The 111606-nt window shown below is 36.9% G+C and overlaps 2 protein-coding genes across 3 annotated transcripts; one reads left to right on the top strand and one right to left on the bottom strand.

Moving 5' to 3' along the window:
- Positions 1–20006: 20006 nt before the first annotated feature.
- tw (Protein O-mannosyl-transferase 2) lies at positions 20007–75853 on the bottom strand. The gene is made up of 17 exons (XM_083137929.1): positions 75592–75853; positions 71499–71591; positions 67486–67570; positions 63572–63676; positions 62453–62561; positions 55816–55924; positions 52561–52720; positions 50613–50719; positions 37840–37922; positions 35855–36183; positions 34207–34358; positions 30488–30576; positions 27771–27919; positions 25051–25207; positions 23836–23976; positions 22728–22839; positions 20007–21749 (listed from the first exon to the last, which is right to left on the bottom strand). Exons 1-17 carry the CDS (start codon positions 75687–75689, stop codon positions 21644–21646), a joined length of 2184 nt encoding a protein of 727 aa, XP_082994055.1. The 5' UTR covers positions 75690–75853; the 3' UTR covers positions 20007–21643.
- A 262-nt stretch (positions 75854–76115) lies between these two features.
- LOC146000372 (putative maleylacetoacetate isomerase 2) lies at positions 76116–103829 on the top strand. Of its 2 annotated transcripts, none has more exons than XM_083137930.1 (7): positions 76116–76294; positions 81745–81796; positions 83835–83983; positions 86767–86844; positions 88340–88466; positions 89800–89902; positions 95280–103829. In XM_083137930.1, the coding sequence occupies exons 1-7, from the start codon at positions 76250–76252 to the stop codon at positions 95404–95406; spliced, it is 681 nt and encodes a 226-aa protein (XP_082994056.1). In that variant the 5' UTR covers positions 76116–76249; the 3' UTR covers positions 95407–103829. The 2 variants fall into 2 exon arrangements, with proteins under 2 accessions (XP_082994056.1, XP_082994057.1); XM_083137931.1 differs by having other exon boundaries at positions 76116–76267.
- The last annotated feature ends 7777 nt before the right edge of the window (positions 103830–111606 follow it).

Here is a 111606-nt window from a genome sequence, read left to right on the forward strand (position 1 = left end):
CAACAAGGTGAAAATTGAGTATACATTTGGGTGTAGAGGTACTTCAGATGACTGGTCTGTTATTGGATTTGAGAAGTCGACCGAATCGTTTCAAGATGGCGGAAGAATAATCGAATTTTCCTATATTGTTGTTTTCAAATCACTGACTGGGCTAAACAGACAGTAATTTTAGAGCATAATTTGCGGTACAACCTTGTTAATGAACTTTCCAACTTTAATGCGTAGTTGCGGAGGGAAGTGGGGACTGAATATTACACATATTAATTACATTTTTGTTACTTAGCGTCGCTTTTTTCTACTCTTGGCTAATGGCGACGATGAGGATGAGTGATGATATTAAATTGATGAAGCGACTGTCTCAAAGAACACCTATGCCCAGACCGAAACTCATAACCTGGCCTTCCGGCGCTGTAGGGCGCTATGCTAACCACTCAGCTACATTTTGACAACGATAACGATGGTAGTAAAAACAGAGCTTTTACTCTGAAATTCACTTACTTACTTACTTAGTCGCGTCCTCTTCTACCTGCCGGTGTCGAGGGGTTACAGAGAGCTCTCCAGACGTTTCTGTCCAACGCCTTTTCCTGTGCCTCTTTCCAACTTATGCTTCGTTCCTCCAAAATCTCTTTGACACTCATATTCCATGTCTTTCTTGGTCATCCTTTTGGTCTTGTTCCTTGTGGACGTGCTTCCCATATCTGCTTTGGCATTGTCGTCTCACTCATTCTGCTCAAATGGCCGAACCATCTGAGTTGATTACGTTCACCTGTTTCTTGTAGTGGCTGAGCATTTAAAGATTGCCGAATGGTTTGATTCCTTATCCGATCTTTCCTGGTTTTCCCACTTATTCTTGGAAGGTACCTCATTTCCATTGTTTGTACACTTTGCAGGTGTTTTCCAGTCATTGTCCAATTTTCACTACTATATGTAAGTGTTGGTATATAAATTGTTTTATATACAGTGAATTTTGTTTGGGTAGATATTTCTTTTTTGCCTATAAATCCACGGTTTATCATTTGATATAGCTTTCCTGTCTTCATGATTCTATCTCTTATTTCTTCCTCTTCTTTTCCTTGACTGTTTATAATTACTCCAAGATACTTGAAATTTGTCACTTGTTCTAAAGTTTTGTTATTCAGTTTTATCTTATGGTTTGTCTTTTCTCTGCTAATTATCATTGTTTTAGTTTTCTCTATATTTATTTCCATACTTTTTTCTTTAATTCTTCATTAAGAATATTTAGGTTATATTGTAAACTAGCTTGTGTATTAGCTATTAGTATAATATCATCAGCGTATATGAGCTCTGTTAGTTTAATTGATTTCATATTCCAGTATCCTACATGAAATTGTTTCATTTTTATATGGCATTCCTTTATTACTTCATCTAATAAGATTATAAATAGATATGGTGATAGTACATCTCCCTGTTTAACTCCTGTTGTTATTTCAAATTCCTCTGACTGGTGGTTTCTCGTCCTCACGTAGCATCTTCATCCTTTGTACCAACTTTGGATTGCTTTTATTAGGTTTTTATCCACTCCTTTCTTCTCTAAAATTTCCATATCTCATTCCAAGGAACTCTGTCAAAAACCTTTTGTAGCTCTACAAAACATACATGTGCCTTTTTATTGTATTCTATTGTCTTGTCTGTTATTTGTTGGAGGGTGAAAATATGGTCTTGTACATTTCTTGCTTGTCTAAAGCCTGCTTGACTTTCTTCTAATTGCTCTTCGACATATTTTCTGAGTCTATTCTCCAGGATTCTTGAATATATCTTCCCTGGCACACTGAGCAATGAGATTCCCCGATGGTTTCTGCATTCTCTATTATCCCCATTCTTGAAGATTGGGATTATTACTGTTATCTCCCATTCCTTTGGTAGTTTTCTTTTCCAATATAACATTCAGTAGGTTCAAAAACAGTTCTTCTCCAGCATTTCCCATGTATTTAAGCATTTCTGGTGTTAAACCATCATGTCCACTAGCCTTACCTAACTTCATTTTCTTTAATGCTGCTTTTAATTCTTCTACTTTGATATCGTTTATTTCCTCTTCTTCATCATCCATTTCTGTATCTTCTGTTCTTTCGTTTCCTGTTTGAGCCTCCGTCCTGTTAGTTTGTGTTTCATCCTTCAGCAATTCTTCGAAGCATTCCTTCCATCTTTGCATGATTTCTTCTGGTTTTGTTCTTAGTTTACCATCTTTTCCCTTTATGTATTTTAATGGGCTTTCCTTATCTTTTCTCATGGTCTTTAAAACTTTGTAGAATAGTTTTTGATTTTCTCGGCTGTTCTCTTCCATACTTTCCCCAAATTTTCTTCACGAGTTCTTTTTAGCCTCTAACACTTTCTTTTTAACTATATCCCTTTGTCTCCTATACTCTTCGAAATTTTCTAAATCATTAACTGATAAGTACTTTTTCCAAAGTATTTTCTTGTGCGTAACTTCTTCTTTCAGATCATCTGTCCACAATGCCGTTCTTTTCATTTTGTTTCCAATGTATGTTGTCCCGCAGCTTTCCTCTGCAGACTGTAACAAAATCTTCTTAAATTCATCGCACAACTTATCTACATCTCTTTCTTCTTTTTCGTGTTTCTCTTGTATCTTTGCTTCTATTAGTTGCTGATATTTTTCTTTAACTTTTGTATCTTTTAATTTGTATGCCTTTACTGTTATTTTGTTTTGTTTTTCCTGTCTTCTTTTCCCTTTAGTTTTTAGCACTCTACTTCTTTGTACTACTCTTTCCATTATTAATAGTTTGTGGTCGCTCCCAATTTCCGCCCCTCTTTTGACTCTGGCATCTCTTATCTTTCTCATCGTATTTCTCTCTACTATGAAATAGTCAATTATAGATTTTTCCCTTTTTGTTGGTTCTTTCCTAGTGTATTTATGGATTTCTTTATGTGGGAATTTAGTATTTACCACTACCATGTCATTTGTTACATATAATTCTAAGATTCGTGTACCATTATCATTTAACGTCTCTTCTCCATGTTGTCCTATTACCTGTCTCCATTCTTCCATATTGTTTCCTACTCTTCCATTTAGATCTCCTACTATCAATACTTCTTCCTTTCTTTCATCTATGATTTTCTGTAGTGAATCATAGAACATGTTTTTATTCTCTACTGTATCATCTTCATTTGGACCATAAACTATTATCATTGCTATATTTTCTTCTTCTTCTTTAATGTTAACAATCATTATTTTCTCACTTATGAATTCCCAATCTATTATATTGTTTTTCTTTTCTTCGTGGATCGGAAGTGCTACCCCTCCTCTAGCTCTTTCCATTCTCGGTACTCCACTATATATCAGTACATATCCGTCATCTAACTCAATTTCTCCATTTCCTTTTTTCTTGGTTTCAGTTAGGGCTAAATATTTACTTTGGTGTTCTTCATTTCTTTTACTATTTCAACTTCTTTTCCATTAAGGCCTCTGATGTTCCAAGTTCCAAAAGTCGTATACCTTAGTCCTCGCTAATTTTCTTTCCTGTAGATCCGTCCGGCCAACTCTCTGTCTTTTCTTTTAATCATCTTTATTTAAGAAGTGTAGGTGATTGGCCTGCAGCTTCCTAGCATAGTGAAGGGGCTGCCTTCTTATTGCTGCTATGCCAGCAATGGGGTTTGGATGTTTCTCCCCTTTTCTTTTGTGGGCTCTATGCTCCAACCTCCACTTTTTTGGAGGACCTGGGATTTTCTGATAGAGGTTTACTCCCCTTACAAGGATCGGCTTCTCTATGCCTAAGAGTTCCTTCCACCCTTTGCTTTTCTGTTGAGGTGACCTTCCCCTAGACTTTGGAGATCCCTCTCCTCCCTGCAAGGCAGCCGGGGCAGTGCTTATTTAATGGCGGCACTTTCTCGCCATGTCGTAGTGCTGTTATAGGGCTTTTCTTGGATTTTATGAGGATGATCTTGCCATAATCCTTCCTCCCCAGACCTCAACAGCACTACTCTTTTTCTACTCTTGGCTAATGGCGACGATGAGGATGCGTGATGATATTAAATTGATGAAGCGACTGTCGCAAAGAACATCTATGCCCAGACCGGAACTCATACCCTGGCCTTCCGGCGCTGTAGGGCGCTACGCTAACCACTCAGCTACATTTTCACAATGATAACGATGGTATTAAAAACAGAGCTTTTACTCTGAAATTCACAAATCAGCTAAATACCTCAGGGATTTGGTACTGTGCTGTATTTGCCAGAACTCGGTCATGTGTTTCAATACGACTTACAAGAAACCGGTTTTCCCTATCCTACGACTCATGGGCGTAACTTGGGACTTAACTTTGGAGGGGTAGGTACGAACTTCAGGCTTAATTTTTTTTTTGGGAGGGGGCAGAGTTGAAACGTTTTTCATCCCATAAAAATAGTGTCCAAGATTATTTGCTAAATAACTGTTACATTTGCGAAATCACAAATATTATTATCTATTACTTAGCTCCTCAGGCATCAGGATGTTACGAAAAGTATCCTTAACTTGTAAATTTTAAGAAACCTGAAACGTTTGAGAAGGGCAAGTGCTCCCCCTCTTGCCCCCGCCAAGTTACGCCTATGCTACGGCGACCTAAAGTTATGTTTATATTTTAGACTACATTTTCGTAGAATTTATTTTATTTATTTATTAAGTCTTGTTTATCATGGTGAAGTTAAGGCTTTGCAGCCTTTTCTACAACTTAACCACGTTTACATAGAAATTTTAGTTTATGGAAATTGGAAAACATAATTTAAGCCATTACATAAAAAGGAAAATGTTGAAAACAAAGAAAGAATAATATAAAATTACAAGAGAAGAAAAAGAAAAATACATACGAGAATAAAAGTTTAACCTATACTCACGGGCATGCAACAAACACAAACACACACATACATACGCTCACATATTCATTAGGAATTTGAAATATTAAGTTGAATAAGGGGTATCAGTGTTTTTCTGCACTTGATTGTATTAATGTTGTCACTAACGTATAAGCTTGCACTAATGTGTTAACTATTTGTGCTAAGTAACAAATGTTTTACTTGTGACTTAAATACATTTTTTTCTGAACATGCGTTCCGAATTTCGAGGAGCAGTAACTTCCAAAGAGGTGAATTGGAAACGGCGAAAGATTTTGAATAAGAATTGGAGTAGTTGAGTTCTATCGCGCGATCTGTTGTCATACTGTGCGATTCGGACAGCATTGAGAATCTGCTTGAGAGATAAGCCGGTTCTTTTGAACTGATTGCTCTATAGAGAAGAGTGAGGTTGTGTACCTTACGCCCATCAATTAATTTCAGCCAATTTAGTTTTGCATAGAGAACGAATAAATTAATAGAATAAGCACATACAAATCCGAATTATATTGAACCTAAATCTCGGATAATTATATTTATACGTAGATTTTAAAGCTCCGGATTGAAGCTCTTTTTTAAAAGAAAAATATCTGCCATCTGTATTTCCGTCTTCGGGTTATATTGATATGATACTCGAATTATCCATTGCTTTGAAAATGGAATGCTGACAATTCGAAGTGCGATTTTTTTTGCCATCTCGATTCGCGACTGCGCCAAAAACGACACGTTAGCGTGGAATTGTGATTCCGGCTTCTACGTGCTCACTAACGACAACAGCTTCAAGTGGGAGTTGAAACCTGACGTGCCTGAGCAATGTCTCTCTGCAGCGAGCCCTTATGGACCGGATTGCAGCAACCTCAGACTTCACGCTTTCTCATTTGCCATGCGCGAGAGTAGACACTGGCGCAGCCACAGGGGGCACCTCCCAAGCTTGGATGGAAATCAAATCTAACGGGGGCAAGGGAGGCAAACATTGACGGCCATGGGCACCTGGAGGGGGTACAGAGGTGAAATTGTCCCCCTTGATTTCAAATTTTATGAAAATAGAAACACATTTTGTAAAATGTTCTCGCTTCGCTCGCAATTCCCTCCTTTTCTTAGTCTTATTAAGTTCAGAGCCGTAGCTAGGGGGCGGCGGAGTCGACCTTGGGCGCCGAACGATCTACTTGAAAGAAAGCTGTAAAAGGGAGAATGCCATGTCACCCCGTGAAATCAATTGCTGTCTATTAAATCAACATTGTTTTCAGGGCCTCCCCGATGGCGCAGTGGTATCCTTGTTGCCTTGTAATCATACGAGGTTCTGGGTTAGATACCCGGTGGAGCCACGTAGTGGTTCGAATCCCACTTTAAACTGTAAGTCCAGTTTCAATTACCTTACTGTGCATAAAGTGGACTTAAAACACCAAATCAATCAATCTTTCTTCCCTCTCCCATTTACCTACTTCTTCCTATCTCTCTGTATAGAGCGACCACAAGAAAAAAAAAACCTTCGACGAAAAGTCCCCGCGCAGCTTTCCCTTCAGCTCGGGCCATAAGGAACCATGAATGGTCCACTATCCCTCTCCACTCCTCGCGGTAGTATGATGCACAGGAGTCGCAGGTCTGCGTAGGTTGTTTTGTTTGTGGTTCCACTATAGTACAGGAACCTTACTAATGAAATCAGGGGCGCCGACCTGTCAAAATTATTGGGGGGGGGGGGGCTCTGATCACTGAAATAAATGAATGAATGACTCACTCACTCCCTTTTTTAAGTTTTGGCCTCAGTGTTCGGAATCCCGTAAAAGCCCATGAATTCCTCAAAAATATTAAAATTTTTATTTACAGTTCGAATGCAAAATGTTAATTGTTCACTGATGGATATGTCATAAGTTTCCTCAACCATAATAGCAAAATATTCCCGACTTTTAATATCTGCTACCATGGAGCGCAAAACAGATCTCTCTAATATATATCAATTATCTCGTTCTGAATGTCATGTGAGAGCCATTTGTAGCCCGAACGTCCCATCCACTCTCCTAGTTCATGCACATCTTCTTTTGAAACTCTCTTTAGTAAAAATGTTAACAATACTCATAATTATATACTTAGTATATAGTAATAAGTCATGTGTTTTGCTGTCTCTGGTCATAGCCCCCCCCCCCAAAGTTGATGGTTTAGCGGTCTCAGCCCTACAAAGTTGATAGTCTATAACATTTCAAATGTGTATTTAAAGTTAAGCTCATTTGGCACAATTCAGAGTAAACTTTACAAGAGAAGCAAAATAATACATTAGATCCTCTTAAGCAAAATTATTTGGGGGGCCCTGCCCCCACATCGTTAACAATGAAATAGAGCAGTGGTTCCCAAACTTTTCGTTTCATGGCGCCATTACCGTTTCAAGATTTTTCCGCGGCGCTCAAATCAGAATGCAGGCCTATCTAACACTCGCAACGCTTAATTATACTCTGTCCCCGTATCTCTGGAGCATGGCCACGCATAGCAGCAGAGAAGGGCAGAACGAAGCAGTGCACGATGCTGCGAAGGCTGGTAACTGCAGTCGCTTTCGACCATTCCACGCAATCCCGTTCTTTCTTATTTGTTCATTGGTGGAGACGTCTCGCACCACTACTTGCGCAGAGACTTGTTTTCATTCGCTTGCTCCAGAGATACCCAGAACAGTATAGTGTTGTTACGTTCTTGCCTTAAGTTAAAAAGTAAACACATATTTCAAATTCGGAAACATTTATGTGTAAAAAGTGCTAAAACCATGAGTAGGCCAACAAGTGTCACTTCAGTGAATATATTGGAACATTTCTCGGCACCAGGGGCGGCCGCTCATAAGGACGATACGGACGCCGCACTGCCGTGTGCAACCGCAAGTGAACAAACATTACATTAACATTTATATGTTAGCTTTTACATTGTCTGAATTGCAAATATTCCATTGCTTATAGATCGTTGGTTAGTCGGTTCTGTATTCATTCTTCCGCGACAATTGCAAAGTTTGAACGCCACCGTGCGGGAGAATACGGAACTTCGAGAGAAATGTGGCAGGGCGGCGTCCTCCCTTTTATGAGACGTAGAGCATTCTCAGGCGCGGCCGCGGCGCGCGGGATCTGTGGCTGGGAGGACGGAGGGTTTGTCGTCCGAAACCCACCCCCTGGGCGAAACTGGCCCTCTCTCCGGAGATCGGTAAACAATGAAGAGTTGCCAGAAGCAATGAAGTTAACGTAAGAAAGAAAATTACCAACCGTTGAAAAAAAATATTCTGTATTCCATAATCTTATTCATTTATGACAATAGTAGAGCAATAAATAACGCAATTTCCAACGAGGAAAGAAAATGTCGTTAACTGAAAAAGTACAGACTCTTGCATGATTTTTGTTATTTATCGTCGCTTTTTTCTACTTTTCAGTAATCACGACGATGAGGATGAGCGATGATATCACAAAGAACACACATACCCATGCCGGGATTCGAACCCAGGAGCCCTGACTTTGTAATGCGGTATGCTAGCCACGGAAGTCGGCTATAGATTCTTGTTACACGCAAAATTATCGTGTAGCTATATGCGTTGTATTTTTTCTGAATTTAGTGAAAAGTACATTTGTATTACATCATGTAGATTTAAATACATGTTTTGATTAGCACCTTTGAAAAAATCCTGATAATGTGACAAAGTTCTCCAATTTCTTTTCAAGGCGGATGTTAAATAAATTAAAAACTCGTCATTTAAACTCACCAAGAGTCGCTACAGGAACCTGTAAACTACAAATTTCTTAAAATTTGGCAAAATTGTCTAGCAACCCCGAAGCAATAAAACGACTCTTCGTTTTCCATGGAAAAGTGAAGTGAAGCTTTTTCGGTAGTTGTTCATTTGTCGCGATGAACAGTGTGGAGAAATTGTTGGTGCGAAGTTTTTCTACCAGAAGTCAGAAGTCTGGATGAAAAAATAAACAAAATATCTAGTCCGAATTTGAATCTAGAACAAGTGTCCAAGAAGGGAGGTCGTGACTTCACTCGCAAATTTCGCGTTGAAGGACAAAGATGAATTTCAATTACAAGCATGTCTGAAGATTTCTGGTAAGTTTGAAGTTTTTACTTTAGAGCTTCTGGTAAAGCAGATATCACCTTTCCAGTGAGATATTTATTTTGGTGGTCTATTTCACATATCAATTAGTCATGTTGGACAGGAGACATTTTCTGTGTAACTTTTTACTAGAAATTTTCACGACCAATTCACGTAAATATTCGTCATTGTGCTTATCAAATTGTGTAAAAATTAATATCCCTTCTTCTGTTAAACGACTAAATCCGTTAAAATTCTATTTCTTCTTCCATCTTCTTCGCATTAGTGTTAAATAATTATTAATTTAAAACGTGTAAAACATGATATTCGGTAAACATGAAAGTATCAATTTCTTATCACGTTGGCTGTTATACGAAATTCATCATTTAAACTCGCATTACTAGTAGAGCAACTTTGTGCCGGCCCCCGTGGCGGGGTGGTTAGCACATCGCGCTACGACCCCAGGGATCCCGTGTTCGAAACCCGGCCTGGGCATGGATTTTGTGAGTGTCCATTCATCAATTTCATCATATCACTCATTCCCATCTTCGCAAATTAGCCAAATGTGGCACAAGAGGCGAAGTAAAATAAAGCAAATCAATAGAGCAAATTTGTGAGCTATTGCCCCTCCACTTTGGATCACCACGAGCCGCCACTGCTCGGCACCCCTGTGAGACAGCTACGGCGCACCAGGGGTGCACACTTTGGGAGCCACTGCAATAGAGAACTTTGCACGCGCCATGACTTACAAGGAAGCTGTTGAGCCATTCCACACCCAAGAATGTGACGTCATTAGGATATTGCACGGCCTTGTGTGAACAATTAGCACAGGGCGAGGTGTATATAGCTAGCTACATGAAGAGCACGTTACACAGTATTTATTACCCTGAGTCATACGTTTCAGAGAATATGTTTCGTTGTCGATTTCTTCTCAACAAAACCATTCAAACAATAAAGGGTTTACGATATATTCATTTCTTCTGTCTATATGGTTTCATATTCAGTGGCGAAGCGTAGAGTTCCTAGCAGGGTAGGCACAAAAGTGCGATAATTTCCATTAGTTGCTCAAATATGTAAAAAGAAAGGGAGGGGGGCGATGTCATGGAGAGTGGTTCAATGTCTCTCCAGGCCGCTTCTTTACTTGCAAGTGGCGTGACGTCTTCAAAAGTGTTGTTACCTGCCATCAGTACGATAAATATGTCTTAGACGTTCTCCTCCCGCCCACCAGATGTCATCGATCTAGATTTTGTTCATTTCGTTTTTTTTTTTATTTGTTTGTATATTTTTCAACCTCTGATTTATGCACACACCTCCAGAAAGAAGTACCAATCACGGGACATCGCGAAAATCCAACGAATAGTGCTCGAGCCCTGTTGTCAATTCTTCATCACTTTTTTTCTAAATTTATTTTGCAATTGAGGTGAAAAGGGCTAGAACCCCGCCATAATTTTCGGGTCAGTCTGACGTTTGTGCCGTGAGCAGACGACAGAATTCCGCACTTTCAGCGACTGTCAGTTTGGTATGTTCTATTGCCGCCAACTTAGTTTTTTTTAGCAAGACTTCCTCGCACCGAGGAAAACACCATTGTTATCTGTTGTCTAACCAAAGGAATGGTTGTAGTTAATTCCAGTCTTGGCTTTCTAGATAAATTAATTTCTGACACCTGTATGTGCAAGTAAACATAATTTAAATTTTGAATATTTTCGTCTCATTTGTTCTGCTCTATGTTAATCATGACGATGAGAATGTATGGAGAATGAATTAAAGATGATCAGGAAACATTGACATGACCACAATTAGGTCACCTGGCTTCGTAACGTGTTAGGATGACCACCACGGGGCTTTCAATAAAAAATATAAGTAAAGGTGACCTCTCTCATCGCATCCTAGTTTGTTCTACCCCTTGTGTTAGTAGACACCTTTACGTGATAATAGAACATAGGATCCTTGTTTGGGACCCGGCAACACGACAGGTTACTATGTAACATATAAACAGGTTATAATAAATGTAGTTGCTTGAGAATAGAATCCCAATTTTTAGGCGCAATTCAGCTCTTTTCTGCCAATCCAATGTGACAACACTGGCCTGTTCCGCCAGACCTGAAACAGACATGGCCCGCGCAATAACCCCATAACCCTCTTTGTCCTAAACCCAAAAAAGTCTTCCCTTGCATTGTACTCTCATTGAACGCCCTCTTCTCTTGTTATCCCTTCAGGGTAAACGAAACTGCCTACCTCTTCGCTTGTGTCGGCTGCATAAAAAAATGTCTGCTTGCAATATCTATTCGACGACAGTGTTAACGAACTAAATAACATTTCAACAACTTTTAATTTTTTTTAAATTTTGCTGTCACTTGCCACTGCTAATTGCAAAGGAAAATATAGTTGAAAACATTTTAGAAATTATTGTTATAAGAAGGAAACATGAAAGACCAAAAGTGGGTCCTACCTTACCGATGATTACATCTTCACTCAATTAAGAACTCGATTGTTCTTGCATTTCAGTCCAGCACTTCTTGCATAAATCTGATCGCTGCAAACGACACGAATCACAAACAAAGCTCAACCGCCACGAACTTCGCGCTCCGAGACACGGTCCCTTGTAGCGTCCTGAGCAGGAGGCAAGTTTTCACAGATAGGAAACAAAGGAGGGAATCCCCGTTCACGATAAAAATTAATTATTCTATTTCCAGTGAAAGTAAAACTACTTTGTAAATATAAGGCGTAGCTAGCATTTTAATTTACATAATTTGGTATGAAGACTTACTTTACAAATATAAGTTCTTTAGACTTTCTGCTTACGCTACGGTGTTGGGTGAATCGACAAGACCATCAGTACTCTGACCAGAAAACGAAGTCAGAACTACAGTACTCCGTAATTTTCAATTTCACTTACACTTTTCGATGAAAGGAAGGAAAACCTAAGTTTCGTACAAAATATGGAGAATGTACAATGAAATAGAAATATCTCTGCACGAACACAGGGTAATGTTTATATAAAATGCCGGTACACCACAAATTTCCAACCCTGGCGGAAATGCAGTGTTGCTGATATTCTGTTCGTCCTAGTTGGTAGCACCGCGAGGCCGGCCTCAGGAGCACGTTATAAGCACTCAGTACAGTACTCGTAAGATTAGGCTTCCCGCATATACGACCATACGACGGAATGTGAAGAGAAGAGGCCCGAGCAAATGTGCCTCACTCCGTGGAAAGTTCGTATACTGGACAGGGTTAGAATTTTTTTGTAATTATCATAAATGAAAATTCCAAACTTTTCCATTGCATTACATGTGTTTTGACGAAATAAGTAAAGACACCTTTAAAAGAGTAATGGTGTGGGTAGGCCCGGCCTCCTGGCCTCATAGGACGCTTCGCCACTGTTCATATTACTAAGATAAGTCCAAAGGAGCCGACTTTTTGCAATCCCTCATCATTCTTACTTAATACTACTTGTTTCTAATGTACAGGGTGTCCGGGATAAAGGTATAAAAAATACACATATATTTTAGCATCTGTAAAGTTTATTAACTTTCTTGTTCTTGCAAAGTAACTCAGAAGATTTTTATGTACGTGTACACCTCAATGTTAGCACAATTCGTAGCTCGACACATATCCAAATGAATGGTCAAGCTCGTGCCAATTGTTGACCAGCATTTGAGGCGTTATTAGCACAACGATACGCTGTCTCAGATCATCAAAATCGTGAACTTTCCATTGTGTACATCTTTAACTCTTTGCGGCGCAGTGGTTACCAATGGTAACCACCTCAAGATTGTCCTTTTCGGCTCGGTGGTTAATGTCACTGACCACCACTTGAAATGCAAATTTTCGTTTTGTGTGGTATTTTAACTCGAATGTTTCGCTTTGAGGTGTATCGCCTTTTGTCTGAAATGAGATTTTGGGGATTGTTGTTTCTTATGTTTACTCCAGTCTCCTTTATGGTGCCGCTTTTGTTGAATGTTGTTGTAAACAGTGATTGTTAATGACTAATTGTTGTAATGGTAGTTCTTTTTCGTTTTCTGCCGAATCCACTGTGCTTTTATATTTCCCCATTACCGTGGCTACGTCTGTGCCAAGAAGTGGAGGTGTTTGTGCGGTCGTTCACAAAGGAACTCTTCATATGTAGGTGGTTAGTGTTGCTGACCACCGCGCAGATTTGGTTGCTTTCGGAACTCTGTGTAAAGTTTACATATTTCCTAGAATCATGGAGAGGCTGACTGATCAGGATATTCGAGACTTTTTTAATGCTGAGGACATACCCTCAGGCTCCGATTTGGACTTCAGTAGTGATGATTCAGATGCAGATCCCACTTTTCACCCAGAAATAAGTGCAGAAGGAATGTGCATTGCAGAAACGTCCTCTGAAGATGAATTTCTTGGGTGCAATATTCCTACTAACGAAGGACCTTCGACATCAACACAAAGTGCCACAGGTTGTGTTAGTGCATCAATGAGCGTCAGACAACAGGATGGTTCCAATGAGGTCACAGTGAGTACTCCAATTGTGCCATTGGTTCATGTAACAAGGTCACCAATCTGGGATCAGACATCTCATCAAACAACTCCAGTGCCACATTTCTCAAGTAGGGTGGGACCGACTGATGCTGTGAAGGAACTGCAAGATAAGAGCCCTCTTGCAATTTTTTCACTCTTTTTCAATGATGAGCTGCTCAATCATATTGTGTTTCACATGAACTTATATGCTACACAACAAGGTAAGCTCTTCCAACCGACAGACATGGATGAAATTCGAGTATTTATAGGAATGAACATTTTTATGGGTCTCAAACGAATGTCAAGTTACAGAGATTATTGGTCATCAAAACCAGACTGGCATGACTATTATATTTCAAAACTAATGAGTGTAAAAAGGTTTGGTTGGCTGTTGGGTCACATACATTTCAACAACAATGCTGTTCAACCAGAGCGTCGTGATCCACAATTTGATAGATTATATAAACTCCGACCATTTCTGAACAATCTGGCACACTCTTTCGCGCAAAACTACAAAGCTTATCAGAAACTTGTCGTCGATGAATCGATGGTAAAATTCAAAGGAAGATCTAGTATGAAACAATTCATGAGGGATAAGCCAATCAAAAGAGGTTTCAAGATATGGATGCTCTGTGACTCGTCTGGATATAACCACAGGTTCGAAATCTATACTGGGAAAACAAGCGATCAAGGTGAGAAAGGGTTGGCTTCCCGAGTTGTTCTCAGTCTCTGTCATGATTTTATTGATAAAAACCATGTTCTATTTGTAGACAACTACTTCAATAGCTATGAGCTGCTGCTAACTCTAAAAGCCAAAAATATTTTTGCATGTGGGACAGTGAATCCTGCACGGAAGTTCCTACCTAGTCTCAAAGCGGAGAAGGAACTAAAGAGAGGAGAATATGATTGGCAACAGTCCGATGATGACATAACAATGATAAGATGGAAGGATAAACGAGCAGTGAACTTTTTGTCTAATTTCCACAATCCCAATGATACAATAACCATCAGTAGGAAGGCAAAAGATGGTACTATTTCAGATGTGCCCTGCCCAAAGATTGTGAAGGAGTACAATGAAAATATGAATTTTGTCGATAATTTTGATCGACTGAAGAATGATTACCAGATTGACTGCAAAAGTAAGAAATGGTACTTGAGATTATTTTTTCACTTTCTTGATGCAGCTCTAACAAATGCTTTTATTATTCACAATCAAATTGAAGGTGAGAAGTTCACTAACAAGGAATTTAGGAGGGATGTATATATAGGTTTGCTCTCCAAAAGAATAGCAACTCCACACACTCCCCCAAACAGAAGTGTAGAAATAAAGCACCACAAACCTAGTGTCATGCCGAGTATTAGGAACCAGAGTGCAAGCCATCAACCTAAGAGGTCCACATCAAGAAGATGTGCTAAGTGTAGCACGAAGAGCAATCCAGTCCGCACAATATGGATGTGCAGTGTTTGTAATGTGCCCCTTTGTTTGCGGAAGGATAAAGACTGTTTCCAAACCTTTCACCGAAATTGAAGTTGAATTTAGGTAAAGAAAACCTTTGTATTTCACAATTTTCATTCACATATGTTGCATAAAAAAACATGTTACATTTGCGTGGTGGTTAGTGCTGATAACCACCAGTTTTCTTCAAATTAAAATTACAATTACAATAAAATTTAAGAAATATTATGAAAATATGTATTCTTATGTCAAAATAAAAGATATTAAAAGTGTTAATGTAAAAAAAAAATTTCGAACCTTCTCCGCGCCGGAAGGGTCGGGAAATTTATCCAACTCCTGAGCCGCAAAGAGTTAATGAAGCACCCTTCAAAAAAGTCTAATGGTGACAAATCTGGGGATCTTGGTGGCCAGGCAGTTTCTGCGCATGCGTGACTCAACAGCACGATTGATCCTCCAAGTGGACTACTAAAATCTTGGATCGATGGTCAATTGACTGAGTTTCACTACGAGACAATTCAAAGAGCAGTTTTCACATTATAAGTAGTTATTTTTGTAACCTCTAGCCCGGACACCCTGCATTACGACCCACACACATACAAGAAAAGGTAAAGCTATCCCTTGCACATTGAACATACCAACATACCGTAAAGGCATATGGGGGGGATGTGAAGGCACGTTCCCTTACATTCACTTTCATGGAGGTGATGTAGTCAGCACCATGCTCCATCTGTCTTTACGACCCAGGTATTCATTTTGTAGAAGCTGGGTCAACTCCAGAGCCGCTGCATGCAGGGACATGGTTGGAAAAATTTCCACCTGAAATCACGCCACCTGCGAATCGAACCCAGGTCTACCCTCCTGGCATTTACATCCCCTACTGGTTGGATCATCATGGCTGGTTCAACTGGACTCACTAAAGCCAGCTCTGTCTATATTTAAGGCACCTTCATCACTTTAGAACACTACTGTATTAGAGGTAAGCTACTATGTATGCTACAATAACTGTAGTCCATTGCAGCGATACCGGCTTTGAGTCTCTTGCAGAACTGAATAAGTTCTAACTAACTAACTAACTCTCTAGCCTTCTTAAACCCGAAGGTTCATGGCTGCAGCAACACAGGCCTTCCATCTGTCCCTATCTTGAGCAAGATCTATATACTCTTTTCCATCCCTACCGATTTCCTTTAGGTCCATCTCAACGTTGTCCCTCCATCTTCGTCTTGGCCTTCCTACAGGTCTCTTACCATCTGGTTTCCCAACAAGAATCCTGTAAACTCCTCTTTCCTCTCCCATTCGTGCCACATGCCCTGCCCACCTAAGTCTTCTTGAATAAGTTCTATGTAAATCTATTCTCATAACTTTCCCCCGTACTTTCCAATATGCAAGTTCATTACAATCTATAGAAATAATAAATTGTTTGTATTTGTACGATAGACAAATTTGACATGGAGTACATATTTGGCGCATGTTTTAATGGTCGAGGGAAGGGGTAAAAAAATTATTGACTTATTTGTCACTTCAAAAAAACTTATGAATGGATAGAAGTCCCGATGTCAAAATCTACTAAAAATATGTATACCTATATCTCTCTGTTGGTTCCTTGCTTTCAAGTGCAGGCGGGAATCTCGTACTGGAAGGTAGTGTTCGCTGGCTTCCACAAGTGCAAGCGATATACATAAGAGCCTGTATCAGTGTCACTCGAAAAAAACATCGGACAGATTTTATTTAATCTTTCTAGTCTTACCAATATTGATTCCATTTCCCCCTTCGAACGCAAATCCATTGCATGGGAGACCTGTTGAGACTTTGCTGGAGGGAGGGTTGCTCTGTCGAAAGAAGCAGACCACAATGGTCCCTGTCTGCTACTCTCCCTCCGCTCATGAAGGTCAGAGTCTGACCATAACGGACCTTTGTTTTTTCAGCACCCACGTTTACAACTCCGACAGGGTTTGTGTGACAAGACAAAACTTCTTCCGAGTGTCTGAAAGAAGAAAAACACACATTGACGAACATCGCAATACAACTTACATGTAATATAGCCAAGGACTATTTAGGGGAGGCAGGGTGTTCAGCGAGTCCGAATCTTCCACGAGAGACTTACGAAGTACTAAAATTAAATAATGTAAATATGCTTGTTTTGTTTAGCATCTGTCGTATAATCGAGAGAGGTGTATTTCTGTCAAACTTATTGTAAGGGAAGGATTATATTGGGGTCATACAACTTTGGATGACTGTATCAAAGAAGATTTATGCACACTACTACCTAAGTAATATGCTTAAATATTAAATTAAGAGCTTTACTTTTCATCAAATGGATCTAACATCCTTTCACAATCACCTTGCCAGGGCAGTTGTTTTTATACAAATTGAAGCGATCTTAACTATTCATGAGCTAGATAATGAATACGTGCTGTTATATTCCTATTCTTCTGCCGTCTTTTTCCCATTCATGTAATAACAATATTAATTTAATATTACAGTTATTTTAATTTGTTTTTATTATTAGAAGAAGGTACCAAATTCATAGGCGTGCGCAGACTCTCTGATAAGGTGGGGGGGGGGGGGCAAAAGCCTTGAAAATTAAGTCAGATCGGGAAAGAAAAAACTCATTTTATCTCACTGTTTTAGTTTATATATATATATATATATATATATATATATGTATGTATGTATGTATATATCTGTCTGTCTGTGTCTGTGTGTGGGGGGGGGCGCATGCATATTATATATACAGTATATATATACCTAGGTATTAACATATTATTTAAATACATTATGTAATATTCATCCGCCCCTTAACAAACCAACAGGAAAAATTATATAAATTGTCTCTGAAATGTGAGCGCTCGTTTTCCTCCACATCAAACTGTTATAGCAGCAACTGTCTGAATTACTTATTTGTTCTTACTTCTCTCTGGTAATTTACAATGCATTGGAGAAAAGAAACTGCAAGCGAAGCGAGCAAAAAAAAAAAATTCCATCCAAATTTTTGAAAGTTGAAAACAGTATTGATTTAATAGGGCGCAAAACATTTCATGGGACGCCATGGCATTCTCTTTTACAATTTTTCTCGATCAGATTGTTCGGCGCCCAGGGCCAACTCCCGCTACTTCCAGTCGGGCCTTTGAGCAGGCCAGCTAAGCGCATCCACCTGAGTGTCCTGAAACCATGATGCAATGGAACCTGCTTTATGGACAGGGGCATTATTGTGCTAAGAGAAAAGGGCTCATTCCAAACTGTTGCCACATTGTGGGCAGCATGCTGTTGTTTAAAATGTCATAAACACCACTGTTCATGTTGCCATTGACCAAAACTAATGACCCAAGCCCAGACCACGACACTACTGCCATGTTCACTTGGGTGTCCGGTGACTTTTGGTTATATAGTGTAGAATCACATATCTATGCTATTATATTTTTTTAAGGGTCAAGGAATATTCCAAAGAGTACATTATTTCCTCTCTCCTGTAAATTGAAAAATGGGAGTTACTTGCCTCAGTCAATAAATAACGAGGCAGAGGATATTTCACACTACTTACAAAACGAATCTCAGAAGTATTGTCTGCCACTGTTTAGGCATAGGCATTTATCCCATTAGGACACCAATCGCAAAATGGCATGCTTTTAGAACTTTTTTGGTTGCTGTTGGAACCAATTGCGCACGTACTCCTTGACGTCATCATCCGATTGAAACCATTGTCCCCACAGTGCATTTTTTGAGCTCACCGGAGATGTGGAAGTCACAAGGGGACAGATCTGGACTATAAAGGGGGGGAAGGGGGTGGCTCAGGACTTCCCACTTGAATTTTTTCAGACATTCCTTTGTTGCATTGGCTGTTTATGGTTTAGCATTGTCATGCAATAGGACGACACCACGAGAAAGGTGACCGGGACATTTCGATTTGATTGCCTTCCTGAGCTTTGTTAATGTTTCACAATACTGCTGGTTGACCGTAGCTCCATGCTCCAGGAAGTTGACGAGGAGCGATCGAATAAAAAGGAAAGCATAACCTTGCCAGCACTAGCATGGAGGGTCTTCAACTTTTTCACGGAGGGGAATCTGCATGCTTCCACTGACAACTTTGCCATTTCGACTCCGGCTCAAAGTGGTGGCACCAACTTTTGTTGCCGGTAACAATTGCTGAGAGGAAATTGTCCCCACCGTCATCGTAACACTGCAGCGATTGAAGAGACATGTCCATGCGACAAGCCTCTTGTTCCGGTGTTAACTGATGCAGGACCCATTGAGAAAACACTTTACAGAACTTAAACGTGTTCTTGATGATTGTGTGGACCGTACCATGACTAAGCCTCACTGATGCCGAAATGACGTGCACTGTTACAAGACAGTCTGTCTTGATGAGCTCATCCACCTGCGCAACTTGGTGGTCTGCGACACGCTTCTGTGCTCCACTCTACGTGTCATCCCCGAGTGACATGCATCCTTCGCGAAAGTGTTTGTTCCACTCTCGCAATTTTGTCAGGGACATGCAATGCTCCCCATATATCCTTTCCATTTGTGATGGATTTCACGACCCCCTACACCTTCCGCTGCCAAGAAGTGCACAATACCCCACTGCTCCTCTTTGGATGTCTCCATTACGCGTTGCAATCAAACACGGAATGACTGTACACGGTCGCTGCTCGGTTAGCAGCCTTTGCGCATACCTTGCCAGACACTTAACATCATCTAGCGGGAAAACGTGCACAAATCAGTTTTGTCACACCTGCACCTCCATTTCGGGCCCGTCAACCCATTTCTAACTACCATAGTTTTGGTGTAATATCCTCTGCCTCGTTATTTATTGACTGACCTCATACATGCATCTGGTTCTCACATGACACATTATATTTGACTTCTTGACAAGTAATAAAAATCTCCTTACATCCTCTCCAATAATATTTTCAACAAAGAGTATCCAATGTAGCATTTCATGGTAGGTAGGTAGGTAATTCTTGACAGCTTGCAGCATGATGCAAAACTTCAAAGCATTATCAAGAAAAGTTGCTTGCATTAATATTCTCAACATGCTGGGATAGTTTCTTGCATGTGTGCATAACAATCTCTGCCAGCGCACATCATATTGCAAAATTAACTGTATTTTCCATAAATAATGAAAAGACGGAGGTGAAGTGGCTGGATGATTTAATGAAATACAGGATATATTTGCCATTGTTTATTATCAAATGTATCAAATTAATACAAAATACACATTCTTTATTTCTGAATATTTATAACGGGAATATAGATTTCATTCATAAATAATACACAATAAACATAACAAGTAATGTATACATTTAAAGAGATACAAAATCCTTCATATAGCCATAAAAACCCTGAGTTTTAATTTGTAGAATATTACTATGTAAATAAGAATTGTAAAACACGAAGTCCGTTTATGGTACTGAATATTCTGATTACTGTTCATTAATATAGTTACAAAACTGCGTAAGTATCAATTATGTAAAATATCGTTTCTGTATTAACCATTAGAGGACAGAGCTATGTGCATCTGAATAGCCTTTTTGGATGGAAACTTTTCAAGCACCCTCTTTTCAAACTTGTCGCGATGTAAAACAAAAAAAAATCGTAGCTTGAGAATTAATTGTTGTAGAGAGATGAAATTGCTTTATTTTTTTTTAGAATGACAGAGCAATAATGAAATTTAAAGGATGAAGATGAAAATCAAAATTTTTAAAAAAAACATTGGTATTCGGTACACCCCTGGGCCACCACAAAAGACCAAATTAAATTTAAAATGTAGTATGTAGCAGTAGTACATTCCTACAACCATGCAAACTTTTGTTGAAAATAGGCTGCTACCTCTTGGTGAAAAAAAGAACAACAATGCATAAGAGTAGCAGTGTTGCCAGCTTATGGAAACAATTTCTGGAATTTCACTTCTAGTGTCAGCTCTATTGCACGGGTTGTCACACATAGGAAGCCGGCTTGACATCCAGCCACTAAAGGTTAAGTTCACTGAGCAATTATTTATTCTGGTACAGAAACATGTGACTAATATATAGTAAACAACAAGAGATGAATATGAAAAAACAGACCTTTTTCATGAAATACTGTTATGCAAACTTCTAAATTTATGTATCATCTAATATTCACAACCTCCTCCAAATGTTATGATGCTCTACATGTCTTCAAACATTGCTTTTATCTCTTCATATTCTCCTTGGTATCATTTCATAACATTTCAATGAAAATATGCCATATGCACATGTTAATGTTAAATCTATTTAATTTCTCACACCAAATTATGCTTTGAAATGTGTTAAAATATTCTTCATAGTTTCTTTTATGAATAGAGCACAAAGTATTGATATCTGTTACAAAACGAACATTTTTTTGTAAATTTCATATACTCTGTCATTCTGAAACATCATTAAACTTGCACGCACATACTTTATCAACAATAAACACAAACATACACGTAAAAATATAAAATATTAAATGAAATTCTACCTCTATGATTTGCAAGAAGGCAATTATTTGTATCAAATAGAGAACATTCTCTATGTCGTTTTCTGCACATACAAAACAATAAATAAATTTAAGGCAGTCTTTTGTTATTGCATAATTCACAAATGTCAACAATGGAGAAAAAATATTATCAAAACTCTCCGAAACAACATTATAAATTGCACAAGGTGAGATTCAGAATGATGATACTCCAATGTTGAATAACAATAAGAATAATTTAACACTGTCCGGACTTAAAAAAAGATTAATTATAAAAACATTTGTGGGGAAACTACATACATTAAGTCAGCATATATATATTTCACCTCCTGAACTTAAAATTCCCAAGACTCCATCCACCTTAAACCATACATCGTACTGTTTGGGTCTTGTGCAGAGGGGCCTGACATTCCATATGCCAATGGAGAAAAGAGATAGAAGCTGTAAAAAAATTGAAAATCAGTGCAAATAGATTAATAATAATAATAATAATAATAAAAAGAATCCTCATTAAGTATAGGTAAAGTTCCCCCATGCATACAGACAGCACTGTGCCATGATGGCACATTTAGTGGATCTGGGGTTAGGGACCTACACATTCTCGATCTCAGACATTGTAAAGGTAATGTGATCAGCACCACACTCAAACTACCTTAACCCCCCCAGGTACCCATTGATTTGAGGCTGGGTGAGCCCCAGAGCTGCTTTATGTGGGGACAAGGCCGGAAAAATTCTGACCTTACATCATCTACCCTGGGAATCAAACCTGGGTCTCCCATGTGGCAGTCAGGCACCCTACCAACTACACCACCACGTTTCCCAAGTATCCTTGTTGCTTATCACAATTGGGAGATAACCATTTTCTTAGGAATAATTGCATATCAAGAAGATATGTGAAGTACTTACGTGAAATTTAGAAAATTCTTCTTTAGAAAAGAAGATTCAAATGCTGTACCCTTTTGTGAATGAAGACAGTAGATCTTCGAAATTAATAGGATTTAACCATTAAATTGTGCAATGCGGAAGTGTGAAATTTTCTAAATTTCATGTAAGTAATTTTAAACCGCGTTTACCGCAACCATCATGAATATGTGAAGTAGATAACTAATGCTTACATTGGTCTGAAGATTGGATATAAGAGGATATAAACGTAATAAACATTGAAAAAAAAACCTTGAAAGTAGTTGTACCCATAAGTGGTTGAACTCCAAATCTTCTGATTTAAAAGAAAGAGCAATTTCATTCAACTTATCTTGCTTTGACTCAATTTTCTCAAAAAAAAATTTGCACTGTGTGTCTAATCTTTATGAAGAATGGATTTTTTGAAATGTGAGTTAATCTTGGGAAGAGCTTATGCACTCCAATGGAAGGCATCATACATAAATTACTTTACTTAATTTGTAATTGTTATTAACATACCTGTAAACCACAACTGAGAAGATAACTCCAATTAGCCAATGGTAAACCGTCACTGCAAACTTATCTGGCAGAATCTTAGGAAGACTTTCAAGTATGTAATCCATGATTACTCCTGAAAGACACAAAATATAACATTAGACTTCTGGGTATTAAATGGGAAGGTAAAAATAATTGAACAGAGGAATATCACGAATATAAGATATTCATTTAGGCTGCATTTAACTTTATTATTAATAAAATATTTGTAATGAACTGATTTCAGAGAATTATGAAGTACTTTGTGGTGTCTGCTAACCAATGAAAAAATTGAGTATCATGTTTCTTAACCACACATGTAAATGAGCCTCCCTGATTGTGTAGTGGTAATGTCGTCACCTTGTAATCGATGGGTCTGGGGTTCGATATCCGGTGGAATGGTTCAGATCCCACTTTAAACTGTATGACATTTTACACACAAAATAAGGTTTTAGACATGATATTGGATTAAAATATATCCATAATGAACTGATTTCATAGCCTGAATGCATGAAAAGCATTAACAAAAGTGCATTACATGTGTGATGCTTAAAAAATGTAGCAAAATTTGACTTCATTTGTCTGTGAAGCGATATAGGTTGCAGATACTAGTAACTTTTATTGGTGAAATGTGCAAATTATATGCATCTAAACCTCCATGCAATTGAAAACAGTAATACTTTCCATAATAATTAATTTTGTTATTTACATGGAGTAGGACCACTTTAAGTGAAATGCCCACATGTTAAAATTTATAAATATTCTGAACTATTTCATTGTTATAATTTTCAAGTATTGTGGGAATCTGTATAAGAGTATTGGTCAGTTCGGTTCTACCTTTTATTTTTAATCACGTCTTCATCATAATCTTTTTAGCTTTGAAGAATAATAATTGACTTCAAGTTTGATCTGAAGAATTGGACAATCAATAAAAAAAGGTATGCAGTGTGACTGTTGTCTTGGTTAATTTTACAATGTCGATGGGCATGTAGCACAAAATCAGCTTTTTACAGTTACTTACTCTTAAAGCAAACTTTGGAAAGAACAAGCCTCAAAGTGAAGGCTAACCATTTGCAGACTGCATTATTCATACCTGTAAGCATAGAACTGAAAAGCAACGCAGGGAAGTAATGATGGAAGTACAGAACCCTGCCCATGGCCCAGAATGGAACGTAGTGAAGTGCCCAGCCAAGGAACAGCCAGCATGAAGCGCTGATCATCCTCTTCTTCTTTTCTGGAAAAAAAAATGACATCAATGAAACTCAGGTTAACCACTTAATTGAAGACACAAATGGCCATAACTCACATTCATTTGATATTAGGGCTGAGATAGATTAATTAGCACTCTTATCGGTTTCAGCAGATATGCATATCAGATTATCAGTAAAATTATCAATAATTTTACTGATTCGATACATTTATAACAGTCTATAAATCAGGAAAAACATTACTGCAGTTTTGATACTATTTGTATGGATATAAAGTAGGGATGGGCCGATATGAAATTTTGGCCGATACCGATAAAGTACCGATATAAAATTTACCGATACTGATAACCGATATTCTACCGATCCGATATAAAATTAGAAATGGTCCTTCAAGAACCTGTATGTTTCTTTCTTAGTATCACCTAAATGTTTATGCAAGTCAATTTATATTTTATATTAAAGTTGAAAAAAACATACTTGTATGCAATAATTTGAACCATCTCTGTGAACAGTTGTGGTTCTTTTTCTAGTACTGGTTAAGTTAAAGCTAAAAAAGGAATATCTATTTTGAAGAATAAAATAGATACAAAACCTATACATCTGCTGCAGATGTGAAAACCATGTGGTTGGTATGAAACAAGCTTTCACTAATACAACCAAAACAAATTCCTAGACTTTTCTACTTTTTGGTTGTTTTTTTAAAAGAAATTTCCAGACCAACCTGTAATGTTTAACATGGTCCACAGTATATTTTATAAGTGGAAATATCACAGCATTGGTTGGTGTTAAAAATAAATCATATTTTTAAGTGTTTCGTTTTACATAGGAGTGCCCGTTGTAGCAAATACACATTTACAAACATGTGAGCAATCGATAGTCGCAGCATATATAAGGATCATATTAAAAAATTATTGCAAAAATTCCCCACCCGATATCAGCCACCCTGGGAACTGAACCTGGGTCTCTTGCATGGCAGTCAAACACAATATGGACTGGACTATGGCTCTAACAAATGAAAGAATGAGAAATTCATTACAGATCCATGTAGAAAATGGATTGTTAGCAGGATCCAACAGTTGCTAGCAATTTCTCATACATACCTTTCAATTCAGGAGGATCGTAATAACCCCTCTGTTCCTTTACAGCATTGTAAAGGAAGACAAGAAGGAAGACTCCAAGAAATGCTAAATTCCCCCACCATATTACGGGATTGCCCAGAAGGTAGATACGATAACTGCTACCAGAGAAAAATTGACCCTGAAATGAAAAATACAAAACACTTAATCTGAAAAAAGTCAGAAATTGTCAACTATCCTGTTATTATTCTTTAAAATAGCAAAGATGAATAGAAAACTAACTTCTATTTAAAAAAAGGTTTGATTTCTATCTAAGAATAGATCTTTGTAAAATTTAGCTCTAGATTAATAACCTTATCTCAAAAAAAATTTGCTCTATGAATATAAAATGTACGTCTCATAAAGTAGGTACCTGGTAGAAACCTCTGGGAATATCACCTTCGGCCGTGATCAAGACAGTGTAGTGTGAGCCCCTGACTCCACACCCCTTATACATCTTCATGGCATGGTACAAAGCACGGGGGAGCAATTTATTTCTTTTTACTTTACAGATTGCTACCAGATGTCTGTCTGTAGCATTGTAATAGTTTTCAAGATATGTTTAGGTTGGTACATAACGCAAGTATGTATTGATTGATTGATTGATTTGGGCTTTTAAGTCCACTTTATACACAGTAAGGCTAATCGGGACTGGACCTACAGTTTAAAGTGGGATTAGAACCATTATGTTCCTCCACCGGGTATCAAACCCAGGACCCCTTGATTACAAGACGACGACACTACCACTGCACCATCATGGAGGCCCTACAAGAATGTATTGAAACCTGCAAAAAGAGTCTACTAGGTGATAGATGATTGTGGTATGAGAAACAATAAGTGTGTCTAAGTCCACATAGAAGTTAATGAGACTGCACTACAGTTAACAATTTGAATTTAAAATTTTGGGTGTGTCAGCATTTAGGCTATTTTGCACTCGTCACGTTATACGGGGTCCAGACCTTTAACTGTAATGCCACATAACTATAATCTTAAAATACTCTGACACAGGTTAAAAGATGACTGTAAAGGGGCTCTCAGCACACATAAGAACAAAAAACAGGACAACACACACAAAATTATACTGGCCATACTGCCAGTTGCCAGAGCCTCGTTACTCTTAAGACCAGTCACCAGAGCCTCGCTACTCTCCAACATTAACATAGTAGAGGATTCGTATATGCATATGTAAGAAATTAACTTAGTTACTCAGTGGTACAGAAATGAATACAATATATACAGGTAAAGGTAAAGTCAGTGCCGGATCTACAAGCCACAAAATCCCGAATTGCGGAGACAATTAAGGCTTTAGGGGTCCCTCAGCCATTGACGTAGTAGAGGGTTCGTATATGCGTATGTAAAAAATAAACTAGTTATCCAGTGGTAAAAAAACGAATACAATCTACACGTATTGTCTCGCTGGGGCATCTTTCTGTTCGCACCATACTAGAATTTCATCATGATCGGACTACCCATTTTATATTTAATTAATTTCAAAGAGAGCGATGGTTTGCAAAACTCGAAACAAGCGGCACTTTTTTGTTCTCATGGCGATAAAAAATAGAAGACGTTCTCGAAAAAACAATTGGTTAGCATACATTGACGCAGAATTGTAAAAGCTAAATTTTGATGTAACTCGTTTTTATATAGGTCTACTGGTTAATTTTTAACTGGAGTCCAAACACGAGCATCTATAATTCTTAATCCGACAGTAGAATGAAATGAGGCTAGAATTTCACGAGAAATGCAGATGTGAAGGTTTCTTCAACCTATCTTTAGTCAGGAAAAAGTTACGACTGCAAGATTGTAACAAATGTGTAATTTTCCAGGTGTAAGAAAACAGTGTCATATATATATATCACATCACCCCCTTTCCATTTAAAAAAAATTGAGTTGAATTCAATATGGCGGATGTCTGCTTGGAATACACCAATGTGGTTCCCCCTAATCCTAACCTATTTGTATTATGACCAATAGTACACAGCCTAACCCCTTTACTTTTTATAAGGAATGTTGAGAGACTTTTGGATCACCTCTAGGAGGCCCTTATAGGTGACTTTGTCAACATGAGATCATTACACACACACACACACACACATACATTATATGTATATATATATATGTGTGTGTATGTGTGTGTGTAAATGTAGGTAGGTAGAGGGGGCCTTTGGCAATATTTTGCGGGGGGGCCCAAGATTTATAGATCCGGCACTGTGTGGAAGGTCACACCTTACACCCGACCTACAGTTTAGAGTGGAATGCAAGCTGAAACTGAGACTTCTGGCTTTGCACAATGTGACTACAATAACAGAAGTGTAGAGTGACTAGCCATGTGAGGTTTTGTTGTTGTATGTATATCTTGGTGTAGCACGAAAAAGTTCTGGGAAACCAAGATAATTGATTGATTGATTTGGTGTTTCAAGTACATTTTATACACAGTAAGGCCAATCGGGACTGGACCTACAGTTTAAAGTGAGATCCAAACCACCGAACCACTATGTGCCTCCGTCAGGTATCAAACCCGGGACCCCTTGATTACAAGGCAACAACGCTACCACTGCACCATCGGGGAGGCCCGGAAACCAAGATGAAACATCACAGATAAAATAAAACCACTAAAAGTAACTGTGTTAGATTATTTTTCATCTACAAAAAGTGGTTACGCGAACCTTTAAGAAGAACATAGTCTACCATTAAATCACAATTACCCTGTAATTAATTGGCCATTGCCATGGACGTGAAGTCACTTCTCCTTCCTTTGGTTTAAGACCTGCATTGCCTTGAAGCATGACTGCATGGGATTCTAAAAACCGTTCCACGAAACTTGGAGCATATACCTCAAAACTCACATTGGGTACTGGAAGAAAATACGGTACAAAAAATAAATATAGTACATAATTTACGAGGGTCACTATTTATATTTTGAGCCTAACAATGAAAAACAGGAATTTGGCATTGAAAACTGCTTTATTGTTTTTCGAAGTATTCTCCTTTATGGTCAATACACTTTTGCATTCGTTCGAACCATTTGTCAAAGCAGTTTTTCCAATCTTCTTGAGACACCTCCATAATATGGTTTTTGAACGCATCAACGGCACCTTCCGCCGACGAAAATCGTTGTCCACGCAATTTATTCTTGACATTCGGGAACAAGAAGAAGTCATTGGGTGCCAAATCAGGATTGTACGGCGGATGACCCATCAATTCGATTTTTTGACTGTTCATAAAGTCGGTTGTTAGACGAGATGTGTGACAGCTGGCATTGTATTGATGAAGAATGATCAGACGGCGTTTGTTTGTTTTCCGTATTTGACCGAAGACCTCTGGCAAACAAATTGTTGTGTACCATTAAGAGTTGACCGTTCTACGTTCCTCTAAAGGCACAGTTGCCACATGACCAGTTTTCCCGAAAAAACAGGCGACCATTTGTTTCGATGTGCTTCGAGCGCGAACAACTTTTGTTGGATTGGGTTCATCTTGAAACACCCATACAGTCAACTGCTGTTTACGTTCCGGCTCATATGCATATATCCATGATTCGTCACCTGTTACAATCTTATATACGACTTTTGAAGCACCACGATTGTATTTATTGAGCATTTGTTTGCACCAATTGACGCGAGCGTCTTTTTGAGTTTTTGTCAAATTGTGTGGGATCCAACGAGAACATACCTTTCTCACAGCTAAATGATCATGTAATATTTTATATATGCTGGTGGAACTAATGCCTATGGTTGCCTCAATCTCACAGTATGTCACATGACGATCTTGCAGTATTAGGTTTTGCACAGCATCAATGTTTTCTTGAACAACAACTCATTTTGGACGACCTTCGCAAATCTCGTCGGTGAGCGAATGGCGGCCACGATTAAATTCGTTATACCAGCGTTTCACGGTGGCAAAGGATGGGGCTTCATCGCCAAATGTGGAAGTAAGTTGATCGATGCACTCTTATCTTGATAATCCACGTCGAAAATCGTAAAAAATCATCGCACAAAAATGTTCATGAGTTAATTCCATTTTATTGTTGTCGCGCAATCTCCAAGGCAAAATAAACAACACAAATCAAGCTATTGACAAAACATTTGAAGTACGTTATGGTCAATAATGCCAGACGATTCCGTGCAAACGTCAAATCGCGCCTAACTTCAATCAGTGTTGCCAAGGCTCAAAATATAAATAGTGACCCTCGTATAACCAACAAATTTACACAGCCATTCCTTATGTTATATTTTTTTTCAAGACGTAAAGCTTATCTAAATCCAAACAAGACAATATACATTATGCTTAGCACTGGAAAAGCATATTAAAGTAAAATCCACCTCATATAAAAGGCACTAAAATTAGTGAGGATTCATATCTTTCATGTCATCATTCAATTCAAAGCAGGTGTCTTCACTTCCTAGTATGTTACTGACAATAAGAAGAAAATCAAATTCTCCTACATCTTGACTTATACTTCTGTGTATGTCATTATATGCAAAGCTCAGTAGTTTGCCATTTCATTCTTAACACTTAAACACAAGAGCTTGCCACTGTGGTGCACAAGGCAGGGGTCGTTCTGTCATGAAACTCATACCCATACAAATGCTAATATTGATCCTTGAAAATCGTTCAAAATATTAATTAATATTAGTTGATAATAATTAATATTATTATTTCACTACAATTATAATTATCAATTTACCAGTGTTTTGCTTCCAATTATTCAAGATATCAAAATATCTGATTGAATTGTTATTTTATGTCACTTTTGTCTAATCACAATGACGAGGATGAGTGATGATATGATAAAATTGATGAAGGGATACTCACAAAGAACACCCATAACACAGGACAGGATTCAAGCCCAGGACCCCTGGCATCGTAGCATATTGTGATAAAATTATATTTTATGTAATCGCAAAATACAGCTTTTCACACACAATATTGGCGTACATATTTCCCACATAAGTTATTTTTCCATTGAGTCAAGGTTCCACTATACCCTTTTCTTCTAATTTTGGTTGGTTATGTGTAGATTGGGCTCTAAGGTGATGTCCATAAAAAGGCATGCATGTTTTAGTCATTAGATGAAGAAGAAATTTTGTAAAAAGTATAAAAGTACGTACCAATATATTGGTTGGAGTATGCTTCACTCACATACAATGTTTTCTTAAGAGTACTACCAAATTTCAAATTACACACATCGAAACTGAATACTTCCCCCAACCACTATTACATCATATGGCTATCACCGAAATTTACATCAGGTAATGGTACACTATTTATGTACCATCCGACATTTACAATGACTATGTGTATCCATATCTCAAAGCTTCTTTCATCTTTCTTCTCAAATATATGACAAACTATTGTTTTTCTTTAATTCTGGTTACAACATACTTATTCTGCAACCTACTGAAATAATGAAAGTATAACTCACGTTTCGGAAATACATTGTCTTCGACATTCCACAAGGCATTTTTGTCACGCATATTTGGATTGCATGAAACTTCTTGCTGTTCATATGCCCTGAAAAATAAAAGCATTTCTATATATCTTCTGTGTACAAAGCAATGTGAAGAAGCATAGAGAGCATCATTGGAATCTAACTTTACAAAATCAACACACAAATATAATATACATTGGAAGTAGATAATGTATTCTAGAATACAAACTATAATTCAGGAGATACAAATAGAAACTTTAGTTTCCAGATATTGTTTTCTGAATATTGCAAAATATTAATTTAGTTCACAATAATGGTTTATTTTTTAAAATTACTAATTTATGGATGGGAACCCAGATGTTTCATCTCGTATATAGGGAGAATATGATATTAAAAATAAATGGCAGGTCTTACACTTGGGAGTAAGTGTTGGAGGACAAAATAAAATTAGGTTTGTGGTCAAAGTAAAGACTTAAAATCCAGAATTTGAAAATCCTTATGTTCAACAGACTGAAAAATGTTGGATTTATTTTAAATAAAGGCTTATATCAATCTATCCTCAAGTGCCTTGCTTTGTGTGCTTTCAGTTTGTCAATCTTTTGATAAAGTAAAAGTCTTTTGTGGAATTCTATTTACTGGAGAAAACACTGAATGAATATCTCAAGAACGCTTCAATGATTTTTGGCCTTAGAAAAAAAAATGAATGTTTTAAATATTGACATAAAATTATATGCATTTAGTTCTTATTCTTATGAGAACCAGCTCTCTGGCAATCCTAAACACACATGTTCACTGTTGCAACACCAGAAGTCTGTCTATCCTAGGCAAAGTATCAATCTAATTTTTATTTCTTTATATTTTGGTTGTCTTATTTCTACCTTTTGGGTTAACCCTTAAACACATAGCATTACCATACGGTAACGCTCAACATTCGCACACTTTCATGCTAGAGGCTTGTCTATATTGAGTGTGTAGGCAAACCTAGTTCCAGAAATCGCTCTAGTAAGCATAAAGCTTGCATTTGAGACCATTTGCTTTGGTCCAGGTAACGGCATTGTTTTGCGAGAGAATGTATTTGTTTTGACCTTCAATTTCTTTATTCAATATGTCATACACTGGAAAGTTATTATAGTGTTTTTATCTGATTGTCTTTCATTATGTAGTTCTGAATGTTTTCAGCATTTAGTAAACACATGTAATTAAAAACTTATGAAGTTTTCTTTTCATGAATTTGCATCACTTGCTCGATTTTTGCTCATAACGGTGGCGTTACCATATGGTAACGCTATGCAGATACAGTAGCTACAGGCCTTTTCAACAATTACTTTATTTATTCTTTTATTAGTGTATGTAAAGCAAGAAATTTAAGTTGTAAAGGCTTTTCTCATCTTTTGAATGGTTTATTTATTTCTATTGCTTATAATTTATTTTAATAATAATATAAATAATAATAATAAATAGTATGTATAATAAAATAATAGTAATAATAGATGACCATTTCATGGAACATTTTGTGCCTGTTCAGTAGCTCAGCCTTGTTGAGTCTGTTATCCTGTAAACATTCGTGCAAGCTATTTATTACAGGTAAACCTATAAGATTTGGTTACAAAGCCTGCCTGGTGCTTGCAAACCTTCCATGGATACCTCTTTCGTTTTGATATCTATCAACACAAGAGTATAAGAAGATTCCACTGACATTGAAAACAAATTTAGAAAAACTGCAGCTCCTGTCATCCATATGCTACATGAATTTCCCAGACAAAAATTACCCCAGCTTGAATTTGGATGGATATCGCTCAAAACTATACAACATCATTTTGTGTTGCACCTAAGGGAGCTTGGCAGCCCATTACAACACAAAGGAAGGTTTTGAAAGATGTGCGGTATGCTGGTGGTCCACTAGTAGCGTTCACATTGGACATATCAAATATGTGGTTGGCAGTGGCGGCTGCTTAATACGTGCTACCGTGCTATAGCACGCTACTCAATTTACTAAAATGAAAAGAAAGAAAGGGGCACATTTCATAGATTGAAGAAGTTTAATAAAACACTGCAGTGAAATGAAAATTCTCACGTTAAGAGGCTCAAAAATTTGCAGCGCGCTATGTATTTTCCGCACGCTCTTAACCTACAACGAATACCGTGCTATTGGCTTCATAGGACGCTTTCGCCACCTCGCGGCGCGCCGAATCTGGCCGAATGCCCCTCGGTTCTACGGGGGAGGTAGGGTCGGAGCCAATCAGCTCGCGAAATTCGTCTGCTAGCGTGCTACACAGATCCACAGCACGGTAAGTGTTGTCATCTCAGTATAAGAAGAAAGTTTGCGTATAGCTTTACAGAAACACACAAATTCTTTTCGCGCTGTTCATGGTCATGCACGTGGCATATGGAGCAGTCATTGTAAAGGACAGTTGTTCTAAGCAGTGGCGTACGAAAGGTTGGGGCTAGGAAATTGATGGGTGGCTACATCCCATCTCCAAATTTGAGTTTCGGACGAAAGCAGCAAAGAACTCGGAAACAAAGAACCGTGTTAAATGCAAGCACCCCTTAAAATAATCTCCGATTACCATTTTTGTCTTTGAATAACTTAAAATGAAGGCTTAAATCGGTGATTGCAAAATATTTTATAGTTTATTCCGGCCGTACGTGGAAAGCAGCTATGTGATACAGACCTTTACAATTCCAGACCCCCCGGGAAAAGAAAACCTGCGTACGCTAGCAACTCCAAGTGAGTGTGTAAATGTGTATGTGTTTTTGTGTGGGGGGGGATAATTGTAAGTGCAAGAAACAACATCTACCTGTAGCACGCATCTGTGAAAAGTCACGAGCCGCCGCTGGTGGTTGGACTTAACGTTCCATGTTTCATACGTTTCTATGACAAGAGCCTCCCTGATGGCATAGTGGTAACATCATCGCCTTGTAATCAAGGGGTCCCGGGTTCGATACACCTGAAGGTACATGGCACAGTGTAGGTCCAGTCCCGATTAACTATTCTGTGCATAAAGTGGACTTAAAAACTTCAATTCAACTCAATACAAAGTTTCTATGACAAGTGAATATTCAAAAATGATAAACAATATGTGAATATAGAGTAATCATTATGTACTAAATAGATACCTGAGCACCTTTAGCTCAGAAAATGTGAGATTAATGTACAATCAATCTATAATACTTGTATTATTTTAAAAAATAATCAAATTTTGAAAGTAATTTTAAGGTTATTTCAAAAAATTCCAAGTTTTCAATAATAAATCAATTTGTAGGGGTGAACGCATAGCGTTACCATATGGTAACGGGGCATAATTCGAAAAGGGAGAATGAAAATTTTCAAAAAATGATTCAAAATCACTTATTAGTACATAACAACAGGTATTAGACTAAAAACAAGAAAAAAATCATTCATGCATTTAAGCGTTAATCACAATAATGAGGATGAATGATGAAATGGATGAAGGGACAAACACAATGCCTTATCCAGAACCTGGGACCTCTGGCTTTGTAATGCATGACAACTACTTCACCATGGAGGCTGACTTTGCTGTTTTCCTTCCAGTTCATGCTCACAAGAAATATAACAAAACTACTCAACTGTGGATGAAAATAAAACAATTTATAAAAGGTAGCATTATTACTGTTTAAACCCGGAATGTCTTTATTAGCTTATAATCAGTATCTAACGATTAGTCAGTTCCACTTCTCTCTCACACACTTACCATTTTGGAAGTTGTTTTCCACTTGAAGTTAGGATACAATGCTGCAAATAGTGAATAAACCTCAATTTGTGGGAGACTGTAGTAACAACCTCGTCTTCTTTTCCATTGAGTATCTGTATTTTCCAAACATCATTCGCATCTCCCGTTCCATTCTGTAGAGAAAGAGAAGCAAAATTAATGAGTTTACACTACAGTGTTCATAAAATGCCATGAAACTGCTTGAAATTCATTCACCTTATTAAAAAATTGCCTTAGAAAACGTAAGTCTTTTTATTCACTACATAATATTATAAGGATGGGACAGATTAATCAGTACTCTATCGGTATTGGCCGATATAGGCATAACGATAAAATTAACGATCTGATAAATCTGTAAATATCTTATAATTAAGTGCAAAATTCTGCCACTTTGTTATAATTTTTATAGCTAATCTCCATGCTCCACTTTCACATAGTAAATGACTAAATTTGCGACTTCTTTTGCAGTCACCTTAAAACATACATTTATTAAGGTCAATGATCTATTCTGGTTCTTCAAGGACCATTTGGAATTTTATATCATTACTTTATCAGTATTGGTCAAAATTTCATATCCGGCCATCCCTATATTATAACAGAGCTGCAGTGGTTCAATTGGTAAGATGTCCCACTGCCACATTGAAGACGTGGATTCAATTCCCAGGGGGCAAGGATGGTTTCACATGGGAATTTTTCCAGCAATGTGCACGGAGTGGCTCTGGGATTCACCAGCCTCAAACAAATGGGCACCTAGCAGGGATGGATATGATAAGAGGTGGAGAATGATGCTAATTACATGACCTACAAAAATGTCCTCCCTCTCTGATATGACTTCGTGCCATGTTGCAAAGTACAGGATGTAGCTTTACCTTATTATTATAAAGATCAATTCTTTATCATTAAAGGTGGTGGCACTTCATAAACTTATTCATATTATGAGGTGCAATGGCACTCAGGGGTGCCGAAACGGAGGTGACCGGGGGTCCCCCCCTCCCAAACTTCACTTGGTGGAACAACATATTATCTATATGATGAAAATTTCATAAATTAAGTGCGAATTCTGCGTACAAACATTTTAGGTCCTTATTTCCTCAATTTCTAATTCAAATTATTTCTTTACATATGATTATAAAACCCTTGCATGCAAAGAAGCAGGAAATTGCGCAGGATTCTCTTCCGAACTGGGCATATCAAAAATGTGGAGTCTATCACCCAGCCGAGTCATTACACTGTTCAGCATGCCTGTGAGAACATCCCACTTCAGTATTTCTTCTTACGAGCACAGAGTGAATTTAGAAAGAAACGTATGATACATATGTAATCAAAATATAGTTCATTTCTTGTTCAGATAATAAAGTTTGATGTTTTCAGACCAAGTTAATTGCAATTTGTAATTTTGAAAGGTTTCCTCAAGTGTGTCTTGCCCCTATTAAAAAAATATGCACGTCTAACATAAAATCCTTGAATAGAGTGGAAGGTAATGCACACAATACACAACGTAACATCATCCACTGAAAAAGTTTGAAACTACACACACAATGATTTAAATAGGAAGAAACTGTAACCTTGATCATGAATATGACCAAAATCAATGTGCAATAATTTTGGCTACGAGAAACTTTACACCCACCTCGCCATAACCAGTGATTTGATAGTGCTTCTTTGTGACTGGAGCTGGTTCTTTATGAGAATGTAAATTTCTCCTTGTATTCGTGTGTTCCAATCGAACCAAGTCACCGTTCTTCACCAATTCCACTGGACTCTCTTCATTGTCCCAATCTGCAGGCTCTGCATTGTATTTCTTAATCAACCACTTATTATTGTCATCCTTGTGTGTGTATGTTGTTATCTGCTGCTGACGAGCTCCAACACCCTCTGGGTACAGATGCCAATGAGAGTGCAGATAGCCACCTCCGGTTCTATGGTTCTTCAAAGTGATCACAGCTCCATATGCAACCTCTACAAGAAAATTGAGACGAGAGTAAATAAATGTCTGATGATGACATATCTGTCAAATGTTAGCAAGGCTGCAAGATTTTAAATTTTTTTTTAAAGATTTTAAGGGTGAATGGTCGTTACCTGGAAGCAATTGTTGAAAGGGATATTTCGCTTGTGCTTGCTTGGCAACACTGAACTCCAGTCCATTAAATTAGGTACACACAGAAGATGTACTATGTAGATTTTCAGCAAAAAATGCAGGCTCGACCAGGACAGAGACGATTTCACACAGGCAACGTCAACGTCTATAGTGTTTCAAAGGCAACAGATCCCGTTGCAGTAGCACTTGCAGAGACGATTTCACACAGGTAAAACAGCGATAGCATAAAATCAGGTGAGACCAGGCCGGCTTGGTAGCTCAGTGGTTAGAGCAATGGCACAGTATGCCAGAGAACCGGGTTCGAGTCCTGGTCGAGCCTGCATTTTTCGCTGAAAATCTACATAGTGAACTCCAGGTTTTGGGTGGAATGGTGGTTGTTGATCCTGAGGTTGAGGGCTGTGGATCCACTCACTCTTTACCACAGTCAGCCAGGGGTCCTGAATTCGAATCCTGGCATGGGTATTATTTGTGAGTGTTCCTTTATCAATTTTATCATATTATCACTACTACTTATTTTTGCAATTAGCCAAAAGTGGCAGAGAAGTGTAGTAAAATAAAGCAAATCAATCAATCCTTATCGCCAATTCATAAACATCTCACATTTATAATCACATTTATAATTTATAATCGCATTTTGCAGTTTATTTCGCATTATTTCGTGACAAAACAGGGTGGGAAAATGCACCCCACATCTTTCAGAAACATGAAAAAAATAACACTACAATGTGTTATTTTACATTTCGTGTTTACGTCAAAAACGAAATATGCATGCCTCTAACTATTGTATATTCTTGAAAATTTCAAAATATGAAGATACAGTAAAACCTCGTTAATCAGGACCCCAATAAGCTGGACTTCGCTTAATCCGGACAGGCGAGAAAAAAAAAAGCAAGCAGAATGAAAGGTTTTAAATGTGACTAGAAGTCAACAAGAGAACTTCCCAAAGAAAAGGCAGTCAACCACTGATGAAATTCTGTTGCCCGCAGACTTTGTACTGTACTGTATAGTGTATTTAGGCCTATGCCCTTTAAATACAGCATAATAAACGTGTTTTAATGCACTTTCTACTGTTATTTTAGTTAATCCGGACTTTAGTTAAACCAGTCAACTTATTCCCCGATTAGTCTAGATTAACGAGGTTTTACTGTATATCACATAATTTTTTCTTATTATTAACTTATCATTCTCATAAAATCATACAAAAAATGCATACTGCAAGATTTGGAGAATCAATTACAGTTTTATCTGTACAGATATTGAAGGAGCTTATTAGTATTATTATTTTTGGTTACTGTATAGTGCTTATTAGTACAAATTTGATAGAAAGATTGGTGTGGGCAGTTATTAAAGAAGAACGATAATTAACAATACAGAGTACTGCTAGTTTACATAATATATATGATTTTGTTATATTGAAGTGTGAATACTGAAATATAAATATGATGTAAATGATTAATCATTATCATCAGTTATTTAATAATTCATATAAAATAAAACTAAGAAACAATTTTTCTTACCACGTGGCATGCTTGCATTATGCAAAGAATTTCCTTCTAACTTGGACTGAAATGCTGAACTGTAGAATCCATCTCCATTTCCACTGAAAATATGCAGTTATAGTTTAATACTGAGTGGTTAACAAGATATAAATTTACATTTTATTAAAATTAGGAACTAAATTAAGAACTATATATCTAACCAGGATTTGGCGATGGCAAAGTGCAAAACTGCTTCCCACTGCAAGATATGAGGGTACAAATAAAAATAATATCAAATTATGGTAGATGAAATTATATTTAATATTTATGATAAATTTCTGATTTTGATATATTTCCTAAAAATCATAAACACAATTTCATAATTTCCTTTATTATATGTGAAAAACTCATTAATATTTTAGCATTTTCCCCCAAAAATACTAAAGTTCTAGTTCCATTCATTTTACTTTTTTTTTTCTTTATTTTTAAATATTTTCAAATATGCATTCAGACAATTGTGTAATATTTTATTTTAGTTCTGTGTCCTGTTTTCTGTGAATTCTTAAAGGAAATGTGAAAGCATTGGCTTCCAGCTGCAAATAATCTTCTTGATCAAGAGCAACTGTTGTATCAAAGATGGGGTTCATAAATATGCGGAAAATCATTTTTTTATGGTATATGGAACAGTCACATTTATATTCTATTAATGTTTCCAAGATCTAAAATATGTTTGTGGAAATACCTGTCCTTTCCATGACCTTTTTAGTTGGGTTGAGTTGATAGTACTTTGAACCAATACAATCCGCACACCCAGAGGTGTGCACGTAACTGGTGTTACCGCAGGTAACAGCAAAATGCAAAGAAATTAAAAAGTTTTTTTCTCAATAAAATAACAACATTGTTAAATAAGTTAACGGACAGGGTTGCATTTGAGTGTATATTGCAGAGGACATTTTTTCTGCAGCTGACAAAAGCGAAGAGACAAGCCGTTCTGCTACCCTCAAGAGGCAACAAGAGGAGCCAATGCAAGGCAACAGTGGGGAAAGACTTAGAGGCAGGTGTGCTAGGGGGTTATTCATATGCCTGTTTAGGGGCAGTTGCCGTTGCGGCCTACCAGATCGGCAAGTGTTGTCACATTGGATTTCCAGAAAAGAGCTAAACCCTGCCTAAAACGGGGATACTATTTCTCTGAAGCAACAAGAGCTAGACTGCAAAGCCAAAGCTGGATTTAACTACAACTGAGACCGTTTATGTAATAGACAGAGATATAAGTACTTGATGTGATTCGTGATTTGGACAAACCTTGCTCCAAAAAACTAAGTTGGCAACGGTAGTACGTACATCTGGACTTCCCTTCCACCGCTGAAGGAGGGAAATTCTGTCGTCTGCTCATTGCAGAAACATCAAACTGATCCGAGAAATGTGTGGTTCTTCTTCCCCTTTCCATCTCTTTGCAAAGAAACAGAGATGGTTGACAAGGTTCGACCATTATTCACTGGATTTTCGCGGTAACTCTCTCATGAGTGGTAGTTCTTTCTAGGAGTGATTGTGGCTAAATCATTGAGCGGATTGCATGAACAAAATTCCAGATCAAAGGCATGTTTTTTTGAGGGGCCGGGGGGGGGGGGGGGGGGGTAGGGTGGAGATGATAACATTCGATGGCCGGTAACACTTTTGAAAAAGTCATAACACCACGCCACTGCCCATACCAATGCTGCCAATATTCTCATCATACTGATACCGCTGCTCGAAAATTGAAATTATTAAAAGGTATTCAAGATACTGATTAATAGAAGCATGTAAGTATTCAACTCAAATAACATGCATCAATTTACCACACACTTTGGTTTACAATATTCAAGAATTACATCAGAATATTAACTTGCTTGCCATTTTTGCAGACCCTGTGAAAAACCAAAATGCCGGAAACGTGCAGTAGCTAGATTGTGAAACATCTATGATGTTATTATATCATTGAATATAGATGTTCAATTGTTTTGTTGATTTGGATTGTCAAGCATGGAGTTAGCGATGTTGTATATTCTTATTATAATTAAATTATTATTTTGTATAAAATCGAACCCACGTGATTTATTATATCATATTACCGTGGTTGGTAATACAACAATTTGGGAATGAGGATGAGATTCAACGACATATTGTGGAACCTTTCGATGTGGATAAAGGTAACATTGATTCGTATTTGGAGCGGTTTGAACAGATTTGTGTTGCTAATGGCATTCCAAAGGAAAAGCAAATTAGTAATTTTATTGCATTCTGTGGAAGAAATTTATATGATGTTTTAAGGGATTTAGTTACTCCAGATTCTGTTGCTAGTAAAACATACGAAGTAATAAAAGATGTACAGGAAAACCTCGTTAATACGATATTGGTTAATACGAAGTATCCTTTAATCCGAAATTCTTCCCATTCCCCAGCCGATAAGATAGGATTTATAATGTATTTCAGTACGGATAATTTTTAATACGAAGTTGTTTACAAGACCCTTCCGCAAAACTGGTTTCGCTTAATTCGAAGTAGACACCTGCGACCTGCGTAAGTCGACAAGAGAAGATCGAATGTGGAGAGAGCTTGGACGTTATTTTAACTTGACCTTGACATGTTTCCTTGTCCTAAGAGCTGCTGACAACTCGAGGGAAGCAGCCCGAAATGCCCGCTGGACATTGACATTCTTTGTCAATGTGCATGGAAGTTCAAGCTCTTTCCCCGCTGAATGCACCACCTTGGAAATATTCACCAGTGCTACATGAGAAATGCGAGATAAGATCGCAGGAATGTTCCAAAATACAAGTGCGTGGCGCCTGGAAGTCTCACCCATCTGTCTAGCTCTGAGCTCGAGATACAGCAATTTCCTGTGAGCGAGCAACTTTTGGCCTGGTAGCTGACAACTTCTGGTAACCACTTTCATTAAAGGCGTGTTCTTTGTGCCCTGTAGAACTTCATAAAAAAAGGGAAACTGTTACAGATAATCAAAGCTGCATTGGCCAACTAAATATCGTCAACCTGCTTAATGCTTTGTCATCTAGGTTTCCCGCAAAAGTTGATGTCGATCTTACGTATGTTGCAACTCCAGTTTCCCGCCCGCTTCATATGTTTCCCAACTGTGCCGGTCATAAAATTTGCCAAAACAGTGTTTTGTTGTCTGAGTGACTTCTCCCCTTTTCCTATCAGCAAACGGGGGGGGGGGGGGGGGGGGGTCCATTGCTAATTGTTTCGGCCACGATTTTCTTGCTCGTGTGCGCACACGGACTCCTTTCCTTTGGCATCTAAAAAAAAGCAACCAGTTCAGAATACCTTCTTCAAAACGAACAAAAACCTCATGATAAGTAAAAGAAAATTGACCCCCTTCCTTCTCCTACAACAGCTCATTATCCGCTACTGGTGTGCATGGTAATGTGATAATTGCAGAATTCAGGTCCCTCTTTCTTGTTTGAATGCAGCTGTCTGGATAGGAAATATTGCCCCTATTATTGTCTGTTGCATGGTAAAAGATAATGCAAGGATGATTTTTCTTTTTCACACTGCTGATAAAAGTTCCCTCTTCGACAACTGCCTTAATGTTGATGATTTCCCTTCTGCCACCTGCTGCTCTAACTTCCAGCTGGTCTCATGATTTATTATATCATATTACTGTGGTTGGTAATACAACAGAATTACATCAGAATATTAACTTGCTTGCCATTTTTGCAGACCCTGTGAAAAACCAAAATGCCGGAAACGTATAGCCGGTATCAGTAAATAAATTCTGACCAATACTTTCTGATACCAATACCACTGGTATCAGACGATAAATTCTGATTTGATTTGAATTAAATTTTTTGGGTGCGTCAACATTTAAAGGCTATTTTGCACCTGTCACGTTATACGGGGTTCAGCCCCTTACCTTATCCAAAGCATGTAAAGAACACAATTATGCGATAACTTCATTTTTTAAAATTTATATATAAAATTTTGGGTGCATCAGCACTTAGGCTATTTTGCACCCGACACATCCAGCCCCTTACTATAACTGAAATAGCATAATTGCAGTGTTGTGTTACTGAGGCTGTAAAGAGGCACTCACTCAGCACACACAAGGACAACAAAACAGAACAACACACAAAATTATACTGGCCATAGGGCCAGTTGCCAGAGCCTCGTTTGTCTGCAAAATGCAGTCCAGGGTGTACTACGTGGAAGTGAGGTTGACTTTTGGGCACCTATGTGGAAGGTCATCCCGTTGCGATCCGCACGCGAGAGACAAAAGACAGACGATATATTCGGGAGTTGAATGGCTTCGTCTACGCGGCTGGTCCAGGGATACGTGCCTCCAGGTTACGTTGCCGAACAATAGGATAGGTTAACCTAACCTACTCACCCACTCTGGGCTTGATTGAACCTATGAAACTACTCTGCTGTGCAACCTGGACGCACCCATCCCCGTGCAGCTCTACGCTGTCCTCCAGTGACCATTAACATGGAGGATGTCCCCAGTAGACCAGCATCCATTCCGAGGAATGATTGCTGGTTTATCATAGGGACTTTCAGCCTAGTTATTCCGGAGCGAGAGGTACGCTTCCCGGACTTACCCGCCCAAATATGAATTGATAAATCAAGATGTTGGAAAGACACATTTAATATTCGGGGTATTGTTACATTTAACTATATACAAGCACTGCACAAACTTATAGGTTTGATTTTACATATGGAACCAACAAATGGGTAACAAAAACATGGTACTTACATATTCTGCATTCACCTTATCACACCTGGGCCTTGTTGCACACACTTGTCACTCCAACTATAAATGGGGAGATTTTCTGTGAATTTACACTAAAAATATAGCGGTATCTTAAGACATATGGGTATTGTCTTGCAAATGAACTGTTTCAGGGAGCTATATCACAAAGGATGTGCCGATTAATTATGGATGTCTTTGGATACAAAGCATCATGGTTTCCTGAAGGCTCATTGTCCTCACCATGTGGTTTTGAGAATTTCAGAATTTTCATGGATATTGGTTCCATGCACTTTAAGGCACTTCAAGTGCTGTAATTCGTCCATATTATACACTACAGGACTATTCCCAAGCACTTATTAGATATTTCACACAATGGTGACTCCATTGTCCTCTCTCCACTGGCCTACTCTGGCCCAAAACTTGGAGCGATGTTCACTGTACCAACTGTTAGCAAGAAGTGAAATCAAGATGGCTTCCTCTCATGTTAAAAGCTATCTCAGTTGTATTGTCTGGTATCCACGCCCATGAGGCCATCTGATTGGTTCACAGCACCTTGGGTTACTTGCCTTTATCAAGTACCTTGAGAAGCCCAATAGATGGCAGTCTAGTCAGGGCTAGTTCCACTGACTCTCACCAGATGGCTCTGGTGCTGTGAGACCGATTGTCTTTTGTCCAAAAACATCGATTTTTTGATGTTTTTGTGGTTTATTTGTACTAATAATTGTGACTTGCAGTTATTTTCAGGGAAAGCAAGTTAATTTGTGCTTGCACAAATATTATCCTGAAAATATCTGTATTAATAAAAAAATTGCATGAAAAGTAACATGTGCTCTCTGAATTCTATCTATCAACAAAAGGTTGTTTTTTTGATAACCAATGAATTTTGGTCTGGGGCTTATTATTTACTTAATATTTTGATGTTTTATCATACTTTTACTAATTAGGCCTAATTTCTGTTAATCTTAACCTATCTGGGAATGTCTATTCCTATTAATTCTACCTGAATTGAATTGGCCTTGTACTTTGGTTGGAGTGGAGTGCTGCCTGTATGTATTGGGGATGTATACCCAACCTTTGGTTGGATATACATATCCCGGGCCCTCGGGAAAAGAAAAAGGATACGTGAAGCGGATCATTTTTCTTTACCCTTTACTACACTATACCCAAATACATACACAAAATATTTATATACACACTGAATTGTTATGACCACGCTGGTCCGAAAAGAACATATACATGAAAGAAAAATAAATTTGCAATTATTCTTGCCCGTCACTTGGATATATGTTTGAGATATTGTTCTGTTCGATATATCGAACGATTTCCTAGACGGTATATACATGGTTAATATAACACACACTTAAAAGTTTTCAATAAATGATTTTAGTTATTCATGTTATGTCTGCTTTTTGTCGCACTGAATACAGTTTTTGTATTCGAACTGAATTGCTTAGAAGTTTTTAGGTACGTATCTAATGTATCTGCCCCTCATTCACTTGAGGGTGCAGTACCTTCAAAAAATGTTCACCATACACCTTGGTATGTTGTCCACATTTGATCACCTCACAATTGTTCTTCAATATCTCCTTAGGTGGAGATCCCTGTCGCCTGGCTTTGTGCACTTTGCGTTGCCATCAAAAGTCTTTGTTGCTCGCTTGGCCGAGCAATGCTTCGACCTGGCTGCCCATTGGGATTGTGTACAATCTGTGGAATGCACTCATTTTGTGAAGTCTGTAGGATTGTCATGGTGGTTCGTTTCTGGATGTCAATGTTCGATTACGAACCCCTGACACACTCCCTGCTTCCCCATATTGCTGGAACGCTGAAAAGATTGTCTCTAGTTCCTGGTATAATATGCTTGGGGGTCTGCTGCTGCCTATGACACCATGCACTTTTGTATGTTTGCTCCGGGGTTTTGTGGTGACACTGAGGGGGAGTTGGAGTGATGTACTCACTGGCCCCACTTCACACGCAGGCTTTGACCTTACCCTTGTTGGTTTTGGGTTGTTCCTCATAAACAACCCTATATGTTTGGGGGTGCTTGCATATTTCTATTACCGCTAACCCTGGTTTGGTCGAACCTAACCCATCGGTAGTGCAAATACCCAATGATTGCTAAACAATATTTTGCTTGATTGGTAGTGAGTGATCTAGCATAGATTTGTACTCATAGGGAAATAAATCTCTATATGACGGTTGGACTCACTTTTGTGTCCAACAAAGAAATGGCCCTGGTCGACAATAATGAAATTACCCTTTATACCACAATGAAATTGCCTTGGCATATAATACTGAAATAATATTTTTGTATACAACAATGAAATAGGCTTCTGTATACAACAATGAAATAATACTTTTGTACACAACAATGAAATAGGCTTTTGTATACAACAATGAAATTGACTTTTGCATACAATGATAAAATAATCCCTTACATGATCTTGACAAAAAATTTTCTACCCTATGTACAAATGGGTGAATGTCACAGACCAGACAGAACCTCTTCCACAAAACCTCTGACCTTTAACATATATTAATACTAGTGTTCAAAAAATGTGTAGCTTTTTCTCCTCATCTTGTACCTGTTGTACACTCCTATCCGTGCGTCTTACCCTGGATGCGCTAGAGGGATACCAATACCTCTTATGCGACTAATACTATAGCGCAGGAGCCGTACCGTCGCGTACTTCTCTCCTAGGTCCTACTGATATCGGGTTTAGGAAGAAACGTAGAGCTGACGAGCAGACATCTACAGTTTCCATGGGGAAGTATCACAAGGGTACGAGGGTGGAGCCATTTGTGCGCAGTTACTCGTCTTACCAACAAAGCAAGTCGTAGGGAAACGGCTGCACCCCGTCGGGATTGAGGTTGAGTCCTCGTTGAATTCAGAGGCCCCTTGGCTTGAATTAACTTCTTTGAGGTACTCTCGATGCTAACACCGGATGTAGTAGTCTGAGCTTCTCAATGTAATGACTATACACCTTATAGCTACACCTCCACAACTTCATGTTATTGACATGTTGGTTGGGTAGGCTCTTACCGCTAACACAATGAACAAGATTAAATATGTTATCCTTCACCTGATCACTACAAACTAATGGACCGAAGAAGGTGTGGAACAATTTGTGGGTCTGTCCCTCTAGAGCTTTGCTTTGGAGATGGGATTTAAGAAAAACTAAATCATACACTTTGATCACAGTCCTGTTTTGCTGTGATTCATTTACCTTATTGTTGGCTTTGTTTCGCCTTTCGGCCGTCCGGGATACAGCCATGAACAATTGCTGATCCCATTCGGTTTGTTCACCTGTAGGAATATGAAAGTGTTCCCTAATTGGGTTCCTGAGTGAATTGCTTGGCCCTAACTGAGGACCATTGTCTACTATGATTCTTTGGGGAAGTGAAAAATGTACAAAACATATATCAATGAGTTTCCTCACTATTACATTCCATGCTTACTAACCGAGTAGGAATTGTTACACCCTGGCCACCATCACCCCCAGCGAGAATAGCACAGGCTAGTTTCCCGAGGGTTGCTCATAGGGCAGAATGGCATTCATCTCGCTCTGTTGAGATTCCATTTGTCTACCCTTGGGTGTGTGACCTGGTTTGGTGAACCATTTTACCTCATCGAGTGCATTGAGTATGGCATCCATACCTCGTGGGCTGAAGTGAACCAGGTCGGGTCTCATGTTTTGACCGTAACCCATGGTTTCTTCGAACAGCGACATGTTCATTTCTTGGCCCTTGTGCACAAATTTCGATGAGGAATCCAGAACCCTTACATTGCTATTATCATCAAGGGATAATATTTTTGCAATCAATGAGTCATACATGGCCCAGAACCTGTGTCGGTTCTCATTGGCTAACCTGGGAACTGGTGGAGGAGTCAGAACAATGACCTTCTGAGCACCTTTCCTCTTTAGGGTGTAAATGATATCCTGGAGGTTCCGGAACACCTGGTTGGTGTCCTTCCCTCGGAGCATATCATTTGTGGATACCATTAATAACACATTTTCATGAACACACTTTTCCCTTCTCAAAGCACTGAGCAACTGCGCTGAGGTTTGTCCAGATATGCAAAGTCCGATGTGGTAATTACCATCACTGTCTCTTTGGACAGGATACCCGAATTTTCTTTGCGCAAGACGTGACAACATTGAGTCACCTACTGCCTGATATTGATTTATCAGTGGAGTGTGCTTGCATGAATCTGAACATTGTGGGATAGGTTTAGGTTTGGCATCACCCTTCCCCACGTCAGGACGTTGCCTACCTAGTTTCCCTGGTTGTGCACATTTGGATGCACCTCAGCGAGATGCTCGGAAGACCCGTGTGAGCTGGCGGAACTCTTACGCTGGGACGTTCCACCCTTTCTCCGGTCTACCTTTCTGTTCGGGTACTCCTTAGGCCGGGAGCCCCTCGCAGATTTGCACATGTGAGCGTCCTCCTTTTTGGACGAACCGCTCGCTTCACCCTGACCACGACTCACATAGGTCCGGTTAATGCGAGTCGTGGTTTTCCCATAATTGGGTCGTGCTGGCCTTGCAACTTCCCTCTCAGGATATTGTGGCACTTGCACACTCTCATACCGAAGTATGGAGTTGGCCACCTCCTGAAGAGAGACGAAGGGAGCCAGGATTAACTGGTCCTTCAAGCTGCGCGGCAGCTGTTGCACAACGTGGGTGAAAACCTGGTTGTCGGCGATTTCTGGCAACGCAAGCCTAATCATTTTGACTTGGCGCCAGAAATATTTGTGCACTGATCTGTGCTGGGATGGGTTGTACCTTTCGTTGAGGGCCTTCGCAAGGGAAGAAGCTCTCCACCCATCCCCTTGGAAATATGAGAGGAACTGCCTTTTGAAATCCGTGTAGGACTTGAACTTTCGTTCGTTCCTCTCGTACCACTGCCCTGCCTCGTCCCGTAGACAGAACGAGATTATTTGGAGGGCATCCGCCAAATCTACCTCCAGGAGAGTGAGATCTCTCTCAAACTCCTGCACAAAATCGGAGGCCAGCCTGTTCCCCTGCCCGTTAAAGGTTGGGAGCTGTTTGAGATCAGCAAACCTAACCCTAGGTTTGCTCTTGTTCCTCCTCCGGTTCTTCCTCTTCCTCTGGCTGCGGACTTCGGCGTCCGAGCTTTCGGAATTGGATTCCGGGGAGTTACCAAGTGGGTGGTACTTGTTAGGGGGAGACACATAGCCACTACTCTGGTCAGAGCTTTCGTAACCCTTAGGTCGTCGTTTGGCTTGGTACAAGGCCTGGTGGACAGACACATTCCGTGCAGGTGAGACGGGCTTGGTAGCTGACATCAGCGGAAGGGCGGACTGAGTAATTCGTCTCTCCATCCCTTCCAGGCAAGCAAGAATCCTCATCAGGCTTGCATTGTCAGACCCTTGTTCTGCTGGCAGCTGCTCCTCACCAACCCTTTGTTGTGAGGAGGTGCGCTGCTCAGTGACTTGGCCCTCGGAAATGCATTCATGCGATCTGCGGCCTTCCGCCTGACAGTTCGGCATTTCCTTCCTCACTTGCTCGAGAACCCTGTTCTCGATCGTAACCATGTGGTCACTGCAAGTGAGCTCTCTGCATATATTTTCTAGGGCATCTAACCTCCCTAGAATCTGAGCTGTGGTGGTCTGATTGTCACCACCTTGCACTTCACCAACGAGTTCCCTCAGTTGCGAAATCTGGCCTGACACTTGTGTGAAATCCCTTTCTAACCTTGACTCTAAGTCATTACATTGGATCTCTATTTGGTTAATTCTATTGGTGTTGGTCGCTACTTGCTTAGTTAACAATTCTGAGGTCTTCGTGGTGGCATGTTGGATGGAGTCCAGTCTGGCCTGGAAATCCGTCCTTACGGCTTCAAGTTTCTGATTTACTTCCGCCGATGCCTTGGCAAATTCCCTACCCTGAGCATCAATTTTCTGACCCTGTGCTTCAAGTTTCTGACCCTGTGCATCAAGTTTCTGACTAACCTTTTCAGAGACTTTCGCTTGCTCCTGGAGCATTGCCACAATGAGGTCAAGTTGGGGGTTACTACTGGTACTTGCACTACTGTTGGGTGGGAACCCACGACCTGCTGGCCGTTCCAGCGACCTTGATCTGGTATTCATATTTGGGGAGTGCCGGTATTGAGTCTCATAATCTTGCGATCCGCGCGCGAGAGACAAAAGACAGACGATATATTCGGGAGTTGAATGGCTTCGTCTACGCGGCTGGTCCAGGGATACGTGCCTCCAGGTTACGTTGCCGAACAATAGGATAGGTTAACCTAACCTACTCACCCACTCTGGGCTTGATTGAACCTATGAAACTACTCTGCTGTGCAACCTGGACGCACCCATCCCCGTGCAGCTCTACGCTGTCCTCCAGTGACCATTAACATGGAGGATGTCCCCAGTAGACCAGCATCCATTCCGAGGAATGATTGCTGGTTTATCATAGGGACTTTCAGCCTAGTTATTCCGGAGCGAGAGGTACGCTTCCCGGACTTACCCGCCCAAATATGAATTGATAAATCAAGATGTTGGAAAGACACATTTAATATTCGGGGTATTGTTACATTTAACTATATACAAGCACTGCACAAACTTATAGGTTTGATTTTACATATGGAACCAACAAATGGGTAACAAAAACATGGTACTTACATATTCTGCATTCACCTTATCACACCTGGGCCTTGTTGCACACACTTGTCACTCCAACTATAAATGGGGAGATTTTCTGTGAATTTACACTAAAAATATAGCGGTATCTTAAGACATATGGGTATTGTCTTGCAAATGAACTGTTTCAGGGAGCTATATCACAAAGGATGTGCCGATTAATTATGGATGTCTTTGGATACAAAGCATCATGGTTTCCTGAAGGCTCATTGTCCTCACCATGTGGTTTTGAGAATTTCAGAATTTTCATGGATATTGGTTCCATGCACTTTAAGGCACTTCAAGTGCTGTAATTCGTCCATATTATACACTACAGGACTATTCCCAAGCACTTATTAGATATTTCACACAATGGTGACTCCATTGTCCTCTCTCCACTGGCCTACTCTGGCCCAAAACTTGGAGCGATGTTCACTGTACCAACTGTTAGCAAGAAGTGAAATCAAGATGGCTTCCTCTCATGTTAAAAGCTATCTCAGTTGTATTGTCTGGTATCCACGCCCATGAGGCCATCTGATTGGTTCACAGCACCTTGGGTTACTTGCCTTTATCAAGTACCTTGAGAAGCCCAATAGATGGCAGTCTAGTCAGGGCTAGTTCCACTGACTCTCACCAGATGGCTCTGGTGCTGTGAGACCGATTGTCTTTTGTCCAAAAACATCGATTTTTTGATGTTTTTGTGGTTTATTTGTACTAATAATTGTGACTTGCAGTTATTTTCAGGGAAAGCAAGTTAATTTGTGCTTGCACAAATATTATCCTGAAAATATCTGTATTAATAAAAAAATTGCATGAAAAGTAACATGTGCTCTCTGAATTCTATCTATCAACAAAAGGTTGTTTTTTTGATAACCAATGAATTTTGGTCTGGGGCTTATTATTTACTTAATATTTTGATGTTTTATCATACTTTTACTAATTAGGCCTAATTTCTGTTAATCTTAACCTATCTGGGAATGTCTATTCCTATTAATTCTACCTGAATTGAATTGGCCTTGTACTTTGGTTGGAGTGGAGTGCTGCCTGTATGTATTGGGGATGTATACCCAACCTTTGGTTGGTTATACCGTATCGGCTGATAAAGATACCCTAGCATCGGTATCGGTTCAGTCTTACTTTTACAATGATTTCCAAGTCAGTCAGCGAGATAATCAACCAATATCTTTCGAATATGGCACCATATTGAAATTAGTGCCTCCTGGTGACAAACGTGTGAAGTACCACCACCAACAGATTCATAACAAAACATTTTCGAAGATATTTTCTTTGAAACAGGATAATTAAGGCAAGGCTAATGTTCCAGAAGTATTTGGTTCTTTTGTGATTGCCCCGTAGAGGCACAGTACTTTTACAAGTACAATACCACAGCTTTCTTATTCATTTATACTTTACATTTACACATACCTTTTACTAAGGACTGTCAAATGAATGTAGAAAACTGCAACATACACCATTAAAGGCAGGACAATAAGGCACGCAGCTCTGGCAAGAAAATGCTTCACTGTATATCTCTGAAATAAAATAATGGTTAAATTGCCTGTTGTTATATTGAAATTATTGGAAGCACAAGGATAAACTAAGGATGTAATAAAGTCCATGTCAAATATTGAATCTTAGCCTATATTGGTACATCAGAACTGATACTGGTAAATATCCAATTCTTACATAAATTCCAATACTCAACTTTGAAAGTTTAATGAAGAGGTTCTATTGTTAACATTTAATACTACCATGCTGCATATGTAATGATTTGTACAGAAACCTTCTTTATTTATCTACACACAGCATGATATAATGCTGTTTCATTTAAAATATATATTTTTTTTTGCTCGTGTGGTGAATGTTGCCTGTTGTGTTATTCCTGTTTGGTATTTCCTTCTCTCACATGGTATATATTTAATTTCTCATCTATTTCTTACACATCGTCTTATATCCCCTCGCTCTTATTTCTGGCTCAGAAATATGTTACATTAGTTTAATTGGGCTATACAACACCCCTTCGCAACACAGAGAAATGATGGCTATTAACCTGCGTAACTGGGCCCTCAAAAGTTCATGGTATTAAGTCAGCAATTGTTATTTTCATCAAAACATGAAAAAGCAATGGATAATAGAAGACAGTTTATTAACAATTTTAATTATTTGATATTTAACAACAATAATGAAATACATAAACTGTCACCAAAAATACCGGGTGTCCCAGAAGTCTTTCCCTGATTACAAACTTTATTCATATCCGCTATATGCAATGTAGAGATGTAAAAGTGATGCCAAAATGTTGGAAAACTAACCAAGTTTATTTGTTGCAGGTTTCAGTAATGTGGCTGTAGTGTAGCAGTGTCAGTGCCTAGTAATCCGGAATTAATGCTCTTGACATCGGGTGGCATCTTTCCATACAATGTTCCTTGGACTTGACAGGATTTGGAAATGAAGATAAATTCCATTTTTTTAAATTCCAACTTATTGATGGCAGATATATTAGACGAAAGAATTCTGTACATTTGAAAGTTCCTCTGCACTGTTATTGGTGACCGGGTCTCGTGATACCAGAGGACATGCTAAGCTTTTTCCTGATTTGTGAACATTTCCGGTTTTCTGGGCACTGACACTGCTACACTACAGCCACGTTACTCAAACCTGCAACAAAAAAAAACTTGGTTAGTTTTCCATTTTGGCACCACTTTCACATCTCTACCTTGCATATAGCGGATATGAATAAAGTTTGCAATCAGGGAAAGTCTTCTGGGAGACCCAGTATTACAGTAATGTTTGTAATGATATTGATCCATTTTACACTTGATAGTAACAATCAAGCAATATCAATAATGGCATTATTTCAATATAATAGGTGATTCTCTCTGCTGTTAATTTATTTATTCATGGTTGAATCCACGATTTGTCTTTTTAATATAATGGCAATTATCTATTATTAATTATAAAAATATGTCTGTGTATAAATCCCTCTTTTTGTCTGATGTGACAATCATTCGGATTGAGCTCAACAAGAAAAATAATAGTTAAACAACTAACTTCTAAACATAAATCAAACCGTCACCACTATGTGCAATCAAATCCTATCCCCTGTTGATCTCGTCCATCACGTCGGGTATCCACTTAAACTGGCAGCAAGGTGAAGAGAAGCTGGATGTGAAGTGATTCGGAATACCTTACACTCCAACCTGTGTGGGTGAGTGACATAAGACCACAACTGCACCATCTATTGGCAATTAGGGAAATTAAACCTTTTTCTTTCAGCTAGAGGGGTAAAAATTCTTCACAGGGCTATATATGCAAAAATAAAATAAATATGAAAAGTTAAATATATGAACAGGGAGAATAAAGGGCATCTTACCACTGGTTTTGATAGATCTCCTAGAACATCCCATAGATCAGTGATGGTATGGAGCCCAACAAGAATAATCACAAACAATCCTACAAATTTCACACTGATGGAGCATGCCAGCATAACTCCAGTGAACACCAACCAAAACCACCACTGCCAGGTGAAGGAGCTGAAACAGAAAGAGAAAAGAATATAACCCAGTAGTTTGGAGTTCTGAACCACATAAGAGAAAAATATTAACGAAGACTACTTATCAGAAAGAAAAATCTTCGATTGCACTATGTGTCCGATACACTTTCAAGGGTTAAATATGAGGAAACTTACAATTCATGATGACTGCAGTAAACACTGTTTTAGTATTTGATATGTAAAGTTTGGTGTTTTCCGATTAATTTTGAATGCCCACTGCCTTCATTAACTGAGGATGTTGCATCTGGAACAGAGATGGTGGTGGAACACAGTCACCTAGGAACAAGCAAAGCAGTGACGGACTACCATCTCTGTCCCAGATGCAACTTCCTAGGTTAATGAAGGCAGTGGGCATCCAAAATTAATCGGAAAACATCCAAATTCACAACGTGGAAACACCAAACTTTACGTATGCGAAACTTACAATGCATTCTCAAATACACAGCATGAGCAGAAAGTTAAACTAGGATATTTCAAAAGTAACGGTTCATCTTCATTTCACCAAGTTCCACCACAAGAGAAATGGCATCTACCATGGAGCTTTTCTCATGATTGGTTTCAAAGACTGTTCTGTGGATATTGATGACCTGAAGCTGAGAATTACTGCAGCTATGTAGACAATAGGGATGGACCAGTGGTATCAGTATTAGTAGCAATTTAATCACTGATGCCTGCAGATACTTTTCTGGAGTCTGGGTGTTTCGCAAAGCCTAAAAAAATGCCAAACAGAGTCTAAGTATCCTGAAAATTATGCCAAATGAATAATTTTCATTATTTCATCAACAACATTGTGGATAAAAATGCATCTGGTGATTAAATGATTATCTCATGTGAAATTATGAATATTATAAAGCAGTATTATAGTTGCATTTGAATACTACGTGTTAAAATTAATACATATTCTGAACTACTTCGAACTGTTACAATTTTCGAACATCAGTATCAGTGGAAATAGAAAAGTATCGGCATAATATGAATATCGGTTCAAAGTAGTACCAGCTCAGCCCTCATTAACATGCTAATTAATGTAAGTAAGCAGTTGACTGCAATGGGATTTGATTTGAAAAAGAAACTGAATGTGTAGACATTTACTTTACTAAACTAGGTTCTCTATAATAATAATAATAATAATAATAATAAAAAGGCAGAATTTTGTGATGAAAAACATACAATCAGACCAGAAAAATTTTTTATACGCAACTTTACTGATAAACTGTGCCTATTTTGACAAATACCCCCAATAGAGTACCTGTCCCATCTCGACTAGACAATTGACGAGGACATGTTATAAAATATATGGGAGGAGTTGTATTTGTATTTTTATTTTTGTTATTTAGAATCACATTTCTGCCACTCTGGGCTAATCACAACAATGGAGATGTGTGGCAATTGGATAAAATCGATGAAGGACACACACACACACAAAGAACAAGGATGAGACTTGAACTAGGGAATTTTTGGTGACAAGATCGTGTGGCTTCCACTAAATGTGCCTGGCCACTGAACTGGCACTATAGAATGAGTTGAACTACTGAGTGGGCATTTATCAGATAGAGTCGAATTGGGCATGCAGGGGATGTAAAAATATTCAGACATATATTTCCAGAAGTGGCACTATAAAAAGTGACTCGCAAACCTGAGATTTTAGTAGCCACCATCCCATTCAAACTAGTCCCTTTGGGAGTTCACACAACAATCAAAGCAATTTTACTATTGTTGAAATGCATTCTGAAAGTCCTTTTTTAATGCTTCGTAAAAGGTGGCAAAACTTCTGTCTTTGAACTACATCTTCTTTTTGCTTCTAAGAAGATGAATAACTCACATTATGTCATGAATAAAAATGCATAAAAATAAAAACACATCGCTTCTAACTCATCAAGCTTTCTTGTGGGGTGTTGAGATAATGGCATTTTTCATTGCAAATGTTCCTTAGCTACCCAGAAATTTGGGGTTTTCCTAAAACAAATTTCTGCCAGCTCAAGTAATTTCTGTGTGTATCTTGCACCCAATTTTGATCCAGAATACGATAGATGCACATTGTTCAAGTTCACTCTCAGTGGCAAGAAAGTCATATACTGTAGGCTTTAAAAAAAGTGCAGCTAGGAATCACTTTCACTTAGCACAATGATTCTTGATATATTGACCCACAATGCTTCTGGGAGCCGGCACTAGACATCCTACCTCTATACAGTGGAACCCCAATTTTGCGTTCCTGGATTTTACATTTTCCTGCATTATACATTCAATCTTGATGGTCCCAACATAGCAAAATGTTATAAAATTTTCCTCGCTTTTATGTTTTCCCGCATTTTAAGCTATTTCAGCTTGGTCCCCTGAAAACATAAAATCGAGGTTTCACTGTATTATGTTTCATTCCTGTGTAAGTTTCGAAACTTTCTGATATCGCCTCGTTCAAACTACTTTAAAAACAGATCAAGGTAAAGGATAGCCCACACATTGCGCCAAACCATGGAGGTTTAGAAGTTTACAACCTTGACCATTGTGGAGGTGATGTGATCTGCATCATGCTCTGGCTGCCATTATACGTAGCCCTTAGTTATGCACTTCATTAGAGGATGGGTGAACTCCAACCACATGCAGGTACATGGTCTGTAAAATTCCCACGTGAGTTAACTTAACCTTGAAATCGATCCAAGGTCTTCGGCATTGGCAGTCAGGTACTGATTAGACCACTGATAAAGGCAAGACATTTCTTGTTCATTCCATTACTTTCTCTGTTCCTCAGGCATGCAGCAATCTTATGCAAGTTTTCTATTATTACGGTTACAACCAAGGTAATAATTATACACACACAAAAAATACATTTCTTCCTGCATGTACATATTATATTGCTTGCGTATTCTTCTAGTTTACAGTTGTTACATGAATTTAAACAGGTTTTTTGTTGTTACATTTCAAAACAAATAAATGCTTGATGGAGGAAGTGTGTGTTCTCCCAATACATGTGTATGTTACATAAAAAATATTAAATTCTCTTAATAACCGTAAACTAGAAGAAGAATCAAAGAAAGAAATATTTTATCATATTTTTAATATTATCATAAATTAACATACCTGTGCCTGCAAGAATGAAATTTCGCCATCCCCAGAACAGATCCTGTTACAAAGAACAATAAAATTGGATCCAGCAAGATGTACTGTGTCAAAGTGAGAATTCCAACATCTGCAAAAGAAGCATATAAATCAACACAGACAGAAATATATCACTATTTAAAAATAATATATAAGTAATGCATAGCATATTCATAAATGAGGTTAAAAATAAAAATTGAATATTACTTAGGGAGTTTTTATACAATAATAGCAAGTGACAAAGGGCAGAGACATGTGTTTATTCTTCACCATAAGTTCACTTCACTAACGCAATTTCTTGCATATTTTTGTTATTATAAATATTGCTTTTCTGCCACTTTGGGCTAACTGCAACAATGAAGATGAGTGATGATTAGAAGAAATTGATGAATGAACCGAGCCGGTACATTATTTTGTGGTCAATTCATCTCTGTAAAATATTGGATTGTGCGTGGGAAGTTACTATATTTTAGACTACAATCTGGAAGACATTATCTTTTTATAAATGTTGATATTCCACACCACATGAAGAAACAATGGTGACAACATGTACCTTCTTTTAGTTGATCAAATTTTTGGACTGATTTCAATCTTTCCTGAGGGATGGAAATACAGTATTATGACTAGACCTCGGATTTTTAGATTCTAAAAAGTGTGCTTTTAGGTTCTTAAAATAGGCTCTAAAAATAAAAAAATAGGTTCTAAAAACCTTAAATTAGGCTCGAAAAATCCTGAAAAAGGTTGCAAAAAGACTTAATTTGGTACAAAATTCCTGAAAAATGCTGATTAGATACAATCGTTTTAAACAAAATTTCACAAGAACCGTAATAACCAAATATTAATTTTCTAAACAAATTTTCATTTCTTTATATCATTTTCAAAATTATCTACAAATTATTATAATGCTGCACTTGTGCTGTTAGAAAAAGTTACTTGTTGATATGAAAAATGAATTCCGTATGTATAATTTGCTGCACAATAACAGGGTGGCTACTCACTTGGAATTCCTTGAATTCCGGGAATTACTGGCACTGGAAATAATGCTTCAATTATTGGCTCTGGAAATTATTCATGAATTTTGGCAAGACATGAAATAAGGTACAAGCAGATGTTTTCTCTATTCCATTTTTTTCTCCGTAGATGTGAAAAATTGCAACTTTTTAAATCCATATCGCATTAAATTTATACATGTTTATAAATGCCCTGAGGCAAGTTTCTCTCAGTTTAGCTTTTATTCCATTCATTTTTTTGAGGATGAAAAAGAAAGCTACACAGAAAATAAAATAAAATTTTCTCAATCCTTTTACTTTGTTAGTGTCTTTTACAGAACAATCTATTTGACAAATGGAAGATTATTACAAAATAATATATATTGAAGTTGATTAGGTACATTTTTTGTTACATTCGAATCATTCAAACCCTTTATATTGTCAATATTTTTGTGTATGGATGGGACGGTGAGAGTCGGTAATACGTAAGGTTGGAATAGCGAAAACATCTGCTTGTATCCCTGAATTTTTGGAAAGTTCACCTTGAAAACCAGCAATTATACTTCAATTTTATCATGGTCCTAGTGACCACCATGAATGTTTTTGCGTTATCCACACTCAAACTCCACCTTTTGTCTGTGAGGATCATTTCAGGTGCTGAAAATTATCTTTCAACAGAAACATAGTCAGTAGTGCTAATTTGAATTCTGAAATATTACTTCGCAATGCGTGAATTCCAAAAAGGACCAAACTGACGCGAAAGTGAGCACGGCCACACAGATCAGAAGTTTGCACTTGGGACTGTGCAGGCAGTAGAGACGATTGGGTGCCAAAACTGAGAATGGGGAGGAGGTGGGGGGCAAGGACAGTTTACTTTATCTTAGTAGACAAGGCTTATCGTTAAGAGTCTATAGTGCAGGTAAAAAGTAGGGGGGAACTGTCCTCTTTCGCCGCCACTGTCTACAGGTAACAGTGACGTCAGACATTTTTGTTTTGTTTAAAGCTTTGATAAACATCATATACTTGGAGGGAGGGAAATCGACAGAAAACATGTTTCAAACACGCCACTCATTGAATTATTTCGCCACCAAACCTGGTAAATACCTCTGAGAGATATAAAAATCCTGTAAAACCTAAAAAAAAGTTTCATTTAGGCACATAAACCTAAAATAGGTTCTAACAAGCAAAATAGGTTATTATAGGCACTAAAACTTAGTCAGTTGTTTTTTATTTTATGAAACGCCAATATAACTTGTTATTTCTTATTTACCTGCAAAGGAAAAAATAGGTTGAAAAAATAAAATCCGAGGTCTAATTATGACCAACACATTGATTGGTTTGTTTCATTTTACTTTGCTTTTTTATGCCACTACTTGATAATCAAGAAGAGGGGGATAGAAAGTGATATGACGAAATTTATGGAAGGACAATCGTAAACAATCAGACAGGACACAGAACAAGCCCCACAGAGAATTATACTGGGTGTGGGTGAAGTCACTTGCAAAAATGATCATTAGAAAGTTAGGGCGTGGATAGAATTGGTTAAAAGGTATGGAAATGTGACACAAGATTGCATCAGTACAATGGTCAATCATTTTCTGCAGTGTCTTAAACCTTCTACCGTATCTTTCACACACTGTGCGAATTAAACGTTTTGCTTTGGGGTGGATGCCCACTCCAAGGCCACCTGCAGAAATTTTTGTCAGGAGGAGGGGGGGACATAGTAAGATTTCATATCTTGCCCTTCAGTCATAAACTTTTATTGTTGTTGTTATTAGTATTGCCATTATCATAACATTATTATTACTACTACTACTTTACAAATCATAAAATTCAAATTGAATTGAAAAAAACATTTGCATTGTATACAAGATTAGACTCTAGTCTACTACAGTAAAACCTCATTAATCCGTATCCTGATAAGCCGGACTTAACTTAATCCGGACAGGCAATATGCAAAAAAAAAGAAGCAGAATGAAAGGTTTTAAATGTAGCTAGAAGCACTGCATTGTCGTATTGCTTTACATTTTACTGTACTGTATAGTGTATTTAGGCCTATGCCCTTTAAATACACCATAATAAATGTGTTTTGTTGCTATAAACAGAGTTTTAATGCACTTTCTATCTTTTAGGTTAGGTATTTAAGTTAATCAGGACTTTTGTTAAACCGGTCAACTTATCCCCCCATTAGTCTGAATTAACAAGGTTATACTGTATTTAGATAGAAACTGGATTTGCTTTGTTTCTTTTCCATGAACATCTATCACTTTGTTGATAAACAGTTATATTTGCCTTGCGCTTCTAAGTAGCTTAGAACATTGCTTCTAACGTAAATCATTAAATCTCCTTTACATTTTTATGACGTACGAGGTGGTATCAAAAAGTTTTGAGACTAGTTCTGTAACATGCCAACAGATGGCAGCGCAAGGCTGCACGCACAGGCACAGGGAGCACCAACTTTCATAAGTCAGTGTGCCAAGAGACATCGTCCTGTGTACATCGTGAGCTGTGCAGCAAGTGCTCTTCTGACCACGTGCATTACCACGTCTGCGATATCATCATGGACAGCAAGTTAAAACAACGAGCGAACGTGAAATTCTGTGTGAAACTGGGCAAATCCGCCACAGAGACACTTGACATGATTCGGCAAGTGTACAGCGATGCTGCAATGAGTTGTGCAAGGTGTTTTGAGTGGCACGCACGCTTCAAGAGTGGATGAACATCACTGGAAGACGACGAGAGATCAGGATGACCTTCAACGAGCACAACACCCGAAAATGTTGAAACCATTCGGCAACTTGTGCATGAGGATCGTCGGAGAACAATCCACAACATTGCTGCCATTGTCGGTGTGACATATGGAACAGTGCAGGTAATCCTCACATGTGATTTCAACATGTGCCACGTTGCTGCCAAGTTCATCCCTAGGATCAGAAGGAACACCACGTCCAAGTCTGCCAAAAATTCCGTCAGCGTGCCGTGAATGACCCATCCTTCATGTCGAGGATCATTACTGGTGACGAAACTTGGGTGTACGGGTACAACCCTGAGACAAAGCAACAGTCTTCACAGTGGAAGAGCCCATCATCTCCACAACCAAAAAAGGCGAGGCAGGTCCGCAGCTCAACCAAGTGCAAGCTCATAGTCTTTTTCGACATTCGTGGCATTGTGCATCACGAATTCGTCCCCAGGGGCCAGACCGTCAATAGCGAGTTCTACTGTCAAGTTTTAAGGCATCTGAGAGAGGACATTTGGCGAAAGCAACAGGATCTGTGGCACGCAAAAAACTGGCTGATCCACGACGACAATGCACCCTGTCACCCTGCTCTTCTCACCAGAAACAAGATGATCGCAAGATCACCCACACTACTAACCAGTTTTGGCTCCTATGGACTTCGCCATCTTCCCGAAGCTGAAGATCCAGCTCAAAGGTCGCCATTTTGACACCATTGTGGAGATCCAGCGCAAATTGCAGAAGATGCTTGACACGCTTCAAAAAGAAGACTTCCAGGACGCATGCCAGCAGTGGCAGAAATGCTGGGAGCACTGTATTGCTGTACAAGGTGACTATTTTGAAGGTGAATGTGTGTAAACGTAGATAAATAAAGTGCTTTCTTGTAAACAGAGCTAATCTCGAAACTTTTTGATACCACCTCGTAACTAGCTGATTGCCCAGGCCTTCATTTATCCTAATCGTCTATTAGACAGGAAAATAATGAATTCTAACCATAGTGTAAAATGAACTTGGAGTTGAACGACATTGAGAGTGTCACTATTCATCTTAGTGACCCCGAAAACTATGGATTCCACACTAATATCAGTCGTTTTTGATTATTTTTACATGTCACCCCCCTCCCAACCCCACCCCTAGGGGTGCCAGGTGTGTCTTACCCTCACAGTATTTCTTTCGAGATTGCAAGTGATACGTGTTCCAAGTTTGGTTCAGGCGTTTGAGAGTTATGCTGGAACAAACACACATACATCCATTTTTATATATAGAGAGAAGAGGTTATAGAAACAGTGTATTTACATTCTAGGAAAACACAAACTCGTACACTAAAAGAGCTATTGAACTAGTAACACTGAAAACTTACCAAATTTCCATTACCAGGTTCAAATTTGATGTCCATTTAACCTACCTACACAAGTTTCTTGTGAACACTTTAATAAATATTCGGTGAGGTTGGCCAGTTGCGGAATTGCCCTTTATTCAACAAGGCTGCATATTTTTTTGCATGGAAATCTGATAACTAGACAATTAATGGATACAAATGTTTGATTGTTTTACTTGTATGTATGTATTTCTTGAATTCTAGAATTATTTCTCCTGTAGTCTATGGTTATTACAACCATAAAAACACAGTTTTTCATTGTGACGTTTCAGGAGAACACACGCTCCCTTCATCAGACAGTTATTTTTACTTTGACTAAAGATACGGTTATAACAATGGTTAAGAATTTTTTTATATAAAAAGAGAATCCGTTATACAATGGATGTTGTCAATGTTACATTGTTGTAATATGGCAACTTAACTGTGAAAAACACGCAGTCTGTTTTATTTTTATTTCAGATAAAAAATTTTGATCAAATTATCTTTTATTTTTAAAAAAAAATGAATCCCAAATATCATCAGGCAATTCAAAATCATCATTGCTTTCACAGAGTTTCTTGATGTTTTCTGTTACATTACATTTTAAAGATGGTGGCTTACTCCACTTGAGAAAAAGAAAACTCCATAGTGGGTCTATGTTACCATTTTCATTATTTCATTTATTCCAGTGTTCTGCAATGAACGAAGCTTCCCAGACATTCATATCTACATTTCCCATCACACTTTTTATAACCCTTCTCTTTTTAATCAAATGCTTCTCTTCGATGATGTGAGCTGACAAACCTGTTCTTGGGTTTAGATTTATAATGTCTAAATCGTGTTCATGCCATCTTATTGCCATTTTCCTTGCAGTTTGTCCTACATAATCCTTTGAACATGAACAACTTATATTATATATTCCTGTGGTTTCCACATCTGGTAGAGATTTTCTCATTTTGTATTCATTAAATGTACATTCCAAACTTACAAACGTCACAACGAAAAACTGTGTTTTTATGCTTGTAATAACCTTAGACTACAAGAGAAATAAAGGTTTGATTGAATTGGTTTATTTTACTTTGCTTTTCTGCTATTTGGATCTTTGCTGTAGCACGATGTGCTGGACAGGAATGATTTTTCAATTGCGTTTGTTAGATAGTTCAGAAATGGTCTACTGTATGCTTTCAATTTGTTTTTCTTTGAGGGGGATAAAAATATCCCTGGCAGGGATGAAAATAATTTTACTTTTCCAGGGATAAAATATTTTGTGTGGGGAAAAATCCCCAGCAGCCCTCCCGTTAATTCGCACACTGCTTTCAGATCATCTATTCTACCAATTTAGTGTAACAATTATGTAAATAAATCTACAAATAATTAGAGTGCTCATAACATTCATATCCATGTAAGGATCAAGATTGACTCAAAAATTTGAACAACCAAAATTTGGATTGCTGCTATCTTAGTTAATTTTACACTATCTGCTATGACACATTTTGTGTATGTTAATGTGTGACATTTTGAAATGCTCCAAGTACTCACCAAAGAGAATCATAGATGATGCAAATGTTGCAGCTGTGAGTGAATATGTCATTTCCCATACAATTACGAATGAGAACGGAACTATACATGCTCCCAAGAGAGTACAGAACTGAAAGAGAAATATATATATGCATTACAACCATGGCTGATCCATTACTGTCATGCCCTAGCAGTGCTCATGTACAGAAGAATTGATTTTTATTACTGATAGCATTTGAGTTCATGTTTACATTATTGAATCATTGTCAAGTCAGTTAATAAACAAAGTGGTATGATGACAGCCAGTACATGAAGGCAGAAATATGATTACAAGTTACACTGATACCACCCTCTTCTGCATACCGGATGGTGTGACCAAGTAAATTGAAATAGCACATATCCTAAAATTTGTCTAATGCATATAGCACATATTTGTATTTTTAACACAGTATTTCCACCATTTCAACAGTGGAAATACTATGCTTGAAAAACAAATATAAAATAAGTGAATACTAATAAATCAAATTACTTATTCTCACTAATGTTGGCACAAAATGCAATCTATGCACTCATAAGTATCTCTTTGTTTACTACCTAATATTTTTATATGTAACTTGAACTTGAAACTTAGTTGTATCATATATCATGTAAATAGTTATCCAAGTTTTACAGTAGAATATAAAAGCACACCATTGTTTATTGTGTGATCATATTGTAGATGTGCAGTACTATTCTGTACTGAACTGCTTTGTTATGTAATTATGTCTGAACATCCTAAGAGAAGTGGTAGTGTAGTGGTAATGCCATCGCTTTGTAATCAAGGGGTCTCGGGTTCAATACCCGGCGGAGGCCCATAGTGGTTCGGATCCTACTCTACACTGTAGGTACTGTTGCGATTAGCCTATCTGTGCATAAAGTGGACTTAAAACATCAACTAAAAACTTACACAAGCGGAAGTACATGTAATTAATTTGAGTTATCCAAAAAATGACAATTTGTAAAGAAAGATAGATTTATTGAGCTATGACAGGGTGAACAAAAACTAAATATTACCAAAAAAATGTGATCATAATAGAAAAGATATACTCTAATGACTGTAACGTCATTTACCACTTTATAAAAGAATGATATAGCACTTACTACTCTCATTCCAATGTAATTCACATCTTCATATTTATCTCCAGGTTTCTCAAAAGGAAAGCTACCATCGTACCCTGTCAGGTATCCAGACAGTGCTATAAGCATCTGAAAAATACAGTAGTAACATTGTGTCAAAGTATTCTACATGGAACAGTTAAGAATTACAAACATGCTGATTTATAGAATTCTTAGTGAAAAAATGGACGCTCGACCAGGAAAGAAAGAAAAAGAAAGAAACATGCTGATGTTTTAGAATATGATTCTATATATCAATTAAAAAGGAAGTAATGATATTAATTTAAACAACACTTAGAGGAGTGATGACCTAGTTACAAACAGTAAGTGATAAATTCTTGCATAAACCCAAGTTTTTTTTTCCTGTCATTAGGGATGGGACCGATTAATCGGTACTCTATCGGTATCGGCACATATAGGCATATCGGTGTATCGGTTTATCGGTAAAATTACCGATTATTTTACCGATCCGATATATCGATAAATATCTGATAATTTAGTGCAAAATTTTGCCATTTTGTTGTAATTTTTATGGATAATCTCGATGCCCTACTTTAAAAAAAGTAAATGTCTAAATATGCAATTTCTTTAGCACTGCAGTCACCTTGAAACACACATTTATTAAGGAGGTCAATGAATCTTTCAGGTTCTTCAAGGACCATTTTTAATTTTATATTGGATCGGTAGAATATCGGGTATCGGTACTTTATCGGTATCGGCCAAAATTTCATATCGGCCCATCCCTACCTGTCATGATAATTCACATGCTTTCAACAGAGAAATGAAGTCTACCATATTAAAACCATTTTGCACATGTTTTAAAGTGCATTATTTGGGCTGGATATTTCAACTTTGAACTGGTATCAATTGTAACAATTAAAAGTGCTTAGAATAAATAATGATATATAAGTATTTCATGTACAATTATATTGCATCAATCTACCAGATTTTGCCTTAAATTATTTAACGAATAACTCAAAAATTATCTCAGGTCCGTACACATATCAGAGACAATAAGTTCCCAATTGCTGGGTTGTAAAACTCAGCTGTGGACTTCTACAACTTTGAAGTGACAGTTTTCTCATCCTGCAGGGATCTCACCCTTGCTTTCAAATGGCACCATGCAAGCTGGAAGATATGAGCCATAAATAGACAGACAGCTGCAGTTAAAGATTTTATGACTTCAAACTGGTGCATAGCATCTGCTGGCTATCTGCCAATTCAATGTACACCCTTGAGCGAAAAAAAACCACCCACCCTCGAAAATTTCACAGTCCAAATCTGCACGATGTGACAAGGCAGGGCAGTGTAGCAAACCTCACATACGAGAAAATAGCATCACCAACCTCACATACGATAAAATAGCATCACCAGTACGTTGAAGTCTTGGTGATGTTATAACAGATATATATTTATTTAATGTATTTACTCATTTCTGACAAATAATTAAACAATTGATACATTTCACAACACATTCTTTGCTCCTGCTTCATTCTTCAACATTGCTATTGCTGTAGATAACTTGAAGGATCGGTCTTGTCAAACTTGGTAAAAAAAAAGGTAAAGTGCTCCCCTGTGCATAGCAGCATGCCATGAAGGCGCATAGGGAGTGTGGGGGTAACGCATCACACTTTCTTGATCCGGTCGTGAGTGGGGGTGATGTGATCAGCATCACGCCCCTGACCAACTTTACCCCCCAGGGTTTCCCCCAGGTACCCATGTTATTCGATGCTGGGTGGGTGCCGGGGCCGCTTCCATCGTTAGAAAAGTTCCCGGATTTGAACCGGCCGGGGATCGAACCCGGGACCTTTAGCATGGTAGTCAGACGCGTTACCGACTGAGCCACTGCGGTCAAACTTGGTGAAAACGTGAAAGAAGATTGGTATGTTGGCTCCAAAAAACAATAAAATATATTTATTTTCAACTTGATAAATACATTATGTGCTGAATTTCTGCATAAAATGAATTCTGAAAAAAAAAAAAAAATACAAACATGTGCACACATAAAGAGACACACACAAAACACATATATAGCCAGAAATGAACACAATAGCAATTGGGTGCCTGGTCACATAAACAACTCATGTGTTCATCTCAATTACGTTTCCTACCATGTCGACAAAGAAACTGCAAAAGGTGCGAGTTCTTCACAGTCTGGAACACTGTCGATTATCGTGGCAGTTTTCCCGACTCAGCTCTTGGCTTAAAGTAGCTGGTTACATTCCCAGAACAATTATACGCAAGGCTATAAAAATATGCATCTCCACAAACCAAACTATAATTTATGGGGGAACTATGTAACAGACCTTTCGAAGTGTAAAGTTGCAAGAAGTGGTCAGATGGAAAGTGCTATGAAGTATCGACCGAGGGAGCCTGGAAGAGTATGTTGAGAGGGGGAGAGGGGGAGGGGGAGAGAAAGAGAGAGAGAGAGAGAAAGAGAGAGAGAGAAAGAGAGAGAGAGAGAGAGGAGAAAGAGAGGAGAGAGAGAGAGAGAGAAAGAGAGGAGAGAGAGAGAGAGAGAAAAGATTGATTGATTTGGTGTTTTAAGTCCACTTTATGTACAGTAAGGCTAATTGGGACTGGACCTACAGTTTAAAGTGGGATCCAAACCACTTGTGCCTCCACTAGGTATCGAACCTGGGACCCCTTGATTACAAGGCAACGACACTACCACTGCACCATCGGGGAGGCCCCTAGAGAGAGAGAAGAGAGCTAGAGTAGTTGATTAAGGGGTACTACCTATAAACTCAGACTGACATTTTGATATCATGTTCGAGTCTCCATCCAGCCAATATTTTGTTTTTCCTTTTTTGCGGTGTATGGTAGAGTTTATAATGTATGATTATTAAAATTGCCCTATTGTTTTCACTATCGTTTCAAACTGTTTGAGAATAATTTTTGGAAGCACGGAGTTGGCTACAGTGTGTTTGTGTTTATCAGGAACATTACATGATTGAAGAACCTAGTATAACAATGTTAATCAAAATATTACTTCTTTCTTATCAATATCAGAACATCTAGTACTTCATGTGTGTGTTGGAGGAAACTATAAAATACTCATCATTTTCATGAGACGATAATACTAATAATAAAGAAAATATTAACAAAAACGTGAAAAATGGTAAGATTTGTAATTACACATGCGTTCTTGCTTTGACTAGATAGTTGATGTTGAGTCATAGATATATTCCTCAGCTCTGCGTTGAGGAGTGTAGGACGAGAATATTCGCAGCCTCAGGCAACCTTGAGTATTGCTGTAAATGGATTTCCTTCCTATAACATAAACTTCTTGCCATCAGAATTGGAAGTAGGTTTTTCCAAAGATGAGAATTTCTTCTGTCTTGAATAACGTAGTGTTGAAAATGACCCAAGAAACTAGTTCCCGAGATGGATGACAACATAGATGGCAGTGCAATCAGCAAGACTGCTAATTTTCTTATGAAAGTAGTATGAAATGCAGAAATTCAGCACATAATGTATTTATCAAGTTGAAAATAAATATATTTTATCGTTTTTTGGAGCCAACATATCAATCTTCTTTCACGTTTTCACCAAGTTTGACAAGACCAATCCTTCAAGTTGTCTACAGCAATAGCAATGTTGATGAATGAAGCAGGAGCAAAGAATGTGTTGTGAAATGTATCAATTGTTTAATTATTTGTGAGAAATAAGTAAATACATCAAATAAATATATACCGTATCTGTTGTAACATCACCAAGACTTCGACGTACTGGTGATGCTATTTTATTGTACATGAGGTTTGCTACACTGCCCTCCGTTGTTGTCACATCGTGCAGATTTGAACTTTGAAATTTTCGAGACTGGTCAGTTTTTTTTTTAGCTCAAGGGTGTACATGTGGCCTAAATGTGCATCAAAGTGTAACAAAATCATACTCACCTTCCCCAGTGGTGGATGAACATCAAAGAAAAAGGTCCTATTGATATACCAGCTTCCCATCTTCCCAAAGTGAGTTTCATCCCAACTGAAATACATTTACAATATTGTCACTAAAGTTAAACATGATGCATGATATTATTCCTTAATAAAAACTGGCAATTCACTGTCTGATGGTTATATACACAATTAAATATCTTCATGCATAAGAAAACCTCACAATAAACAATGTAATTATACATGGATTATCTGTTACAATGTCTTCCAAAAAATGCTTACTTGAAGTACAATAAATCCAGGGCAGGTCAGAACATAAAACATTGTCTGCAAGGATCAACATCATAGCTGTCATGACGAGAGGATTTTTGCTGTTCTGCGTTAATCCAACTTTTTCGTACAGTATTGTTTACTAAGCACTAAAGTAAATACACAAGAAAGACATTGGCCACAATGTGTGCCTTCTTTTGGTTATCCAAATTTTCAGATCAATCTCAATTCTTCTACAGGGCTGAAAAGGGGTTATTTTATTATCAAAATATGGCAAAAGGGTTAACAGGGATAAAACTCTGGTCAAAAGGCAAAAAAACAACTTGATCTAAGATAATATCAGTGGAATGGGCAGTGAAGAAGGATTGACGTCAATTTAAAAATTTGGAAAACCAAAAGAGAGTACATGTTGTGATAATTGTTTTTATTAAAGTTCCTCCAGGATTGGCTGGACCTTTGGCCCGCACCAGGCCAGCCTTTTTAGAACTCCAATCTCTTATCAAAAAACTGCTATGATATTCGAATTCTATAAATTATTCCTTTAAAGTGATTTAATCAATCCAACTTGCAATTCATTGTGGAAAACGACTGATGAGAAAATGCTAACAGCTACTGTCGGATTAAAAATTATGGATTATATCATTGACTCGCAGTGACAGCTCACAGTTTCCACGGTTTAACGGACATCACTGTGTGCTGTGTTGCAACGTTCCATGTACATCTCTACTCCGTTGAATAAATATCTGTATAAAATCAGCTTCGCAACGTAAATTAACAATGATAATGGATTTTAAAAACAGAGCCTCAAAACAAGACCAATATTCAGGTTCCCACGCAAACTCCAAATCCATTTTCCCTGAGATTTCCCTGAGTTTTCCAGAATCCTCATATTTTTTCCAGAGTATTGAAAGAACAGTAAATGACTGCTATAATTTTACAATGGCCTCCTCCATTTCCCCTCAGCCATACCATCCTCACCTTCTTTATTACTGTTGTTTTCTGATGCAAATAACAACAAAACTAGTTCAATAATAAAATAAAATTACACTTCTTTGCATGTAATTAAGAACCAAGATTACCAGTTTTCTAGAACTTTAAACAACTCTGAAACAATTTCTAACATATCTGATATAGAACACTGAAATATTTTCACACTTTCATGGATGTTTATAAATGGATACAATATCAATTAATCTGTAATGCATACAATAATAGTTAAGACAAACAAATTATTGGAATTTTTAAAACATATAAAAATGAAGTGACTATTATTAGTACCAATTTAAAAAGGAATAATAAGTTATTGAGACTGAAATATAAAACAAGAAACGTACTTAATGTCGGATACAGCAAATTAATAAACTTTACTTCTCAGAAGCTTCAAGTTTTTTTAATTGTTCTGCAATAGCCTTTGCTTCTTCTTGCATATTTTATTGTTTGGCTTGTAAAGCACAGATCTCACTTGCTTTACGTTTCATTTCTTTCCTTTTGTTTTCTTTGTGATCACATTTCTTTCTCATCTTCTGCAATGCTTTTTCGTATCTAATATGTGCACCTGTAACACTCTGGATCATATATTTGCTTACTTCTACATTTGACACTCCTCCTACCACTTTCACTGCATCATAAACTTGCCAAATAGCCACAACAGACTCTTCTTTCAAGTTTTCTATTAAAACCTGCTTATTTACAGAAAACCCACTTTCCACATATGCATTATCATGTGATAAAATCAAAACCAACTTAACAGTGCTCCATAACTCAGAGAAGTCATCCTTGCCCTTCATGACACTTGTAAAAATAGAATCTAGTGCATCAGTTTTGATTGAAAAGTTACAAAACTTCTCTTCAATTCCTTTTCACTACTGACATTGTGCAACAATGTCTTAAACTGGCGAATTACTTTATCACCAGTTACAGCTTTCATTCTCTTTCTCCTTAGAAGTTCCTGTATGACGTCTTCCATGGGCTGAGCACATCGCTTTGGAAACTGAGTCATTTGTTTCGGAACTAAACAACTGGCGGCTCTCACCAACCTGAACTTAAGGGACTACGTTCCACAATCTTCTCTGTCGTTGGTTGCAAAAAAATTCTACAGCTAGTAAAAAACATAAGCTTCTACTTTTCATTCACCTATTTAGCTTCCAAAGCAGCTTTGGCACCAATTCCAATATCAATCTTTGTCAAAGGAATCAAGTTGTCAGAATTCCCGACATCAATTTGCATTAATTTAAAACTATTTTTTGCATTGTTCAAGATGTCACTTTTTATGAATCTCCCTATTACATCTCTAACAACACTTTCTAGGGAGTCATGAAGAAATGGGAACATAGGTTTGGGGGTTCGGAACATTGTCAAATAGGTCATTCTAGAAAACTATTTCACTACATGATATTAATGTAGATCTGCAGGTCCTACAAGTAATTTCATTTTACACATATGTGAGCTATTGAGGCATGTAAAAATTCACGTGTCATGTCATGACTATAACAATAGTTGAACATGATCAAAAACTTAAAATATGAACAAGTATTTATGAACAGTACACAATTCATATATGGCACTAGTAAGTAAATATTTAAAATTCTGTTCTAAATGCAGTAAATACACAATCAACAATATTGTACAGTATATGAACAGTACATAATTCATATATGGCACTAGTAAGTAAATATTTAAAATTCTGTTCTAAATGCAGTAAATACACAATCAACAATATTGTACACAAAAGATGGCAGAAAATAAATATTTCCCTAAACAGGACACTCCATTTTTTTACTATTTTGTAAAAAAGAAGGAAAAAAAACTTAAAACTACTCCCTAATAAGGGAAATCAGATGAACACGGGTTAACTTTAGACATCAGGTTATCTTAATTATGAGTTTTCCACATCTTGAAATATATTTTACGTCATGTAAAAGATTGAAATCGGCTAATTAAATTTTAAAAAGTGCAAAATTTATGATGGTATACATTTTGTCACCAGCCCTGGAATCACATTTAAAAACAAGAAACAGACAAACAAATAGATACGAGTTCCTTGCTGAAAGAGAAATGCTACAACAGCTTGGATTATCCACAGACAGGAGCATATTATTATCCCTCAGTTTTGCTTCATTGGGAACCATTAATCAATTACAAGATTTTCCCTGAGATTTGTATTTTTTTCAAATTCCCTGAGATTTCCAGGTTATCCAGGTTTTCCAGGTGTGTGGGAACCCTGAATATTGTATTTGTTTGACTACCCAATACTAACATAAAGTTTGTTTTACAAAATTTATAAGGATGTTTTTTTTGACAAATTTTAAAAATCTGAAAATTAAGAATTGTGTTTCAAACCTTTCTGCCTTCACTGTATTAAAATGTCATCATGATCAGACCACCGGTTTTTTTATTTATAGAATTTCAAAGAGAGCCATTTGCAAAACTAAATTGGCACGACGATAAAAATAAAAGAAGGCATACTTGAAAAAAAAATGGTTAGCATAGATTAAACACAGAATTGAATACGCTAAATTTTGATGTAACTCGTTTTTATGTAGGTCTACTGGTTAATTTTTAATTTTAGTTCAAATTCGAGTATCTATAATTTTTAATGACAGTAGTGATTAATCTCTCTCTCTCTCTCTCTCACACACACACACAAATTCTTGTAGGTAGTTTCTTTTAGCAACAAATGTTATTTCACATAGATATACTTTCTTGCACAAAAAAACATTTTTACAGCATCAAAATTATATTAATCTTACCAAACATGATCAGGTTCAGCTACTTTGTGAAACCTAGTCCAGGAAGTTAGAAGAAGCAAAATTCCAAACACAAACCACCACGTCATGTTCTTACTGGAAGAAAATCCAAAAATATATTAAGGTTTTTTAAATAAAATGATCAAAGACAAAACTTTTTTGTGTATTTTTATAGTATTAAAATAATTAAAAATTTTAATATCTATAATATTAATACAATATTCTCAACAATAGTTAAAAGTTTTATATTTACACAACTCTTTGGGAACAACTTCTGCAGGCAACATTTTTTGATTCAATAAGTTGTAAATGGACTGTAATTAATATCTTATTTTATGGTTTCAATGAATCGCTAACTTTGTAACTGGCTAATACTTTCATAAGATACAAAAATGCCAAAATGTTTACATGTATCACATGCAAGTACACAGAGGAAGTTAACAAGTGGCATTTTAAAGATTTGTATTGCTCTCCTAGAAGGATGCCTCTTCTAGGCTGCCAGTAATGGAGTAGAGGTGGGAGGATTGGTTAGATACAATAGTGGCCCAGTGTTGTCTGGTCTGTGTACACTGCTTTGCAGAAATATAGGAAAGAACAGCTACATATACTGTTGAGACCCTTATGAAATATACTTATGATAAGAGCAAGTTTATAATTAAATACTGAATTAATGACCAATGAATAAACAATAAATAACAGTTGCAATGATTGTCCTTGCATGGCCAAAGCAATTCTCAGAATTGTACCCCAAGACATGGTTGGTTAAATTTTATATTTTGTTCCTGATCAAATGCAAGAACATTTTGCATGAATTCTATTTCATAATTTCAGAATCTGATGAGATGAGAGTTCGCTATATTAGGGTAATATGTCAAAAAGTTTTGAAGGCCCAGATCCTTAATTTGCTTTAAAAAAAAAGAAAAAAAAAAGAGTTTCTGTAGCATTTAGAAGTTCGTGGAGGTATTTTCTTTCATTGTGGAATCTATTTCACTGAGAAATCATGTATTTTTGAACAGAAATATCTCTCCGACGCACAATTTTTGTACCTTTCATTTCCTTGCACTACGTGAACAAAATGTTGCGAATGTTTGATGACATAACTCCCTGTCAGTGTTGTTAACCATGCCATTTTTTGCAAGAAGATGACAATTTTAACTATGTTTGCCTAATGTAACTGAACCTAACCTAACCTTGCTGTGCATGGTTTGTGCGGCTATTCATGAATTGGGGCTATCCGTGAATGGTTTGTGGGGATTTTTCAGTTTCTGGGGCTATCTGTGCATGGTTCGTGGGGCTATTCATGAATTGGGGCTATCCGTGCATGGTTTGTGGGGCTATTCATCAATTGGGGCTCTCCGTGAATGGTTTGTGGGGATTTTTCGGTTGACAAGGTTGAAAACACTGCATACCCAATGATGATATACCACGCTAGTCAAGCTGTCTCGCCATATTGTGTCTTACGGAAGTGAAATAAGGAACAACAATAATTACTCCGCATGTCACAAATTGAAATTATTTTCGTGAAAAAAGCAAAATACCAGCTTGAAGAATCTTTCGTAATGCAGAATAGGTAAGTACGAATGTTAAAAATGACGAAAGGGTAAATATGTAGTATCGCCCGAATGGATTTCTTCATTTTTACAGAAGAAACTACTTACTTTAATCAATTTCTCTGATGTTGTGGAAGTTCGTGAAGGTTGTTTTCTTTGATCGTTTAAGCTTTCTGACACGGATTTTTTTTTTCTTTCTGAGAAATATTTCCAACACGCAGAGGCGATTGCTGCCATTTCCTTGCAATTTGCCTGCGTTCGATGATGTAATCCCGGGTCACCGTTTCCAAACACGCTTTTTGTTTCCTGAAATCATAAACCATCTGTTCGACACGTAGGGGCTGTTTATGTCGTAAACCCTTTTTAATTTATTTTTTAACTGTGTTTGCCTAACCTAACCTTATCGTTCATGGTTCGTGGAGGTAATCATTCAAGAATCATGGAAACATGTAAAAAAAAAAATCATAATAGTACGTAATTTTCGGTCATTAAGGTTTGAAACACTGCTTGCACACTGCAAATCGACAAAACACAAGCACGACGCGTGATGATCCTTGACGAGTGCTTGCTATATTGTCTGTTACACAAGCAAAACAAGGAAGACAAATAATGACTCGTAATATGAAAAGTTGACACTATTTTATGGAAAAAGGCATAACTTCACTTTAAAGAATCTTCGGCAATGCAGAATAAGAATAGGTAAGTATCAATCCTAAAATTAACGAAATAAACGAGTGAGAGGTGTTGGGACCATACTGAAGTTTTAGCTTGAAACGCTAATCATTGCTAAAATAGTTGTTTTCTTCATAACTCAATGGTGTTTACTCTGTTCACGGACCTACTTTTTTAGACTTATTTTGCAATTTCTAGACGTGACCAAGGTCAAAATTAGTGAGTATGCCGAATTTGAAAGCAATTGAAGATACTTCTGGTACTCTGTATTTGCTCCCTTTAAAGTAGCAGAAAGTATTAAATTGTGAGTATTTTGGTCTGAAAAAAGCACGACGTGTAAATGACTGCTGCTTCTTATTTTTGTTGTTGTTTCGTTGCATTGAAGTACTAGAAGAGGAAGCCAAAGTAAACAAACCGGTACTAATCTGATATTCCCCGGACAGATTTCTTCATTTTTACAGAAGAATCTACTTACGGTAATAAGTTCCTGTAGCATTGTCGAACATCTGGAAAGTGTTTTGTGTGATGTGGGAATGTTTCATAGCGGAAATTCAACCATTGACGCATAGCCCACAAACCATTTCCAGTAAGGTTAGGTTAGGTAGGGTCACGTATAGGTTACAATAGTTAAAAATTGGTTTCGAAAAAAATATGCGTAGCCCCACACACCATTCTCGCATAGACCCACGAACCATTGACACATAGCCCCACGACCAATTGAGACATAGCCCCACAAACCATTTGCGGAAACGTACATTCTTCAGTTACAAAAACACCTTTTTTAAAAAAAATTGCAATTACATTGATCAAAAAAACGTGAATACACGTTAAAGAATGTTCCGCGAAGCAGACAGGGTACTATTATCGTATGAGGGAAACACCTACGAATCATATATTTCGGACTTCTTTACATTGCTAACGTGTTATTTTCGAATGTGGAACATTTCCTAAAGTGAAATAATGCATATCAATGTCTATTTCTTAGATTTACGAGTACTTACTGTTACTTGTTGTTTCGAATCTGTAACACATTATGGCCGTGATAGCGTACTGGTTTAGGGGGCGTTCTGAGAGTGTTTTGTCGATTTATGCAGTGTTGCAACCTCGTTCACCGGAAAATATCTACTTTCGTTCCCGGATTTGAAATTATGCTAATACGTCGCAAACCACTGACGTTAGCCTTGCAAACCATTGACGTTAGCCCCACAAACCATTGATGTTAGCTGCAAAAACCATTCACGTTAGCCCCAAAAACCATTTTCCGTAAGGTTAGGTTAGGTTAAGTTAGATTAGGGAAGCATAGTTTTAAAAAAAAAATACTCGACAGGTCATGTTCTAGTGAAAACACGGCGAGGCTGAAACACTGGCTACGGGGTTGCATAATCTTAACACACGGAACATTGCACTCTCGTGCAGAAAGCAAATGGCGGGAGCAGAAACAGCGTGTCGGACAGAGATTTTCGCAGAAAACAACACGCATTCACATTAAAATGGATCAAATCTACATTCAGGAACTTCCACAACACTAGAGAAAATAATTTCCGTAAGTACTTTCTCCTGTAAATTTGAAGGAATCTGTTTGCCTCATACGATAATGTTACCGCAGACAGATAAGTACAAATGTCAAAAATTGACAAAACGAAGAAGTTTTTGGTGTCCGGGGAATATCAGATTCTTACCAACGAACCTAACCACAAAACAAAGTTTTATGTGAAAAGCACAACTAAAATATTTTATGCTTTCCGATTTCTATCTTTGATAGAATGACGGCTGGGGTTAGCGTGGAAAGTGTGTGTGTGGTGGAAAAGGGGTTGTTTAAACATTCGAACGTTACTTTCAAATTCAGAAAAATACCTGTACACTTCGTTACTTACCTACTGCTATTCCCGAAATTGGAACTCTCATTCTTCAAATTGCCATCTTTTCTGTTTCTCTTCGGATGTTCTATATTTTCTATTCTTGATGAGGCCATTTGTGTTTCATTACACTATCAAAAAACAAGTTTTAACATGCAACAAATCACATACACACACATTATCATGAATTTCCAACTATTAATTAATTATTTTTAATTAACAAGCACTAGAGAAACCCGTTAAGTGAGCCCGTTAGGTGTCAACGTGACAACAATGCGAATTTCGTTATTCAATTGACATGTAGATTTTGTGAACTTTTTTATTATACATCATGTTTGAATGTTTTGTTTTTGTTTGTTCCTTGACGTACTTATTTAATATTTATTGTTTTAACTCGTCGAGTTAATTTTTTTAACAATCATCTTCCTGAAGTATGGACGAAGGAACAAAAATCTTCTCTCGCCGTTTAAGATATTATTCTGGTTATTTCGTTGTATGCAATACCGTAACCTTGATTATTCGGCAACACTGGAGAAAACTGGTTGTGCATATTGTGGCGTCCTCTAATGATAATTTCAGAAACGTGAAAAAGGAGCGGAATAATATTTTGGATATCTAGGATTAAACGGTTTTTCAGTATATTTATCTCTAGATTCATCTATTCTACTTGAAGAAAATGTCTGTTATAGGCAAGGTAGAGCTAAACTTTCCTAGAATTACGGTAATTTCAGGTTTTGAAAAATACTTATTTGAATGTGGTATGTTAAGAACGAATGTTGATGTTGACTTTTTGTATTCATTTTTCTTTGTTACTACAATTCTCCTTCTGATGTCTGAAATTTGTTTTGAAAATTAAAAGTTGCTTTGGTAAACGTTAACACGTAGATTATTTTAGTGCCCAGAGCATAGTGGTTCATAAATATCAGTTGAATCTAGAAAACTGTAGAAGTATTTTGGTGTAACATTATATAGGGATGTTGATCGTTAATTTATGTGAAATGCAATTATACTTATGAAAGGTGATTCTGATTACTTGTCATTACAAACCAGACAAATGACTCGAATAACATGTTAAACCAAAAATTGATAATTTCTGTGTAATGAAACATTTATTTTTAAGTGTTACCGCAGTTTTGCATATCGCGTAGTAATTCGCAGTTCTGGCGAATTTTGTCCATAATTCGAAGACAAATTTAAATTTTGATTTTGCGTCAATGTTGAATCTGTTGTTAAAATGTGGGGTGGTCTCACTGCAGAACATGGGCTGCTTTTTTCCTCTAAATAGACGAACAAAATTTATATCCCCTGAAAGTACGTACCTTCTACATCCATTTTCCGGTGTTCCTTTTACGATGACTATTATGTTATTGCGTGTAAAAAATGTTTTTCCTGCTACTAAAAGCAATGCATTTCTCCATTTGTTCACGTCCATATTGTTTACGTGCTCAAGTGTTGTGCGATAAGTGAGACCCTTCGTTTCACGGCATTCGAGTTGATTTGTCGCTCTGGATTCCACCCCCAGACGCACAGTTTCTTTCATTATTTCAGACTAGGAATGCTTAAAAGGTTAGGTTAGGCCTGTTAGGTTGGGTTCCAATAGGATAAATACGATGAAAAATGTTTTTCCTGCTACTAAAAGCAATGCATTTCTCCATTCGTTCGTGTCCATATGGTTTACGCACAGTTTCTTTCATTATTTCTTCAAGGAATGCCTACAAGGTTAGGTTAGGCCTGTTAGGTTAGGTTTCATTAGCATAAATACAATGACTAATTATTATTTAGGCTAAGAGAACTAAACCTAGCTACCTAACAACATAGGCATTTTTTGCTTTCACGACTTGTGCAGGAATATGCCTTTTCCTTCGTTGGTACGATTTCAATACCGCCCAACCTGGACACGTTTTTCTGTTTTTTTTTTAAAGAAATTTTTTTTCCCGCACCTTAAAACTTACTTTTCCCGATTACTAACTACAAAACGTTACCAAAAAATAATTTTGAACGGCGTTCCTCCTAAGCAGCCCATATTCTGCAGTCTTACCCATTGTTTTACGAACAAAATTTTAACTAAGGTTGCCTAACCTTACCGGAAATTGTTCGTGTGGCTATCCGTCAATGTTTTGTGGGGTACCCGTGCATGGTTCGTGCGGCTACCCGTTCATAATGTACTGATCAGAAGGCCAAAATGAGTTAATCTACCAAATCTTAACGAAATTCAAGATACTTTCTTACCTTAACCGGTAACAGTATGGTATAGTGAAAACACATTTCTTCAAATCTACAGGAGAAACTACTTACGGAATTTAGTTTCTGCAGACTTTTGAATGCTCATGGAAGTTTTTTCTTCCTTCGTTCAACTTATTCAGCTGGTAAATCATGTATTTTTCGACATAAATGTATCTCCGATGCACGATAGCTCTTGTCACCATTACCGTTGACTACGTGAATCAAATGTCCGTGCGTTCGATTATGTAACCTCCTGTTAGTGTAGCAACCACGCGGTAGATTGAGAAGATGACATGTGATGGTTGCATTGTGAATTTTTTTTTTTCAATTTTATTTTGTTTGCCTAACCTAACTGAACCTAACCTAACCTTCCGTGAATGGTTTGTGATCATTTTTGCTGCCTAACCTAACCTTCCGTGAATGGTTTGTGGATCATTTTTGCTTAAAAACCTGTGAATAGTTTGTGCGGCATTTTTCGGTTAATAAGTTTGGAAACACTGCATATCAGCTGACGATAGACAACGTGAGTCAAGATTTGCCCGCCATATTGTGTGTAACGAAAGCGAATTAGCAACGAACAATAAATACTTGTAATGTGAAAAATTACGCTTTTTTCAGTGTAAAAAGCAAAATCCCACCTTCAAAAATGTTCCGCTATGCATAACAGGTAAGTGCAAATGTAAATAATTAGGAAATAAGCAAGTGAAATGTGTTTTCACTATACCATACTGTTACCTCTTAACCTTACCGGAAAAAGTTTCGTGGGGATATCTTTTAAATCTTTTCCCAATGAGCACATATTGTAACAAAATATAAGTTTTGTAGCACTATCTTCCTCACTGCCCAAGATGCCATTTTTCTAGAAGAAAGCTGGAACACTGTTGCCAAACCTACCTCTAATCAAAGTCCGCATTCCACATGCTCTTCTACCTTGTCGTTCTCACTGTCCAAGCAACAACTAATGCTCTGCAACTAACGAAGGAACAGTGTTGCAATGCTGTAGACAGCCCAATGAATGCCGAACATCACTTGTTCATATCATCAAACATGGTTGTTATGTTTATGTATGGAGAATGATTGTGGTAATGAAGAATGTAATTTTGCAACATATATAGACGTAAGTGTACAGTTTTTACACGTGACCCCCAAATCTTAACTCTAGATATGTTACCAGGACTGCATATTTAGTGAGTATAAGAAGTAGGAAAGGGATTGGAGACATTCTCTATATTGTGCATTCATACCTCCAAAGTTTTATAGAAGAATTAGGAAGTATTTCAGATGAGTGGAAATGATTGTGAAAGTACATTTGAACATTCGAGGAATAAATTAGTACAGTCTAGAGTTTTGCAAGATATTATTGGTTGGCGAAAAATATGATGTAAAACTGCTTTCTATCAATCAAGCAGTGGTTGTCTTGGACAGGTTACTGCTGTGTTCTGATGCTGCCTCATGTTCACAGGAGGCTCAAAGGGGTGTCATGTTTGAGACTACATACCAAGATGTTTCGAGTCTTTATTTTAATGCCAAGAGCCCTAAACCTGACCTGCCCAACCTAAATGTTATTTAGAGAGGTAATTTTTAATGATGTGACTAATTTCACCAGGTTCTGCTTACTATGGAGTTGGAAAAATACTACAAGGTGTTCCGATATGAACTGCTGCTGTAATATGTTACATGACATATGTACGAAGGTGTATTACATTCTTAAATGCTATTGTTGTTAAGTTACATAGGTCAGGTTTACGGCTGTTTGCATTAGAATTGCTTTCTTTAATACTTACAATACGTGATCATGTGATTTCTGGTCTTCAGCACGTTCCACTATTCTCACCGCCTGATGAGAATAGCCCCATAGTTGCTCGCAATCAATCATATAGGAGTGTATACAAGAGAAAGATAATTCTCATGAAAACATGCAGTAAATTATTGCTAAGCCTCTGAAGTATGTTGTAACAGATGTGAATAAGAATCAAACCATGTACAGTGGACTTTTTTCTTAATTCGAACTCCAGGGGGCTACGAAAAAAATTCGAATTAACCAGAATATAATTTAAAAAAGCACCAAATAAATAACATGCTGTATTAAACATAAAACTGCATTAATACGCAAACAGTACACCTTACCTTACAACTGGTATGTTTTATCCATATCTCCATCCAGGAACAGTACACTTATTGGAATATTCACATCACGTGATTGTTTTTCATTCCTCTTTCTACCTCTCTAAGCACTTCAACTTTCTTATCTAATGTTAAGCTACTGTATGCACCACGTTTTGACATTGTCACTCCACTAAATCACAGAGACAAATAACCCCTTCTGTCCGGCTATCCACTCCCCTCTTAACTTGTTTCTGAGAGGTTGAAGGTCACATTCCTACAAACAAAACCTCTGGGGATTCCCGCTGCCCTCACTTATCTGCAGTCGGCACATCTGTTAATGATAAAAACAAGTTTTTCAATAAGAAAAGGGGGACGAGTCATCTGTGGAAATTTCTTATGTAGCAACCACTTTGGTCTTTCTTGGAAAGATTTATGTTAAATTATTGGAAACCTGACTTCGAATTATCCAAATTTTACCTTCAAAATTCGAATTAAGTAGTCATTTTTAACATTCTTTTAGATAGGGGTTTCAAGGGGAATGTGCTTTTGTTTGAATTATCCGGGTTCAAATTAAAGAGAGCGCACTGTACAAATGTGCACGTATCATAATAATTTCAGAATTAAACAGTCTGAATTGGAGCCATATGTAGCCTACTGATTTCTTGTGTTTTACATACTGATAATGTAAGAAAGGCGTGAGAATTGCAAATGGCCATTTCAAAACCTTGTCAACCCTAGCACTGTAAAATAAGCATTATTTCTAAAAATATTTAAATAAGTATAGATATATTGAATATTTTTTCCCATGCTAGGTGCTTACAGGGCAAAATATGTCAACTGGTACACTAAGCATATACAGGCTATCTTTCAGCAATATTTTCACTTTTCTGCAATATAATTTGTCACATACAATACTTTGTTCATGTTTGGAAATTAAATGGACAGCCATCCTAGTATGGAGGTTACCTATTCAAAGTTTTCTTGCATTGAGGAAAGTTGTATAACTGTTATTACCGAGTAATGTAGTTATCTACCGAGTAGTGCTAAGTTGTGTTATCTGCACAATTAATAAAAATTTTGACTTTAGGTTACCTGCCTTTTTATTTTCCCTTTACTTCAGTTGAAGTTGCTTGTGCAAAGTATATTTGGGCCCAAGTTGCTTTTGTTTTATTGCGATTTCATCATGCTACGAATGCAATTTTTACATGGTTCGATTTCGATGTACATTTGTTAACACATACTGTGGAGTTTACTTAAGGTTTTGTTCAATATATGCTTTCGTGGTTAGGTTAGGTTTGGTTCCCTTAGCATTAAAATAAAGTCCCTAAATGCATTCTACTAAGGTTCCGATTTACTTCTACATTCATTCCCACTTCTACGACATTTACTGTCACTTGTCGACGGAGAATATCTTGTCCATGAGAAGTGCGTAAGGTAATTTTCAAGTTGTTTTTTTTCAACATAAATAACTTTTTCGAGTCCAAACAGTGCTCATTACTTTAAGGAAGGTTCAAATTTTGTGTGACAATGATTTCCAAAATTCTACGATAATTAGTCTTTGTGCTAGGAGAAATCCTAAAACAATCGGAACCGTTACCTATATTTGTTTTGAGTCCACTTTAATCACAGTAAGGCTAATTGGGACGTGACCTACAGTTTAAAGTGCGATCCGAATCACTATGTGCCTCCACTGGGTATCAAAGAACAGGTATACTTGTAAATGCGGAAGATGTTACAAGTATTATTATTAATATTTGTTTGAAATACATTTCCTTAATTTTCTAGTGTTAACATGAATTGCTAAATAAGATTGATTATTAATGCTTGTTTCTCTCTTCGCAGCCACTCCTCTACTCCTATTGGCGCAGCACATGCTCTTGGAGAGTTCGGATTGGTACGTGCATTTTTTTTATATACAACATGCAGATGCAATACTCTTAAGAAAACAAATTTGATGTCCATAGTTTCGATTTTGTGATCAGATGTATTTTCTAAAGTTAAAAAATGTACTCACTTTGGCACATCACAATTATAATCAAAAATTTCACCAAGATTGCTTGGCTATTTTAGGGATTATGTGTTAAAAATATAAAGATGGGCAAATATCTAATACAAAAACAGGTATAAGGCTCACCTCTGTTGGAAGCACAGTGTTTTAACCTACAACTTTTACATTTCATACTACAACCTTTTAACATTCTTGTGGATGTCAGTTTTTATATATTTTCAATGTCACCACCTCCATATGTAAGTGCTCCTGTTTTAACCTTAAACGGGAATTCGGTTTTAAATGTAACCATTACCACATGGCAGCAATGAACATGTTACTTCATGGAAACTACAGATGATAATTCAGTTCTGTCTTTTTTTTTCATTTATATACATATGAAGGTATGACATACTGTATTGACAAAACAATATATTTATTTTTACTATTAATAACAGATGCATTTTGAAAATTTTAATTTTACTGTCCAAAAAGTAAGTTAAATAGCTTATGAATGTGTAATACTCTTCAACCACTGCTTTTTGCTGATTTGTTTTAATTTAACATGTAATTATGAACACAAAATGTTTACAACGTTTGGTTATTAGGGGTCCAGTAGGAGTCGTCCACTTTTCAAAATTACCCCAAAGTTACAATTTTTTGAAATATTGCATATTTTTTTTGTTTTTCTTTCAAAAATCGTTAGATGTGGATTACATATCCTCGGGCAGTACTCTTTTGCCATTCTTCCCATCCAACATTTATAGGGCTTATGCAAGAACAGATTTTCTGTAAGATTGCAACACTGCTTTCCTTATTTTCTTCCCAGGACCTATGTGCCTATATTCAACATGACTTTGTGGGCTTCTCTGCCATTGCTACATACTTCGCACATTTTACATTTGGTCTATTGTGGTAGTGACAGCAATGCTGAATACAAATTTTTGTGTAAAATTTTGATTTTCTTCTTCTTTTAACTTTGTTATTGGCAGGTAAAGTGGACATTTCACCTCCGCTAAGAGCCCTGCCATTCTGAAAATAAAAAAATAAACTTTTATTTCTCTACGACAATTGGTTCTCTTGCTACAATTTTTGTGCACATCACAGTAAGTTTGAAAAGTGTGCATGTGAAAAATTTCCGTCTTGAGAGGCTAACATGTGGTTAATAATATCCCTGAAGAAGCCAAGTGTTTGTGGTGAAATATTGAATTACAACTTCTATGTTGGCACATGAAGTGAGTGAAGATTTATCTATTTTCTAAGCTAGCTTCATAGCTCAGTTGGTAGAGCAATGACAGCATGCTGGAGATTGGTTTGAGTCCTGGCCGAGCCTGCATTTTTTACTTAAATTTCTACATAGTAGGCCAGCTATGCAGGTCATAGCACAAGGAATGTTACTGGTAAATTGTGTGTGAAAAAAGTAAACACCAATTTTGGGTACAAATAACACAGAAAAATCAAGGTCCTTGGAAGATTCATCAGCTTTAAATAATATGTTAGACCTTTTACATCACATAGGTTAGAGCTGTGTAATTTAATTCGGTTTATATAATAACTACGCCATTTTAATATGTCTGGGTTTGTACCTGTAGCCTTTTGAACCCTCCACCCCACCCACACAAACACTTGAAAAGAGAGGATGAGAGAATCTGTGAGATTTTTTGTTAGTTGTTTCTACAGTGTATTTCCAAAATTTCGTAATCCTTACTTTGATTGCTAGGAGTGATAATTAGACCAGGTTTTGTGCATTGTGAAGCCTTCATACAGGAAATTCTAAAGTTCATTAGCAGCTCAAGTCAGAGTGAATTTTTTCCCAGAATCTGGTGTAAATTTCACTCCCAGCGGTTGAAGTTAGTTGCATGACTTTCAAAACACACTGTATAAAAGATAATTCATGTCATGAAGATGTATATATAACGTGTCTTTATTTTTCCTTTCATAACAGCTCTAAACTTGAAAGAGATTCCGTATGACATTAAACCAGTAAGCTTAATAAAAGCTGGAGGGGAGCAGCATTCCAATGAATACAGAGATGTGAACCCGATGGAACAAGTACCAGCTCTTGTGATTGATGGCCACACACTTGTTGAATCTGTAAGTAGATTGTGATATTTTGAGTTTTAATATTTGCCCAGGCTAGTTCGCTGCACTTTTTCACACTGGGTGTAATGCAGGTGCATCGCACTGTCAGGCTGGTGCAATGAAATTGTGTTCGACCAACTATATGTCGTATGCAAGAATGGAAGCATTGAAGTTCGGAAAATTGAATAAATGCCTACCTCAGGGCGCGAAATTTCCGGTCGCCAGGTCGCCAAAGTTTTGGGCTGGCGACTAAAATTTCGTTGTTTCAAATGTGTGTCAAACACGCATCAAGACTTCACCTCTTGAGAGAAATTGCAGAAGTTATAGAAGAAATTGTAAAACTCAGTGATATCCACACTATTAGGTGGTTAGCTAGCAAAGAACGTGCAGTAAGAGCTCTCTTGCAATCATGGAAAGCTGTTGTGACCCATCTTGAACAGGTGGCCCATGGAAAATACAATGATGGCGCTAAAGCTAAGGATTTGCTGAAAAGTTTGAAGCAATTTAAATTTGTTAAGCTTCTGTACTTCCTTCCTTTTGGATTTCTACGGGAAATTGAACCCTTTAAGCCTGGCACTACAAAATAAGAATCTTTTGATTTCATCTCTGAAAATAAGAATTGAACACTGCATTTCAGTTTTGGCTGACCTGGAATCTAATGTTGGACCAAGCGAACAAGATTTCTTGGACCATGTATCCATTTCAGGGATGTGCATCTCACAAACATTCAAAACGGAGAGCATGAGTTTCAGACTGTTAGAGGAAACTTAATTAACAATGCGAAGGTGTACATCACAGAAAGATTGCAATCTATATGAACAGATGCGATTGCATCTCTGCATATTTTCGACACCTTGGGTTGGCCTCCCAAAGAAAATATTCTTCAGTTTGGGATAGAATAAATAAAGAAGCTCTACATATACTTGAACTCGAGCCTTTATAATGAGAAAATGGATGTTCTGTCAGCAGAGTGGCCAGAATACAAACTTTTGTTTCCTTCTCCAGCTTTGAATCAGACGCTGGAGAAGATCCACAGTGTGGAGCGTTCAGCAAGATTCCCCAATTTGCTCCAGATTTTGACATTTTGTGCTGTTCTACCAGTGAGCACAGCTTCATGTGAGAGAGGTTTCAGCTGTCACAACAGACTCAAGACTACTTACAGGAACTCTCTGAAGACTGAGTCACTGGACGATTTGCTCAGAGTTTCCGTAAACGGACCCCCCCCCCCTCCCCTGTCAGAGTTTAACCCAGCAGCTGCGATTGATAAGTGGTACTTCAGTGCAGAACGACAGCGCTACACAAACATTAATCCCTAACTTTTTAATAATTGCTCATATTTTTATTATTTATCAATATAAAATAGTGGCGACCAAAGATTTTAGTCCGGCGACTGATTTCAAACTAGAAATTTCATGCCCTGGCCTACCTGCTGCTTTCAACATTCATTTGATTGGTTCATATGCATGGAGATCACACCGAAGCGACATGTTTCGCATGAGGATTTCACCAATTGAATGCAGCCTTTGTACAATGTTGCTGTTGATTGGCTCTATGCTTCAGTGTGAATTCTCCCTACCATATGACCATACCACATTGTATACCAATCCAGAACGTGGTGCAAGCAGTGTAGACACCAAATCAATGAAGTAGACGAATCTGTGTTGTACTTGACATCCAACTAGTCATGCAAGTGCAAAAAGAGTCAAAAGGTGCTGCGAACTAGGCGGGGCTATGGTTATCATTATTGTTGTTGCAAATACTGGGTTTCCACTAAGTTGAAAAGGGAAGAAAATCAACTAAGGAGTGTATAAAGCTTCAAAAATCTGGATAGTTTAGGGAAAATGTTTTGCTTTACTATGATAAATCATTGTACAGCGTGCGGCAGAATTCATTAGACAGTTTGAAATTAGTGCCATTCACGTCTGTCGATAGATAGCACCCTGTTTCACTCGCTATTTAGTGAAGCAGCTCAAAGCCTTCAGTAAACATGGAGGTCTGGTCAAGTGAGCACCGCACGTATGCTGTGAATCTGTTTTTCAAGAACAATTACTCAGCTACTGCAACGCAACGTGACTTCAGACGTAAGATTAATATCGGAAGAAATGGGAAGGTTCCAACATCCCAGACAATTTTCAATTTTCAGAACCACCGCATCTGCTAACAGTAAGAAGCGCGTCCACGTGCTGTACGGACACCTGAAAATGTGGAGAGGGTGAGAGTGGCTGTGTTGCGTAGTCTGTTATGCAGCGTGAAGAGATATGTTTGCAGAACAATAGAACTCATCTCACTGACATTATTTTCAAATCATAAACACCAAATGAAATGCTTTTGTATGTACCTTGCAGCAATATAAGTGTTGGATCATCAGTTTACATTACAATACATGGTTTTGGAATTTCAAACTGTAATGAATTCTGCCTCACCCTGTAGAATGGTCTGGAAAAGGCAGGAAATTTGATTTTGCAAAAATGAATGGAAACCTTGAAATGAGAAGTTTATTTGCCAGTCTTCCTGGCAAATTGATTACCATACTGTGCAACAATGCTAGAGGTCCTGGGTTCAAATTCTGGATAGGTTTGGATCCTTCTTCCCCCCATAATCTGTTTCATCTATTCATTATCATCGTTACAACTAACCCAAAGTTGCAGAGAAGTGTTTTCATTGCTTTTAACTACTTCTTGCCATATGAATATCATTGTATACTGTTGAATTACCATTGAAATTTTGTGTGCAATTCTGAATGACAACATTATTGTATTCAAGATGAAATTTACAGTTTACTTTTTTCTTTGTAGCTGAATATTATGCATTACCTTGAAGAAACAAGACCACACAGGCCTCTGTTACCTCAGGATGTTCACAAGCGAGCAAAGGTATTTCTATTATTAATAAGAAATATGCACCATAGATTTATAAACAGCACATTGATTTTTTAATAACGGTTAACATTCCACAAATCCTATTGTTTGGATCAGATTTTTTTAAAAAAATAAGATATTAAGTTACAATGAATTGAAATGAATCAGTAGAATAGTTACTTTAATGTCAAAAATGTAGTTCACGTGTGATTCAGCTGGGTGCTAAAAACAAGAATATATACAATCAAGATGGCAATATCTCGTGATGAATGATAAAATTTTGGCAAAAAAACACCCAAGATATTGCAAATATGAGATGTGTTTGTCAGCAACAAGCAATGAGAAATGTGTGAAATGTTACCTGTTATAGGAGTTGGAAATGACATCCGAATGTTAGGTGCTCTGTGGTTCTATTCTCTCTTGTAAGATAAATTGAGTACTTGTCATTTTTAAAATAAAAACACATGCTTTGTATAGAGCAAATGCCATTATTCAAAATAAAACTTGAGAATAGAGAATGGTGTACCTGTGAATCATTCCTCATTTCGTTAATTACAGATTAGGTTAAAATGTTGTGAAAGAGAAATCAGTATTTTGAAGAACATTATATTTTTCCACAAAAGACAACCCTCCCTCCCAGCAGACAATTTGAGGGTTGTAAACAGTACATAAATGTTGACTGCTGTGTGTCTCAAACAAAGAATTCCTATGCTTTAGCCATTGTTTTTTCACTTGCAAAACTTCTGATGATATTTACAAGCTGCTGCACAGTTAAAAGCTATGTCAAGAAAGGTACATTTAATTAGTCATTACACTTCTTAAATGTAACAATCCAGACATGAAATTAAATCATTAACTAGTTCAGTACTTCAGGATGCTTCCAAAGTTACATCCTGAGGCAATAATGAGGGGTAGAATAAAGTAGAATTGAAAACCCCGTTCTCTCAGGAGTCGGCCTTTTTTGTTGTTGGGGGGGGATATGGTAAAGCCATGAATCCATCTAACGTAAAGCTACAGATTTTGAAATATGATCTTAAAACATTTATTTTATTGATTACTGCAAGATTCGATTGAAATTAATTAATTCTTTTAATTAATTAAAGGTTGGAGTGACCTTTCCAAAGATGATCCTACCTGTAACAGCATAAATAACTATGCTATACATACTCTGCTATATCACAGCAGATTTGAAAATTCGGTTAGCAACAGTACAAAAAATAATAATGGCAACCTTATTACTCTGATATATGAAACATGTGATACATATAACACACAAATATGAAAAAAGAACACAAATTGTAATCATTATTTTAGAAAAAGGTAATTGACATTTCCATAAGCAAAAAAGAAAAAGATGATTTGAAAATTCAGGCGTCTGCTGAAAATTTTCAGGCAGCAGGGCGACCAGGCACCCTGTATTTTTCTAACCATGAATACAATAATGCAAGAGATATTTCTTTGCATAGAGCTTATTTGTTTGGTTATTATGCAAGATGTGTTTCTTTCACAGGTGAGAGAGATTTGTGAAGTGATAGCATCAGGAATCCAGCCTCTTCAGAATCTCATTGTCCTCATTTACGTAGGGGAAGAAAAGAAGAAGGAATGGGCACAGCACTGGATAAACAGGGGCTTCAGAGGCATGTATTTTTGTTTGAATTTTGAAAGTGTAAAATCCTTTTAATTTTCTTGTAGCTTGGGCAAGTGGATATAATACAAAGACAAATTATGAATGAGACAGTAAACACTTAGCACACGAAAAGAAATATGTTGTAAATTTGCGGATTACCGCATTGTCATTCGAGAAGAAAGAGGTGCATAGTTTCATATAGTACAGGGGCACAGAATACTGACGATAGTGTCGGTACAATGTTGCCAGAGAAAGTTAGTTAATAGGTAACAAATGTTGCAACCTTTCTCCAGTGTTTACTGCATGGTGGGTGGCTGGTTTCTGGGAAGAGGGGAACGGGTTATTGGTTGGCTAGGTTAAGTCCAGGGGGTATAGTGGCATGCATGCATCATATATAGACCCTTTCCCATCGGCTGCGGAAAGACGTGTCTGTGTGTGGGGGGAGGGGGTAAAAGATGGATAATGGCAACATGGAAATAGTTGTTGAAGGTGGTATTATGGCTGTTGGTATGGATGACAACTGTGAAGTCTGAGTTTTGGGTGAAGGAACGATGGTTATTGATCCTAAGGTTCAAGGGGGTGGATTTTTTGCCAAGGTAGAAGTTGCTGCAGATTTGGCAGATGAGGTTGGATTTATTTTTGAGTGGTGTTTACTGTCTCCTTCATCATTTGTGTTTATCCGTCTTTCTGGTACTTCTAATCCTATTCCTGGGTAATTCAAAGAAGAGATGTAGCTATTAAAATGCTCCCTAACCATGTGCACTTTTGATCACTATCGGGATATAAAATATTCTATAGTCAAGAGTAAATTGCAGTTGTTAGATACTTAGTGAAAACACGCAAATTGAGACAACTTATCCCCTATACTTAAACAAACCAACCTTTCGTCATGGATTGGCTACATTTTTACTATTACTTGGCTTGTCTGCCAAAAGGGAATACAGCAAAATCTGATCTAGTGTGTTTGGTGGGACGAACAACATATAAAGTTAAGACCAAAGGAACATTAAATCGAAAATATGAATTTTCAGAACATGTGAAATGAACTTAACTGTGCCAAGTTAAAAGGTAAAACTACCTCTTGCATGTCTAGGTCTTTTGTGGAGGTGATGTGATCAGCACCATCTCTACCTGTTTTTAACCCCAGAGCTCTTACATGCAAATACATTGCTGGGTAGGGCATCTGAAACCATCCACCCTGAGACTCAAATCCAGGTCTCCTGCATGCCAGTTAGAACCATAGGATTGGATCTGTATCAAGGGAGAAATTGAGATTTATTTTGATTGTATCAACAATGGCATGCACATATGTACAACACTAATTATTTACATATTTTCTACAGCTGTCGAGAAGTTGTTATCATCCTGTGCTGGAAAATTTTGCGTTGGGGATGAAATTACCCTGGCAGATTGTTGCCTCATACCTCAAGTTTTCAATGCTCGCAGGTAAGTTCTCATCACAGTTTATTCTTCCTTAAAATGAGCTTCTTTCATGTTGTATTCATGGTTGGCACAGTAAAATATGTTTTAAGTATTGCATAGGTAAAGTTCCATGTTGCAGTGTGTATTGGTTTTCAGATTAATTTCGAAGGACTACTGCCTATGTTAACATACGTTGCAGTGTCTCTGTCCTAGATACTGCTAAAGTAAATACTGCTAAATTAAACTGTAGGTCCAGGCCAGATTAGCCTTTCTGAGCATAGAGTGGACTTCAACAAAACTCAGTGATATGATTGTAGAAAACTTCTTACGTCACGTGCCGGCAACATATTTGTTAAAACACTAAAATCACACACTAACAGCATGATAAAAAACACTTCGGAGTTCTTCCAAGCTTTCGACTCCTTCACGGAGTCATCTTCAGGGCTGGTCGAGGACAGACGGAGTAGACGCGGTTGTCGTTGTGCAACGTCAGTTTAGTGTTTTTTATCGTGCTGTTAGTGTGTGATTTTAGTGTTTTAACAAAACTCAGTGACTTTAAAGCATGGGCCATTCCATGTGAAATCAACCAATGAAGAGGCATTTTTTTAACCTCACATATTTTGATTCATTTTAAATTTGGCATACTGGAAGGGTCAGCTGAGGTAGAAAATATGCAGAGTTGTAGATCCATATTTTTTGTATTTCCAAAATTACAGTGTTGCAAACCGAGATTTTGATCATTTTTCCCAACATTTTGTTAACTTTAAATTGCAATATTTCATCAACCAGGGCACCAATAGAAGTGATCGAGATTGCATTGGAAAGGTCTTGAAGGACTCTTTCACGTGAGATTGAGCACGCCTATGTCAGAGTAAAAAAGAAAATGAAGGTGGTGTAAAGAAAACTGGTAGCCATTTTCTCAGAAACTGGTCTTTTATTATTTTTTTCAAAAAAATATGTTATACATACACTATTACCCAATAACTACAAAATTTTAAAATGGGATGCCATTGGGATTGGGAGTTATGCTAGATTTAGCTTATAGTGTACAGTGATAGACATATTCCATAACTCCTGATCCCATTGGCGTCACATTTTTAAATTTTGTAGTTATTGGGTAATAGTGTATGTATAACATATTTTTTTGAAAAAATAATAAAAGACCCGTTTTTGAGAAAATGGCTACCATTTTCTTTACACCACCTTCAATTGTTTTTTTGTTGGTTTTTACCCTGACGTGGGCATGCTCTATCTCATGTGAAAGAGTCCTTCAAGACCTTTCCAACGCAGTCTCAATCACTTATATAGGTGCCCTGGTTGCAGAAATATTGCAATTTAAAGTTAACAAGATGTTAAAATAGGGGAAAATGGTCAAAATCTCACAGTTTGCAACACTAATTTCAGAAATACAAAATATATGGATCTGCAACTTTGCATATTCTCCTACCTCAGGTAGCCCTTCCAGTATGCCAAATTTAAAATGAATCAAAAATATAAGATTGAGGACCTTGTTGATTTCTCATAGAATGACCCGCATTCTTCTGCTCTTGTTCCTTCATATTTTTTGTGTGGTTCTATTATGTGTAATGTACTGGGTGGACTACTGTTTCGTTAAATAGGGAAGATGTGCTTAAGGTCGTGGATAACTAAACAATACCCTATCTAGCAATTACAAAAGCCACTATCATTTGAAGTGTATGATGTGTTGTTACGTGTCCCTTCAATCTCCAAAGAGAATCGTACCCAGCATAAACATCAGGCAAATAATCAGTTTTTTTTAACTAATGCAAATTACTCAAGTTTCTAATAGTCAACCACTAAGCTATCTTATTCAAGATACGTCTTGTCCAAGAATGCACAATCTTAATAAATTAGGAGTAATGCAACAATATTGTAATTCATACACAATAATACTGACGAACCAATTATCATGTCTAAACGATATTTCAAAAATTCAAGTACAAGTATTATATTAACGGAATCACTGTAGCGGGACAATTGAGATAAATTCTCATTCATATTTAATAACAATTTATTGGCAAAAATCAAGATAATATTTTGCATCGGTTCACAAGATAAGTAGGTAAATTCATATAACAAATAGTAACGAAGTATTAACAAATGTTAATAGGTGCTCAAAATTATAGTAATATTTTCATGGAAGTATATGCAGTACGTAAGTACTAGTAAAACCTTCTCAATTTGGCATTAGAAACATACTTTGACCATTGTTCAATCGATACCAATTTGTTGCTTTAGAACCAACAATTTCTCCCTACTTATAAAATTTGGGTTATTTTTATATTCTGCTTCATTAATCTTCAATTGGTGCTCTTTACATATAGAAAAGTCAAACTAAAAGGTTCTTAATGATTTATTTGTATTTTTACGCAAACCAACACGTAGTTGAAAATCCAATGTACAAAGGTTTCAATCAATTCAACGAAGACCAATATGAGTTTTCAGCGATACATGCGAGTGAAGAACTGTTCTCCATCTGTATTTTAAGGCAAGGCAAGTAGGGCTACAATCTTCAGAATTTTTACTACCAGTTCCATAACAGATAGGAATAATCGATACCTAAAAATGGCTTGTAGTAATCTCACTTGATACAAGCATAACCACAACTCTGTTTAAGTATGTACATACCTCTGTTTTCACTTGTGTTTTCTCTGGTTACGTCCTATTCGAACAACACATCGAAACACTGGAAAGTTCAGCTTACAGTGTCTTTTCCAACTTATTACACCCTCTGTTCGTTGGTGACGGTTCTCGATGTTCTGGCCAAGGTTGGAAACACCATGGGGCGTCAAATCCAAATTCAGGCAGACTCCTTCTCGTCAGTCAAAAGGTGCTTTCTGCCTGGGATCGAGTACCAGCCAAAAATCAGAATCTTACGCAATGTTGGTTGTACAATCCTTCTTCTGCATACAAATGATGGTAGACTTCTACCTTAGTCAAACATATTGCAATCTCCATTCCTTCCTTTGCGAGAACATTAGACAATGCAATCAATGTCCGAGTTATGTAACACTGCTGCCGGAGGCATGGTCCTTCACGCGCCGATTCAACGAACGTGTGTGTGTCTCGCAGGTCTGTCACGGAGTGAGTTTCTTGCTGCTGCTGAGGTGGAAAAACACTGATGACTAGAGCCATCTAACAGATGATCTTACAATTGCAGCTAAACAATTGATTGTTACATTGTCCTCCAAAAGTCTGTTAAAATGTAGAAATTTTAAAAATCAGAAATATCAAAAAATGAAGCAGCAATTGTTGCAATTTTTTTTACGGGTTTTTTCCTCTTTGTATAAATTACACCACTTTTCTTTAACTAAATAATATTCATAATTGGGAAAAGAGAGATGCGGTAGTATATAAATACGGAGAAACTAGTACTCACTTTTATCCGCAAAGCTGTTTTTTCTTCTTTTTCAATTAATTTAAATTAATCGAAAAAGAAGAAAAAACAGCTTCACGGATAAAAGTGAGTACTAGTTTCTCCGTATTTAAATAATATTGATTAAAAACTGCTGTAGCTTTAAATATAATATTCATCTTTAACACATTCGGGTCTGGCCTCATAATACAGCATTGTTACCTCTGGTCTGCGGTTTTTGGTTGTTTTTCAAAAAATCATAGAGAAAATATTTTTAATTTGTTTTTATTTACCACATATTTCTTAAATCTACAAAACTTTCTCTTTTCAATGAACAAAAATTTTATTTTCATTTTCAGACGTTTTTTTAATATTTTTTTCAGCAATGTTTTGTGAAGAAGGAAAAAGTACAACATTGTAACAAATGTTAATATAGAGATATTTTAAGTTCGTAATCTGGAAAATTCAATAAATAACTACATAAACTATCAATACATCTTTTGAATCTTGCATAAGAATACTTCTTATGTCCACATAACAAAAAATAATTACAAATTACAAGTAATTATCTTTTGTATTAAAAAGGGGCTGCAGGACAGGACCAGACGATGTATCAGTTGGTTCTGCGTCATCTGTAAAAATTAAACAAATAAATAAAATAAATTTTCATTTTACATACACTTTACAAAATGATAAATGGAAAAACTAAAAATACATCAGTGCATGTAGGAGAATCAAGCAAGAGGCAAGATGAATAGACCCAAAAAAAAATACCTCTTCTCACTTCATTCATAAAATACTAGAGTTTGCAACACTGTTTATATTGTCGACAATAATTATTACGAATATAACCTACCTTCCAAATCTTCAAATTCATCTGCATCATCAAAATCGTCCCTAACTTCAAACTCTGAGTCGGAATCCTCTATGCAGTCTGGATCTAACGACACCATTCTAAACAATGCACAGTACATCAACCCGACAACAAACAGTCACAGGTGCGAAATAAAAATAGCACATGAGCCACCTAGCGGTCGGAATTTCAACAGAGGGGCTTGAATGAACACGTGCATGAGACGAAGTACGAGCATAGCCCGTCGTTCAATCGGCAATGCGATTGCATACCACAGGATGGGCTATACCCGTCGTTCGTCCACATTGACTTGAAGTGCACTGCGGGCTATGCCCGTCGTGAGACCCCAATGTGTTAACCCTGTGAAGTCATATAAAATGCTTCAGAAGTTTTGCAAAAGAGCTAGTTCACAGTTCAAAATTGAAACCGGACTTAACAGACCCCTCCACAGTAGTGTGATTACTAGGGGCATGCATATTTCGATTTTTGACAAAAAAATGAAATGTCAAAAAAGGTAATGATGCATTTTGCTACCATGTTTTGTCATGAAATAATGCGAAATGAACTGCAAAATACGAAATAAACTCTTAAACACGAAATTTAGGGTTTATTTACCGACATGACACCTGAGGTCTGAATTATCCTGTGAGTTATGCAATTCATGGAAAATTGATTAATTCTGCTGTTAATATTGGAGTAGCAAAAATGGACTCCTTTACACAGAAATAAACTTAATACTCTGATAACTACATAAATGTACTATTAGAAGTGAAATGTTAATTTTGTGTAGTAAGTGTAGTTTTTAAATCAAATTTAGGATTATATTCACAATTTTAAAACCAAAATGTAATTTTATATACCACTTTTGATCCGATTTTTTACCGCTGTAACACCGAAATTTTATTTTATTAACTGCTTTTGAACCCGAAATTGACTGTTTTTGTACCGAAATTTTGCTTTTTTATTTACCAAAATTATGTGCCTCTAGTAATTACCAACGCCCATAGCACTTGAGGGTTAAAAGCGATACTTCAACAAGTACCTATGTAAATTTCCAACTTCCATCTAACACCAGACACTTTATGGTCTAAGCATGGTCAAGATGCCTAGAAGACATTTTTCACTATAAGAAAGCACTGCATGTAACTTTGTTCTTTTTTTTCCACTTACAGATTTCATGTTGATCTTCGACCATTCCCTACAATTCTCCGCATTGACAGAGAACTGGAAAATCATCCAGCTTTCCGTGCTGCTCACCCTTCCAGCCAACCGGACTGTCCACCGGAAGCGACCAAATAGGGGTCGGTTTTAGAAAGGTTCTTGGAATTGTGAGAGCCATCTAAATGCGAGACTAATTTTCTAAATATGTTTGAAGAAGGTGATACTGTGGTTGTTATATCTGTGTTGTTCGGAACAAGAACAAAATGCAGGTGTAAGTGCAGATGAATTGGTAAATTGATACGTGAAGAGAAGAGGTGCGGTTTATAATACAGGTGCATGATGTACATATTAAAGTGTCACATGAAGATTGTAGAACTTCAAGGTTTTGATCAATGAATAGCTTATCGATACTCATGCTTGGAAGGGAATAACAAAGGTGATAAACTTATTTTTTTCTTCCTTTTTTTTAAATGTATTTTGATAATGAGCATTTTGACTAGCAAGGTGTTGGTTTTAAGTTTCGCTGTAATGGAAAAAAGACAATTAATGCGTAAGTAGTCTCTAGGTGCAAATTGTTTCCTTTGTGTGTATGATATATATTAACAAAATGTGCGTAATCACATAGATATGCTTTTCTGTGCTTTTTTCCCACTATTGGTTTGCTTGCATATTTTTAGTATTTTTACGTTTATAAAAGGGTGTCCAGGAATTCCAGGAAGTATGCATAAAAAATATCCATATTTAATTCAAAATTCACTCTTGCACTTTTTTTTTCTTGTAACTGTCAACCTATAGCTTCATTGAAGTTATACAATACTTCTACTTCGAGACTGTATAGGGTTGTAGGGTTGGTGGTCACTTTATTTAGACAGAAAAGGGGAGGAAGATTGGTTGATGTATATTCTTCTGGGAATTAACAATTTATTGTTCATTATTACTTGGATGTCTGGTGGATAATCTGTTGATTCTACATTTCAACTTCGAAACTGACAATCGACATTAACACTTACTTTAACTATTTTTTGTTAGGTTTATACAACTCAGGTAAGGTGACTGATTAATTTTGGATGTCAAGGACATGAGAGAGAGATTGAATGAGGGAGGAGGTTCTGTAAAAGGAACTATTCATAAATGTTTAGTGTAAAATACTAATACAAAATAACTTTTATTACAACAACTGTTCTGCTTTTTGTCTTAGCATTTTTGGAAAATTTGCATTGAAATCCTGGGATTTTATATGGATCATAGAGTAGTCACCTTGCATTAATTGAAAATGTATATTTCTGTGTTGAAATCATGTAATGTGATTATTTTAAATTAGCTTAAGTGAAAGGCTAGAGAAGAATGTGGAAAGTTCACGGCACTCCTTCTGTAACTTTAGGATATTTGAAACGTGAGGTGAACTTTTCAATTCGAAACTCGTAAATGAAAGTGCCAAATTATGTTCTACACAAAAATACTTAATTGCTTGCCATGTAAGAATTCATCATGACGATGAACATAATGCTGCTTGAATGTGAACTGTGTTCGAGGTACCTTGTGTACTTACAGCTGTTTTCTACAGTGGTTTGCGTGCATTGATACAAGAGGAAAGCAGTATTTGCTGTATGATTTATTAATTTATGCAACACAATGATATAGCTGTGATTGGAATTGCAAATATTAATTTTTTGTGCATCATATGAGGGGTATTCGTAAAAGAAGCCCTGAATTTTCTGTGGTAGATTAAAACTGATGGATGTATATAGTTTCATTGTTTTTCTATTTTTTAAATATTTTTGTGTACGCTTGAAGAATTTCCACTTTTATTGTAACAATGCAGACGAAAAGTTCTTAAGAACAACATTTGTTCATGTACCTGGATTTATTAAAAAAAAAATGACAGACTGAATTTAATGAGATGATTGGCCATATAGGTGGAAGATTGCTTGACTCATTTACTAAAGCATCATTTTATATGTAATACTAGTGACATTTTTTATTATTATTTTCATATTCTGTTGATTTGTGTTGTATGTTTTTAAGAAAGCAACATTTGTATGCAGCATGTTGAAAGAAAAAGTTGCAATGAAATTTCAACATAATTGTACAGTGAGTATGAATGCCAACCATGGAACCTCTCTTGATACATGTTTTGTCTAATTTGTAGGTAACAATGACTTATTTTTGACTTGCTTTTCTCATGCTGTTTCAATATTGTTTATTTGTGGGCAGACATATTAAAAGGGGAAAATATAATGCCACGTGTCTGTGATCATTGTGGAGGTGTACGTGATTGAAAATGATCTAAATATGTTTTATGCATCAGAATCATAAAAAAATAATGTAAAAATTTCAATTTTTATGTAGCATATTTAGTTTCAGTATTATAATGGAATCGTTTTCAATGTGAATAGGGAAGTATATCTGCAAATGCCACTCTTAAATACAGTTCAAATATTGTGAATAGAACCTATGAAGTCTTATTAAAACAAATGTGCATAGAAAATTTGAATGAAAGTATTAAAATAACATTCAATTTTAGAAGAGAAATGTGCAAAAAATCTATGTTCAATTTATTTTACAAGTTCAAACATTACCTATACCTCTTCAGTGTACAAATAATGGCAGTGAAAAAAATTTCTCAAAAATGCAATGTTACAATGTTACACCTGTGGAGAGTTCTCTTGGGTGGAAATATGGAATATGAGCTGTGCAGGATAAGGTTAAAAAGTGACTATGGCAGTTTTGAATGTAAATGATTAGTTCCTGTTTTAATATATATTTTTGATTTTGCTTTAGTGACTAGTATTTTGTGTGTATGAAAATTGTCTCGCAAAACCTAATATCATTTTCAAGTTCCCCCCTGGAGTTTTATTTTTATGTGAGTAGGTTTGTTTTTTGTAATACTATGATGTGTATATTAAATAAGATTTTTTTTTGCTATATTAGTGAGAAGATGGGATATTCAATATATTTAGGATTACAAAAATGTATGTGTAGCACTTATAGATGAGAGATCATTTAAATTAATAAATTGACATTTGTATATCAAAAAATTATTGTACTTAGTGCATATTAATGTCTGAAGACTAAACAGTGGCAATATCAGATATTTAGATTTTTAAAAATTCAGAGGTATGTTTGTATGTTTTATTATACATTAATTTTTTGTAATTATTGCTTGTATTTTTTTCTTGATATGCGGGTGGATGTGACACACATGCAAATTGCAAATGTTTTCCAAGTGTGTGTGTGTGTTTAGTTAATAATATAAATACATGATTTATAATTCAGTAAGAGTATCAAAGTAATGTAATATACAGTGCAACCCCAATCTTTGCACTGTAGCAGCAGATTATATATTTTCTTTCATTATTATAAGTTCTTTCGCTGCAGTCCCTTCAAAAAAAGGAATTTTCGATGCTCCACTGGACATTGGTTTGTTGCCTAGCAACAGACCACTGAAGAATATATATTATAGGTTCCACTGTAAATATTAATTTTCCAACACAGTACAAAAACCACTTTAATGGATGATGTGTTATATCATGCAATCGAACTTTTTCCATTGTACAGGGTGATCCTTTCGCTACAAGACCCTGGAAAAATCAAATATCTCGAAGGCTATGCATTTTATTTAGAACATACACATGTGAATACATAGCTTTGTTCGTGTGCAACCCTTTCCTCTGCATTGACATCACTCACTAAGCAAAAATCGAAATGAAATCTTTGTCAGTAAATATGCACTCCCCCCTGTACTCCACAGAAGCCAACAATATGACGAGTGTCAATTACAGCCAAATAGAGAGCATAAAATGTCTAAAATGTCTGGCAGGTAATTATCACGGTGCTACATTGCCACTCACTGTTATGGGCACACATTGTTACTCAACGTCAGCTGTTCTTTGTACCGCAAGTTTCATATTTGTACATTGTCAACGAGCCGAGATATTCACATTTTCCACAGCCATGCAACGAAAAAATCACCCTGTGTATTATCTGTGTTGTGTTAAATTCACGGGATCTTTCACGTTACCACAAAAATGGGTTATTCACTTGCTTATCGTGCATATAGACATTCTAAATGGAGTCTCGGAATTAAGATTTTTATGTAGATCTTGTTAGTTTGGTTTGTGCAACCGGTTCCAAGTAAGAGTTACCCACAAGATTTTATTTTAAGACCTAATATTTCGATGTGTTGGCAACTATAAGCACTACTCACTCATTTGAAAATATAATGTTGGTGAGGGCTAATCTGATACCTGTATATCAGTATTGCTTGATATCTGTACTAAAAGATATTACTTTAAAGGTAATTATGTACTGGGGATGGGCTGATATGAAGTAATTGAAATTCTACAGATTTGATATGAAATTGCTAATATTTCATAAAGAATATGAATAGTTCATATCTGCAATTAGTATTGCCACTAAATGAATGCAATATATTTAACTTTGTAAAAAAACAAGTGTCTGAACATTTTCTTTACAAAACCAGGTATATGAGTTATGCTATTTTATTCGTAAAAATCAATTTTTTACCAATACCAATAAATTACCAATTAGTCTGTCCCATCCCTGTTATATATAATTCCGGGGTCATATTGTGTGAACATAATGCAGGAACATTATAAATTGGACTTAAGATATTCAAATTAGGGCTGAGCCGATACCAGTGTCCATATATCAGTAGGGCCACATATTTATAGTGGATAAAAGATCGAGATTTTGGTACAAAAACTATGTGCATTTCAGTATCCAAAGTTGTATGTAAAATTGCATTTCAGTGTTAAAATGGTGTATTAAATACTCCCTCTGTCCCATAATTATTGTCCGGTACACTTTTGTTTGTTGTCAATAATACTTGTCCGATATTCAAACTGTGACATTGGTTTTATACAGAATAAGAAAATTAAACACTGGAATGAGTCATACAACGTTATTACTCAAGGATCAGTACAAATTGGCCGATCAAGTATCCAAAAGAACATAAATAAAAAGTTACCATTTTGGCATACCTGACTATAATTATGGGACAGAGGGAGTACTAAATTTGATTTAAAAACCACTTATTACACAAAATAAACATTTCCCTTGTAATAGCACATTTATGTTCTTTGTGTTGACTTGTAATCAAGGGGTCCCGGGTTTGATACCTGGTGGAGGCACATGGCCCAGTGGTTTAGATCCCACTTTAAACTGTAGGTCTGGTCCTTTCTGCGCATAAAGTGAACTTAGCAACAAATCAAACAAACATTTATCAAACAATAAGAGTATTATTGGGTAAAGGAGTGTGTTTTAACTTCTCAAATATTTGCAGCAGAATTAATCATTTTCCCACAATTTGCTTAGGTCACAGGATAATTCAGACTTCTAAAAGTGTCTTGTCTGTAAATAGACTCTAAATTTCATGTGGAAGAGTTCATTTCGTATTTTGCAGTTCATTTCGTGACGAAACGTGTTCAGAAAACACCTTTCAAAAACATGAAAAATGAACATTAAAGTGTGTTATTTCACATTTCAAGTCAATGCATCAGTATCGGAAGTTATCGGTAGCAATTTATTTACTGATACCGGCCAATACTTTTCCAGCATTCTGGTCTTTCACAGCATCCACAAAAATGTCTCTACACTTTTGTGGAGTCTTAATTATCCTGGAAATTATTCAAAATTCAAAATTTCTTTTTATTTTACACCAGTTTTGTGGAAAAAAACACAACTGAATATTCTGATATAATTCTCGAGTATTTTAAAGTATAACTCTTGACAAATTGATGCATATAATTAGTGGACCCATTAATTAATATTAATCAATATTTTGAACAACTTTTAATTAATACAATTTTCAATAAATGATGATAGTGGTAATCTGTGAAATTATTGGTATCAGCTCAATCCTAATTGTAATGACTTGAAAATGAGTAACAATAATTTAATGAAAAAAAATCATGGATTGGCATTTCAATCTTATATAATGTGTATGTTATAGCATTTACATCTCCATAGTAATTGAAATTACTGATATATATAGAAAGTGATATTGATTTAGCTCGAATAATATGTTTAATTACGAAGAAAATAATATGTTGGGTTACCATTGTAACTTGTCTATGTAAAAGTAATGGAATAATCAAAAGACAAATATTGTGTTCCTTTATGGTAAGTGTATATCATATGTAAAGATTTTGATGCTGAGTGACAGAAATATAGAGTAGAAGTAGTAAATCAAGAAATCTATGAGGGCTTCAAGCAGAAGTCTAAACTTTCACATTCCTGGAGAGATTTTTTTTTTGTATCATTAATTTCTGTATGGATCACTTATTGTGAATGTTGAAGTTGGTATAAATGCATTGTTTTACTATAGTTAATATTTGTACATGTAATGTGCACTTATAGATGTTCTGTACTGCCTCTTGGCTTAGTTTGATTGCTGTAAGAGATTTGTTTTTGCAGATAATGTTTTTTCTTTGCTTTTCCAGTTTAATTATTATGCTTGCTTTTGTTATTCATCAGGTAATCATTAGAAACATTAAGAGCCACTAGTTTTTAGACAATTGGAAGTGAAATCTTGTAAATGCCTTATTTTTAAAATATAGTTCACATGCCAATTCTATAAATATGGTAAAAGTGATAAATGATTTGCATTTGAAATAAAAGTGAACATGTTTACAAACTTTACATACCTATAAAATCTGTGCCATCTCTACTGACTACTGGTTGGTAGGAACATACCACCAGTGCTAATTGTGAAAAATTGTATTTCTGTTGGTTGAATTATATTTTGGTTTCTCAAATTTTTACATAAAAGCTGCAACAATTGCAAAAACATAAAAATTTCTAAATTATGAAGCAAAAACTACTGGCTCAATACAGAGGTAGTAAAAAAATGTGGTAATTTGAACCTACATACTATGCAAATTCTGACTGATAGTAAATATGATTGTATTTGAAAAAAATATGTATATTATATCAGAAGTTGCTTTCAGCTGTTGTAATACATGTAGGCAAAATGCAAGTAATTTTGTTACTGTATCTGTTGTTGCCATATACTTTTTACCATTGAATTTTGATGATCTTGCTTGTGGATGATATCTACAATTATATTTACATATTCAGTAAATACTTTACCAGACATTTGGTTCATTCCCTTTGTCATTATCAGGGTGTCGGAAGATGATGAAAGTTTGTCTATTAATCTTAAATGAGATTTTGAATATTTTAAAGCAAGACTCTGATACATTTGAAAGTTATAGCTCCAATTAGTAAATCTATTTTAAAATTTACAAACACTTTGTATTTTTGTTACTTTTTGTTTGTTCGTCGCTTTTTTGCCACTTTCGGCTAATTGCAACAATGATTTTTTTTAAATTATTTCAGATTCCAAGAATTGGCATTGGTGTTGGCAGGAATATGTATGAGTGTTGGGTTAAATCTGTATTGACAGTCCTATTTTTTACCACATTTGAGATTTTGTTTCTTGAACTTGTTCCCCATAGTTGTTTCATGCAATGTAGTTTGATTTGCTTCTCCCAAAAAATCAGCAATGGAAAATGAACCTTTTTCATCATTGCAAGTGCAGACAATGTTGCAAACAAAAAATACAGTCACACTTGTTGTTTTTCCGTCATTTCAGTTTAAACAGCTAAACATCAAGTTGTGTTGAATTTTTCAATTATTTTCGCAGGTTTTATCATTTATGAAAAAATTAAGCTTACATATTAATACCTAAAGTAATTTTATAGGACAATTTGAGACCTCAATAAGTCATTATCTTCCGAACCCTGTTATTTCGATACTAATAATGTTCAATATTAGTTCCTTTCAAATATAATTTGAACATGCTTGTCAAGTGAACAATCAATGTGCAAATAGTATTCATAATCCCACATAAGGCATGCTTTTCCATTAATGTGCTGACTGTTTCATTGTAAGAGTAGGTTAAGTTTTATACTGATTAGAATTTTGCACTGTAGCATTTCCATAAATTCTGTAATAGTTCCAGGAGGGGACGGATGATTGCAAGTGAGTATGATTCGTTACTTGTGATAATTTTTCTCTTGCAATGTTAAACCCAGGCAACTGATAATACTTGTAATCGCAGAACAGATGTGGTCTTCAAAACTAATAAAATTGTTTGCATCTTGATATTGGATGATTTTTTATTTAGATTAAGTGGATATCTGTAATATCTTTGCTTTCTGGATAATTTGAAATTCAGATAGTGGTCATTCACATCTTTTGTCAACCTCTAACTGAAATATGCTGAAAAGCTGGTTGCTTTGACTACTCTCACGTTAACTTGAGTCGCCAGGCATTTGTAATAAAGGATGACAGTGGTAAATTCACTTGCCTGGCAGATGCCAGAATTTTTTCTTCTCTACCAGCATTATGACATGGTGAGTCTAAAACAATGAGAGATGCAAAATCAATGTGTTGTTTGCTTTTTTTGTATAATAAAAAAATATATATGCACTTTAATTTTAAAATTCAATAATTACATAACCCCAGTAAAGTTAGTTTCTTGCCCAGTTTTATAATTTAGGTCGCAGTAAAAATATAATGCTGCTTAATTATATGTAATGGCAGTAGTAATAAAATCCCATTTTGCTTGTTTCATATTGTTGAAGAAAAACAGTAATTTTATAAATAAACCTGTAAAATTGTTTCTTTGAGTTCTGAAGTGAAGAAATGAGAGTGCAGTATAGAAGAAAATTCATTTGTAGTTACTGAAGAAAGTCACGATTTTTTCATTGCTAAAATCGTAATTCAAATATTTTTCTTCATAAATGAATGCTCTTCTTTATTGGTGGTATGATTAACGAAGAATTGTGTTTCAACAAAAGAAGCATGTTATAAAGTTTGTAAAAAAAAATGTACACAGAAATGTCCAAGAACATAAATTTCCCCCATAAAGTATGTGCTTAGTTTCTGACTTGGAAAACATGGACAATTTTTACCTCTCTTGAAGTAATCTAAATTATTAATTTCTCTGATAGAACTCAATTTGATAAAGTTGGTTCCATGTGAAAATGACCTTTGTTTTATTTACAAAGGGACTGTAATATCACGTCTTGGTAATTTGCACATTGTGCATATAGTTTTGAAAACTGCATGAAGAAGAAGCAAATAAGTTTTGAAAGGTGCATGAGAGTTACATCATGACATACAGTTTGATTACCTCAAAATGAAAGTTGACTGGGTTTTATTGTAAATGCAACTTTTAATTATGTTTGACAAGAATTGTGTATTTTATACAGTTGGTAAAGAAAAGTGAATGAATGTGATTATTATTTACATGTTCCGAGTGTCAATGTAAATGTTAAGATAACACATTATTGTACAAATAATAATAATATACATAAAATTTTATTGTGTATTGATCAATGTTGAAATTGTAAGCAACTTCTGAGCATCAGCAGTGTTTGTGATATGTAGAGCACTGCAGAGTGGTATGTGAAAGTAATGATTTAGAATCTCAAAAATTTATTTTTATATGCAATGTGGATTTTTATGATGTCATTGTTTAGTATTTCTTGTATGAAATACATAGTTTGGTTTGTTCAGTTTCCTTAAATTTGCTCAATATTGTTTCCCCTCCTTTATTTTATTTTATGCAATTTTTTTGAAGGAAAAACTTTTATACAGGTCAAAGAAATGTTCTGGCTTTTATTAATTTTTATATGCTTTTTTATGTCTACAAATATAGAATTTGTCCTTTTATTGTGTGTGTTTTATTGACATCTTCATATTAAATGTACTCAGTTCTACATTTGGTCACCCTATGTTAAAGATGCACCTTGCCCACTTCTAAAATTGTTGCCCTGAACTACAAAATACAAGGGCTGTTCAAAAAGAAACCAAACTTTTCAAAATTGAGAAAATGGTAATATTCACCAGCTGTTTGGACGTGTCTGCTTCAAAGCACTCCCTCCACTGGGCACACACCACTCCCAGTCTTTCTTCCAGTCCTAGAATGCCTGCTGGAACTTCACTTTTGGAATTGCCTGTAGGTCCCGTAGTGAATTCTTGATCTCTTCTATTGTTGGGAATCTGACCTTGAAGGGTTGCTTTCAACTTGGTGCCAAATCAGGTGCCAGTTGTGGGACAACAGGTGTTTGGTGCTTTGCCATAAACTCCCAGACATAAAGTGAGGAATGAGCACGTTCATTGTCATGAAAAACCATTCAGGACTTGTTCTGGCACATCTCTGCTGCATCTTTTCTTGTAATTGTTGCACGACATTAACATAAAATGCTGTATTCAGTGTGGAACCATGTGGCACACTCCAAATGGACGATTCTCTGCCAGTCGAAGAACATGATCAACATCACTTTAGCATGGGATCGACTCATTCGTTGTCGGAGGTTCGACCCAGTCTGAAACATCTGTACCATTCATAACTGTATGTTAGACTGAATCATTCCTCGCCATAGGCTTCATGTAACATTTTGTACATCTCTCTGAAAGTTTTCTTCAATTTCGCACCTACTCTCTGCTCTTCAAGTTCTTTCATGGCAGGTAACTGAAAATCGCTGGGGACACTTATGCGATCTACTGCATTTCTGTGGTTAGCAACAGCTTTGAAACTGGACCAAGGTAATAACTGAGGACAATTAGACACCACCACTGTCTGCTCTCTTCAATGAATTGATATACACATTTTACAAAGAGAGTTCAGTTTCTATTTGAATAGGCCTTGGAAGTTCTTTATATCAGGTCATTCAGAAAAATGGCTAGTTTGGAGAGTAAATATAAAAGAGGCAATTAGAGCTGAACTCTAGCCAATATATTGAACATAATCTGCAGGAACCAGGTCAGACACTCATATTTTCACATTATTCAATGTAATTCACAGAAGAGATGGGTACGTTGGTTTTTCCAAAGGAAGTGAGATCTTTAAGTGAAAGTACACAAAGGACTAAAATCCCCCAGTTTTCAGATTTTTCTTGAATGAAGTGTGTGTACAAATTAATAAATTAACTGCATTTCAGAATACTACTACTACGTACAAAAAGTACTCGGAATTTGTGAATAAAGCACAAAATACGTGGTTATCATCAACATTTATTTTGTCACCTTCAAAATAGGCCCCATCAGATGTAACACACATGTGTCAACGCTTCACCCAATCTTCAAAACACTTCTCAAACTCAGAAGACTGTATTGCCCTGAGTTCCTTCTGCGAATTTCCTTTAATGGATTCAATCGATTCAAAATGCCTTCCCCGAAGTGGTAACTTGAGTCGCGGAAAGAGAAAAAATCACACGGAGCCATATCTGGAGAATATGGGGCTTGGGCGAGAACATGTGTTAAGTTTTTGGTCAAAAACTCGTGAAGAAGAGTCGATGTGTGCGATGACGCATTATCGTGGTGCAAAATCCAAGAATTGTTTTTTCATAACTATGGTCTTTTCCAGCGAACATTGTCACGCAGACACCTCATAACGGTCACAGAAAACTCTTTATTCACAGTTTGTCCCGCTGGAAGGAATTCTGAGTGCACAACACCACGATAATCAAAGAAAACAATGAGCATGAACTTAAGTTTTGAGCGACTTTGGCATGTTTTGGTTCATTTTCGAAGCGCCATTCCGAAGATGGTTGATCTGTTTTCATGTCATACTCATGGCTCGAAAAATCCCAGTCGCCAGGTCGACTAAAAATTTCAGCCTGGCGACAGTGATCTTTTGCTGTAATATTGCAGTTCTTTTAAGTTTGCATGTATGAAATTTTGAAGATTCTAAGTTCAAATTGCAATACAGAGTAAGTTAGAAAATGATTTTCTTTATTAACGTTGTGAACATTTCATCGAATCAGTAACTATTCCTTGCTCTTTGTCCCCCAACCCCTAGTTTTCTGCTTTCTCGCATGATTTAGTGATATTTTGAATACGGTGTTGCTCAACTTCTTATAGTATGTACAATTGCTAGTAGGTGGTTTTCCTGGCGCCTAGCTCTTTCGAGCACTGGCCATACTCATACACCCATGTCTCATCACCAGGTATGATGCGTTTCTTAAAAGTTGAGTCACTAGGGGCTTGCAAAATCATGTCTTCAGCAACATCCCTGCCGCAACACATTTCATGCCTAACACATCAGTTAAAATGAACGGATGTGTGTGATATGCCTCTCACACACCAGTTTTCAAGCACCAATGTCCTGATTTTTCTGATGTTTTTGTTAGTCGTCGACCAGAACAGGGCAAATCAGCAACAACTTCTCTGCCTTCTTTGAACGCCTTGTACCATGCATACACTTGTGTTTTCGACGGACACAAATCACCAAAGGCCTTTTGTAGCATTTTCAACGATTCAGCATACGACAGTCTGTTGGCAACAAAAAAATTCAAATAAATTCTCTGCTCGATATTTCTCCATTCTGCAAATTGCAGGACACTCGTCAACACAACTAATGTAAACAGCTGCTTTGCACAAACTGATGGATAGATTACTCTACCCCTCTGTGTGGTCATTCAGTACAGTGCTGCCATCCTACAGACAAAATGAGTTCTCGATACCTCCAATGTGGGACTTTTACCAGCCAAATTCTGGGTACTTTTTTACTGAAGGTATTAGCTAAATGAAATGTTCAAAAAAGACAAAATGGTTAATTTGGTGGAATTAATAAGTCGGCAATAATAGTGTTTTTTTTAGTTCATAAAGATTATATGATAATCATTTCTGGTGTTTAATTTTGTCAATAGCTTGACATCCCTTACAAAACAATTTATCAGCACCTCAAATAACATATCCTACAAGGTGACTGGAATGTATTTGTCATTGAAAAAGATGGTTCTCGTATTTAGAGATTTACTTGACAGAACCGGAGTACCTTGGTCACACCTTTACATTCATAGAGATAACAAGATGTTAGAATTTTTTGGACTAAGTTGAAGCTATTTATAGCAATATTGAATTATTGTAAATTATCAGCAATTGTTATCCGTAAAGTAATACCGATACCAAGTATGGAGTAGTCTGTCCAATCCCTAAACAGTTTATTCTGGGTGGGGGATACTCTCGTATTTACGAAGCCTTAGTTTTCTAAGGTTAAATACTTAGTTTGTGTTGTCTTGTGTAATAACTTCTTTCGAGTTCTTGAGCCTCAGCAGTAATGAAAAGCTTCATAGGTGGATTTGAATTGAACCCTCCTTAGATAAATTAGAATACTGGGTGTGTGTGTTTTTCAAGGTTTAAATGATGTCCTGTTTAACACTGAAGTAGTCCAGGCAAAAAGTTGCTCACTTTCCATGCGATCCCTGTTCAATTGGGTTCTATACACAGATGTACTGTCCCACAGGGCAAGAGTATATTTGTCCCTGGATACCACCTTGCAATAGTAGTTTGAGCATCTCAAATTAAATGTTATTCAAAATATACACAATATAAAATAGACATATCTTACCTATTTAGTAAAAGTATAATACAACAAAATATTGTGATGAGAAATTCCTAAGCACACTTTAATAAACATTATTTTCACCTCACGTCCAAAAAGTTTTGATACCATAATTGTGAAGTACATTAAAATGTAAAACCTGGATTAACTCTTCTGAAAATTAACATCTCCTAAAACAGAGGTATGTATCATGAAAAGCAGGAAAAGAGTTACCCCCTAAGACAATGAAACTGCATATGAAGATGTATTGTGGTTGTTCAGCAATACACAGTTCACGTTGAAGGAATGTATATACAATGGAATACAGGTTTTCCCAATACCAATAAAGCCGTGTGTTGGGTGTTATAATTTTTTTCTTTCAGATTTTAGTCTATCCCATGAAAAAATGTAAAATGAAGTTTTCACAGTACACAAATAAAACTATATATCAAATACTCTTGTCTACTACACTTAGACCCATGAAGATGAGTGGTAAGTCCACTTTAGACGAAAGCATTTTTACTCAATATTTATGCCATGACCAAAATGCTACCGTGTAAGTGAAAACAATATGGCATTTCTAAAGGATAGAATCTGTTCTATTTCCGTAGCATAACCAATCAGAAGAGACTTCTAGAGAGAAATCTCATATGTCTTTTGTGCTGCATATATTTTTAAAGTAAGTACAGTTTTGAAATTCCGCCGCTGCAGCGCTGCGGTCTGTGTCCCGTGCATTTGCACTATGTACCTACATCTGTTGGCAAGCCACAGACGCCATTGCGGCAACAATCGATCTTGTATACATTTGCTTTTGCGTATTTAAAATGCCTCTGCCGATTGAGAATCCCGCCGACTGTGAAATACACGCTGTTATTTGTTTTTTTAGTGCTCAAGGCGTGAAAGCAGTTGAAATTCAGTCAGATTTGTGAAGTGTACGGACAAAACATTATGAGTGATGGAAAGGTACGCAAATGGGTAAGAGCTTTCAAAGATGGCCAAAAGGATGTTCATGATGAGGAACGGAGTGGGCGACCCTCAGTGATCACTGTCAATTTGGTGCAGAAAGTTGACGAAAAAGTGAAAGAGAACAGACGCTTCACGATTTCTTCCTTATCAGAAGAGTTCCCTGAAGTTTCAAGAAGTGTTATCTACGAAATTGTTACCAAACGCTTAAACTATTGAAAATTGTGCTCACGATGGGTACCAAAAATGTTAACTGAGGCACACAAAAGCAAACGTTTAGGTAGCGCCTTGACTTTTCTTGTGCGTTATGAAGCTGAAGGTGACGAGTACTTAAGCCAAATTGTCACAGGCGATGAAACGTGGGTGGCCTACATTACACCCGAAACAAAACAACAATCCATGGAATGGCGGCATTCAACATCGCCCAAGAAAGTGAAGTTTAAGCAGACAATTTCAGTCCAGAAAATCTTGTGTACCATGTTTTGGGACAGGAAGGGAGTGTTGCTTGTTGATTTTTTGCCTCGTGGTGACACAATAAATTCCAAAACATATTGTGAGACTTTAAATAAACTGCGCAGTGCCACTCAAAACAAAAGGCCCGGCATGCTGAGTAAAGGGATCGTCTTGCTGCATGACAATGGCCGTCCACATGCGGCCAATTGAACTCAAGATCTCATCGCATCATTTGGCTGGGAACAATTTGATCATCCTCCATACAGCCCCGATCTAGCACCCAGTGACTACCAAGTGTTTCTGCAACTGAAAAAGCATCTCTGAGGTCAGAGCCACGATGACGACGATAGCCTCAAAACAGCCGTGTTGCAGTGACTCGTCAACTCGGGTGGCAAACTTCTATGACGACTGAATACAAAAGCTTGTTGTTCAATATGATAAGTGCCTTAATATTAGTGGCAATTATGTGGAAAAGTAGATAAAAGTGTGGTCTTTCATCTAACAATAAAATTGTTACAAAAAGTTTACTTGTTTTTTGTACATATCAAAATGGTACTTACTTAAAAAATACGCCTCGTATTATATTTAAAGTTTCCTGCACGCATCACAATTGCAAATGTTAACCTAAATGGTGCAGGAAAGGTTTAAAAATTTAAGCTAGCAAGAATGCTAAGGGAAATACAGGCCTTATTGCTCTCCAGAGAACTCATTTGAAATGAAATACAGATGCAGTAGTGACCTTTCCCTTTCTTTGAAAGTTCAAGAGTGGGTGGTTAGAAAGAAAATGGACTAACACTAGGCCTTAGCCTGTAAATAGTAGTAAAAGTTATTCTGTTGTACTGCACCATGCCATGAAGGCATATAGGATGATAATATGATCTCACTTTACAGAATATGGTTCAGCTATAGTGAAGATATGGTACAGAGTAGAATGTGATGGACAGATTTTCTATGCATGAATATCAGCCAGAATTCATATCTAGGAAGTAGTGTTGAAATCAACAAAAATCTTGACATATAAACTGATTCCTATCTTTCTTATCTTTGCAACTTTTATAAATTATGACATTGTTCACACATATTACAGTACACATATGGGGAAAACATACAATATGTTTTGAAAATGTCATATTATATTCCTTTCTGGCATTTGTAGATATATGAATAACTATTTGGTGTCCAAAGAAGGTATTTATAATGGAAAGGCAGAATTTTTTTTCGTAACTTTCATATTCAGGATGGAAATGTGGGTGTTCCTATTTAAAATATCATATACTATTAAGATGTTGCACATGAAATGTCGGATTTGGTAGTAGAACTTCAAACAACAGTAACTTTGTGGAAAAGAACTTTTATTAATCGAAATAGGCACCATTTGATGCTTTATACTTCTCCCAACGAGATACTACTGCATTAATGCCACTTTCGTAGAACTTCGACGTTTTGGACCGAAACGCGAGCTAAAGGCGTTTTTGACAGCTGCTTCATTGGTGAACCTTTTTCCTGCCAAATAATGGTCCAAATGCTTAAAAAGTGGTGGTCAGTTAGCGAGAGATCTGGCA

The sequence above is a fragment of the Lepisma saccharinum genome, chromosome 16, assembly GCF_977018435.1.
Source record: "Lepisma saccharinum chromosome 16, izLepSacc3.1, whole genome shotgun sequence".
Lineage (NCBI taxonomy): Eukaryota > Metazoa > Arthropoda > Insecta > Zygentoma > Lepismatidae > Lepisma > Lepisma saccharinum.

Coding starts and splice junctions, on each gene's coding strand:
- tw (XM_083137929.1), bottom strand. CDS start 75,689: ATGGCCTCATCAAGAATAGAAAATATAGAACATCCGAAGAGAAACAGA. Junction 55,925..62,452: donor ATCATCTATGATTCTCTTTG/GTGAGTACTTGG, acceptor CTTCTTTTGCAG/ATGTTGGAATTCTCACTTTG. Junction 52,721..55,815: donor TTTCATTCTTGCAGGCACAG/GTATGTTAATTT, acceptor TTTCTGTTTCAG/CTCCTTCACCTGGCAGTGGT.
- LOC146000372 (XM_083137930.1), top strand. CDS start 76,250: ATGTCTGTTATAGGCAAGGTAGAGCTAAACTTTCCTAGAATTACG. Junction 83,984..86,766: donor GCCACACACTTGTTGAATCT/GTAAGTAGATTG, acceptor TTTTCTTTGTAG/CTGAATATTATGCATTACCT. Junction 86,845..88,339: donor ATGTTCACAAGCGAGCAAAG/GTATTTCTATTA, acceptor TTTCTTTCACAG/GTGAGAGAGATTTGTGAAGT.